Genomic DNA, 144,179 nt, shown 5'->3' on the forward strand with positions numbered 1-144,179 from the left:
ATATACAAAAAAAAAAAGAAAATAGACTAATATAAGACCTCTTTACAGTCATTTGGGCCATTCTGCGCTTGCGCGACTTGCGACGATGGTGGCTGGTGACGACATAATCCAAGATGGCGGAGGCCCGGACTACAGCCTACACTATTTAATAAAAGCCTTAAAAGACATGGATTTAATGAAGTGGATGGACAGAGGCAAAAACATGCAGACTTTCACACGGACACACACAGACTTATTAAACACACACACAACCTCGGTAAATGGAACATGCTTCACCGGACGGCAGGCAGTAGGAGCCAGAGATGGAGTAAATGCATCCCCGTACTGCATGTACAGACTGTAATATCACCAGTTTCTATCTTTACCAGGGAGCTAATATTTATTTACCAGTGATTAGTTTCTATCTCCCTTCCGCTCCGCGTCCAAAATGAAACCGTAGCCACACCCACACACACCCACACACACACACACACACTTATATAAAACCTGCGGAAACAAACTAGTGCGGGCATTTAGGAATCAAAATGCAAACATCTTTGTAACCGTTCTGGAACCGGACGTACGGAACCGGTTCCTATTTGGAACCGATTCTCGGTGCCCTACTTTTAATCCATTTTATTTCTGATTTGAACAAGGATGACGATATACTATGTCACAAATAATAGTAAACGTTCCTGGATAACAGTTCAGATGAATAAATAAATGTGGTTATCACAGATTCATAGAACAATGAACCATCCTTTTACTGACTTTATGGATGGACCCCAAAAATCTCTCCCCTTTATTCCCCCTTATAGATGGTCCTGTCTCCACATGACTGTTCTTCAATGTTCATGTCTGTGTTCAATCACCTTCAGCTACAGTGGGGGTCCCTGCTCTCTGGGACCTTTATTTTGTGGGTCACGTCCTGAAAAGGTTGAGAACCACTGAGTTAGACTAAGGAGTCTGTATGGATTAAACATGGACTTTTTTCTACATTTTTTTCTACTAGTTACTGTGTTTAAAAAAAGGCAATGCATTAGAATTTTTGAGAAATGTATTCAAGTGATAAACATCGCTCTAAGAGAGAATGTAAGGCGTTTAGAGTCCTTTAAACACAAACCACATCCTCCCTTTCGCTTGATCACATGATAAACATCTTTCTAAGGATGTGGGTAGAGTTACAGTATAAATTGACTTCTTTTGATTCACAAGGTTTAATTTCTGATGCAGCCATGCTGAAGACACCACTGACCCTTTTGGCCCTCTCTCTCCTTCATGTCTGTGCTCCAGTCCCCATCGACCGTCCGACCAACTGGCTGCGACAGTGTCGAGCCTCCACCAACCCCTCAATCACAGCGCTGGAGGTGTTGCCGGGCGGAGGCTGGGACAATCTCCGTAACCTGGACATGGGTCGAGTCATGAACCTCAGCTACTCCCAGTGCCAGACCACCGAGGACGGGCGCTATCTGATTCCAGACGAGGTGTTTGTGATTCCTCAGAAACAGACGGGCGTGGAGACGAGCTCAGAGATCATCCGTTCATTCCTGGCGCAGAAGAGCGTTACATCCAACACCATCAATGCAGACATCTCCTTTATACCAGTGTTGAATGGTAAATTTTCAAAGGAGAACATGAGGATGAAAACCCATCAGGTTAAAGAGTTTACAACTATGACAAGAGTGCAGGTGAGTTTATTTCTTTGATGTTTCTTGGAAGAATCAGAAAAAAAACATACTGTACTGATTGTTGTGGTAGTTTGGATGAATGAGATGAAGTTTAGCTTTAGGGTTGCTGGTCAGATGCTGACACAGGGTTTAATTGGTCAAATGGTTTTGGGGAGGAGACCAGTCTGGCCAGTTCTGGTCAGACTGCCCAAAGCAGGCCAGATACGATGGTACACTGATAGCACTCACCAAGGTCTCTACCTGAGGAGGCTCCACTATGTTATGACTACCACTATCAGCAACATACTGTACACAACCTTGAGAGGACTGAACAGCAGCAGATTCACTGAGACACACACACTGGAAGCTTGTTTACTTCTGAATCTCAGACCAGCTTGTTCCCCGAAACCATTTGACCAAATAAACCCTGTGTCAGCATCTGACCAGCAACCCTAAAGCTGGACTCCATCTCATTCATCCAAACCACCACAACACTGACAAAGAGTTGGATTCAGACATTAATGTCCCGCTTTTCTTATTTCTAAAGGTTCGTAACTTCATCTACACTGTGAAGGCTTATTCGGACTTCAGGCTGGACGCACGCTTTGCTACGTTAGCCGTAGAAATTGCAGATGCTATTGAAACTAACCAGACCAAGTATGCAGATTACCTCTCTGAGAAGATGGTGGTGGATTATGGCACTCATGTTATCATTAGTGTTGACGCTGGAGCTACTTTGGTGCAGGAAGACTACCTCAGTTCTTCGTACGTGCCAGACAACGCATCACAAATATCCATTGTCGAGGCTTCAGCCGGCCTCAATTTTTTCAACATACTTAAATTTGACATTGACGATGGAAGTAGCCAGAAGAGCTCATCGCTTCAAACTTATGAGTCCAATATTCAATACTCACTCATTCAAAGCCACGGGGCCACACCTTTCTACCCTGGCATCACTTTGCAGAAATGGCAGGAAAGTATCCAGAACAACCTCGTAGCCATCGATCGCTCAGGAGTTCCCCTGGACTATGTCATAAACGTCAACACCTTACCTGATCTGCCACCATCAACAATTTACAAAGTATCCCGTAAAGTGAGTGAAGCCATAGAGCGCTACTACAGAATCAACACCCGACCAGGATGTGTCGACATCAACTCCAAAAACTTCAATTTCCAGGCAAACGTTGACGATAAGTCTTGTGAGGGTGCTGCGACAAACCTCAGTTTTGGTGGCGTCTATCAGCAGTGTGTGAACCTCAGCCCAGATGCAGATCCATTGTGTGAGGCCCTGGCCCAGAAAAACCCAGATACGAGAGACTTTTCCTGTCGTCCCCCTTATACGCCAACTTTACTGAGGTCAGAAGTCAGGAAGCAAGCTTACACTAAAAATGATTGCTTTGAACAAAGCCATGATTGTGGATTTCTTGGGCTGTGGACTTGTCATAAAACGGTGTGTGTGACAAACGTTCACGTTCGATCGGCTCGTGTTGACACCTATTGGTGCTCCGTAAATAGAAAAGCCCCGGAATCTTCTGGCTTTCTGTTCGGAGGCTTTTACACATCAAACAATGAGAACCCCGTCACTAAAGCTAAAAACTGTCCTTCAAACTTTATTCCCGTTAAGTTTCTCTCAGACGGCCAAGTGATCTGTGTGAGCAACGACTACGAGATGGCCACTAGAGACGCCATCCAGTTTGGAGGACTCTTTAGCTGTCAGGCAAACAACCCGCTGGCAAATAATCAACCCAGGTGTCCGCCCAACTTCAGTCAGCACATGGCCACGATAAGCGATGGCTGCGAAATCCTTTATTGTGTCAAGTCTGGACTTTTCACAGGTGGGGACCTAAAACCAATACGTCTGCCTCCATTCACCCAATCACCACCTCTGGCGACGCTATCCAACAACTCAGAGTTGCTTATGACTGATGGAGATAGGCGCTGGATCAAGCTAGGGCAGAACAAGAAATGGAAGCTAGCAACACCACAAGAAGTCAGGGACTTCATGCTGGAGCTTCACCCAGAATTGAAACCTATGACAGGTGGAAAAAAGGCAGGAATAGCTTGTGGGGCGATAATAGGTTTGATAGTGGTGGTGGTAGTACCAGTCGTCTTAGTGCGAAGGAGACTCAGGAGGCAGGGTACGGATGAGATGCCTCTACACTATCAGACCCCTGGACACCGTCAAGATAATAGTGGAACAGATGAGAACAGAGGCTGATAGATGAAGATGCTGCTTAACTTACTTATTAATCATGGAATTATTACAGTGTGTATTTGCTTTCAGTTTCAGAAACCTTGAACAATGATATGGTTGTTTTTTCAAAATAGATTAGATCACTAGATTAGATGAACAGTTACTGCCCTCTTGAGGCCAAAATACTCCAATACATTGGAGGGATTAGACATTTGTACGACTTGCTTATGACTTTAGCTTTTGTCCTAAAATGCAAACAATTTACGTGTTTACCAATAGATTCCTGTAAAGTATGAAAACTGAATGACTGATTAATCAAAGGTTTTTATTGGTTTGATTTATTGTTTATATGGACCACGCACCAACTGTGTTGCTATATAAAGATATTTGTTACTGTATAATCCTGTTTGTTTGATATTTTTTTATCCACCACTTTTCAGCATTCACTTTATGACAATCAACATCTCGAAATATAAAAATGTGAAAGAAATTAGAGACAAAATAAACATTGGTACCTCCAATCCTCATTATATATATATATATACATTACCTGTCACATTTGTGGGCCATACATTGATAGTGGGTAACTGCATTAGTTTGCATGTCCTTCAGATTTGGCTTTGACCCAGAAGCAAATGGAAATAGTTTTTTTGTTCATCACTCAAACACACCAAACCAAGATCTGTTGTTGATGGGTACAAAGACAATGAATTCCATATTACAATATGTAAAACATTTTTAAAGTTTGTATAAACTGTTGTGTAACAAAGTCCCCAAACACATAAATGTGTCATGAATAGAATTACATGGGATGAGGAAATTAATGTTCAGTTTAATTGTTGTATTTAAGGATTTAGTTCTTGATCAAACTTTAACTTAGTTATTCTACACAATTAAATAAGTCTGTGGAAAACACTGGTGAAATGGGCCACAGCAGGAGGAGATTGACACACAGTAACACTTTGTCTACCTTTATTCTTCACCTGATAGCAGCAGTGGAATCAGATGGAGTGTCCAACATGCCAGGGCAATGGGATGGCACAGGTGAAAGTCACTTAGTCCTGTTAGAAATGAACCCTGTGTGGCTGTAACTAGAACTCTGTGAATTCAGTCTGTAGGTGCACGATGCAGGAGTAAACAAAGTATACAATAAACAAAGCATGTTGAATCCCTATATAGATAATAATAATAATAATAATAATAATAATAATAATAATAATAATAATAATAATAATAATAATAATAATAATAATAATAATAATGTATTGGATTTTATATAGTGCTTTATCATAGACACTCAAAGCGCCTTACATTGATGTGCATTATTCTTTCACTCCACACACAGTGGTGGTAAGCTACTATTGTAGCCACAGCTGCCCTGGGGCAGACTGACAGAAGCGAGGCTGCCATAGTGAACCATCGGCCCCTCCCACCACCACCAACACTCACTCACACACTACATTCATACTAGACAATGTGCCTAAAGTGCCTTGCCCAAGGACACAGCAACAATGACTTGGCAAGAGTGAATTTTGAACCCCCAACTCTTTGTTCAGTTATTGGACGACCTACTCTACTACTGAGTCACGGTCACCCAGAAATCCTGAATAAACTATACCTTTCTCTCTCTCTCTTATGTTCGGCTATGATCATATGTAATGATAAGGTAATGTACTTTTAAGATCAACTGTAAAAGTATTTATGATGAATGTTCTTGATAAACTTTAACCATGTACATGTGACAACCTTGATAGTGAATAATGAGGAACTAAAGTTTAGTTTAGTTTATTTGAGCAATTCACATTCACATTTTTTTTATTTTATGCCAAAAACAAGATCATTAGAAATGAAAGCTCAAAGGGAGTCGGCTGAAGCAAGAAAGGTTATAGGCACCTAAATCATAAACAATTATTATTACAAACATACAAATAGCAACATCAACAAGAGAAAAAAGAAAATAATTTTTGTACATTTTGACATCACACAGAATTATTACAAACTACACACATTGATAAATACATTACATTGGTGTTTATGATAAAGTATTTGTATTAATTCCAATTATTATGGGGTTACCTACAGTTAATATTTGGAATTAATGCAAATTCTAAATCATAAACATGTAAATGCAAAGTTACCATGACTAGCGCTCACTTCAGGGGATACTCCCTCTGGTGACGTAAAAGAGTAACTACAGCTCCAGAAATAAAATCTAAAATCATCATAAGCACACATTTAAATGTGTCTTTTCTCACATAAAATAACTTTTAAGTATGTATGTATCTGTCTGTCTATCTACAGTATCCATCTATCTATCTTGAGCTTTATTCCTCAGAGCCCCTAAGCTCTGGAACTCAAACTCACTATACCAGATTTTAAATCCTTGCTTAAAACTTAACTCTATAAAAAGGCCTGTATTTTAATTGAATGTATTTATTTATTATTTTTTATATATTCTACCAATGTTTTTTGGTGTGAATTTTATTGACCAATTTTACTCTGTCTATGTTTTAAATCTTGTTTTCTCTTTGCACTCTCTAAAGCACTTTTTAACCTTATATGTGCTATATATATATATATATATATAAACTATCTATCTCTTAATTTATTTATCTATCTATCTAATGAATTATGTCTATATCTATATCTATCAATCTATCTAAGTATCTGTCTATCTACTGTATTTAATTATCTTAATTATTTATCTATCATCTAATAATTTATACATCTATTTAATTATTTATGTCTATATCTATCTATCTATCCATCTATCTAAGTATTTATCTATCTAATTATCTTAATTATTAATCTATCATCTAATTATCTATCTATCTATCTATCTTCCTTCCTTGGGCTTTTACTTTGACGCTTTTACTTTTACTTCCTGGTCACATGACGTTCTTATTCCTGTCTTCAGTAATTACAGTAAAACAAGAAAAGGAAACGAACAGAACGAATTTCGACCTATATTTTGAAATCCGTTTTTTTGTTTTTGGTTTCCTGTAACCCAAACAAAAAACAGAAAAACAGGGTTTTTCCATTTTATGGTTTCAAACGAAAAGACGAAAAAGGTTGCGTTTTTGACTTTTTCAAGCAATTAAATCCTGTCTGACAACGATTTATACGTTCATACCCTGACCTTGACGGTTGCCCTTAAAAAACCCTCACTATTAAATTCACTGCTCTATTCTGAGCATGTCTATTCATGCCGTGACATTATCTGAAACAACAAACAATAGTGAATGCGTAAAGCTTCGTGTATCATATAATTGACATGACATGACATGTCGAGGTGTTGGCCAAATGTTGAGTTTAGGGTTTCACATTGAGTTGTGGATAGGAATCAGGTTCAGGTTCAGGTGACTTTATTAGTACCCGTAAGTAGATTTGTTTTGAGGATGGCATCTATATAGACATTAAAACTACAGACCTCAAAGCACTGACAGAAACAGACAATCCACAACACATCGTACTCGACCGGGGCCAGGACCAAAGGAAAAGTGGACCAACTGAGCAATTAAAAGATCATTACAGCTTACAGTAAAAGACAATACAGGGATAAAACTACCATAAATAAATATCTGAAGCTATAAATGATTTAAAATAACAGCTGTAGTTCTTTGAGATATCCTTCATTTGTCCTACAAGGGGAAATTTACATTTCAGTTACATCCCCATCTAAGAATAAAACATGTTATATTTATAGATAGGTCTGAAGTAGTTGAAAACATCTGATGTACTGTAAGTAAAAAAGTGTACAAGTGTATGTACATTTAAAGGAGAGCACAAGGGTTAAAATAGACAAGAACAAATACAAAACACAAGTACACTGACACATGTTTGTGTGGAGAATAAAAAGCAGAGGTGACAGCACACACACCTGTGTGGAGATCACACTGTGTTTGATAAAAACCCGTTCACTCTGACTCTGTGTGTTCTGTTTGTTAAAAAGTCTAAAATCCAGCCCATATGATTATTACTTAAATTAAAATAATCCAGCAGGCAGATTAAAATGTGCGGTTGAATCGTGTTTAGAGCAGATGAAAAGTCAATAAATAAAAGTCTAATTCCCTCCATTTGTTTAAGGAGCAGGTTAAACAGAGTTAGTGTGGCGTCCATAAGCAAACTGTAGTGGGTCAAACAGCATTTTCAGTTTTATTTAAAAGTTCTCAAGGGTCTTCATCAGGAGCGAGGTCACAACTATGGGTCTAAAATCATTTAAAATGTGGGGACGCTTTGATTTAAAGATCAGGACAATGACAGCATTCGTCCAGACTTCAGGGACTTGCTGTGTTTCTAAAGACTGATTAAAAATATAATTAAAAACTGAGCTCAATTCTTTTGCACAGAACTTAAGTAAATGACTGCAGATATTGTCTGGACCAGGACTCCTGTTTACTTTTGTGCATGAAAAAGCTTTTACAACATCCGTCTGGGTTATGGGAAAGTGTTGATTATCCTGAAAATTGAGGCTCAGTTCCAGGATTTCTCTACTAAAATCAAACATATCAAAACAATTATAAAAACAGTTCAGGGTTGTAGCAAATTCAGTTTCTGAATGAAAGCTGTTTAAAGTGTCCATGAAGCCTGCTTTGGTCTTCATACGGGACCGGGCTGACCCACGGTTATTAGCAGCCATCTTGTCCTCCAGTTGAGACTTAAAGCTTTGTTTTGCTTTCAATATTTCAGTTTCTAGCTCCTTGGTAGCTAAATGAAAGTCAGATACAGTGCCATGTATTGGAGAAGATTTGAACTCTCTTCCTGTCTCTACTAAAGAATGTGAGAACAAACAACATCTGGAAGTTCATCTATATCATCACAGGACTGCAGAAATAAATGTGTGTTATGAGTTTCTCACACCACAGAAACATGTGTCATTGACCACTGAGCCAAATTTGAAAGATGAAAAAAAACTGCCAAGTATATAAAATTAGGTTTCAAAATCATAGAAAAACAAGCACTTCTCTCTGCTCTCAAATTTGATGTTTTATTTATTTATGTTTATTATCACCAAACTAAAGATAAAGCAGGAAACAATAAATAAGGAAATCATTTTCTCTGCTTCATTAAACGTCAGTCGAGGCTTCATTGGAACATTAGAGGATCCTCCTGTTTTATTAATATACCCCAAAACCACCCAAATGTCCACACCAGCAGGTCCATGTCATTAACATATAAACAAATACAACAAATGAACAAGCGAGGGTAGATTTATCATGTGCTAATGGCTATGGACAGGCCGCATGGCTGTTAGTACTGGCCCTAGCATAGTTAGCAGATGGCTAAATTAGCCCATAATGTTATCTGAACACACACAAATGATACTTATATTAAAGCATTATAGAGCTAACATGAGGTGGGTGTACTCTTGTGTTCTCATAAATACTTACGGTTTATCATTTACTCACACAGACACAACCACCCGATAACTAAAGAGAAACTAACGCTCTGCGGACGTAGCGATTACAACCAAACTTGCTACAGTCTAACTTGTGATTGGCTACATAAGAACTGTCAATCAAACTATTAAAGACACACATACATGGAATCCTTCGTCACAACTACTCTGGTGGAGACATGACTGGTTAGCTGACTGGTTTAGCGAGCTGCAAACTGTCATAAGAGATGCTATGTGGGACTGGAGAGCGAGCGTATTTATACGCTTCAGCAGCAGGGTCGGGTTAATGCTAATGATGGCTCCGCTACGTAATGTAGCTATGATTTCTGACCTGATCATTAAATCCTGAACACAGAAATTTGAAACAGTTTGTGAAGCCTTGCTCCATAATTACATTCTAAATGGTTGAATGGCTTTGTACATGTTTTAAGGAATATTTAATGTGTTTAGAAGAAAATGGCTGAATTTGCTTTGCACGGTCTTTAAAACATTCCTGCAGTGAGAGCACAGATTCATCTGACCACACTTTCACCTCCCGAGTCTGTGCTTTTTAAAAGCGACTTTAATCTCTATTAGAGATCCAAAGTGTTAACCCACCTGGTTGGACAGGAAACATATTGATAAAAGTTTGTTATGAACTTTTTAAGAGAAACATGGTTAAAATCACCCATTATGAAGTTAGGGGCGTCAGGTGAAATAGACTGCAGTTATATGAGCAAAGCAGTGTTAATATATATACAGTTGTTGTAAAAATTTCAGGAAACTCCCGAGGCACATAAAAGGGATGCAGCAAATTTACCCAGCAGAGACTTCCTCTTTTTTGTGGACTTTCTGTTCATGTTTAGTGACTCGTGATTACATTTAACTCTGCTGACTTCAAATTAAAGTGGCTTTCAGTTTCCTCTTCTGGGGAAGTTGAGCATTTTCCAGTAAACACACTGTGTTTGTTATTTTCCAAAGATACACAAAGATGTAAACCAGTGGTTCCCAACTTTTTTGGGTTGTGACCCCATTTTAATATCACAAATTTCTGGTGACTGCAGATAATTACTTTTTAAACATTACTTTTTGATCATGATTGTGATATAGTGTTACGAGAAGCTCTATAGTGAGGTTTATATTTGAGGAAAGGAAAGTTGCTTGAGATTGGGTGATGGTGTTTTAATTGAAAAAACAATCATTCATTTTTTTTGCAAAAATATAATTCTTATTTTTACCATTTAATTAACTATTTACTTTTTATACTGTATTTTTTTAAACTATATTTATATTTGAGGAAGTGAATGTATAGAATGTAGTTGTTTGAGATTGGGTGGTGTTTTCATTTTTAAAAGAATAAAATTACAAAGATATAATTTCAATCTGAATTTTTTGTAATAATTTACTAGACATTCCAAAACGACCTCATTTGGTGTGACAACCCTTAGGTTGAAAAACACTGATGTAGACTATCGTGTCATAACCAATAACAGGATTTTGGATTGGTCAGTTAGACTAAGGAGATGTCCGCAGTGATTAAAACTGTTTTCTACATTATCAGTTACTGTATTTAAAAAAAGGCAATGCATTACAATATTTGAGAAATGTATTCAAGTGATGAACAAGATCTCTAAGAGAAAGAGGAATTTAGAGCCATTTAAACACACCTATCGAGTGATTTCCAGAATCAGAAACTCAAGCAGAAGTAAATCATCTAGACGTCCTGCTTTAACCACATACTCCTCCCACTTCATCACATGATAAACATCTTTCTAAGGATGGGGGAGAGTTACAGTACAAGTTGACTTCTTTTGTTTCCCAAAGTTTCATTTCTGATGCAGCCATGCTGAAGACACCACTGACCCTTTTGGCCCTCTCTCTCCTTCATGTCTGTGCTCCAGTCCCCATCGACCGTCCGACCAACTGGCTGCGACAGTGTCGAGCCTCCACCAACCTCTCCATCACAGCGCTGGAGGTGTTGCCGGGCGGAGGCTGGGACAATCTCCGTAACCTGGACATGGGTCGAGTTATGAACCTCAGCTACTTCCAGTGCCAGACCACAGAGGACGGGCGCTATCTGATTCCGGACGAGGTGTTTGTGATTCCTCAGAAACAGACGGGCGTGGAGACGAGCTCAGAGATCATCCGTTCATTCCTGGAGCAGAAGAGCGTTACATCCAACACCATCAATGCAGACATGTCCTTTAAATCAGTGTTGAATGGTAAATTTTCAACAGAGAACATGAGGATGAAAACGCATCAGGTCAAAGACTCTTCAACTACGACCAGAGTGCAGGTGAGTTTATTTCTTTGATGGTTCTTAGAAGAATCAGAAAAAAAACATACTGTACTGATTGTTGTGGTAGTTTGGATGAATGAGATGGAGTTTAGCTTTAGGGTTGCTGGTCAGATGCTGACACAGGGTTTAATTGGTCAAATGTTTTTGGGGAAGAGACCAGTCTGGCCAGTTCTGGTCAGACTGCCCAAAGCAGGCCAGATACCATGGTACACTGATAGCACTCACCAAGGTTTCTACCTGAGGAGGCTCCACTATGTTTTGACTACCACTATCAGCAACATACTGTACACAACCTTGAGAGGACTGAACAGCAGCAGATTCACTGAGACACACTGGAAGCTTGTTTACTTCTGAATCTCAGACCAGCTTGTTCCCCGAAACCATTTGACCAAATAAACCCTGTGTCAGCATCTGACCAGCAACCCTAAAGCTGGACTCCATCTCATTCATCCAAACCACCACAACACTGACAAAGAGTTGGATTCAGACATTAATGTCCCGCTTTTCTTATTTCTAAAGGTTCGTAACTTCATCTACACTGTGAAGGCTTATCCAGACTTCAGGCTGGATGCACGCTTTGCTACGTTAGCCGTAGAAATTGCAGATGCTATTGAAACCAACCAGACCAAGTATGCAGATTACCTCTCTGAGAAGATGGTGGTGGATTATGGCACTCATGTTATCATTAGTGTTGACGCTGGAGCTACTTTGGTGCAGGAAGACTACCTCAGTTCTTCGTACGTGTCAGACGACGCATCACAAACATCCATTGTCAAGGCTTCAGCCGGCATCAATTTTTTTAACATACTTAAATTTGACATTGGCAGTGGAAGTAGCCAGAAGAGCTCATCGCTTCAGACTTATGAGTCCAATATTCAGTACTCACTCATTCAAAGCCACGGGGCCACACCTTTCTACCCTGGCATCACTTTGCAGAAATGGCAGGAAAGTATCCAGAACAACCTCGTAGCCATCGATCGCTCAGGAGTTCCCCTGGACTATGTCATAAACGTCAACACCTTACCTGATCTGCCGCCATCAACAGTTTCCAAAGTATCCAGTAAAGTGAGTGAAGCCATAAAGCGCTACTACAGAATCAACACCCGACCAGGATGTGTCGACATCAACTCCAAAAACTTCAATTTCCAGGCAAACGTTGACGATAAGTCTTGTGAGGGCCCTGCGACAAACCTCAGTTTTGGTGGCGTCTATCAGCAGTGTGTGAACCTCAGCCCAGATGCAGATCCATTGTGTGAGCCCCTGGCCCAGAAAAACCCAGATACGGGAGACTTTTCCTGTCGTCCCCCTTATACGCCAACTTTACTGAGGTCAGAAGTCAGGAAGCAAGCTTACACTAAAAATGATTGCTTTGAACAAAGTTATGCTTGTGGATTTCTCTGGCTGAGGACTTGTTATAAAACGGTGTGTATGACAAACGTTTACGTTCGATCGGCTCGTGTTGACACCTATTGGTGCTCCGTAAATGGAAAAGCACCGGCCTTTTCTGGCTTTCTGTTCGGAGGCTTTTACACATCAAACAATGAGAACCCTGTCACTAAAGCTAAAAACTGTCCTTCAAACTTTATTCCCGTTAAGTTTCTCTCAGACGGCCAAGTGATCTGTGTGAGCAACGACTATGAGATGGCCACGAGAGACGCCATCCAGTTTGGAGGACTCTTTAGCTGTCAGGCAAACAACCCGCTGGCAAATAATCAACGCAGGTGTCCGCCCAACTTCAGTCAGCACATGGCCACGATAAGCGACGGCTGCGAGATCCTTTATTGCATCAAGTCTGGACTTTTCACAGGCGGGGACCTCAAACCGATACATCTGCCTCCATTCACCCGATCGCCACCTCTGGCGACGCTATCCAACAACTCAGCGTTGGTTATGACTGATGGAGATACGAGTTGGATCAAGCTAGGGCAGACCAAGAAATGGAAGCTAGCAACACCAGAAGAAGTCGGGGAATTCATGCTGAAGCTTCACCCAGAAATGAAACCTATGACCAGTGGAGAAAAGGCTGGAATAGCTTTTGGGGTGATAATAGGTTTGATGGTGGTGGTAGCAGTCGTCTTAGTGCGAAGGAGGAGGAAGCAGGGTAGGGCTCAGATCCCTGTACACTATCAAGATAATAGTGGAACAGGTGAGAACCAGAGGCTGATGGATGAAGCTTAAGTAAGATGAACAGCATCTCAGTTGTCGACCTTTCCTATTAATCATGGAATTATTACAGTGTATTTGCTTTCAGTTTCAGAACCTTGGACATTTTTTCTTAAAATAGATTAGATCCCTAGATTAGATGAACAGTTACTGCCCTCTTGTGGCCAAAATACTCCAATACGTTTGAGGGATTAGACATTTCCACGACTTGTTTATGACTTTAGCTTTTGTCCTAAAATGCAAACAATTTACATGTTTACCTATAAATTCCTGAAAAGTATGAAAACTGAATGACTCTGATTAATCAAAGGTTTTTACTGGTTTAATTTTTTGTTTATATGGGCCACACACCAACTGTGTTGCTAAATAAAGATATATGTTACTGTATAATCCTGTGTTTGTTTGTTTTTTGTTTGATATGTTTATTTTGAAGAATGCAAGATCCACCACTTTTCAACATTACATTATAACAATCAACATCTTGAAACACAGAAAACAGAAGTGATTGGTTGCAGGTAATTCAAAGTTATGAGAAAGACCTGCATAGCTGTAAAAAACACCATCTTTATAAAGATCACGAAAGCATCTAATCCCTTTATTGTGCCATTGTAAAGCAACAGCATCCATATATGGTGGAGAAAAGAAATGATTTTTAATTAAGGGAGCTTTAGGGGAAGATACAAATGTAAAATGACTCCTAAACTGATACCAGATTCAAAGAACGGATCTCACATCTACATTTCCAATGAAGCCAGAGGGTTTAAGTGGTAGAGAAGACATAAGTAGAAGTAAGACCTTTTGCGGTAAGTAGAGTGGGATACGTTGAAACAAAAACCAATCTTGGCAATACGTTAATCTTCATTGTGTTAATCCGTCCAATAATAGATAATGGTAAACTATTCCATCTTTCCAAATCTGTTTTAAGGTGAATAATTAAGGGTGAAAAATTTGCAGAAAACAAACCTTTCTGAACTGACCTGCTTTCATTTCAAACACTGACTTCTGCTGCTTTAACGTTGCACTGTTTCTCCGACACAGACAAAGCGTTCCTGGAAATAATTTAAAAAAAATCTTTGACACACCAGAGTATAATCAGTTTTATCATTCATTCATTTTTCATTTATTTCAAGCGAATAGTGTGGCAGAAACAAAACAAAAGTATAGGCTACACAATAATAATCACATACACACTTAAAATGGAGAGGGGAGAAGAAAAACTCATTGAACCCCACCCCGATCTAACAAAGAATTAATATATACACAATAGCTGCTTCCTATTCAATTTTCTCAACAAAAAAAAACTCATTTATTTCTGCATTTATGGTAAATTTGCTTAACTCATTGTCAGATACAGATTATTTCCAGGAGTTTGTTGCTATGAAAAGATGTTGTGCTCAACATGGTCTCTCTGGTCTCTGCTGCCACCTGCTGGATTCAACATCAAGTACTTTGTTAGAGAGGAAGTGCCCTTATTATTTAATTAAATTATATATATATCTGCGGACCAGTGGGTGGGTCCGGGGCGCCCTTGGCTGGGGGCTGCTGTTCCGCACCGGATGTGTGCCGTTGGAGAGCCTCCGCCGGTGGGGGGCATTACTCTGTGGCTTGAGCTGTCCGGTGAGCAGCGGGGAGGCCTGGGCTGCTGTCCTTGTGCCATCTGGGGCTGGGCCGGTCCTGGTTGGGGTCTTCCGGGGCGGGTGGCGCGGGCTGCGCCCTTGCATGCCTGCGGGTGGGGCCCCTGCCTGGGTGGTGTCCTGCGAGGCCGAGGTCTGCGGCTCTATGGCCTCGGGGCTGCATGCCGGTCTGGCTGGGGGGGGGGCCTAACTTTAGCAATATTTAAGGCTCATCAATAAAGCGACATCAATAAAAGGTGATCTGGGGTGCTCTGGGGGGCTCGGTCAGTGCGCCTGGGGGCTGGCGGGGCTTCTTGCAGCATCCCCTTGGTGCCAAAAGCAAAGAGGCAAAAGTTTTTGGATTTTTTTTGTCCACTCTAATTTGGAATTTTTACCCAATTTCTGTTGTTTTTAAATTCCCATTTCACCTCCTTTTCCACCATTTTGGCCACTTTTAATTCATTTTATTTCTGATTAAAACAAGGATTTACAACTTTAGGATGACTACCATGAGAAGGAGGCACCCCAACAACACACACCTGGTGTGTGATATAGCAACCCCTCGGCCAAAGGCACCCAGACCCACCAGGCAATAGACTACGACCCCAACCACCAGATCAGCGAGCGCCACCCTCCAGCAAACAGCATCATCCCGAATTGCCATGCAGCCCCGGCACAGACGCCAACACCTCCCCAAAGTGCCCACCCCCCACACCGGCGCAGCAGGCCGCAGGCCCGCTCACCACGGGGACCGCCCCCAAGGCATCCAGAAGACGAGACAAGCACTAAGCCATACCCGAAGGGTAGAGGCACCCCCACGCCCCCTTAACCCATTTTATTTCTGATTAAACAAAGGATTTCCATCTTTAAGATGACTATAATAATAATAAATGTTCCTGGAACAGTGGATATTATTCAGATGAATAAATAAATGTGGTTATCACAGATTCATAGAACAATGGACCATCATTTTACTGACTTTATGGATGGACCCCAAAAATCTCTCCCCTTTATTCCCCCTTATAGATGGTCCTGTCTTCACATGACTGTTCTTCAATGTTCATGTCTGTGTTCAACCACCTTCAGCAACAGTGGGGATCCCCGCTCTCTGGAACCTTTATTTTGGGGGTCGTGGGCTGAAAAGTTTGAGAACCTCTGAGTTAGACTAAGGAGTCTGTATTGATTAAACATGGACTGTTTTGGACAAAAATTGGGGAAAAAAAGATAGTAATGGGCAAAAGGAAGCAAAAGTCTGAAAAAAAATAAAATAGTGTCAAATTATTTGGAGAAATGGCAAAAAATAGAAAAGAAAAGGGTAAAAAGGAGTTAAAAAATGTCCCCCTTTTAAGATTTTCTGTGGGAATAATAATTAAAATGAAGAAAAAGCCACATGTTGACTTGAGAATCACTGACTTAACAGTTGTATTATGGTTTTAGTAAATTAAAGCAGAACTAAGTAAAGTGTGCTTAGCGCTCTCCCTAAAGGTCGTTTTTGGTTCCGTTGTAAACACTAAGCACCCCCCAGAGGCAGCAGCTCCTCCCTCTCGCTACAGTGAGACGGGCAGTGGGAGGCTTCCTAAACGTACCAGGGCAAAATTAAAGCAGTTATCTTCTTGAATAACCCAACATTCTGAGTGAACTCATCCTTTAGTAACTCTGTAAGTTGATCATTTATACCATAAAAATGGTACTGTTTATGATAAGGGAAGTGATCAGCCAGTTGTCTCCCCTGTCACCCTGCTGCGCACACACACACACACACACACACACACACACGTTCCCTGGTAATGATGTCACTGGAACGATGACGTGACCAGAAAGCATCACAGTGTTCAAGCGACTCATCACGGGCGATTGAAGCGACTGCAGTCGCTACAGTCGCGTTCAGTGTGAACACACCTTTAGTGTGTATTGTTGTAAAGCAGTATGTGTTGTCATGAGAACGAGAACAGAGCTGTGAGACTAACACCAGGTCAGAGGCAGGAAAGTTGCAAGTGAGGTTTTCTGGCCAGAGACAGCAGAGGGGGGAGAGCGGGTGAAAGCCCCCCCGATCACCCCTTAAACACTTGTAATAACCTCAGAGAGATATGAGAAGGATTTATTAAGGTGAAAAAGTTACTTAATTCTGCTTTAATTTATTTAACTAAATAAGGAGTCAATGGTTGACCTTAGAACACCTTCATTTTTAAAATCACTGCTCCACCCTGAGCACGTCTATTTATCCAGTGATATTATCTGAAACAACAAACGGTGAAACTTTTGTTGTTGTGACATGTGACAGTGACATGACTAGATGTTCAGGTTAGGGTTTTTACCTGCACAGAGATTTCCTCCTTTTTTATAACGTTCAAATATCTGCTTTCTGTTCATGTTTAGTCACTTATGATTACATTTAACTTTGCTGACTTCAAATTAAAGTGGGTTTCAGTTCAAATCAAATCAAACTTTATTTATAGAGAACTTTTCATATACACAATATAGTTCAAAGTGTTCTACATAATTAAAACCTTACATACAATAAAAAAATCCACAGGAAACCCCAACAACATCAGACAAACACTTCCCATAAAAGTCCTGTCTGTGAGGATAAAAACCATTTGTGAACAGCACCAGAGATGTTTATCAGATTATTTAGTCTATTCAAAAGAATGGTGTGTTCTACGGTATCAAAAGCAGCACTGAGGTCCAGTAGAACCAACACTGTTTGTCTTTTTGTGTCCAGGTTATTCCTCATGTCATTTAAAAACTTGAGGAGGGCAGTCTCTGTGCTGTGGTTCACCCTAAAACCAGACTGGTACTTTTCAAAAATATTACAATCAGCTAAAAAAAAGTAATTCAACTGAATAAAAACATGTTTTTCAAAAAAATTTGCTTATAAGTGGTAAGTTGGATATTGGTCATCTGCTGCTTTAAAGGCTAAAGGGAAGTTTCCCGTCTGAAGACAGCAATTCACAATGTTTAAAAGTTCCTCACTGAAAGATCCATGAAATGTTTTAAAAAATGAAGTCAGGATTGGATCTAAAAGACGTGGTGGGTTTGACTGGTTAAAACTTTATCAGACATCTCAGCATCAACCAGGACAAAACTGTCAAGTGTTTCCTCGTGTAAAGAAAGACACTCAGCCTCAGGACTGTTAAAAAACACGTTACAGTTAGTTAAAATATTGCTTTTAATAGAGTCGATCTTTGCTTTGCAAACTGCTCACAAAGAGACTCAGAGGGAGTGATCTGTGAACTGGTAAAAGCAGGGTCAATAATTGAAAATAAAACTTTGGGGTTATTGTTATGAGGTTATTGCATTTTTTACAGCATCATTATGTTTTATTATGTTCATTGTTGTTCTGTTTTTTCTCCACCTTCTCTCTGCCACACTGCATCTTCTTTGAAGTTTATTCAATATGTAATTTATCCATGGGAGTGAAGGTTTTGGAAATATTTATTTTAAGTAGAGCAATTACAATTGTTTCCACTATTGGGGAAGTTTGGCATTTTTCCAGTAAACACACTTATTTACCAAAGAGAACTCAAAGATGTTTGTAGACTGTTGTGTTGTAACACTTTGACAACTAACAGGTTATGGATTGCTCCGTGAGACCGGGGGTTCTTAACGTTATGGTCAGGACCTCATTAGGGGTCGCAAGACACTGGGAGGGGGTCGCCAGATGCCTTCAAGAATTATTCTTGCCATATTTTTGCCCATTTTAATGTATTTTTGCCAAATTACTCTCATTTCTGACACTTTTCCATCAAATTTCAATGCCTTTTCTGCACATTTTTTCCACTTTCAAGACATATTCAACACTGATAAACCCTTTCCATCTAACGATCTAACATCACCTGTATTGACCCATTATTGTCACTTTCAACCACTTTTCACCATATTTCATGCTTATTTTTGCCAATTTAACCCCATTCACCATTTGTTACGCTCATTATTTGCCAGACTAAGGAGTCTGTATTGAACTTTAGCAATATTTAAGGCTCATCAATAAAGCAACATCAAAAAAAGGTGATCTGGTTTGCTCTGGGGGGCTCAGTCGGTGCGCCTGGGGGCTGGCGGGGCCTCTTGCAGCATCCCCTTGGTGCCAAAAGCAGTCAAGAGAGGCAAAAGTTTTTGGATTTTTTTGTCCACTCTAATTTGGAATTTTTACCCAATTTCTGTTGTTTTTAAATTCCCATTTCCCCTCCTTTTCCACCATTTTGGCCACTTTTAATTCATTTTATTTCTGATTAAAACAAGGATTTACATCTTTAGGATGACTACCATGAGAAGGAGGCACCCCAACAACACACACCAGGTGTGTGATATAGCAACTCCTCGGCCAAAGGCACCCAGACCCACCCAGAGGCCAGACCCACCAGGCAATCGACTACGACCCCAACCACCGGATCAGCGAGCGCCACCCTCCAGCAAACAGCATCATCCCGAAGTGCCATGCAGCCCCGGCACAGACGCCAACACCCCCCCAAAGTGCCCACCCCCCACACCGGCGCAGCAGGCCGCAGGCCCGCTCACCACGGGGACCGCCCCCAAGGCAACCAGAAGACGAGACAAGCACTAAGCCATACCCGAAGGGTAGAGGCACCCCCACGCCCCCTTAACCCATTTTATTTCTGATTAAACAAAGGATTTCCATCTTTAAGATGACTATAATAATAATAAACATTCCTGGATAACAGTGGATATTATTCAGATGAATAAATAAATGTGGTTATCACAGATTCATAGAACAATGGACCATCATTTTACTGATTTTATGGATGGACTCCAACAATCTCTCCCCTTTATTCCCCCTTATAGATGGTCCTGTCTCCACATGACTGTTCTTCAATGTTCATGTCTGTGTTCAACCACCTTCAGCTACAGTGGGGGTCCCCGCTCTCTGGGACCTTTATTTTGGGGGTCACAGACTGAAAAGGTTGAGAACCTCTGAGTCTGTATTGAATAAACATGAACTGTTTTGGACAAATTTTGGGAAAAAAAGATAGTAATGGGCAAAAGGAAGCTAAAGTCTGAAAAAAACTAAAATAGTGTCAAATTATTTGGAGAAATGGCAAAAAATAGGACAAAGAAAAAGGTAAAAAGGAGTTAAAAAATGTCCCCCTTTTAAGATTTTCTGTGGGAATAATAATTAAAATGAAGAAAAAGCCACATGTTGACTTGAGAATCACTGACTTAACAGCTGTATTATGGTTTTAGTAAATTAAAGCAGAACTAAGTAAAGTGCGCTTAGCGCTCTCCCTAAAGGTCGTTTTTGGTTCCGTTGTAAACTCTAAGCACCCCCCAGAGGCAGCAGCTCCTCCCTCTCGCTACAATGAGACGGGCAGTGGGAGGCTTCCTAAACGTACCAGGGCAAAATTAAAGCAGTTATCTTCTTGAATAACCCTACATTCTGAGTGAACTCATCCTTTAGTAACTCTGTAAGTTGATCATTTATACCTGTAGTGGCACTCGGCTCGTTCCTCTCATGTACCACCGTGTAAACCGAATCTTTAACACCACGTTTCTGACGCGAGCGACGAGACATGACAAACTTCTTCTTGTTTTAAACCTTTTAGTTGACAAAATAAGAAAAAGATTACAAAGTCTGAAGCACGGTCAAAAGACTGTGTTGCTTCCATCACTTATTCAGCTCAACAAAAACACATGATTGACGTAAGTTACATCCAATCACCGTTAAAAGTTAGGAGTGACGTCATAACACAGTCAGCAAATATGAAACGTTTTAAACACACAAGCACATCCCTAAATTATGCATTTTAAACTAATATAAAACATATGAATTATGATAAACATAAACATGTCATTCCAAAAAAATTTAATATTTAAACACAAATATTACTATTTTTAAAATAGTATCTTTATGGCCCTTACATTACCCGGCCCCCAATTGTTTCATACTGGAAAGTTAAACAATTGAAACTTAAACATTTGCATTTAAAACCTTTCATAATGTCCATGAACTGTTCAACTTAAACATATGTAAAACAAACTTATTTCCTCATTTCTCTTAGTCTTCTGCAGGCTTCTCTGCCGACGCTGCCTCCTCTAACAAACACAGTTTGGTAATGGGTCTTTCCAAGGTGCTGGTCTTGGTTTTGATCTTCACTCTGCGCACCAAGCCGCTGGAATCTGGTAGTGTTTCGATTACTCTCCCCATAAGCCAGGAATTGCGTGGAGAAGAACTGTCGACTAGCAGTACAACATCTCCGGCCACAAAGTTTCTTCTTGAACTCGACCACTTCTGACGTTCTTGGAGAAGAGAAAGGTACTCCTTGGTCCACCTTGTCCAGAATAAGTCTGTGAGATATTGGACTTGCTTCCATCGCCTTTTTGTGTAAGAGTCGTCCTTGCTGAAGCTCCCTGGAGGCATGTTGGGTTGTGAGTTCAGCAACAATAAATGATTCGGTGTGAGAGGTTCAACGTCATTTACGTCATCTGAGATGCTCGTGAGTGGCCTGCCATTGATGATGCTCTCAACTTCACGCATGATGGTCTGAAGACAATCATCATTCACAGTTTGTTCTTTCACCAGCGAGCTGATTATTCTTCGGACCGTACGAATCTGCCTTTCCCAAATCGCACCATGATGGGAAGCTCCAGGGCTGTTGAATATCCACTTTATTCCTTTTGGTTGCAATAATCTTTCGATCTTGTCATTGTTCAGATGTTGAATAGCCTCTCTCATCATTCTGTCTGAGCCAACAAAGTTTGTGCCATTGTCAGAGCGCATGATGGTGGGTGGACCTCTTCTGCTTATAAAACGTCGAATTGCATTGATGCACGAGTCTGTGTCCAGGCTATCGGCAATTTCAATATGTACTGCTCTGAGAGTGAGGCAAGTAAACAGTACACCATATCTCTTTACTGTAGTGCGACCTCGCTTCACATCAAAGGGTCCAAAGTAATCGACACCAGTGTTCGTGAAAGGCGGTTTATCGGGCAAAAGGCGATCTTCGTTTGCCATCTTTTGCTCTCCAACTTTACCATTGTTCCTGCGGCACACTGTACACTTGTTTATTAACTTCCGAATAGCAGAATTGGCTTGAGGGATCCAATATTTGCAGCTTAGTTGTGCCAAGACATAACTTCGTCCACAGTGTCCTGTTCTTTGGTGTATGTCTGTCATGATCAATGTGGAAACTCTACTGTGCTTAGAGAGTATAACTGGGTGTTTTGCATTTACTGGCATGGCTGACTTATTGAGTCTTCCACCAACTCTCAAAGTGCCTTCTTGAAGAATCGGATCTAATTTGCGGAGCTGACTGTTACAACTGACTTGGTTGCCCCTTTTTAAAGCTTTAATCTCCTCTTCAAAATGTTGTCTTTGACTGAAGTGAATTATTTCTGCTTCTGCTGCAATCAGATCATCCAAGGTGATTGAGTTTTGTTTTGTTTTTCGACATTTTTCAATGTGATGTTTTAACTTTGACCTTTGCCTTTGCGGTTCCTTTTCAGTTTCACTGATTGCCTTTGAGAACGTTTTTCTTTCATTCTTTAGGTGCTGTAAGGTCTTCTTTAGCTTTAACATCCAGGCAACTGACCTTTTTAGTTTATGCCAGTCCGAGTAATAGTTTATCAGTTTGCTCATAGGTTCCACATTTTCTTCGGCTTTGATTGTGTTGACCGTTACCGTGTTTTTGACCTCTGGGTCATCGTGAAGACTTTCTTTTCTTTGCACAGGTTGAGTTGGCCAGTCACACTCTTTGTTTAACAAAAAGTCTGGTCCTTGAATCCATGTTCCTCCTTTTAACAAACTTTTAGCCCTGAGGCCTCTGCGCTTTGTGTCATCAAGTTCCTTTCTCATGGGACCATTAACAGTCCATCCAATAGCCGTCTTCACTGCGTATGGTCCACCATCACTGCTGTTAATTATGTGCCACGGTTCCATGGCTTTCGGGCAGTTTGATCCAATGAGTAAGCCTACACCCGCATCCAGTTCAGGCAGACTTACTTCTTTAAGATAAGACCACTTCTCAATTTCTGATTGTTTAGGTATGTTGGAGGTGTGAACAGGTATACTGCTGTGTGTGTACACTTTGGGTAGGTCGATATACAGTAACTGTTTTCTTCCAGTCCATACACTTCCAGGTCTGATAACACATAACTGTTCATAAGTTTTTGTTCTCCAGGTGAGTTTTGACCCATGGTGCTGAGCAGTATTTGTGTGGGCTTTCCTTTAACGTTCATCTTCCTTTGAAGTTCACCTGTGCAGAACGTTGCTGTGCTTCCTGGATCTATAAAAGCATATGTTTGCACATATTTGTTGCTTTTCTTTGATTTAATTTTTACCGGCACTATTGGCAGCACACATTCAGATTCCCCGGCCCCCGTGAGGGTACAGGACTCTTTTTGGATAGAAACCTGAGCACACGATACTTCAGTTCCACGAACACCGTTGCTTTTCTCAGCTGAGTTTCTATTTACACCGCCATTCCTTTCAGGTGAAACAGTGCCTTCTGATTTTGCAATGTGTAGAATGTCTGGATGTTTTAATGTACAGTCTTTACACTCTAGTTTTCTTTTGCAGAACTTGCTGAGATGACCAGGAATTAAGCATCCAAAACATAGGCCCTTTGACTTCAAAAACTCCAAGCGATCTTTGTGTGGTTGACTTTTTATTTTGCTGCATGAAGCCAAAGTGTGAAATTGCTGGCAGTACAGACATGGTTTATCGAATGCACTTTCTACTTTGTTTGAGTCTGCTGTCTTTACACGTGTACTTGGAAACTGCTTACTTTTAGCTGAGACATTAGTTGCAAAACTGCTTCCGCGGACCTCTCTTTTAGCATAATGTTTTTCTTTTTGCTCAGATTTTCCAGCTGGAGATGTTCGACTGTCCGGTATATCACCAAAGAGGGGATCTAATGCTATTTTTGCTTGACGGTCTATATATTTAACCAAATCGGCAAACTTTGCTCTTTCATTTTTTCGTTCTTTAATATTGTAAGCTTCAGCACGCCAACGTTCTTTCATTTTGTAGGGAAGTTTGGACACCACTGTCCATAAATTGGTAGGATTGTCCATCTCCTCCAAATATTCTATGTCCTCCATAGTGTTGTGACATCCAACCAAAAACATTGCGTAGTTGCTCAATGCCTTTCCATCTTCTGCCTTAATTTGTGGCCACTTTAATGCTCTATCGATGTAAGCGCTGGCGATGTGTAATTCGTCCCCATAATGTCTGTGAAGTAATCTTTTAGCTTCACGGTATCCTTTATCAGATGACATGTGAACACAGCTTTGAACTAGCTCTTGAGGTTCACCGGCTGTAAATTGCTCCAAAAAATAGAGTTTATCTTGATCATTGTCTGTCTTTTGTTCTATTGAATGTTGAAATGCTCTGATGAATGACTTATATTGTAGCACGTCACCTTTGAAAACAGGAATATCCTTCATTGGCAGCTGAGACTGCTTCTGTTGTTTTACCAGTAGCTCAGTAATTGCATTTTGATTTTCCATAACCTTTAGTATGTCATCATCTCTTTTTATTTGTGCATTATTCATTGTGTCTTGAGGAGCCACAGTTTGAAACACTCCTGATGGTGCATGAAGGCTTGCTCTGTCTGCTGGAGAGCGCACAGCTATATTTGTGTCTTTTGTGTTCATGCTTTGTGATTTTTGTTTTATTACATGGCTAATCAAACCATCTTCTGTACTCTCGTACTCTTTAAACACTTTTAATTTTGCACTGCTTTCTGCCAAAGCGGTTTCCATCTAGAGTTCTTCCTTTGCTAACTTAAGTTTAGCCATTTCTATCTCAAGCTGTTGTCTTTTCTTTTGTGCAGCAACACGTTCAAGTAGTGCTGCATGTTCTGCTTCTTGTTTAATACGTGTTGATGACAGTCGTGATGATGTTGTTATTTGACTGACTTGTGAACCACGTTTGTGCGTGTTCAGCATCCCTGAATCCAGCTTGTGAGACACTGTCACTTGGTTTTACAAAATCTTGCATTGCTTCCATGTCACAACCGTTTTTCAGCACTGATTCATATATATCTGCAATCCATGCTTTAACTGTTTTCATAAAGTCTCTAATGGCTGCCATTTTTGGTTCGAACCATTTCTCCTGATCATCCGTTTTTTCATCTTCAGGAAGAAAACTGGCAACATCATTATTGAGGCAACAAAACTCATTGAGAAAAATTGCAAACTCTTTTTCCATAGCACCATTTACAATTCCAACATTTTGAGCATCTGCCATCAACATTTCCACTTCTTTTAATTTACTTGACAAAGCTGCAAACTTTTTTCTTCTCTGTGCTATGCACCTGTTCAATTTCTCCTCCAACCCTTTTTCTGTCAGCCTGCGGTGTCTTCCCTGCTCCATTGCATCATTCACACTGCCAAAGCCTTTTTCATTATCCATTTTAATATTGCAGAGAAGGAGCTAGTTGTATGCAAAAGTTTAAAAGCACCTTGTTTCAAAGTCACTTTTCTTCATAAAACGAGTGCAAAACAACATATTAAATGCTTCCAAACTCCACAATTATTAACTCAGGGCTTGCAATAAGAACTTTCACGGAGGTATTTTCAGCTCTGTTTTCATGCAGGGATGACGTCAGGTCTCACATCAGACGAGTTTTGAAGGAGGATTTCACCGTACCTTGTCTTGGTAACACGTCACAGTAGCATCCGTTCATGCACCTGTGTCTCTGCAGCGCGCAGCCAGTCACGTAATCCACACCGTGCCGTGCAGCGCGGTAGCTCGTTAGCTAGTCTTTTGACTTATGTAGTGGCACTCGGCTCGTTCCTCTCATGTACCACCGTGTAAACCGAATCTTTAACACCACGTTTCTGACGCGAGCGACGAGACATGACAAACTTCTTCTTGTTTTAAACCTTTTAGTTGACAAAATAAGAAAAAGATTACAAAGTCTGAAGCACGGTCAAAAGACTGTGTTGCTTCCATCACTTATTCAGCTCAACAAAAACACATGATTGACGTAAGTTACATCCAATCACCATTAAAAGTTAGGAGTGACGTCATAACACAGTCAGCAAATATGAAACGTTTTAAACACACAAGCACATCCCTAAATTATGCATTTTAAACTAATATAAAACATATGAATTATGATAAACATAAACATGTCATTCCAAAAAATGTTAATATTTAAACACAAATATTACTATTTTTAAAATAGTATCTTTATGGCCCTTACATTACCATAAAAATGGTACTGTTTATGATAAGGGAAGTGATCAGCCAGTTGTCTCCCCTGTCACCCTGCTGCACGCACGCACGCACGCGCGCACACGCGCACACACGCACACACGCACACACGCACACACACACACACACACACACACGTTCCCTGATAATGACGTCACTGGAACGATGAAGTGACCAGAAAGCATCACAGTGTTCAAGCGACTCATCACGGGCGATTGAAGCGACTGCAGTCGCTACAGTCGCGTTCAGTGTGAACGCACCTTTAGTGTGTATTGTTGTAAAGCAGTATGTGTTGTCATGAGAACGAGAACAGAGCTGTGAGACTAACACCAGGTCAGAGGCAGGAAAGTTGCAAGTGAGGTTTTCTGGCCAGAGACAGCAGAGGGGGGAGAGCGGGTGAAAGCCCCCCTGATCACTCCTTAAACACTTGTAATAACCTCACAGGGACAATGAGAAGGATTTATTAAGGTGAAAAAGTTACTTAGTTCTGCTTTAATTTATTTAACTAAATAAGGAGTCAATGGTTGACCTTAGAACACCTTCATTTTTAAAATCACTGTTCCACCCTGAGCACGTCTATTCATCCAGTGATATTATCTGAAACAACAAACGGTGAAACTTTTGTTGTTGTGACATGTGACAGTGACATGACTAGATGTTCAGGTTAGGGTTTTACCCTGCACAGAGATTTCCTCCTTTTTTATAACGTTCAAATATCTGCTTTCTGTTCATGTTTAGTCACTTATGATTACATTTAACTTTGCTGACTTCAAATTAAAGTGGGTTTCAGTTCAAATCAAATCAAACTTTATTTATAGAGAACTTTTCATATACACAATATAGTTCAAAGTGTTCTACATAATTAAAACCTTACATACAATAAAAAAATCCACAGGAAACCCCAACAACATCAGACAAACACTTCCCATAAAAGTCCTGTCTGTGAGGATAAAAACCATTTGTGAACAGCACCAGAGATGTTTATCAGATTATTTAGTCTATTCAAAAGAATGGTGTGTTCTACGGTATCAAAAGCAGCACTGAGGTCCAGTAGAACCAACACTGTTTGTCTTTTTGTGTCCAGGTTATTCCTCATGTCATTTAAAAACTTGAGGAGGGCAGTCTCTGTGCTGTGGTTCACCCTAAAACCAGACTGGTACTTTTCAAAAATATTACAATCAGCTAAAAAAAAGTAATTCAACTGAATAAAAACATGTTTTTCTAAAAAATTTGCTTATAAGTGGTAAGTTGGATATTGGTCATCTGCTGCTTTAAAGGCTAAAGGGAAGTTTCCCGTCTGAAGACAGCAATTCACAATGTTTAAAAGTTCCTCACTGAAAGATCCATGAAATGTTTTAAAAAATGAAGTCAGGATTGGATCTAAAAGACGTGGTGGGTTTGACTGGTTAAAACTTTATCAGACATCTCAGCATCAACCAGGACAAAACTGTCAAGTGTTTCCTCGTGTAAAGAAAGACACTCAGCCTCAGGACTGTTAAAAAACACGTTACAGTTAGTTAAAATATTGCTTTTAATAGAGTCGATCTTTGCTTTGCAAACTGCTCACAAAGAGACTCAGAGGGAGTGATCTGTGAACTGGTAAAAGCAGGGTCAATAATTGAAAATAAAACTTTGGGGTTATTGTTATGAGGTTATTGCATTTTTTACAGCATCATTATGTTTTATTATGTTCATTGTTGTTCTGTTTTTTCTCCACCTTCTCTCTGCCACACTGCATCTTCTTTGAAGTTTATTCAATATGTAATTTATCCATGGGAGTGAAGGTTTTGGAAATATTTATTTTAAGTAGAGCAATTACAATTGTTTCCACTATTGGGGAAGTTTGGCATTTTTCCAGTAAACACACTTATTTACCAAAGAGAACTCAAAGATGTTTGTAGACTGTTGTGTTGTAACACTTTGACAACTAACAGGTTATGGATTGCTCCGTGAGACCGGGGGTTCTTAACGTTATGGTCAGGACCTCATTAGGGGTCGCAAGACACTGGGAGGGGGTCGCCAGATGCCTTCAAGAATTATTCTTGCCATATTTTTGCCCATTTTAATGTATTTTTGCCAAATTACTCTCATTTCTGACACTTTTCCATCAAATTTCAATGCCTTTTCTGCACATTTTTTCCACTTTCAAGACATATTCAACACTGATAAACCCTTTCCATCTAACGATCTAACATCACCTATATTGACCCATTATTGTCACTTTTAACCCCTATTCACCATATTTCATGCTTATTTTTGCCAATTTAACCCCATTCACCATTTGTTACGCTCATTATTTGGCAGACTAAGGAGTCTGTATTGAATAAACATGGACTTTTTTTACATTTTTTTTCACCAGTTACAGTGATAAAGACAATGCATTAGAATATTGTATTAAAGTGATAAACATCTCTCTAAGAGAGAATCTTAGGAATTCAAAGTCCTTTAAACACACCTATCAGGTGATTTCCAAATTCAGACTTTGTGTTTTAACCACTTCCTCCTTCCCACTTCATCACATGATAAACATCTTTCTAAGGATGGGGTAGAGTTACAGTATAAATGGACGTCTTTTGATTCCCAAAGTTTCATTTCTGATGCAGCCATGATGAAGACACCACTGACCCTTTTGGCCCTCTCTCTCCTTCATGTCTGTGCTCCAGTCCCCATCGACCGTCCGACCAACTGGCTGCGACAGTGTCGAGCCTCCACCAACCTCTCCATCACAGCGCTGGAGGTGTTGCCGGGCGGAGGCTGGGACAATCTCCGTAACCTGGACATGGGTCGAGTCATGAACCTCAGCTACTTCCAGTGCCAGACCACCGAGGATGGGCGCTATCTGATTCCGGACGAGGTGTTTGTGATTCCTCAGAAACAGACGGGCGTGGAGACGAGCTCAGAGATCATCCGTTCATTCCTGGAGCAGAAGAGCGTTACATCCAACACCATCAATGCAGACATGTCCTTTAAATCAGAGTTGAATGGTAAATTTTCAACAGAGAACATGAGGATGAAAACCCATCAGGTCAAAGACTCTTCAACTACGACCAGAGTGCAGGTGAGTTTATTTCTTTGATGGTAAGAATTAGAGAAAATACATACTGTACTGATTGTTGTGGTGGTTTGGGTGAATGAGATGTAGTTTAGCTTTAGGGTTGCTGGTCAGATGCTGACAGGATTTAATGCTGCGTTCGATTGCACTCGGAACCTGGAAAGACCCGGGTCGTCAATTTCAACCTGTGAACCATAGACTGTGGAGAGTGCATTGAACTATACGGTATCATTACTTACCTAGAGCGGCGTTCAAATTAACAGAGTGGGGATAAAAAATACCACTACAGAGTTATTCTGCACTTTTAGTAACACACGTCAAATTAGACAGCAAATAAAAGTAAATGTTCAGAAAAAAGTGATTCTTTAGGTCTAACAGTTTTTGCTAAAACGTCATTCCGACCAACTGGAGCTGCTTGGATCCTGCCCGAGTTACCGAGTCGGAGTCCCAAACTCTAGGGCCGTTTTATTGCACTTTTCCGATTCATTCAGTTGGATTTTTCCGCGTTCCGAGTGCAGTCAAATGCAGCATAATTGGTCAAAGGGTTTAGGGGAATTAGCCGGTCTGGGATGTCAGAGGTAAACAGGCTTCCAGTGTGTGTGCCTCAGTCAATCTGCTGCTGTTCAATGCTCTCATGGTTATGTATGTTGCTGATAGAGATTGTCATAACATAGTGGAGCCTTCCTAGGAAGAGACGGAAATGGAGGAAAATAACTTGACCGTGTTAACTCCTGTACAATAAGTCCAAAGACAAAACCGGCTTTATTTACATACTGGAGTGATTTGAATCACAGCCAACACTTGGATGAACAACCCAAAACATTAGCCCAATTTTACCAACCCAGATCTTTACAATTACCTAATAAATTAACTCTGTGAGTTTATAACAGCGTTGAAAAGTTATTCTGATCACCAGTACGTCATTGATTCTTGAAATGTTTTACGAAATATCATGCAGCAAAATCCTTACACGCCATTAATCATAGTATACTTTCCAACAGAGCTACAACAGATATAAATACAACATATTCCCATCTACAATGAAAACAAAAGCCAACAAGATGCCCCTAAAATCCTCATTTCAGATCTTAACTGTTCACTTACTCGCTATGAAATGTAGAGAGCACATGTAAGAATGAGATGTTTTGGGAGAGCAGTTTTTACCCTTGCCCACCCTACCAGACTCCAGCATTTTCGACCGTCCTATGAAGAAAAGCCAATGTTTCCAGTGATTTTTTTTCTTTTGTAATAATATTTTTTTTATATCCATATTCTTTTTGACATTGGATGAAAAGCCAAACACACAGCAGCTCGTCGGCATGGTGAAACCTCTTTTGTTACAATGAAAGACAACACATTTTTTTAACTTGTTATACCCCCAAATCAATATTGCTAGGCAGAAACGTCACTACTTGTCCAGATACCTGACTTCGCGAATGCTATCAGTGTGCTGTAGTATCTGGCTTATGTAGGGCAATCTGACCAACACTGACCAGGAAAGAGTTCTGTAGTTTATAAATATTTGTGTTAAAAATAATAGCTTGTAATTATAGAACTTTGTCTTGGTCACTTCGAGTCAGACTGCCCTAAGCAGACCAGATACCGTCGTACACTGATAGCATTCACCAAGATCTCTGCCTGAGGAGGCTCTGCTATGTTATGACCACTGCAATCAGCATCATACATAACCCTGAGAGCACTGAACAGCAGCAGATTCACAGAGACACACACATTGAAAGCTTGTTTATCTCTGAATCTCAGACCAGCTTGTTCCCCGAAATCATTTGACCAAATAAAGCATCTGACCAGCAACCCTAAAGCTGGACTCTATCTCATTTATCCATATCCCTCTTTTCTTATTTCTAAAGGTTCGTAACTTCATCTACACTGTGAAGGCTTATCCGGACTTCAGGCTGGATGCACGCTTTGCTACGTTAGCTGTAGAAATTGCAGATGCTATTGAAAACAACCAGACCAAGTATGCAGATTACCTCTCTGAGAAGATGGTGGTGGATTATGGCACTCATGTTATCATTAGTGTTGACGCTGGAGCTATTTTGGTGCAGGAAGACTACCTCAGTTCTTCGTACGTGTCAGACAACGCATCACAAACGTCCATTGTCAAGGCTTCAGCCGGCATCAATTTTTATAACAAACTTAAGTTTGACATTGGTGGTGAAAGTAGCAAGAAGAGCTCATCGCTTCAGACTTATGAGTCCAATATTCAGTACTCACTCATTCAAAGCCACGGGGCCACACCTTTCTACCCTGGCATCACTTTGCAGAAATGGCAGGAAAGTATCCAGAACAACCTCGTAGCCATCGATCGCTCAGGAGTTCCCCTGGACTATGTCATAAACGTCAACACCTTACCTGATCTGCCGCCATCAACAATTTACAAAGTATCCCGTAAAGTGAGTGAAGCCATAGAGCGCTACTACAGAATCAACACCCGACCAGGATGTGTCGACATCAACTCCAAAAACTTCAATTTCCAGGCAAACGTTGACGATAAGTCTTGTGAGGGCGCTGAGACAAACCTCAGTTTTGGTGGCGTCTATCAGCAGTGTGTGAACCTCAGCCCAGATGCAGATCCATTGTGTGAGCCCCTGGCCCAGAAAAACTTAGATACGGGAGACTTTTCCTGTCGTACACCTTATACGCCAACTTTACTGAGGTCAGAAGTCAGGAAGCAAGCTTACACTAAAAATGATTGCTTTGAACAAAGTTATGATTGTGGATTTCTCTGGCTGGATACTTGTTATAAAACGGTGTGTGTGACAAACATTCACGTTCGATCGGCTCGTGTTGACACCTATTGGTGCTCCGTAAATGGAAAAGCACCGGACTTTTCTGGCTTTCTGTTCGGAGGCTTTTATACATCAAACAATGAGAACCCTGTCACTAAAGCTAAAAACTGTCCTTCAAACTTTATTCCCGTTAAGTTTCTCTCAGACGGCCAAGTGATCTGTGTGAGCAACGACTATGAGATGGCCACGAGAGACGCCGTCCAGTTTGGAGGACTCTTTAGCTGTCAGGCAAACAACCCACTGGCAAATAATCAACCCAGGTGTCCGTTCACCTTCAGTCAGCACATTGCCACGATAAGCGACGGCTGCGAAATCCTTTATTGTGTCAAGTCTGGACTTTTCACAGGCGGGGACCTAAAACCAATACATCTGCCTCCATTCACCCAATCACCACCTCTGACAACGCAAGTCAACAACTCAACGTTGGTTGTGACTGATGGAGATACGAGTTGGATCAAGCTAGAGCAGACCAAGAAATGGAAGCTCGCAACACCAGAAGGAGCCAGGGAATTCATTCTGAAGCACCCTGAAATGAAACCTATGACCAGTGGCGATCCTGGGGTATGCTGGGGCCCCAAGCAAAAAATTCCCAAAGGGGCCCCACTGACAAGCGTTAAACATAAAATTACTGGGGCATAGGCTATGACGGGTGGAGAAAAGGCAGGAATAGGTTTGATGGTGGTGGTAGTATTTGCTTTCATTCTCAGAAATCCTGGATATGGTTGTTTTTTCTTTAGATCAGAAAGACACAAGATTAAGAAAAGCACCAAAATAAATTAGATCACAAGAATAGATGAACAGTTACTGCCTTCTTGAGGCCAAAATACTTTAATGCATTGGAAGGATTAGACATTTGCATGAAATTTCATTTTATTTTCATTCTCTCATGGTAAAAAACCCAATTTTTTCACAAGGAATATTCAACTTTAATACATTCCATGTCCAGAAAGGAGTAGGGAGGGGAAAAAAACATCGCTGCCCCTTACTCAATCACAAATATCAAATAATGGGTCTGCCAAGTTTACACTAACTGAGATAATATTACAGTGTTATTCAAAAAATAGTGAAATCGAAATTAATTAACAAATTCAAGGATGTACACACCTAATCTCAGCACCAACATAGGAAAACAAATAACACTCTAAACAACATGTTCATATTGACTTATGAGTCTCTTTTTGTACATTCTCTTGAACTGAAATAAATTCAGATCTTTATATTACTAAGTAAAGAATTCCACATTTTGACCCCCACAACAGAAATGCACATCTGCTTTAAGGTTGTTCGTGGAAATTGATGTTTGAAATTCAATTTCCTTCTGTGGTTCCTATTCTCTGAACTAAAAACAAACAACTTTAGTAAATGTTCTGCTAATGCTCTTTTTTTTTTTTTTTTTTTAGCTCTGAACATAACTGTAAGTGTCTGCAGCACAATCAAATCTTTAAGTTTTAACAACCCTGACTTAAACAAACTGCTTGTGTGCTCTCTGTAACCTGCCTTATGAATAATTCTTACTGCTCTTTTCTGTAATAAAAATAATGGTTTTATATGGCTTATGCAAGTATTTCCCCAGATTTCCACACAATAACTAAGATATGGAAAACCAAGAGAGAAATACAGTATTCGCATAACCTTACCATTTAACAAAAAAAACTTTGCTTTATTGAGAATAAAAAATGTTCTGAGACACCTTTGTTTTTACATGAGCAATGTGTGCTTAAAATACTTTAGCTTTTGTCCTAAGTCGCAAATAATTAACGTGTTTACATATAGAGTCCTGAAAGTATGAAAACTGAATGACTCTGATTAATAAAGGGGTTTTATTGGTTTGATTAATTGTTTGTATGGGCCATGCACCGACCGTGTTGCTATATAAAGATTTGTTATCGTATAATCCTGTGTTTTTGTCTCTAATGGACACAATAAAGACAGACCAAACGTCCACGTGTTCTCCTCTGTCCTTTCTTTTATTATCCTGATGTTGTTATAAATTTACTGCTTAAAAGATTTTATCTTAAAAAATATAGAAAAGTTTTTTTAGAAGGTTTTTGTTTGTTATTTATGTCTTGAGGTTAATGTGTCTTTGTCACTAACTTGTCAAACATGCAGCTGGTAATTATTATCTAGGGGTCACCAACCTTTCTGAAACTGTGAGCTACTTCATATGTGCAGAATAATCTGAAGGGCTAAGACTTTGAAAAACACTTCTTAAATACTAAACATTCACGGTTTCGCTTTAATTAGAGGCTAAGATAATAAGGAAGGCTAGCAGTGACTTAAAAAGGTAGGAAGTGTTAAAGTTCAATTCAATTCAACTTTATTTATATAGCGTAAATTACAAAGACATCTTAAAGTGTTTAACAAAAAAAAAATATCCATAGTTCATAGTAAGAAAGGAAGAACCCAACAAGATCCACATGAACAAGCATTTAGCGACAGTGGGAAGAATAAACTCCCTCTGATCTACACTCATTCCTTCACAAATTACAAATGTAAACCAAAGTATATAGAAAACTTCAAATTAAAAAAATGGGTGGATCTTAATGAATTTATTGTAAATATTTGATTGATATAAGGTTATTACAAAAGATAGATGATATCCAATTAGAAAATGTTACTAAATTCTGAGCAGTAATAATTGATAATAAACTGAGATGGAAAGCCCACATTACTCTACCAGTGAACACACAAAGATTTTTCACTTTTAAAGAGAACATTCGCAAAAGCTCTTGAAGAAATTTGGTCAAATGAAGTGAGATCTGGTTATGAAAAGCACTGCATGCAGAAAGTCACAGAATCCCTTTTTTTTCCTTGACTTGTGCTGAGAAAACCAGAAACATTCCATCCACCTCCATAAACTCACAACGGCAAGACTGGACTCATGGTTTCAGAAAAGTCACCAACAAATTCAAACAGGCCAGATTATTCATCAGAGACCAAAACACTGGCCCAGTCCGTGAAACATTCACGTTGTCCAGAATCTCACACACATGCACAAGCACACACCCTTATTTCCCATAAAGAATGCAGAGCGACAAAAAGAAAATCCTCCCCCTCACATTGTACACACACATGCACGCGCGCACACACACACAAAGTCCGTGAGAGATTCACAGAAAGTGGTTCTTCACATGAAAACAAACTCAGTCAAGCTGAGGAAATTGGAAAGGCCTCCAGGGAGAGCAAGAAGGAGAGAGCGAGAGTGAAAGAGCTGCAGATACAGTACGAAGCACAAAGGGGGTGGTGGGGGGGAGGCGTGGACTCCATCTTTAACCAAAGAGCTTGTAACACCCTCCTTTCATTTCCAGCAGGATCAAGACTTTGGACGATTTACAGATTGCTTCTCGCAGAGAGTCGTGCCGTCGATGGGAACAGAAAAGAGGAAAAACTAGAGAACAAGTCAGTGATTTGTTCCTAAAAGAAGACGAACAGATAAAAACGGCCAGAGGTGAGAATGCATGCTTGGTTATGATGTGTTCCTCTCACATATTTGTAGATTACTCAAGTATCAATGTCAAGGTTAGAAGTTCATCTGTATTGGAGCGTGCAACTCTAGATGTTTGTTGAATTGTAAGTAGTAAGCAAGTAAACTATTTATATCATGCTTTAAATAGATAAATGGTCACAAAGTGCTTCACAAAGATAAAAACCACATTCAAATACAAGTATACAAAAAAATACAATCAATATTGGCAGCTCTGACTGAGTCGGTAAGACTAGAACCCTTTCTTTAAAAAAGTAGCTATTTTTCGGGCTTCTTAAAAGAATCCAAAGTGAGAGAGGAAGCTCGTGACAACTTTAAATGGCCGCTCTACTCGAGTTTTAAATCATGTACGAGGGACCATCAAGAGGTTTTTCCCTGAGGGCTGAGGCTCTGTGACCAGCTGTAGGATTTGATCAGGTTGGCCAAGTACACAGGAGCCTGTCCATGTAGAGCTCAAAAGGTCAAAACCAGGATTTTAAAATAAACCCGGTACAAGACATGGAGCCAATGAAGACTTTGTAAAATAGGAGTAAATTGGTCCCTCACAGATGGGTTTTGGACAAACTGCAAACAAGTCAAATCTCTCTTGTTGAGGCATGTGAAGAGGCTGTTGCAGTACTCTAACCACGAGGAGACAAAAGCATGAATAATAATTCCTAGCTCTTTTTTTGTTACAATAGATCTACGTTAAGAAATGTTGCAAAGCTGAAAAATGCTCAAGTGTCATGGTTCCTAATACTGGATTTTACCGACAAGCTATGGTTTCCCAGGTGCTGTTTGATAGTATGAATGGAACTATCTGGGGCAACAATGAGGGTCTCTGTTTTCTATGCTTTAAGTGGAAGTTGTCATTTAACCACTGTTTTACATGAGACAAGCAGCAGATTATTGAGCTCAATCTATGGACTTCAGATGTCTTAAACAAGCAGTGCGATTGTAAATCATCAGCAAACAGATGATAAGTCTGTAAATGGCTGAATTATCTGGCCGATAGGGAAGATGTACAGAAAAAATAAGTGCGGACCAAGGACGGAGCCTTGAGGCACACCACAGAATAAATAGTAGGCTTCGACATTTTGAATCATATTGAATCAAATTGTGGGACATTGTTTCTTCCTCTGCAGAGACTGTTTGTGCCATAGTTACTGCAGGTCACCATGGGACCAGGAGGAAGGTTTGTTGTCCTGTGTTTACTGCTGACTATGCAGAAGCAGCACGTCCTCGGATGTCACACGGGCACAGCGTCAGAGTGTGAGAAAGCTCCATTTGTTCCGGGCCACAACCTGGCAGGGGAGGGCTTCGACGTGGTTCGTATGCGTCGGACGGGGGCGTACGTCATCAATGTCAAAGCGCGTCTGGCCGACAACCACACGTGCACGCTGTGTCCAAACCGCTTCCAGCAAGGACAGGTGACTCTTCTTTAATCCTGATTCTGTCCAAAGTATTCCATTCTCCATTCCATTCCTGTCTTTGACCTTTCCACATTTCCCCCAATCATTCTTCCTCCTTATCCATTTCCTGCTCAGATCCAGAGGCTTCCCGCCGCGGTGCTTGACTGGCGTCCGTTCAGCCGCTGCAGCAAACAACTCTCCAGCGCTCTGCACCACTCCGTGGACTCACTGCTGCGGAGCTCCTACTCACTGGTTAACAACAACTGGAACGTAGGTCTGAGCTTGGACAACGTCGGCAGGGCGGTGTTGGGGGGGAGTCGCTCGGACTTGGCGAAGTTTGCTCGCTCCCAGCACAGCGTGGACAAAGCCACTTTTGCCCTCCATGAAATCAGTTGCACCTATTACAGGTAAACTTTTATTTATCCATCTATCTATCAAATATTTTCTTATGGTGCTTTCACACCGGTTTAGTCCTGGACTTGGTCTGAATGGGTGGAGAACAGCTGATAATTTGATTACCTGGGAGTGCAATGACAGAACAACTTCTGATCCACTCCAAACAGCTTCTGGTGCAGTTCCATGAGCTAACCAGTTACTGTAACCAGTTACTGGAGTAGAGACTTCTCTAGGCAGAGAAACAGAAACCTGAAGAAGAGGCTCTCATCTATGGGTCAAAGCCAGCACTGTCAAGTGCTCACAAACTTCATCCTTCTCTGTTTGTTCTTAACAACATTCAACAATGGAGCAGCAACAAGTTGTCCTGGTTTTCCTGGTTTTAAATCCCTGGTTTGAGCAGCCACCGGTTCTCCCACCATCCCATGTGCTTTACGTTATCGTTGATACTTCCTGTGTTTGATCCTGTCTGAGAGCGGTTGTGTTCACAGTGCTCCTAATCGCTCTAGGATCCGTCGGTGTGAATGCACCCTTATTGTTAGCACTTGGACTTGAGGAAAGAAAGACTAAACTAAGTTGCAGAAGACTTCAATGTGAACTTAAAAGCTTCTTGTCTCCCTGTGATCCACATGCCTTTTGTTTGTGTAGCTACAGGCTAGCTGACCACCCCCAGCTGAGTGCGGAGTTCACCAAACATCTGAAGAGACTCCCGCCGAGTTTGAACACGAGCCAGAGCAAAGCCATCTACAGACGACTTATAGATACCTACGGGACTCATTACATTCACCAGGTCAGTGATTGAAGGAATACAAGGGTTTTCACGGCGGTGTAGGGGTTGCATTGCCCCCCCCAGTGGTCAAAAGTTTTCATTACAGTTTTCTCAAATTCAATTGAAAATTTTTGATTCTTTTAATGTACATAATATACAAAAATTTTAAGTGCCATAAAACACACTCTACAAAATATGTATGAATTTCTTTGTTGTGGTGCTCGAGTCATGTGACTTGGTTCTTCTGTTGCCAAATTCTTCTTCACAATGTAAATGGTGAAGCAACACTCCCAACACCCCCAGCAGTTCGTGTATGGTACTGCAGCAAAAATGAATCGGAAATATTTAATTATGAATTTAAAACATTAATCTAAAAATGGTGATTTTTAATGACATGGTTCACAGAGATAAAAAAGGAAGAAGAAATCAGGGCGGAGCTTCTTCTTGTAAATAGGACGTTACGTTTTATTTTTTACAGCTGTTTTACTGTGTTTTGGACTAAATGCGGGGATTCATTGGATTTTTATATGTTGGAGGAAGATTTTGAGACATCTTTTGATGGAATATATGGATTTAGTCAGACATGGTATCACTTTAAAGGTAAGCAGCGCTGGCTTGTTTATGTCAACAATTTTTTTTTCAAGTTTGAAAACACAGTTGAGTGTGTTTACTGTGATGGTTGGGTTTTAGAATGGTTTATATGGTAAAAAAAAACAAAAAAAACTGAAGATCGTAAGCTTTCAAACGGTATATGATACTTGTAAGATTGTTATCTTAAATTTTATGATGGTTATTCTTCTTCCATCTTACTCCTTCTACTCCCACATTTTTCAATTGATTCCAACAAGTTTACTGTAAAAATGTTCAGATATTTTTTGGCCATTATACTATGTATTAGATTTTTTCTAACTTCTCAACTTTTTAAACTAAGATTCAGCTTTTGCTAGAATAGAATAATAGAATAGAAGGCTTTTATTGTCATCATACACAATGTACAACAAAATTAAAGGACAACTCTGGTGGTGCAAGAGTACAGGTATAAAGAAAAAAATAAAATAAAACTTTAAGAAAAAATATATAAATATATACTAGGTTAATACTATGCTAAACCTAATGCCTGTTAGTGCCAGATAATGCTAATGGTACCTCATGCTAATGTTAATGTTAATGCTGAGCTAACGCGGGCCAGCACCTACTTCCTCACTTACATTTTCTTCAGGAAATGCACATATTCTAGTAATTTTTGCATCATTGTATATGTTACACACATTGTGGTTGGCACTAATGTCGAGACGGTGTATACATTTAATTCCATTTTTTTTTGCCCCGCCCCCGGCAAGAATCTCAAACTCCACCTATGGTTTAAATGTGTGCGACTCTTTCTTTCTTTCCCGTTGACGTGCACCAGGTTCATCTCGGTGGGAAGGTGAGGAGAGTCACTGCGTTTAGGACGTGTCTGGCCACACTAAAAGGCTTTTCAGAATCTGAGATCAAAAACTGCCTGAACATGGAGCTCCGCATGGCGCTGGGCTTCCTGCCTTCCAACGCGTCCTTCTCCAACAAGTGTGACCACCTCCTCAAGGGAAACCTGAGCATGGGCTTCTACCAAGGCTTCATGACGCACAAGATCGAAGTGACCGGCGGCGAGAGGTACTTCCCCGACATCCTCTACCAGCAGGACCCATCCGAGGCCTACCACATGTGGATGAACAGCCTCCAGGCCAATCCCGACGTAGTTTCCTACGCCATCTTCCCTCTGCATCAATTGGCGGAAGACGTTCAGATCGGCGCCAATCTGAGGAGCGCCGTCACAGAATACATCAAGGAGAACCAGCTGCAGGAAGATCAAGTAAGGTTCAAGAACTGCTCCCCAACGCCGAACCTGGACCACAACTGCTGCCCTCTGAGAGCGGGCCGAGGAACGCTGAGGCTGCAGATCCACAGAGCAGCAGCTCTGAAGGCCGACACCTTCACCAAAACGGACGCCTACATCAAGATCTTCTACAACGGCATGTATGAGGAGACAAACACGGTGATGGACGACAACAACCCAGTGTGGAACGTCACCGTCGGCTTTGGGTCCGTCGAACTGGGTCAGGAGCTCCGGATGGAGGTGTGGGACAGGGACGTCCTTTACAACGACGTCGTTGGGATTTGCGTCATCGCTCCTGAGAGAGGAACTCACTCTCTGAGCTGCCAGCTCCGGAAAGGAGTTTTATATTTCAGCTACACCGTCAAATGTGACGCACATCTGACTGGATTCAGGTGTGGCCGCTACTCCCCAAACGCTGAGTAACACCACAAGGTTTTCGACGGTTTGCTAGAAATGTGTTAAGATTCATTTATTCAGATAATTTACTTTGATCTCCTAACATGTTTCGAATGTCAACTGCCAGTCATCTGCTGATTGCTTTGATGTGTCCAATGCCTGCACACAGTTTTGTCCATGACTTTCGTGTATTACTTTTAGTAAGTTCATTTTGTCTTCTTTTGGAATAATATGTTGAGGTTTTATTTATTCAGACTGTTTTTAGGAAGTTTACTTTGATCTCTTAAATTGCTTTGATGTGTCCTTGACTTTCACGTAGTAATTAATATTATGTTATGGTTTCATTTGTTCAGACATTTTTCAGGAAAAGCGATCAGCAGATACCTCTGAGGAAGACTGGCAGTTGACGGTCGAAACATGTCAGGAGACCAAAGGAAATTTCCTCTCAAAAGTTGTCTGAATAAATTAAACTTTAACATATGTATCAATACTTGTAGTGAGGTGAATCAAAAAGTGTCACGAGTACTAATAGTTAGCCTTATATGCAAATAAGGGGGCGGGGGAAAAGCTAATCAAGGCGTATCATTGGCTTTCCAAAATATTCTAACCAATCAGAGAGCAGATTTGGTTTTAGTCCCTCCTACTTGATTTGCATTAGGTCCACTATAGTACAACTAGGGAGTTATTTCGGGGCGTGGCCAACTTGACAGTTCTGTCAGGGTGGCCAGGGTGTGTTGATGTTAAACATTTCCACTAAGGACACATTAAACAGATCAGCAAACGCCTCTGAGGAAGACTGGCAGTTTACAGTCGAAACACATCAGGAGATCAAAGTAAATTTCCTGAAAAAAAAAATGTCTAACTAAATAAAACCTTAACATATTTTTAAAGAAAAAAACCAAAATGAACTTTTTGGAATTATGGGTTATTTTCTGTCACATTAAAGGAAAACATTCCTTGTGAAACAAAGTTTTTTTTTTAACTTCAAAGTGTTCCTAAAATCTCTTTGACACAGCCCAACATTTTTTTTTTTTTTTTTTTTTTAACCAAAACGTTAACTAAGAAGGAAGTTTAATTGTTTTTACTGTCAATGTTTTTGTCATATGTATTATTAAATGTCTTTGTGTGAAATATTTGTACATAAAAACAATAAAGAAAAACATCTGTATTTGAGTTTTATTTTGTAAGATGCTGAGCTCTGTTAAGCACTGAAGTAATTAAATAAATAAATAAATACTAAAACAAAAATCACAAATTGCACCAAAAACAGCCCTCCCTGGTGGTGAAACGGAAGTATTAAACGGAATATTAAATATAAATGTTGAATATCAAATTTAAATATTAAATGTAAATCTAAATATTAAATCTGAATTTAAATGTAAAATCTAAATCATCTTATTTTGGTAGTTCTGGTAAATTTGCATATTTGCTAAATATTTAGTTTCAGCCGTGGCATTTAGATTTAACATATAGATTTTTTTTTTTTTTTAAAGAAAAAAATAAAAAATAATATCTAGATTATAAGTATTTTTCATGTTTATTCCTGTCGCAGTATTTGTTATCTTATAAACCTGAATGGTCTACGTTAACTACAGAGAGGAAAAATCCAACATCGCAAAGAGATGCAAGACATTTAAAGGTCCATAACATTCACTTACCACAAAATTTTTATTTATATTAATGTAAAATCAAAAACTTCTTATGGTGGATAGAAAATTAATTTACCATAAATAAATTAAATATGCTGAGAGATGCTTCTTTCCCTCTACAATGATTAAACTACAGGAATTTAAAAGAATAAAAGATCCTCAATAAAACACATGCTAATGATCTTTTTAAATCAGATGAACTAAAACCAACTAGTGGAACTAAAATATGTTCAAACAACTGAATAAGTTATGATTTAAAGAATGAATCTGACATGTATAGATTTATAGGACGCAGAATTTATTGTTCAATTAAAACAGTAAAAACATAAAAAAAACATACAGTACAGTACAGTACAGACGCTGCAACAGCTTTTTTTTTAAAATGTATTTATGAGACACTTAAAGCATCACAGTGCAAAAAGTGCTTTTTGTAAATGAGCAGCCCTTTTTATACTGACAAGTTTGAGTTTTACGCAGTAGAAACATTTTGATTGTTGAGTGAATGCTCAGTATTTCTTAATAAAGGTTCATGAACTACAGCACGTTTACAGTCATTAAAACATTTCTGCTTTAGAGGAATGGTTGGAAAAAACGAGTGAAACTGGGCGCATTTATGAAGTGTTAAAGGAACGGATCTCATCGTGTAATACTTAGAACTCTCCAGTCAAAACACAGAAATGTGCATTTAAAATAGAACAAAAATCTAAATAATCAATTAATGAATCTGCAGATGCTTTAATGTACGTACACATTAAAGTGTCTGCACATCTACGCCACACCAGGATGTACACCTAACAAACATAAATATATCAGTCACACGTAGACACAGGTGTGGTGTGAGTGAAGCTATAGTGATCAGGTGACCTTCACTATGTAGCACCGTCTACGTGACATGGAAACACTTAGAAAAGATTGTTATGCGCTTAGGCGTGTACACGTGTGCAGGTATGTAGGTAGGTGTGTGTGTGTGTGTGTGTGTGTGTGTGTGTGTGTGTGTGTGTGTGTGTGTGTGTGTGTGTGTGTGTGTAACGGACCACCATTTAGTGAAGGTCACCTGATTGCTGGAGCTTATCTCACGTCACATCTGTGTCTACACCTAGTTAGGTGTAGGTGTTTAATTAGGCAAGTTTAGTGAAAGTTAGGCACATGCACACACAGTGAGTGAAATACAGCTGTCAAACAACACTTTGGTGTAAATGAGACGATAAAACAATGCAATGGGAGCATCTACAGAAAGTTTCATCACGACTATGACATCATTACAGCTAATCACACTAATAGCATAAAATGCTAAATATTGGCCAATCCAATATAGTGGATCAGATCAGTGTAAAGCCTAGTCCTACTTGATGGTTTTATTGTGATAAGTAGTTCCCACGCACCAAGCTCGCTCTGCACAATATGCGGCGACCGGCTCTAATGAGGCAGTGAAGCCTTGAAAACTGCTTCTCCACTTGGAGACAAAGCGTTCTGCATTAAAAGACAAACCTTTGGAGTATTTTGAATAAAAACAGCAGTGCACTGAGAGCATCATTCTTGGTGGCTAACCCTATTGCTAAGTCTTAGAAGCCATTTACTATTTCACTATTGGTGAAGAATCGATCCTTCCAGAAAACAAAATAAATAAAATTACAGTCGACTGGACATAAGTCGCATCATTTGAGTGTCATTATCTGCGTTTCCATTACCCTTGGAAATAAAAACACCTGAATTTTAAAAAAAACACTCAAATATCACAAAAATGTTTTTACACTCATCAAGAGAAATTTCAGACGTTTAAATTTTGAAATGTGTTGCAAAAGCATTGAAACACTTTTTTCTCTCTGAGAAAACATGGTGCGGTACGTGTTCACAGAAGAGGAGACCCAGACATTTCTTAGCATTAGACTTTAAATGATTAGTGTCATATTAGATGTGAAACAACCTTTGAATGAAGGGTGTTCTAAGGACAATTGGAGCGTCCGTATTCCTGCAGTGAAGCCACTTGGGGTAAGATTTTACTAGAGCTACCAGGCTCCACAACAACGTTCAATGGAAACGCCTTCAAACACACATTAGACTTTATTTTACAAAAGTCTATAATGGAAACACAGCTTTTGTCAGCCATAACCCATAGAGGGCTCCCAGTGATTTAGCGTTATGGTGAGTTGTATTTTTCATGTACTTTGTATTTGTTTTTGTGGCGTATCTTATGTTGAAGGCATAGTTAACCTTGACGCCGCTAATAAAGATGTGGGGTAGAGGGTAGAGGCACCCCCACGCCCCCTTAACCCATTTTATTTCTGATTAAAACCAGGATTTCCATCTTTAAGATGACTATAATAATAATAATAAACGTTCCTGGAACAGTGGATATTATTCAGATGAATAAATAAATGTGGTTATCACAGATTCATAGAACAATAGACCATCATTTTACTGACTTTATGGATGGACTCCAACAATCTCTCCCCTTTATTCCCCCTTATAGATGGTCCTGTCTCCACATGACTGTTGTTCAATGTTCATGTCTGTGTTCAACCACCTTCAGCTACAGTGGGGGTCCCTGCTCTCTGGGACCTTTATTTTGGGGGTCACAGACTGAAAAGGTTGAGAACCTCTGAGTTAGACTAAGGAGTCTGTATTGAATAAACATGAACTGTTTTGGACAAAAATTGGGAAAAAAAGATAGTAATGGGCAAAAAGAAGCAAAAGTCTGAAAAAAACAAAAATAGTGTCAAATTATTTGGAGAAATGGCAAAAAATAGGACAAAGAAAAAGGTAAAAAGGAGTTAAAAAATGTCCCCCTTTTAAGATTTTCTGTGGGAATAATAATTAAAATGAAGAAAAAGCCACATGTTGACTTGAGAATCACTGACTTAACAGTTGTATTATGGTTTTAGTAAATTAAAGCAGAACTAAGTAAAGTGTGCTTAGCGCTCCCCCTAAAGGTCGTTTTTGGTTCTGTTGTAAACACTAAGCACCCCCCAGAGGCAGCAGCTCCTCCCTCTCGCTACAGTGAGACGGGCAGTGGGAGGCTTCCTAAACGTACCAGGGCAAAATTAAAGCAGTTATCTTTGAATAACCCAACATTCTGAGTGAACTCATCCTTTAGTAACTCAGTAAGTTGATCATTTATACCATAAAAATGGTAATGTTTATGATAAGGGAAGTGATCAGCCAGTTGTCTCCCCTGTCACCCTGCTGCGCACATACACACACACAAACACACACGTTCCCTGGTAATGATGTCACTGGAACGATGACGTGACCAGAAAGCATCACAGTGTTCAAGCGACTCATCACGGGCGATTGAAGCGACTGCAGTCGCTACAGTCGCGTTCAGTGTGAACACACCTTTAGTGTGTATTGTTGTAAAGCAGTATGTGTTGTCATGAGAACGAGAACAGAGCTGTGAGACTAACACCAGGTCAGAGGCAGGAAAGTTGCAAGTGAGGTTTTCTGGCCAGAGACAGCAGAGGGGGGAGAGCGGGTGAAAGCCCCCCCGATCACCCCTTAAACATTTATTACCCTCACAGGGACAATGAGAAGGATTTATTAAGGTGATTAATGTGATGTGGTGAAATGGCTGGCACACCGTGACAAATAGTGAAGGCGAGCAGAGAAGGCATGAGACTTACACGCAGGGGCTCCTTAAGGTAGGCATACACTGTGTGATTTTTGGCCCATTTTGAGTCGATTTTCGACTTGTGCGACTATTTTGTGGGATTATGCGAGTCTCTGCTAGATCGTGTGTCATGCATCGTGTAGTATACATGAGGTCACAAGAAGCAATTAACACCTCACGACCAGCTCCCGATCAGCAATCGTAGGTCGTAAGGATTTCAAACATGTTTGAAATCCAGTCGCTCCTTGTGAGGGTATCTCACAGTTGAAGCAGTGCCACGGACCGGCTTACTCTAAACGCTCACACTGCGCATGCGCGAACACCGTAGGACCCTTGTAAAATTGATGGACTGTACTGCCCACGTCTGTCCAGCCAGCTCCTGATCCATCACGTTGCCGTTTTTTCTTTTTTAAAGCTCTTTTTGCTGATATTTGCGAGTGAGTGTCTCTCCACTTCCGGGTTTTTCTTCTTTGTCTGTTTTAATGGCGACGCTTCAGTGTTCTTCTTCTTCTTCTAATTTGTACGTTGCATTTCCAAAAACAAGACCCCGACGTGTCGCGTATGAACGTACAGTGTGAGCAGTCAGATCGTGTCAGAATGTCGGTCCTGTGGCGGTCCACTAGGGGCACTCATCGCCAGATTGGCCAGGGTATGTGTCACGGTGGGATTGGTTGCACAATCAGGAAGTCTTGTATATATGGTGGTGTTGTCTTGTAGTGAGACCATACAATAAACCGCTGGCATCTACTCCGTTCTCTCCGCGCCTCTGTCTTGCCTTGCCTTCCACATTGGTGATCCTGACGTGACTTTCTTTTTCCGCTCTCGACCATGTCGCTTGCCGCTGGCGATGCCGTTCCGCTTGCGCCGGTTGTTGCTCCTGCGGTCTATGCGGCTACTGTTAAGCTTCCGGAGTTTTGGCAGCACGACCCCGAGCCCTGGTTTCAGCATATCGAGGCTCAGTTTCGGCTTCGTGGGATTACTGTGGATGACACCCGCTACTACCATGTTGTCGCTGCTCTGGATGCTCAGACTACGCGTCGGGCGATGTGCGTGTTGCGGGAACCCCCGGCGGACGGTAAATATGCCGCTATTAAGGCTTTGCTTTTAAGGCTGTATCAGCTGTCGGATGCCGAGCGGGCCGACCGGCTCCTGTCCCTCAACGGTTTGGGGGATGGTAAGCCGACGGAGCTGATGGAGAACATGCTGGCGTTGCTCGGTTCGGGGGATGCTTCCTTTTTGTTTGTGCAGCTTTTCCTCCGTCAGCTGCCGCCTCCTGTACGTACTGCGCTGGCGAGCTCGCCGCTGGTTGCTACCAAGGACTACAGGGGTTTGGCGGAGGAGGCGGACCGGATTCTGCTGGCTAACCGGCCGTGCGGCGTGCATGCCCTGCTTCCTGAGCCTTCCTGGTCGGCGCCGGACGAGGTGGGCGCTGTGGCCGCGGTGACGGACCGTCGCCGGCGGGAGGACGCGCTTTGTTTTTACCATCGGCGGTTCGGTGCTAAGGCTAAACGCTGCGTGCCGCCGTGTGCTTTTCTGGCTCAGGGAAACGCCAGGGCCAGTGCTCAGTAGCGGCTGTGGGCGCTGGCGGGGTGGCCAAGCTGCTGTTTGTCGTGGATGACGTGTCGGGACGGTGTTGGTTGGTGGATTCCGGCGCCCAGAGGAGCATCCTGCCTGCGTCTGCCGTCGATGTGCTGAGTGACAGCCGGGGACTCCCGCTGAGTGCGGCTAATGGTACTACCATCCGTACGTTTGGCTCCAGGTCAGTGACTGTTTCTTTTTCTGGACGTCAGTTTTTGTGGGATTTTGTGGTTGCCTCAGTCGCTGTGCCTATTTTGGGTGCAGATTTTTTGTGTGCTCATGGGCTGCTCGTTGATGTGTCTAATGGCCGTTTGATTGACCCTGTCTCGTTCTCCACCTACCCCTGCTCTTTGGGGGGGGCTGAACCGGTGGCCCTGCCCCGGGTTCTCGCTGTTGGGGATGTATATCAGCGCCTCCTCGCTGAGTTTCCTGATCTGACTGTGCCGACGTTTTCGGCAGCAGTCGCTAAGCACGGCGTGGAGCACTTCATCCCTACAGTTGGGCCGCCCGTCTTTGCTCGTTCGCGGCGTCTGGACTCTGCTAAGCTGTCCCTGGCGAAGGAGGAGTTTGCAACTATGGAGCGCTTGGGGATCGTACGGCGCTCCGACAGTCCATGGGCCTCGCCTCTGCACATGGTGCCCAAGCCCGGGGGGCGGTGGCGGCCGTGTGGTGATTTCCGGCGGCTGAATGCTGTCACCACACCAGACCGCTATCCTATCCCGCACATTCAGGATTTCTCTGCGCAGCTCGCTGGAGCTTCCGTTTTTTCCAAAGTGGATTTAGTGCGGGGCTACCATCAGGTGCCTGTGCATGAAGCGGATGTTTCCAAAACTGCTATTATAACCCCATTTGGATTATTTGAATTTTTGCGGATGCCCTTTGGCCTGCGGGGGGCCGCGCAGACCTTTCAACGACTCATGGACTCTGTGTTACGGGATTTACCTTTTCTGTTTGTTTATTTGGATGACATTTTGGTTGCCAGTGCTTCGGCAGCCGAACATCTGGAGCATCTGCGTCTGTTGTTTAGGCGGCTGAGTTCTCATGGCCTGATTGTCAACCCAGCAAAGTGTCAGTTTGGGCTCTCTGACATTGATTTCCTCGGCCACCGGGTGTCCTCGCTGGGGGCTGCTCCGCTACCTGCACGGGTGGAGGCAGTTACGGGTTTTCCACGCCCGTCTACTGTCAAGCAGCTCCAGGAGTTCCTGGGCATGGTGAACTTTTATAATCGGTTCATCCCTCGTGCTGCTCACCTCATGCATCCCCTGTATGAGGCTCTTCGCGGGATGAAGGGGTCGCAGGAAGTGGCCTGGTCCTCTGACAGGTTGCAGGCGTTCGAGGCGGCCAGGGCCGCTCTGGCGGGGGCTGCCTTGTTGGCGCATCCCTCTCCCTCGGCTCCACTGGCTCTCACTACAGATGCGTCGGACATTGCTGTGGGCGCGGTGTGTGAGCAGTGGGTGGCTGGAGCATGGCAGCCCCTCGCTTTCTTCAGCAGGCAGCTCCGCACTGCAGAGAGGAGATACAGCACGTTCGACAGGGAGCTCCTGGCTCTTTTCCTCGCCACTCGTCATTTCCGTTTCCTGTTGGAGGGCCGCCGGTTCACGGCGTTTGTGGATCATAAGCCGTTGACCTTTGCCCTGGTCAAAGTCTCGGATCCTTGGTCTGCCCGCCAGCAGCGGCAGCTGGCCGCAATCTCAGAGTTTACCACGGACATTCAACACGTTGCTGGTAAGCACAATGGGGTGGCGGACTGTCTGTCTCGTGTGTTGGTTTCCTCTGTGCATCTAGGCTTGGATTATTCGGCTATGGCGGTGGATCAGGACGGCGATGCAGATCTCCAGGCCTGTCGTTCTGCTGTGACGGGTTTGCAGCTCGTGGACGTGCCCTGCCATGAGGATGGGACCACTCTGCTGTGCGACGTGGCCACCGGACAGCCGCGGCCTCTGGTTCCTGTAGGCTGGCGTCGCAGGATCTTCGATGCTGTTCACGCCTTGTCTCATCCCGGTGTTAAGGCGTCTGTGAAGCTGGTGAGCGCTAAGTTCGTCTGGCCCAGGTTACGCAGAGACGTCAAAGGATGGGCCGCTGCCTGCGTGCCTTGTCAGCGGGCTAAGGTCCACCAACACGTCAGGGCTCCGCTGGAGCCTTTTCTGGTGCCGGAAAGGCGTTTTGACCACGTGCACGTGGATTTGGTCGGTCCTTTGCCCCCTTCTCGTGGCTGCACGCATCTCCTGACTATGGTGGATAGAACCACTCGGTGGCCGGAGGTGGTGCCCCTGGAATCTACATCGACGGACGTGGTGGGCCGGGCCTTCATCTCTGCTTGGGTCTCGCGGTTCGGCACACCTGCGGATTTGACTTCGGACAGGGGGGCCCAATTCACATCGGGGCTGTGGGACGCCATGGCTGTGGGCCTGGGGGTGCGGCTCCATCGCACTACAGCCTACAACCCCCAGGCGAATGGCCTCTGTGAGCGTTTCCATCGCTCCCTCAAGGCCGCTCTTCGGGCCAGCCTCACGGATGGGGGCTGGGTTGACCGTTTGCCGTGGGTCATGTTGGGCCTGCGCTCTGCTCCCAAAGAGGATCTTCAGTCTTCTGTCGCTGAACTGGTGTATGGGCAGCCTCTGAGGGTCCCGGGGGATTTCCTGCCTGCTGCCTCGGCTCCGGCGGTCCCGATGGCCCCTCGTCTGCCCATTGAGGGGGCCGCAGGGGCGCTGGCTCCGGTTCCTGTGCACCACTGTTTGCCTCGTTTCCGAGTGCCGAGGGATCTCCTGTCATCGAGATTTGTGTTTCTCCGGCGTGGTGGCCACCGCTCCCCGCTCCAACCTCCATACGATGGGCCCTTTCGGGTTGTGGAGGCGGGGCCTAAGAACTTTGTCATTGACTTTGGTGGTCGCCTGGAGCGGGTCTCTGTTGATCGTCTGAAGCCTGCTCACCAGGACCCCGACGGGTTGATGGTTCCGGCCCTGCCTCCTCGCCGGGGTCGTCCTCCTGCTGCTGCTGCTACTGCTCCTGCTGCTGTTCCTGCTTCTGCTGCTCCTGCTGCTGCTACGGACTCTGTTCCCCGCCTGGTTTTGTTGCCGGGTGTGCCCCCTCGTCCGGGTCGAGCCCGCCGCCGTCGTGGTCGCCCCCCGCGCCTGCTGGTGTCTGACCCTCCTGGGACTTTGCGAGTCAGCCGTTATGGTCGTCCTATTAGACCTCCTCGGGGGACTTGAGGTGCTTTTGCCCGTTCTGGGTTCATGTTTTGTTTTTTGATATGTTGTCCTTTCTTTGACGTGTTGGGGCTGGGTTTTGTTGTGCCTGGTGCCCATTCTGTCGTTTCGGGGGGGGCCTGTGTGGCGGTCCACTAGGGGCACTCATCGCCAGATTGGCCAGGGTATGTGTCACGGTGGGATTGGTTGCACAATCAGGAAGTCTTGTATATATGGTGGTGTTGTCTTGTAGTGAGACCATACAATAAACCGCTGGCATCTACTCCGTTCTCTCCGCGCCTCTGTCTTGCCTTGCCTTCCACAGTCCTACGGTGTTCGCGCATGCGACCGTGGGCTGCGCACATTCGGGCTCTGCGTCTGAGTCGTACAGTTTGAGCTGGAGTTGAGTGCAGCGATTGAAAAAAATCGCATAGTGTATCCCAGCCTTAACCAGACCCCACAACGTTGAGTTAAAGTTGGACTTACCAGCTAATAATTAAATAATTAGCTAAAAGCTAAATTAAACAATTGAGTCTTGAGCCTATTCTTAAAAATATGAACGTTCTCTGCAGTCCTGAGGTGCTCCGGCAGACTGTTCAACAGACGGGGGCCATAAAACTGGAACAATGCCTCACCGTGTGTGTGTGTCCTGACTGTAGGGATTATTAAAAGGCCAGCACCGGAGGACCTCAGGGCCCGGGAAGGTTCATATGGTTACCCATTAAGACTCTGGCTATGTTTTCAAGTGATACAAACTTTAGGTTATTTACATAACACCGGTTCTATGAGTAATATGAGTGAGATGTCTTACTTTGGGATGCACCCTCATCTGCAGACCCTCAGAAGCAAATTCTCAATCTGCCAATCCTGATGGTCCTTCAAACTTTATTCCCATTAAGTTTCTCTGAGACGGCCAAGTGATCTGTGTGAGCAACGACTACGAGATGGCCACAAGAGACGCTGTCCAGTTTGGAGGACTCTTTAGCTGTCAGGCAAACAACCCACTGGCAAATAATCAACGCAGACCTTCAGTCAAGCAACAGTGGGAAGAATAAACTCCCTCTGATCTACACTCATTCCTTCACAATTTACAAATGTAAACCAAAGTATATAGAAAACTTAAAATTAAAAAAATGGGTGGATCTTAATGAATTCATTGTAAATATTTGATTGATATGAGGTAATTATAAAAGTAAACCAGAAATACAAATAAAGATAGATGATATCCAATTAGAAAATGTTACTGAAAATGAATTCCTAGCAGTAATAATTGATAATAAACTGACATGGAAAGCCCACATTACTCTACCAGTCAACACACAAAGATTTTTCACTTTTAAAGAGAACATTCGCAAAAGCTCTTGAAGAAATTTGGTCAAATTAAGTGAGATCTGGTTATGAAAAGCACTGCGTGCAGAGAGTCATGGAAAGAATCCCTTTTTTTCTTGGCTTGTGCTGAGAAAACCAAAAACATTCTATCCAACTCCATAAACACACAACAGAAAAGAAACCAACAAGTTTAAACAGGCCAGATTATTCATCAGAGAATCACACACACATGTACAAGCACACACCCTTATTTCCCATAAATAATGCAGAGTGACAAACAGAAAATCCTCCTGCTCACATTGTGCACACACACACACACACACACGCAAACACACAATCCATGAGAGATTCACAGAAAGTGGGTCTTCACATGAAAACAAACTTAGTCAAGCTGAGGATATTGGAAAGGCCTCTGAGGAGAGCAAGAAGGAGAGAGCGAGAGTGAAAGAGCTGCAGATACAGTACGAAGCACAAAGGGGGTGGTGGGGGGGAGGCGTGGACTCCATCTTTAACCAAAGAGTGCACAAGCAGGCTACACCCTCCTTTCATTTCCAGCAGGATCAAGACTTTGGACGATTTACAGATTGCTTCTCGCAGAGAGTCGTGTCGTCGATGGGAACAGAAAAGAGGAAAAACTAGAGAACAAGTCAGTGATTTGTTCCTAAAAGAAGACGAACAGATAAAAACGGCCAGAGGTGAGAATGCATGCTTGGTTATGATGTGTTCCTCTCACATATTTGTAGATTACGCAAGTATCAATGTCAAGGTTAGAAGTTCATCTGTATTGGAACGTGCAACTAAAATAGTCACAAAGTGCTTCACAAAGATAAAAACCACATTCAAATACAAGTATACAAGAAAATACAATCTATATTGGCAGCTCTGACTGAGTCGATAAGACTAGAACCCTTTCTTTAAAAAAGTAGCTATTTTTTGGGCTTCTTAAAATACTCCAAAGAAGGAAGTGAGAGAGGAAGCTCATGACAACTTTAAATGGCCGCTCTCCTCGAGTTTTAAATCATGTACGAGGGACCATCAAGAGGTTTTTCCCTGAGGGCTGAGGCTCTGTGACCAGCTGTAGGATTTGATCAGGTCGGCCAAGTACACAGGAGCCTGTCCATGTAGAGCTCAAAAGGTCAGAACCAGGATTTTAAAATAAACCCGGTACAAGACATGGAGCCAATGAAGACTTTGTAAAATAGGAGTAAATTGGTCCCTCACAGATGGGTTTTGGACAAACTGCAAACAAGTCAAATCTCTCTTGTTAAGGCATGTGAAGAGGCTGTTGCAGTACTCTAACCACGAGGAGACAAAAGCATGAATAATAATTTCTAGCTCTTTTTTTGTTACAATAGATCTATGTTTAGAAATGTTGCAAAGCTGAAAATTGCAGTTTTTTTAGAATGGTGCTCAAGTGTCATGGTTCCTAATATTGGATTTTACCGACAAGCTATGGTTTCCCAGGTGCTGTTTGATAGTATGAATGGAACTATCTGGGGCAACAATGAGGGTCTCTGTTTTCTATGCTTTAAGTGGAAGTTGTCATTTAACCACTGTTTTACATGAGACAAGCAGCAGATTATTGAGCTCAATCTATGGACTTCAGATGTCTTAAACAAGCAGTGCGATTGTAAATCATCAGCAAACAGATGATAAGTCTGTAAATGGCTGAATTATCTGGCCGATAGGGAAGATGTACAGAAAAAATAGGTGCGGACCAAGGACGGAGCCTTGAGGCACACCACAGAATAAATAGTAGGCTTCGACATTTTGAATCATATTGAATCAAATTGTGGGACATTGTTTCTTCCTCTGCAGAGACTGTTTGTGCCATAGTTACTGCAGGTCACCATGGGACCAGGAGGAAGGTTTGTTGTCCTGTGTTTACTGCTGACTATGCAGAAGCAGCACGTCCTCGGATGTCACACGGGCACAGCGTCAGAGTGTGAGAAAGCTCCATTTGTTCCGGGCCACAACCTGGCAGGGGAGGGCTTCGACGTGGTTCGTATGCGTCGGACGGGGGCGTACGTCATCAATGTCAAAGCGCATCTGGCCGACAACCACACGTGCACGCTGTGTCCGAACCGCTTCCAGCAAGGACAGGTGACGCCTCTTCTTTATTCCTGATTCTGTCCAAAGTATTCCATTCTCCATTCCATTCCTGTCTTTGACCTTTCCACATTTCCCCCACTCATTCTTCCTCCTTATCCATTTCCTGCTCAGATCCAGAGGCTTCCCGCCACGGTGCTTGACTGGCGTCCGTTCAGCCGCTGCAGCAAACAACTCTCTAGCGCTCTGCACCACTCCGTGGACTCACTGCTGCGGAGCTCCAACTCACTGGTTAACAGCAACTGGAACGTAGGTCTGAGCTTGGACAATGTCGGCGGGGCGGTGTTGGGGGGGAGTCGCTCGGACTTGGCAAAGTTCGCTCTCTCCCAGCACAGCGTGGACAAAGCCACTTTTGCCCTCCATGAAATCAGTTGCACCTATTACAGGTAAACTTTTATTTATCCATCTATCTATCAAATATTTTCTTATGGTGCTTTCACACCGGTTTAGTCCTGGACTTGGTCTGAATGGGTGGAGAACAGCTGATAATTTGATTACCTGGGAGTGCAATGAGAGAACAACTTCTGATCCACTCCAAACAGCTTCTGGTGCAGTTCCATGAGCTAACCCCTGGTTTGAGCGGCCACCGGATCTCCCACCATCCCATGTGCTTTACGTTATCGTTGATACTTCCTGTGTTTGATCCTGTCTGAGAGCGGTTGTGTTCACAGCGCTCCTAATCGCTCTAGGATCCGTCGGTGTGAACGCACCCTTATTGTTAGCACTTGGACTTGAAGAAAGAAAGACTAAACTAAGTTGCAGAAGAATTCAATGTGAACTTAAAAGCTTCTTGTCTCCCTGTGATCCACATGCCTTCTGTTTGTGTAGCTACAGGCTAGCTGACCACCCCCAGCTGAGTGCGGAGTTCACCAAACATCTGAAGAGACTCCCGCCAAGTTTGAACACGAGCCAGAGCAAAGCCATCTACAGACGACTTATAGATACCTACGGGACTCATTACATTCACCAGGTCAGTGATTGAAGGAATACAAGGGTTTTCACGGCGGTGTAGGGGTTGCATTGCCCCCCCCCAGTGGTCAAAAGTTTTCATTACAGTTTTCTCAAATTCAATTGAAAATTTTTAATTCTCAATATAATTTACATAATATACAAATATTTTAAGTGCCATAAAACACAGACTCCACAAAATATGTATGAATTTCTTTGTTGTGGTGCTCGAGTCATGTGACTTGGTTCTTCTGTTGCACAATTCTTGTAAATGGTGAAGCGACAGTGCCCCCAGCAGTTCGTGTATGGTACTGCAGCAAAAATGGATCAGAAATATTTTATCATGAATTTAAAACAATCTAAAAATGGTGATTTTTAATGGCACGGTTCACAGAGATAAAAAAGATAGAAGAAATCAGGGCGGAGCTTCTTTCTTCTTGTAAATAGGATGTTACATTTTATTTTTTACAGCTGTTTTACTGTGTTTTGGACTAGAGACTAGAATAGAATAGAATAATAGAATAGAAGGCTTTTATTGTCATCATACACAATGTACAACGAAATTAAAGGACAACTCTGGTGGTGCAAGAGTACAGGTATAAAGAAAAAAATAAAATAAAAAATTAAGAAAAGGTAAAAATATATAAATATATACTAGGTTAATACTATGCTAAAGCTAATGCTAATCAGTGCCAGCTAATGCTAATGTTAGCTCATGCTATTGCTAATGTTAATGTTAATGCTGAGCTAACGCGGGCCAGCACCTACTTCCTCACTTACATTTTCTTCAGGAAATGCAAATATTCTAGTATTTTTTGCATCATTGTATATGTTACACATTGTGGTTGGCACTAATCTCGAGACGGTCTATATATTTAATCCCATTTTTTTTTTTGCCCCGCCCCACGGCAAGAATCTCAAACTCCGCCTATGGTTTAAATGTGTGTGACTCTTTCTTTCTTTTTTTCCCATTGACGTGCACCAGGTTCATCTCGGTGGGAAGGTGAGGAGAGTCACTGCGTTTAGGACGTGTCTGGCCACACTAAAAGGCTTTTCAGAATCTGAGATAAAAAACTGCCTGAACATGGAGCTAAGCATTGCGCTGGGCTTCCTGTCTTCCAACGCGTCCTTCTCCAACAAGTGTGACCACCTCCTCAAGGGAAACCTGAGCATGGGCTTCTACCAAGGCTTCATGACGCACAAGATCGAAGTGACCGGCGGCGAGAGGTACTTCCCCGACATCCTCTACCAGCAGGACCCATCCGAGGCCTACCACATGTGGATGAACAGCCTCCAGGCCAATCCCGACGTAGTTTCCTACGCCATCTTCCCTCTGCATCAATTGGTGGAAGACGTTCAGATCGGCGCCAATCTGAGGAGCGCCGTCACAGAATACATCAAGGAGAACCAGCTGCAGGAAGATCAAGTAAGGTTCAAGAACTGCTACCCAACGCCGAACCTGGACCACAACTGCTGCCCTCAGAGAGTGGGCCGAGGAACGCTGATGCTGCAGATCCAGAGAGCAGCGGCTCTGAATTCCGACCCCATCGGCGAAACAGACGCCTACGTCAAGATCTTCTACAACGGCATGTACAAGCAGACAAACATTGTGATGAATAACAACAACCCATGGTGGTACGACGACTTCAGCTTTGGGTCCACCGAACTGGGTCAGGAGCTCCGGCTGGAGCTGTGGGACAAGGACGTGATTTACGACGACATCATTGGGAGTTGCGTCATCGCTCCTGAGAGAGGAACTCACTCTCTGAGCTGCCAGTTCCGCACAGGAGTTTTATATTTTAGCTACACCGTCAAATGTGACGCACATCTGACTGGATTCAGGTGTGGCAGCTACTCCCCAAACGCTGAGTAACACCACAAGGTTTACGACATGTTTCGAATGTCAACTGCCAGACTTCCTCAGAGTCGTCTGCAGATCGCTTTGATGTGTCCAATGCCTGCACACAGTTTTGTCCATGACTTTCGTGTATTACTGAGGTGTATTGTCTGCGCCAATATGATATTCATTTAATGCAATATACATTTTACCTAAATTTGAGAGTTAGTCATTTGGATGTTTGAAGACATGTTTTCACAACCAAACTCAGCCAGCTCTGCTGTTGGGATGTTGAGTGACTTGTGAACCCTGAAAGTTTCCTATTCCCAGGCTGGTCCTTCCTCCGTTTGTTGAGATGTGGAAGTTTGTGGCTTCCATTCTTTGTCTTAAGGCTAAAGCCTTAGACTCCACCTGTGGGTTTCATATTTCTCATCAGGCCATATATATGATCGCTGTCCTGATTTTCCTTAGAGCAAGATTTAACCCCGGCTGCTCTCATCGAACTGTTATCTCCAGTTCTTCTGTTGCTTTAGAACATGATCTGACCTCCCTTATTCTTCCAGGGATTTTGTCTCTGCCCTGTTTTTTGATTCTGCTTGTTTTAATAAACTTTGTATTATTTTAGCAAGTATGTTTCAATGAAGATCCTTTTTTCCACATCACCTTTTTCCATCATCCACATCATCACCTGGGGAGACACGACAAACTTGGCGTTGATCGGCAGTAACTGCTACAATTGCTCTTCCATGATCGTGGTGACCCTGAGTTCATCCAACATCCTTGGTGGGTAAGTGAACTGGGTGTTTGGGGTCACTGTGTTAACATAGAAATTGTACAGTTTAAAAGAATTTGTTATAACATAGACACATGAGAATTGTTTTCACCTTTATTTTGATTGTATTTTTGTAACAGCAGGTTGTCTGAATTATTCTGTTTCTGTTTGATCAGCGAAGCGTTAGGGAGATAGGAACTAATAACCGGTAAATAAAGCCAATAAAACTCTGGAAACAATAACTAGGAATAAATAGTTGTTCTTTGGTAAATATAGTAGCTCTAACTACAGAAACAATGGTAAACTTAGTGATATTACAGCCTGTACAGACAGTACGGGGACACATTTGCTTCGTCTCCGGGGTTTGATGACAATTGTTCGGTTAAGTCTGTTCTGTTTCTAATAGTCATGTGTCCGTGCGGAGGACCGTGTGTTTAGATTTCCATTGACCCACTACTTTATTGAAGAAAAAGCTTTGTTTCTAATCCTGGACTGGACCAGTCTATGATCTACGCATGCATCATCACGCATGCGTAGATCGACTGGTATTCACTTCAGCAAAATTAATTTTCTATTTGTGTGTTCTTGGAGTATTTTAAGCATTGGAATGGTAAATTATGATGGTGTTAATAATAATGCAGAAAACATGTAAATTAATATCGAGACCGATCGGAAGTGACACGACAGCGTTAGCATCAGTGTTAGCTCTGGTGATAAACATCTATTAAACAGATAAATGATGCTCTACCTGAGGTTTATTACAGACAAACAACTAGTTAAACATGTTGACAGCGAGACAAACTCACTTCTCCTTCAACGCATCACCATTAAACTTTACATCGCTTGCTGAACATTACAGGGTGTAGCGGAATGTTTCGTTACCCATTTGGTCCAGTGTCAAGACCCTTTAGCTGCTCGCAGGAGTGCCCGAACATAAATTGTGTAAAATAATAGCTGCCCAGAAAGGAGCCTAAACAGAATTTCCGGCACACAGATGGAACAACATCCACTTATCCTGGTAAAAACTCACTTAGGTCATAGGGTGCTACAACATAACGGCATACAGTACGTGTTTGCTGTGTCTTATATTGTTGCCTATACACATACAGTTTTTAAAAGCTCTGCTTAGGAAAAATCTTAGACAAAAACAAATCATGGTTTAGTGAAAATATAAATATTTCTGTCAGTAGGCAGCAGGATGCACATTAATTGCATTTATTAATTTGGAAATCATCTTAGCCAACGATATTTGATCTACATTTAATTTAAGGTAGAGTTAAATTGGACACGATAAGTAATACATAAACAAATAAATAATTAAATTAACCATCTTTAAAAGTTTATTTTCACTGACCAAAATAATTAAATATAACACAAAAGGCCAATGATTACAGAAAATGTTGTTAAAACCACAGATCAGTATTTTAGTAGATTTTTCTCTGCACAAGTATAAAAACAAACAAATTCTGTTCTTTGACCGGAAATTTAGTCAATTTTAAAATTATACAAATACAGCCTGTCTTGTTTCAGCAACAATAGAATTAATTTTACTCACACAAGTTGAGCTTTATTAATTGGTTTATAATCCTCTACACTGAGGACAATTTAATGGGGTTATTTTGAGATGGTCAAGTTTCTGGTTTAAAGTTGAATCAAACTCTTACAATGTATGGTGTGTATCTACTACAGGCCACTGAGATGAAGTTTACAGTATGTGAACCTTTTGTATGTTGTTTTTCTAGTTTCTACAGGACACAGAGTTCTTCATGGATGTGTTTGAAAAGTTTGAATCCTGAAATGTGTTGACAGGTCAGATAAACAGGACCATATAAGGACACAAAGGAGATGTCTGACCAATAACAAGTGACACTGACATGGGATCCCATGACTTGACTGTGACTTTGACAAAATGACCAAACATCTGAACAAAAGGATTCAGGATGCAGCGGGAAAGCAGTGTCCATAAAATGCAGAAATGTTCTTTTCTTTTTTCTCCATCTATATTAACATACTAACCTCTTCACTGATACTGTAAAAAAGAACAAAAATGTCTTGCTTGGTTTACAGGTTTAAATGTTTAAGAGTTACATTTTTGGAGGTTTGACACCTCCAACAAAACATCCACCAGAGAAATCACTGAGCACCTGAAGGCTCTGGGGAGGACTTGAGTATATTAAATAATATTAGGAGATGGAGATGAAACAGCTCATCTATGGAATTGTGTTTGTGTGTTTTGTCTGTGGTGTTGTGTTTTTGTTTTTCCTATCTGGAGCCACACCCAGGAAAGCGAGAACAGAAGAGGAGGAGCCAAGAGCGCCGAACCAGTGAGTGTGAGAAGATAAAGTTTTGGGAGAACAGGTGATTTACAAAAAAAATGTCTAAATAAATGAAACCTTACATATTATTAAAGAAAAAAACCAAAATGAACTTTTTGGAATTATGGGTTATATTCTGTCACATTAAAGGAAAACGTTCCTTGTGAAACAAAGTTTTTTGCCATATTTTGTAACTTCAAAGCGTTCCTAAAATCTCTTTGACACAGCCCAACATTTTTTTTTTTAACCAAAACGTCAACGAAGAAGGAAGTTTAATTGTTTTTACTGTCAATGTTTTTGTCATATGTATTATTAAATGTCTGTGTGAAATATTTGTACATAAAAACAATAAAGAAAAACATCTATATTTGAGTTTTATTTTGTAAGATGCTGAGCTCTGTTAAGCATATAAAATAAATAAATAAATACAAAAACAAAAATCACAAATTGAACCAAAAACAGCACTCCCTGGTGGTGAAACGGAAGCAAAACAGTTTATTTACAGGATCAAAGAAGCTCGAGGTTTCAGACCAAATAAATATGAGGTGCAGATTGTAAAGTTGCACATGCTAAAATAAGCAGCATCTTTTTGCAACATTCAGCATTGTTTAAAAAAACAAATGTTACTTTTGACCAGATTTACAGCAATATTTATGAAATTTGTTAAAGCTGAATCTAAATGTTCAATATCAAATCTAAATAATAAATGTAAATCTAAATATTAAATCTGAATCTAAATGTAAAATCTAAATCATCTTATTTTGGTAGTTCTGGTAAATTTGCATATTTGCTAAATATTTAGTTTCACCCGTGGCATTTAGATTTAACATCTAGATTTAGATTATAAGTATTTTTCAGGTTTATTTCTGTCGCAGTATTTGTTATCTTATAAACCTGAATGGTCTACGTTAACTACAGAGAGGAAAAATCCAACATCGCAAAGAGATGCAAGACATTTAAAGGTCCATAACATTCACTTACCACAAAATTTTAATTTATATTAATGTGAAATCAGAGACTTCTCATGGTGGATAGAAAATTTATTTACCGTAAATAAATTAAATATGCTGAGAGATGCTTCTTTCCCTCTACAATGATTAAACTACAGGAATTTAAAAGAATAAAAGATCCTCAATAAAACACATGCTAATGATCTTTTTAAATCAGATGAACTAAAACCAACTAGTGGAACTAAAATATGTTCAAACAAATGAATAAGTTATGATTTAAAGAATGAATCTGACATGTATAGATTTATAGGACGCAGAATTTATTGTTCAATTAAAACAGTAAAAACATCATAAAAAAAACATACAGTACAGTACAGTACAGACGCTGCAACAGCTTTTTTTAAAATGTAATTATAAGACACTTAAAGCATCACAGTGCAAAAAGTGCTTTTTGTAAATGAGCAGCCCTTTTTATACTGACAAGTTTGAGTTTTACGCAGTAGAAACATTTTGATTGTTGAGTGAATGCTCAGTATTTCTTAATAACGGTTCATGAACTACAGCACGTTTACAGTCATTAAAACATTTCTGCTTTAGAGGAATGGTTGGAAAAAACGAGTGAAACTGGGCGCATTTATGAAGTGTTAAAGGAACGGATCTCATCGTGTAATACTTAGAACTCTCCAGTCAAAACACAGAAATGTGCATTTAAAATAGAACAAAAATCTAAATAATCAATTAATGAATCTGCAGATGCTTTAATGTACGTACACATTAAAGTGTCTGCACATCTACGCCACACCAGGATGTACACCTAACAAACAAATAAATATATCAGTCACACGTAGACACAGGTGTGGTGTGAGTGAAGCTATAGTGATCAGGTGACCTTCACTATGTAGCACCGTCTACGTGACATGGAAACACTTAGAAAAGATTGTTATGCGCTTAGGCTTGTACACATGTGCAGGTATGTAGGTAGGTGTGTGTGTGTGTGTAACGGACCACCATTTAGTGAAGGTCACCTGATTGCTGGAGCTTATCTCACGTCACATCTGTGTCTACACCTAGTTACTGTAGGTGTTTAATTAGGTAAGTTTAGTGAAAGTTAGGCACATGCACACACAGTGAGTGAAATACAGCCGTGTCAAACAACACTTTGGTGTAAATGAGACGATAAAACAATGCAATGGGAGCATCTACAGAAAGTTTCATCACGACTATGACATCATTACAGCTAATCACACTAATTGCATAAAATGCTAAATATTGGCCAATCCAATATAGTGGATCAGATCAGTGTAAAGCCTAGTCCTACTTGATGGTTTTATTGTGATAAGTAGTTCCCACGCACCAAGCTCGCTCTGCACAATATGCGGCGACCGGCTCTAATGAGGCAGTGAAGCCTTGAAAACTGCTTCTCCACTTGGAGACAAAGCGTTCTGCATTAAAAGACAAACCTTTGGAGTATTTTGAATAAAAACAGCAGTGCACTGAGAGCATCATTCTTGGTGGCTAACCCTATTGCTAAGTCTTAGAAGCCATTTACTATTTCACTATTGGTGAAGAATCGATCCTTCCAGCAAACAAAATAAATAAAATTACAGTCGACTGGACATAAGTAGCATCACTTGAGTGTCATTATCTGCGTTTCCATTACCCTTGGAAATAAAAACACCTGAATTTAAAAAAAAAAAACTCAAATATCACAAAAAGGTTTTTACACTCATCAAGAGAAATTTCAGACATTTCAATATTGAAATGTGTTGCAAAAGCATGGAAACACTTTTTACGTGTCACAGGACATGACGTATATGGTCACATGACCACTTCTCTCTGAGAAAACATGGTGCGGTACGTGTGGACAGAAGAGGAGACCCAGACATTTCTTAGACTTTAAATGATTAGTGTCAAACGTCCTTAGAACACCCTTCATTCAAAGGTTAATTGGAGCGTCCGTATTCCTGCAGTGAAGCCTCTTGGGATAAGATTTTACTAGAGTTACCAGGCTCCACAACAACGTTCAATGGAAACGCCTTCAAACACACAGACTTTATTTTACAAAAGTCTATAATGGAAACACATAGACCCATAACCCATAGAGGGCTCCCAGTGATTTAGCGTTATGGTGAGTTGTATTTTTCATGTACTTTATATTTGTTTTTGTGGCATATCTTATGTTGAAGGCATAGTTAACCTTGACGTTGCTAATAAAGATGTGGGGTAGAGGGTAGAGGCACCCCCACGCCCCCTTAACCCATTTTATTTCTAATTAAAACAAAGGATTTCCATCTTTAAGATGACTATAATAATAATAATAAACGTTCCTGGATAACAGTGGATATTATTCAGATGAATAAATAAATGTGGTTATCACAGATTCATAGAACAATGGACCATCATTTTACTGACTTTATGGATGGACTCCAAAAATCTCCCTTTATTCCCCCTTATAGATGGTCCTGTCTCCACATGACTGTTCTTCAATGTTCATGTCTGTGTTCAACCACCTTCAGCTACAGTGAGGGTCCCCACTCTCTGGGACCTTTATTTAGGGGGTCACAGACTGAAAAGGTTGAGAACCTCTGAGTTAGACTAAGGAGTCTGTATTGAATAAACATGAACTGTTTTGGACAAAATTTGGTCAAAAAAGATAGTAATGGGCAAAAGGAAGCTGAAGTCTGAAAAAAACTAAAATAGTGTCAAATTATTTGGAGAAATGGCAAAAAATAGGACAAAGAAAAAAGTAAAAAGGAGTTAAAAAAAATGTCCCCCTTTTAAGATTTTCTGTAGGAATAATAATTAAAATGAAGAAAAAGCCACATGTTGACTTGAGAATCACTGACTTAACAGCTGTATTATGGTTTTAGTAAATTAAAGCAGAACTAAGTAACTTGTGCTTAGCGCTCCCCCTAAAGGTCATTTTTGGTTCTGTTGTAAACACTAAGCACCCCCCAGAGGCAGCAGCTCCTCCCTCTCGCTACAGTGAGACGGGCAGTGGGAGGCTTCCTAAACGTACCAGGGCAAAATTAAAGCAGTTATCTTCTTGAATAACCCAACATTCTGAGTGAACTCATCCTTTAGTAACTCTGTAAGTTGATCATTTATACCATAAAAATGGTAATGTTTATGATAAGGGAAGTGATCAGCCAGTTGTCTCCCCTGTCTCCCTGCTGCACACACACACACACACACACACACACACACACACACACACACACACACACACACACACACACACACACACACACACACACACACACACACACACACACACACACACGTTCCCTGGTAATGACGTCACTGGAACGATGAAGTGACCAAAAAGCATCACAGTGTTCAAGCGACTCATCACGGGCGATTGAAGCGACTGCAGTCGCTACAGTCGCGTTCAGTGTGAACGCACCTTTAGTGTGTATTGTTGTAAAGCAGTATGTGTTGTCATGAGAACGAGAACAGAGCTGTGAGACTAACACCAGGTCAGAGGCAGGAAAGTTGCAAGTGAGGTTTTCTGGCCAGAGACAGCGGGGGGGGGAGAGGGGGTGAAAGCCCCCCCCCCCCCCCCCCCGGTCACCCCTTAAACACTTGTATTACCCTCACAGGGACAATGAGAAGGATTTATTAAGGTGAAAAAGTTACTTAGTTCTGCTTTAATTTATTTAACTAAATTAGGAGTCAATGGTTGACCTTAGAACACCTTCATTTTTAAAATCACTGCTCCACCCTGAGCACGTCTATTCATCCAGTGATATTATCTGAAACAACAAACGGTGAAACTTTTGTTGTTGTGACATGTGACAGTGACAGTGACATGACATGACATGACTAGGTGTTCAGGTTAGGGTTTTACCTGCACAGAGATTTCCTCCTTTTTTATAACGTTCAAATATCTGCTTTCTGTTCATGTTTAGTCACTTATGATTACATTTAACTTTGCTGACTTCAAATTAAAGTGGGTTTCAGTTCAAATCAAATCAAAATATTTATAGAGAACTTTTCATATATACAATATAGTTCAAAGTGTTCTACATAATTAAAACCTTACATACAATAAAAAATCCACAGGAAACCCCAACAACATCAGACAAACACACAGACGCATAGAAATAAGATGAGGACAATGGCAGATGATACCTGGCTGGTACAGAGGTTCTTAGAGGGAGGACAGCATCACATCTGCACCACGAGTTGATCACAGACCGCAGCCATAGGACGCCGACACAGGGCCCCCAGTGCAGAGGGCCCTCTCTGAGGAAACACTGGGAGAAGATAGCAGCAATATTCAAGAAGGATAAAACACAACTAGAATTAAAACGTGGTGAAGATTGGCTGTTAAAATACTACTGCCCAGTTTATTAGGGTGAAAACCATCACGTTTGAAAAATGATTTTCGACTCAGGAGGAGATTAAAATTGTCAATGTAGCCTACATTTTGAGCCCTGCAGATAGTTTGGAGTCAGATATAGAGGCAGAGACTGCGGCTGAAGATTACCATTCCACAATGGGGAGAGAGTGGGCTGCTGATGAATATGAATTTACCACAGGAAAAGAGATGGTGAAGGAGATTTGTAACGTGTGTGTTGGTGATTTCTGACTGCTGACAGGATGCATCGATGCTCGGAGGAAAAAGTGGGTGAAGTGGGGTTGCCGGGCTAGGTGACGGATGAGTGGAAGATATCGACGGTGATGGTGAGTCCGAAGGAGAAGAACGGGCAGGGAAGTCGTGTGCGTTGTAGGGCTGGAGTGAACTGAGGTACGGAAAGGCGGTGAGCCACAGAGGAAGAAGAGCGCTCAGGATTTTCTGAAGGAGGAATCCAAGGAGGGGATTCAGACTGCACAGTGGATGGCGCAGCAGGAAGAGGGAATTCCTGTAGATTGAGGATATCAAATCTGTTATCTGTTTTTTGATGCAGTGTGTGAGACAGACTTGTGTTTCTCCTGCTTTGGGGGACCAGGGACCACAGCGGATGATCACGCAAAGTGGAGATGGTCTTGGGTTTGGCCCCAAGCCGTGTCCAGATGTCATCAGGGTTTTGAGGAGGCGGCGAGTGGACTCTAGCAGTCAGATCGAGAACGGTGGAGTCCGGAGGAGAAGCGGGCCCAGTGGCTGCGATGCTGCTCAGCTTCAAGAATATGATGCAATGTGGATATACTGTATGATGTTCCAGCTCAGCGATCTTCTCAGCCAGGCGGAGAGGTGAGTGGAGCCATATCTTGTGTGCAGTAGGTGAGAGACAGAGAAAACAAAAGGCCAGTACAGAGCTAAAAATTTTTTTAATGTGATGTGGTGAAATGGCTGGCACACCGTGACAAATAGTGAAGGCGAGCAGAGAAGGCATGAGACTTACACGCAGGGGCTCCTAAAGGTAGGCATACACTGTGCGATTTTTGGCCCATTTTGAGTCGATTTTCGACTTGTGCGACTATTTTGTGGGATTATGCGAGTCTCTGCTAGATCGTGTGTCATGCATCGTGTAGTATACATGAGGTCACAAGAAGCGATTAACACCTCACGACCAGCTCCCGATCAGCAATTGTAGGTCGTAAGGATTTCAAACATGTTTGAAATCCAGTCGCTCCTCGTGAGGGTATCTCACAGTTGAAGCAGTGCAACAGACCGGCTTACTCTAAACGCTCACACTGCGCATGCGCGAACACCGTAGGACCCTTGTAAAATTGATGGACTGCACTGCCCACGTCTGTCCAGCCAGCTCCTGGTCCATCACGTTGCCGTTTTTTCTTTTTTAAAGCTCTTTTTGCTGATATTTGCGAGTGTCTCTCCACTTCCGGGTTTTTCTTTTTTGTCTGTTTTAATGGCGACGCTTCAGTGTTCTTCTTCTTCTAATTTGTACGTTGCATTTCCAAAAACAAGACCCCGACGTGTCGCGTATGAACGTACAGTGTGAGCAGTCAGATCGTGTCAGAATGTCGGTCCGTACAGTGTGAGAACATGCACCGTGGGCTGCGCACATTCGGGCTCTGCGTCTGAGTCATACAGTTTGAACTGGAGTTGAGTGCAGCGATTGAAAAAAAATCGCACAGTGTATCCCAGCCTTAACCAGACCCTACAATGTTGAGATAAAGTTGGACTTACCAGCTAATAATTAAATAATTAGCGAAAAGCTAAATTAAACAATTGAGTCTGGAGCCTATTCTTAAAAATATGAACGTTCTCTGCAGTCCTGAGGTGCTCCGGCAGACTGTTCAACAGACGGGGGCCATAAAACTGGAACAATGCCTCACCGTGTGTGTGTGTGTGACTGTAGGGATTATTAAAAGGCCAGCGCCGGAGGACCTCAGGGCCCGGAAAGGTTCATATGGTTACCCATTAAGACTCTGGCTATGTTTTCAAGTGATACAAACTTTAGGTTATTTACATAACCCCGGTTCTATGAGTAATATGAGTGAGATGTCTTACTTTGGGATGCACCCTCATCTGCAGACCCTCAGAAGCAAATTCTCAATCTGCCAATCCTGAATGGCTGGTGAAACGTGTCTGTCCACCAGGGACACTCCCACCTCCTATAAGAGGAGGAGGCAGACAGACACACTCTATTCAAAATAAGCACCTCTTCTCACTTGTTCGAGCAAAAAGGGTTGTCTAGTGAGACATCTCACTCATATTACTCAAAGAACCGGGGTTATGTTCTATTTCATAATATTTTGTGAGATGCCTCACTATGGGATATGGTAGCTCCCGTATTGCAGACATGCGTATTGAGCAGAGGCCAGCCCGCAGGGCAGAAGTCTGACACATTAGGACAGGAGAACCACCCGTGCCACGCAAGGGGCAAAAACATCCAGCATGTAAAAGTGGACAACTGTGAGGGGTGAGGTCCAACTCGCCACCGCACAAATGTCCTGAACAGACACTCCCCTGAACAAAGCCCAGGGTGTGGCGAGACCCCGAGTCAAGTGTGCGCGCAGACCCTGACTCATGACAGGAGTCACTTAGTAACAGGCTTCCCCTTATGGGGATTAGCCCAGGAGACGAACAGCTGAGGCTCCTTGTCATGTTCATATAAGTAAACAGGTCAATGGGAGAACATGAGCCCACCACCTTCAACACAAAGGCTGGGTAGGGCTTCAAAATTATCCTTGCATCGCCCGGGAACAGCCGAGCACATGACGGGTGCACCAAGAGCGCATGGATGTCACTGACCCGCTTAGCTGATGTCAAAGCCAGTAACAAAACAGGCCTTCAGAGAAGTAAAATTACACTTTCACAGTGGAAAAGGTTTTGCGCTTGTCAATCAGGTCCTGCAGGAATTACAAAATCACTCCCACCGGGCACTGAAAATATCCTCTACTTGCGATCATAAAGAGATCTAGTAGAGGAGGCTCGAGCACTCTCTATAGTTAAAATCCCACTCTGTGAGAATCCTACGGCTGACAAATTGAGCCACTCAGGGGCCAAGCCCACAGCGCCAGACGCTCTGGGTGCGGGTGGAAAATTGACAGGGACGAGCATGTAGTAACTGGTGAATCTCAGCCAGCCAGTGCATGGCAGGCCAATAAATGAAATAAATAAATATAATAAATAAATATAAAAATGAATAAATAATTGAATTTATTTTATTGCATAATTGTGACCGTCACTAGCCTTCCCTAAGGAAGGGTAAGAAACACTTTATTAAAAGAAGGATGTAAAAAGAGAGGGCAGTGTTTCACCTCGGTGAGGGGGACGGGAACAGGGAGTCACAGTGGGAAAATGGGCAGTGTTACTCAGATGTGATGTTATAGTTGTGCATATTGACCAAGTATGCAGATTACCTCTCTGAGAATACGGTGGTGGATTATGGCACTCATGTTATCATTAGTGTTGACGCTGGAGCTACTTTGGTGCAGGAAGACTACCTCAGTTCTTTGTGCGTGTCAGACGACGCATCACAAACATTGTCGAGGCTTCAGCCGGCATCAATTTTTTTAACAAACTTAAGTTTGACATTGGTGGTGAAAGTAGCAAGAAGAGCTCATCGCTTCAGACTTATGAGTCCAATATTCAATACTCACTCATTCAAAGCCACGGGGCCACACCTTTCTACCCTGGCATCACTTTGCAGAAATGGCAGGAAAGTATCCAGAACAACCTCGTAGCCATCGATCGCTCAGGAGTTCCCCTGGACTATGTCATAAACGTCAACACCTTACCTGATCTGCCGCCATCAACAGTTTCCAAAGTATCCTGTAAAGTGAGTGAAGCCATAGAGCGCTACTGCAGAATCAACACCCGACCAAGATGTGTCGACATCAACTACAAAAACTTCAATTTCCAGGCAAACGTTGACGATAAGTCTTGTGAGGGTGCTGCGACAAACCTCAGTTTTGGTGGCGTCTATCAGCAGTGTGTGAACCTCAGCCCAGATGCAGATCCAATGTGTGAGCCCCTGGCCCAGAAAAACCCAGATATGGGATACTTTTCCTGTCGTCCCCCTTATACGCCAACTTTACTGAGGTCAGAAGTCAGGAAGCAAGCTTACACTTCAAATGATTGCTTTGAACAAAGTTATGCTTGTGGATTTCTCTGGATGGATACTTGTTATAAAAAGGTGTGTAGGACAAACGTTCGCGTTTGATCGGCTCGCATTGACACCTATTGGTGCTCCGTAAATGGAAAAGCACCGGACTTTTCTGGCTTTCTGTTCGGAGGCTTTTACACATCAAACAATGAGAACCCTGTCACTAAAGATAAAAACTGTCCTTCAAACTTTATTACCGTTAAGTTTCTCTCAGACGGCCAATCACAAACATCAAATAATGGGTCTGCCAAGTTTACACTAACTGAGATAATATTACAGCGTTATTCAAAAAATAGTGAAATCGAAATTAATTAACAATTTCAAGGACGTACACACCTACTCTCAGCACCAACATAGGAAAACAAATAACACTCTAAACAACATGTTCATATTGACTTATGAGTCTCTTTTTGTACATTCTCTTAAACTGAAATAAATTCAGATCTTTATATTACGAAGTAAAGAATTCCACATTTTGACCCCCACAATAGAAATGCACATCTGCTTTAAGGTTGTTCGTGGAAATTGATGTTTGAAATTCAATTTCCTTCTGTGGTTCCTATTCTCTGAACTAAAAACAAACAACTTTAGTAAATGTTCTGCTAATGCTCTTTTTTTTTTGTTTAGCTCTGAAGTGTCTGCAGCACAATCAAATCTTTAAGTTTTAATAACCCTGACTTAAACAAACTGCTTGTGTGCTCTCTGTAACCTGCCTTATGAATAATTCTTACTGCTCTTTTCTGTAATAAAAATAATGGTTTTATATTTTAAAAAAATATCCATAGTTCATAGTAGGAAAGGAAGAACCCAACGAGATCCACATGAACAAGCATTTAGCGACAGTGAGAAGAATAAACTCCCTCTGATCTACACTCATTCCTTCACAATTTACAAATGTAAACCAAAGTATATAGAAAACTTAAAATTAAAAAAATGGGTGGATCTTAATGAATTCATTGTAAATATTTGATTGATATGAGGTAATTATAAAAGTAAACCAGAAATACAAATAAAGATAGATGATATCCAATTAGAAAATGTTACTGAAAATGAATTCCTAGCAGTAATAATTGATAATAAACTGAGATGGAAAGCCCACATTACTCTACCAGTCAACACACAAAGATTTTTCACTTTTAAAGAGAACATTCGCAAAAGCTCTTGAAGAAATTTGGTCAAATTAAGTGAGATCTGGTTATGAAAAGCACTGCGTGCAGAGAGTCATGGAAAGAATCCCTTTTTTTCTTGGCTTGTGCTGAGAAAACCAAAAACATTCCATCCACCTCCATAAACTCACAACAGAAAAAAAAACAACAAATTCAAACAGGCCAGATTATTCATCAGAGACCAAAACACTGGCCCAATCCGTGAAACAAACACATGTACACACATGTACAAGCACACACCCTTATTTCCCTTAAAGAATGCAGAGTGACAAACAGAAAATCCTCCTGCTCACATTGTGCGCACACACATACACACACGCAAACACACACACACACACACAGTCCATGAGAGATTCACAGAAAGTGGTTCTTCACATGAAAACAAACTTAGTCAAGCTGAGGAAATTGGAAAGGCCTCCGAGGAGAGCAAGAAGGAGAGAGCGAGAGTGAAAGAGCTGCAGATACAGTACGAAGCACAAAGGGGGTGGTGGGGGGGAGGCGTGGACTCCATCTTTAACCAAAGAGCTTGTAACACCCTCCTTTCATTTCCAGCAGGATCAAGACTTTGGACGATTTACAGATTGCTTCTCGCAAAGAGTCGTGTCGTCGATGGGAACAGAAAAGAGGAAAAACTAGAGAACAAGTCAGTGATTTGTTCCTAAAAGAAGACAAACAGATAAAAACGGCCAGAGGTGAGAATGCATGCTTGGTTATGATGTGTTCCTCTCACATATTTGTAGATTACTCAAGTATCAATGTCAAGGTTAGAAGTTCATCTGTATTGGAACATGCAACTAAAATAGTCACAAAGTGCTTCACAAAGATAAAAACCACATTCAAATACAAGTATACAAGAAAATACAATCAATATTGGCAGCTATGACTGAGTCGGTAAGACTAGAACCCTTTCTTTAAAAAAGTAGCTATTTTTCGGGCTTCTTAAAAGAATCCAAAGAAGGAAGTGAGAGAAGAAGCTCGTGACAACTTTAAATGGCCGCTCTCCTCGAGTTTTAAATCATGTACGAGGGACCATCAAGAGGTTTTTCCCTGAGGGCTGAGGCTCTGTGACCAGCTGTATCAATCAATCAATCAATCAATCTTTATTTGTATAGCGCCAAATCATAACCAATGGTATCTCAAGACACTTTACAGTAGAGCAGTCTTAAGGACGGACTCTTCATTTTATGGATACACACATATGCATATATACGTATATACACATACATATGTATCCCACACCCAACATGAATTCATCATGGCGGCAAGGAAAACCTTCTGTTAAGCAGCAGGAACCTTGTGTGGATCCCATTCCTATGATGAACAGCCATCCACGTTATGCTGTGTTGGGTGTGTGCAGAGGAAAGGGTGGAAACAGAGCCGCTGAGACTCTGTAACTCCACACTGAGGATCCCACGGACCTGCAAGACAAAAGCCAGAAGGAGTACAGGAGCAAACACACAAGGGAAGAAGCAGACATAAAGGTAGTGTTTGAGAGAGGAATGGGACCCTCTCCAGTCCCTCTCTAACCTAAATGACCTCTCTCTTAACGCCCTCTCCAACCTCTCTCCAACCGAGCATGCCCCCCCCCCCGGCAGTCTATGCCTATTGCATCTTAATTATGAGCTATGAGCTGGTTCCTAACTAAAAGCTTTATCAAAGAGGAATGTTTTGAGCCTAACCTTAAAGGTAGAGAGGGTGTCTGCCCCCCAAACCGTGGTTGGTAGATGGTTCCAGAGAAGTGGGGCCTGATAACTGAAAGCTCTTCCTCCTATACTACTTCTAGAGACAAATGGAACAACGAGTAGTCCAGCATTTTGAGAGCGTGGTGTTCTGGGGGGATTGTATGGCACTACAAGCTCCTTGAGATAGACTGGTGCCTGTCCATTTAGGGCTTTATAAGTGAGAAGAAGAATCTTGAATTCTATTCTATATTTTATGGGAAGCCAATGCAGAGAGGCTAATACAGGAGTAATGTGATCCCTTCTCCTAGTTTTAGTCAGTACACGTGCTGCAGCATTTTGAACCAGCTGAAGTGTCTTAAGCGACTTGCTTGGGCAGCCTGCTAAAAGAGAATTACAATAATCCAGTCTAGAGGTAACAAAAGCATGGACTAGCTTTTCGGCGTCGCCCTGAGACAGGATAGATCTGATTTTAGCAATGTTACGGAGATGAAAGAAGGCAGTTCTTGAAGTTTGTTTTATGTGAGAGTTGAAGGATAAGTCCTGATCAAATAGAACCCCAAGCTGTAGGATTTGATCAGGTCGGCCAAGTACACAGGAGCCTGTCCATGTAGGGCTCAAAAGGTCAGAACCAGGATTTTAAAATAAACCCGGTACAAGACATGGAGCCAATGAAGACTTTGTAAAATAGGAGTAAATTGGTCCCTCGCAGATGGGTTTTGGACAAACTGTAAACAAGTACAATCTCTCTTATTGAGGCATGTGAAGAGGCTGTTGCAGTACTCTAACCACGAGGAGACAAAAGCATGAATAATAATTTCTGGCTCTTTTTTTGTTACAATAGATCTATGTTTAGAAATGTTGCAAAGCTGAAAAATGCAGTTTTTTTTAGAATGGTGCTCAAGTGTCATGGTTCCTAATACTGAATTTTACCGACAAGCTATGGTTTCCCAGGTGCTGTTTGAATGTAGTATGAATGGAACTATCTGGGGCAACAATGAGGGTCTCTGTTTTCTATGCTTTAAGTGGAAGTTGTCATTTAACCACTGTTTTACATGAGACAAGCAGCAGATTATTGAGCTCAAGCTATGGACTTCAGATGTCTTAAACAAGCAGTGCGATTGTAAATCATCAGCAAACAGATGATAAGTCTGTAAATGGCTGAATTATCTGGTTGATAGGGAAGATGTACAGAAAAAATAAGTGCGGACAAAGGACGGAGCCTTGAGGCACACCACAGAATAGATAGTAGGCTTCGACATTTTGAATCATATTGAATCAAATTGTGGGACATTGTTTCTTCCTCTGCAGAGACTGTTTGTGCCATAGTTACTGCAGGTCACCATGGGACCAGGAGGAAGGTTTGTTGTCCTGTGTTTACTGCTGACTATGCAAAACCAGCACGTCCTCGGATGTCACACAGGCACAGCGTCAGAGTGTGAGAAAGCTTCATTTGTTCCGGGCCACAACCTGGCAGGGGAGGGCTTCGACGTCGTTCGTATGCGTCGGACGGGGGCGTACGTCATCAATGTCAAAGCTTATCTGGCCGACAACCACACGTGCACGCTGTGTCCAAACCGCTTCCAGCAAGGACAGGTGATGCCTCTTCTTTATTCCTGATTCTGTCCAAAGTATTCCATTCTCCATTCCATTCCTGTCTTTGACCTTTCCACATTTTCCCCAATCATTCCTCCTCCTTATCCATTTCCTGCTCAGATCCAGAGGCTTCCCGCCGCGGTGCTTGACTGGCGTTCGTTCAGCCGCTGCAGCAAACAACTCACCAGCGCTCTGCACCACTCCGTGGACTCACTGCTGCGGAGCTCCAACTCACTGGTTAACAGCAACTGGAACGTAGGTCTGAGCTTGGACAACGTCGGCGGGGCGGTGCTGGGGGGGAGTCGCTCGGACTTGGCAATGTTCGCGCGCTCCCAGCACAGCGTGGACAAAGCCACTTTTGCCCTCCATGAAATCAGTTGCACCTATTACAGGTAAACTTTTATTTATCCATCTATCTATCAAATATTTTCTTATGGTGCTTTCACACCGGTTTAGTCCTGGACTTGGTCGAATGGGTAGAGAACAGCTGATAATTTGATCACCTGGGTTTGCAATCAGAGAACAACTTCTGATCCACTCCAAACTGCTTTTGGTGCAGTTCCATGAGCTAACCCCTGGTTTGAGCAGCCACCGGTTCTCTCACCATCCCATGTGCTTTACGTTTTCGTTGATACTTCCTGTGTTTGATCCTGTCTGAGAGCGGTTGTGTTCACAGCGCTCCTAATCGCCCTAGGATCCGTCGGTGTGAACGCACCCTTATTGTTAGCACTTGGACTTGAAGAAAGAAAGACTAAACTAAGTTGCAGAAGACTTCAATGTGAACTTAAAAGCTTCTTGTCTCCCTGTGATCCACATGCCTTCTGTTTGTGTAGCTACAGGCTAGCTGACCACCCCCAGCTGAGTGCGGAGTTCACCAAACTTCTGAAGAGACTCCCGCCAAGTTTGACCACGAGCCAGAGCAAAGCCATCTACAGACGACTTATAGACACCTACGGGACTCATTACATTCACCGGGTCAGTGATTGAAGGAATACAAGGGTTTTCACGGCGGTGTAGGGGTTGCATTGCCCCCCCCCAGTGGTCAAAAGTTTTCATTCCAGTTTTCTCAAATTCAATTGAAAATTTTTAATTCTCAATATAATTTACATAATATACAAATATTTTAAGTGCCATAAAACACAGACTCTACAAAATATGTATGAATTTCTTTGTTGTGGCGCTCGAGTCATGTGACTTGGTTCTTCTGTTGCGCAATTCTTGTAAATGGTGAAGCGACACTGCCCCCAGCAGTTTGTGTATGGTACTGCAGCAAAAATGGATCAGAAATATTTTATCATGAATTTAAAACAATCTAAAAATGGTGATTTTTTATGGCACGGTTCACAGAGATAAAAAAGATAAAAGAAATCAGGGCGGAGCTTCTTTCTTCTTGTAAATAGGATGTTACATTTTATTTTTTACAGCTGTTTTACTGTGTTTTAGACTAGAAACTAGAATAGAATAGAATAATAGAATAGAAGGCTTTTATTGTCATCATACACAATGTACAACGAAATTAAAGGACAACTCTGGTGGTGCAAGAGTACAGGTATAAAGAAAAAAATAAAATAAAAAATTAAGAAAAGGTAAAAATATATAAATATATACTAGGTTAATACTATGCTAAAGCTAATGCTAGTCAGTGCCAGATAATGCTAATGGTAGCTCATGCTATTGCTATTGTTAATGTTAATGCTGAGCTAATGCGGGCCAGCACCTACTTCCTCACTTACATTTTCTTCAGGAAATGCAAATATTCTAGTATTTTTTGCATCATTGAATATGTTACACACATTGTGGTTGGCGCTAATCTCGAGACAGTCTATATATTTAATACCATTTTTTTTTTTTGCCCCGCCCCATGGCAAGAATCTCAAACTCCACCTATGGTTTAAATGTGTGTGACTCTTTCTTTCTTTCTCGTTGACGTGCACCAGGTTCATCTCGGTGGGAAGGTGAGGAGAGTCACTGCGTTTAGGACGTGTCTGGCCACACTAAAAGGCTTTTCAGAATCTGAGATCAAAAACTGCCTGAACATGGAGTTCAGCATGGCGCTGGGCTTCCTGTCTTCCAGTGCGTCCTTCTACAACAAGTGTTACCACCTCCTCAAGGAAAACCTGGGCATGGGCTTCTACCAAGGCTTCATGACGCACAAGATCGAAGTGACCGGTGGCGAGAGGTACTTCCCCGACATCCTCTACCAGCAGAACCCATCCGAGGCCTACCATATGTGGATGAACAGCCTCCAGGACAATCCCGACGTAGTTTCCTACGCCATCTTCCCTTTGCATCAATTGGTGGAAGACGTTCAGATCAGCGCCAATCTGAGGAGCGCCGTCACAGAATACATCAAGGAGAACCAGCTGCAGGTAAGGTCCAAGTACTGCTACCCAACGCTGAACCTGGACCACAACTGCTGCCCTCTGAGAGTGGGCCGAGGAACGCTGAGTTTGTATATCAAGAGAGCAGAGGCTCTGAATTCCGACCCCATCGGCGAAACAGACGCTTACGTCAAGATCTTCTACAACGGCATGTACAAGAAGACAAACATTGTGATGAATGACAACAACCCATGTTGGTACGACGAATTCGGCTTTGGGTCCATCGAACTGGGTCAGGAGCTCCGGCTGGAGCTGTGGGACAAGGACGTGATTTACGACGACCTCATTGGGAGTTGCCTCATCGCTCCTGAGAGAGGAACTCACTCTCTGAGCTGCCAGTTCCGCCAAGGAGTTTTATATTTTAGCTACACCGTCAAATGTGACGCACATCTGACTGGATTCAGCTGTGGCCGCTACTCCCCAAACGCTGAGTAACACCACAAGGTTTACGACGGTTAGCTAGAAATATGTTAAGATTTCATTTATTCAGAAAATTTACAGTACTTTGATCACCTAACATGTTTCGAATGTCAACTGCCAGACTTCCTCAGAGTCGTCTGCAGATCGCTTTGATGTGTCCAATGCCTGCACACAGTTTTGTCCATGACTTTCGTGTATTACTGAGGTGTATTGTCTGCGCCAATATGATATTCATTTAATGCAATATACATTTTACCTAAATTTGAGAGTTAGTCATTTGGATGTTTGAATACATGTTTTCACAACCAAACTCAGCCAGCTCTGCTGTTGGGATGTTGAGTGACTTGTGAACCCTGAAAGTTTCCTATTCCCAGGCTGGTTCTTCCTCCGTTTGTTGAGATGTGGAAGTTTGTGGCTTCCATTCTTTGTCTTAAGGCTAAAGCCTTAGACTCCACCTGTGGGTTTCATATTTCTCATCAGGCCATATATATGATCGCTGTCCTGATTTTCCTTAGAGCAAGATTTAACCCCGGCTGCTCTCATCGAACTGTTATCTCCAGTTCTTCTGTTGCTTTAGAACATGATCTGACCTCCCTTATTCTTCCAGGGATTTTGTCTCTACCCTGTTTTTTGATTCTGCTTGTTTTAATAAACTTTGTATTATTTTAGCAAGTATGTTTCAATGAAGATCCTTTTTTCCACATCACCTTTTTCCATCATCCACATCATCACCTGGACAGACACGACAAACTCGCCGTTGATCGGCAGTGACTGCTACAATTGTTCTTCCATGATCGTGGTGACCCTGAGTTCATCCAACATCCTTGGTGGGTAAGTGAACTGGGTGTTTGGGGTCACTGTGTTAACATAGAAATTGTACAGTTTAAAAGAATTTGTGCATTGGGTGATGTTTGTGAGGGTGAGAAGTGGAATAGGTTTCGTCTAGATTATGTTGTTAAATTATGACAGGAATTTAATTATGGGATATTGAAAAATAAAACTAAATTGTTAGGATAGTTTTGTTTTGTAACGTTAGGGCAATAATGGCAATTTAATGGTTTTGTGGACTCAATATCCATGCGAGAATTGGGAATAAGGCCTATTTTCCTACATTCTGTGAGTCAGTGAAGCAGGTTGGTCACTTAATCATGAAATATGCTATAGGGGATTTGGAATTTAATTTGGTGAAGTTAAAATTTGGAATAAGAGAGATGAGAACAACATGACTGCGATGAATCCATGAGTTAAGACAATTATTTGTTGAGAAAAGGTTTGAGAATTAACTCGACATAGTGGAAACTGAATGAGCCACTATGGAATAAAGCGCTGTTTTGATGTTTTGTGTGTCAATAAGAATGAATAGATACAATTGCTGGTCAATTGTATTTGTTTATTCTCTGTTATTTGTGAAGCTTCTTGTGTGATCTATATGTTGATTTGTCTGTTATCACTTGTGTTACGTCATGTTTGTAGGTTTAAACAGTTAAGTGTTAAAATAAAGATTGTTTAATGAGAGAGACAACGTTTGCCTCTTTATGGGTGTTTGATCATGAACCATGTTTTATGGAAGAGCATTTTTTGGTTAATAATATAAAGAAAATGAGCCTATATCATCCATGGGACTTTGATAGAGTTGAAAAAGTAAATAAATAATGATATCTAAGAGCCATCGTAGAGAGACTAGAAATAAAGCATTATGAGCCCAAAATTCAAGGGAAAAAAAAGAAGTTGCTGTTTACAAACAAGTAACTACGGTTAAATTAAATAATATCAGGAGATGGAGATGGAACAGCTCATCTATGGAATTGTGTTTGTGTGTTTTGTCTGTGGTGGTGTGTTTTTGTTATTCCCATCTGGAGCCACACCCAGGAAAGCGAGAACAGAAGAGGAGGAGCCAAGAGCGCCGAACCAGTGAGTGTGAGAAGATAAAGTTTTAGGGGGAGAACAGGTGATTTACAAAAAAATGTCTAAATAAATGAAACCTTACATATTATTAAAGAAAAAAAACCAAAATGAACTTTTTGGAATTATGGATTATATTCTGTCACATTAAAGGAAAACATTCCTTGTGAAACAAAGTTTTTTGCCATATTTTGTAACTTCAAAGTGTTCCTAAAATCTCTCTGACACAGCCCAACATTTTTTTTTTCAACCAAAACGTGAACGAAAAAGGAAGTTAAATTGTTTTTACTGTCAATGTTTTTGTCATATGTATTATTAAATGTCTGTGTGAAATATTTGTACATAAAAACAATAAAGAAAAACATCTGCATTTGAGTTTTATTTTGTAAGATGCTGAGCTCTGTTAAGCACTGAATTAATAAAATAAATAAATAAATACAAAAACAAAAATCACAAATTGAACCAAAAACAGCACTCCCTGGTGGTGAAACGGAAGCAAAGCAGTTTCTTTACAGGATCAAAGAAGCTTGAGATGAATTCATGGTTTCAGACCAAATAAATATGAGGTGCAGATTGTAAAGTTGCACATGCTAAAATAAGCAGCATCTTTTTGCAACATTCAGCATTGTTTAAAAAAACAAATGTTACTTTTGACCAGATTTACAGCAATATTTGTGAAATTTGTTAAAGCTGAATCTAAATGTTAAATCTAAATGTTCAATATCAAATCTAAATAATAAATGTAAATCTAAATATTAATTCTGAATCTAAATGTAAAATCTAAATCATCTTATTTTGGTAGTTCTGGTAAATTTGCATATTTGCTAAATATTTAGTTTCACCCGTGGCATTTAGATTTAACATCTAGATTTAGATTATAAGTATTTTTCAGGTTTATTTCTGTCGCAGTATTTCTTATCTTATAAACCTGAATGGTCTACGTTAACTACAGAGAGGAAAAATCCAACATCGCAAAGAGATGCAAGACATTTAAAGGTCCATAACATTCACTTACCACAAAATTTTAATTTATATTAATGTGAAATCAGAGACTTCTTCTCATGGTGGATAGAAAATTTATTTACCATAAATAAATTAAAGCTGCTGAGAGATGCTTTTTTCCCTCTACAATGATTAAACTACAGGAATTTAAAAGAATAAAAGATCCTCAATAAAACACATGCTAATGATCTTTTTAAATCAGATGAACTAAAACCAACTAGTGGAACTAAAATATGTTCAAACAAATGAATAAGTTATGATTTAAAGAATGAATCTGACATGTATAGATTTATAGGACGCAGAATTTATTGTTCAATTAAAACAGTAAACACATCATAAAAAAACATACAGTACAGTACAGTACAGACGCTGCAACAGCTTTTTTTAAATGTATTAATAAGACACTTAAAGCATCACAGTGCAAAAAGTGCTTTTTGTAAATGAGCAGCCCTTTTTATACTGACAAGTTTGAGTTTTACGCAGTAGAAACGTTTTGATTGTTGAGTATTAAATTTACCAAAACAGTAATTTTGAAAATCGTAGTCAACACTTACGATGACAGTTGATAAACCAGTGATGCTCCAGAACATTTTCAAAGTACTTTCAGTTAAAAATATGAAATAATGGTTTTAGTGAAACGTAATGTTTAGCGTAGAGAGATGGAGCTGAAATGAACGTGAATGCTCAGTGTTTCTTAATAACGGTTCATGAACTACAGCACGTTTACAGTCATTAAAACATTTCTGCTTTAGAGGAATGGTTGGAAAAAACGAGTGACACTGGGCACATTTATGAAGTGTTAAAGGAACGGATCTCATCGTGTAATACTTAGAACTCTCCAGTCAAAACACAGAAATGTGCATTTAAAATAGAACAAAAATCTAAATAATCAACTTCATCCACCATGAATCATAGAACTAACAACAGAATGTTTGTTTATTGGCAACAAATTATTATTCTTGAGAGTTTCACAATCCCAGTAAGGTTTTGAGTAAAGACGCCATGTCCTCTGGTATGTTCCCCTCCAAACCTGAACAAACAAACAAATAAACATCAACATTAAATCTAAATCTTAGGATAAACCCGAACTCACCTGGTTGAAAACAACTCCTGCATATTGTCGTTATACGTGAAGTTTGTTTCAGTTTGGCTTTTATTTGTTAATGTTACAAATGTATTTAAATTTAAATGAAATATATCTTAAAGCTGCTCGGAAATTATCGTTTCAATCAAAATTTTAAATTGTTTAACCCTCTAACACTATTTCCTGCATTTTGAGGCCAAATTGTGAAGTAAAGCATTTGTTCCAGCCTTACTTTAAAAGGATCCTCCACTGTTTTTACAAATGTGTCCTAAAACCTTTGAAATGTCCTTATTAGCAAATGTATGTCCACCAAAACGCATTATTGTGCAAAAATATGTGACAACAGTTCCAACTCTGCTGTTTCGTAGACGTCATTAAGGAGAGAAGAAGAGCTCCTACATGTAAATACAGACAACCAGGATCCACTGCTGCTCGTTAATGCCGACCCAAGTAGAATCTGTCAGCTACAAAGAACTGGTGTTCTAGTCAGAAACGGTTTGGTTTCATGGTTTAGTCTGGATTTTTTGCTCTTCTTCTGTGGTCACATTTTTTTCGGGTCACAGGTTTTATTTATCAAATTTTGGTAAACAAAAGGTTTACATCGACTTTTTAAACTTTTACTAATTTTTAAAGCAACCCAAAGCAGCGAGTACGCACGCACGCACTTATGGAGGGTGGATCGATTCTAAATTCATGTGCACCAATCGTAAACAAATGCGTATCCTGCATGTCTGATCTACATTTCCCATAGACTTAGAATGTGTAGACGTGCACAATGCACAAGTCACGTCTGCATGTGTGTTTGTAGACGTGTAAACGCGTCTGCAGATGCTTTAATGTACGTACACATTAAAGTGTCTGCACATCTACGCCACACCAGGATGTACACCTAACAAACAAATAAATATATCAGTCACACGTAGACACAGGTGTGGTGTGAGTGAAGCTATAGTGATCAGGTGACCTTCACTATGTAGCACCGTCTACGTGACATGGAAACACTTAGAAAAAATTGTTATGCGCTTAGGCGTGTACACGTGTGCAGGTATGTAGGTAGGTGTGTGTGTGTGTGTAACGGACCACCATTTAGTCTGGTTACAGTCTGTGTCACTACACCCGTTCATAGAGTGATAGTGACTGTAGTGTTACGCTCTGAGTCAGATCATTGCTGTGATTGGACAGAATACAACACACACACACACACACACACACATTTACAAACCTGCACACGTAAGCAACTTGTTCTTAGTGTTTACATGTCACGTAGACGGTGCTACATAGTGAAGGTCACCTGATTGCTGGAGCTTATCTCACGTCACATCTGTGTCTACACCTAGTTACTGTAGGTGTTTAATTAGGTAAGTTTAGTGAAAGTTAGGCACATGCACACACAGTGAGTGAAATACAGCCGTGTCAAACAACACTTCGGTGTAAATGAGACGATAAAACAATGCAATGGGAGCATCTACAGAAAGTTTCATCACGACTATGACATCATTACAGCTAATCACACTAATAGCATAAAATGCTAAATATTGGCCAATCCAATATAGTGGATCAGATCAGTGTAAAGCCTAGTCCTACTTGATGGTTTTATTGTGATAAGTAGTTCCCACGCACCAAGCTCGCTCTGCACAATATGCGGCGACCGGCTCTAATGAGGCAGTGAAGCCTTGAAAACTGCTTCTCCACTTGGAGACAAAGCGTTCTGCATTAAAAGACAAACCTTTGGAGTATTTTGAATAAAAACAGCAGTGCACTGAAAGCATCATTCTTGGTGGCTAACCCTATTGCTAAGTCTTAGAAGCCATTTACTATTTCACTATTGGTGAAGAATCGATCCTTCCAGCAAACAAAATAAATAAAATTACAGTCGACTGGACATAAGTAGCATCACTTGAGTGTCATTATCTGCGTTTCCATTACCCTTGGAAATAAAAACACCTGAATTTAAAAAAAAAAAACTCAAATATCACAAAAAGGTTTTTACACTCATCAAGAGAAATTTCAGACATTTCAATATTGAAATGTGTTGCAAAAGCATGGAAACACTTTTTACGCGTCACAGGACATGACGTATATGGTCACATGACCACTTCTCTCTGAGAAAACATGGTGCGGTACGTGTGGACAGAAGAGGAGACCCAGACATTTCTTAGACTTTAAATGATTAGTGTCAAACGTCCTTAGAACACCCTTCATTCAAAGGTTAATTGGAGCGTCCGTATTCCTGCAGTGAAGCCTCTTGGGATAAGATTTTACTAGAGTTACCAGGCTCCACAACAACGTTCAATGGAAACGCCTTCAAACACACAGACTTTATTTTACAAAAGTCTATAATGGAAACACATAGAGCCATAACCCATAGAGGGCTCCCAGTGATTTAGTGTTATGGTGAGTTGTATTTTTCATGTACTTTATATTTGTTTTTGTGGCGTATCTTATGTTGAAGGCATAGTTAACCTTGACGCTGCTAATAAAGATGTATACACAGTGGATTCACATTTAATATTATGTTTAGAAAATGACAGTTTAGCTTTTTTTGCCACATTTTAATCTGTGAAAATATTGTCTGACATTAAATCGGTCCGTGAGGGTAAAAAAGGTTGGGGTACGGCTGCAATAGATTGATATACTGTATATAAGTGTTTTTACTTCATTCTTATTTTCAATCTCTCACTAAATAGAAAAAGTTAAGGTCATCGTTACGGTAGCTTATTTTCACACACTCAAATCAACCAATTGCTGCCCATGTCTGTGCGTTACCATGGAGACCATCTGCTGTGACTGTGCTACATCATCTTACTTTGCTCTGCTGCAGTCATGTCCTGCTCCAGCTTCAGCTTCCTGTTGCCCAGCTGAAGAATGCAGTCCTCGATCGTGTCTTTGCTGATCAACTTGATCACCTGCACGATCCTGACACACACACACACACACACACACACACACACACACACACACACACACACACACACACACACACACACACACACACACACACACACACACACACACACACACACACACACACACACACACACACACACACACACACACACACACACACACACACACACACACACACACACACACACACACACACACACGGTTACACACCTTTAGTTGATGAGATGAAGATCTACAGAGTCATCATCACCTGGTCTGTCCCACACGGTGACATCTGTCCTCGGCCTGTTTGTCGTTGTAAGGATTCCAGTCGATGTCGTGCAGTATGACCACGTTAGCAGAGGTCAGGTTAATACCCAAACCACCGGCTCGAGTCGACAACAGGAACACAAATATGTCTTTGTCATTGTTGAACTCGTCAATCAACACTATTCTGTTGGGCAGAAGAAGAGTAAATATATAAGGTGTAGTGTACCAGATTGTAGCAAAAAATGTGTTTAATGCATTACCAATAAATAAAATATGTTCACTTTTTCATTGAAAAAAAAAAAAACATTAAAAGGACTTTTTAGAACAATTTTATACCATGGGGCATCACGCAGGGTTTGGGTCAACTACATTTTTCAGTTACAATTATGTTTTCAATTACCCATGTGCAGTTACAATTCATTTATGATGACAGTGACCAGCATTATTTCCTATTACAATTAAATCACAATCATTTTTTATCCTCAGAAAGTCAATTACAATTACATTTTCAATTACTAAAGTTCAAATACTGTTAATCAAAATTACTGAGCCTGAAATAAATAATTGAGCTGCAACTAATTGATTATTTTCACAATCAATGAATCAGATTTTTTTTAAAGCACAGTTTATTTATAAAACCCTGCTTAAGCTGATTATATTGAAAGAAAAGTATGTGCCACACACAAATAAACGCTCGCACACGCAAGTCATACACAAACACTCGTGGTGCACCCGCGCACACACACACTCGCGGCGCGCGCGCGCGCATACACATATCCTTTCACGTAGCTTTCATCACAGTTTCTAACCACGTGTGCACTTCCAACACCTAACTACTCAGCCATGGCTCGTTTTTGCTGCTAACGACATCTCTGTCCGTTAAGCTAAGTGTGATGCTGAGTGGGTGCAGGAAGTTGGTGAGAAAGGTGATATTCAATCTTCTGCTAACATACAACCTTTATCACTGAGGGAGGGGTTACACACAGCTGCTGAAAAACTACACTTCACACAATGTAAACACACCTGTTACGCATCTACCTCCCACAATGCACCATTTCATTAAAGCCACAGGCCGTGTCGATCAACGAATGCACATCATATGGAGACTTAATAGTTTATGCTCCAGGATATAAAATCATTCCAAAAAGTCTTTAAAAATGTGTTTTTTTTTAAAGGTGCAAATACAAATACTACAGGTACACTTTAATGACCAACATTTCTGCTCTGCTTTAGAAACTTCCAGTAATCATAGTTGTGTGTCCAACCTGTCTGCTATCGGCGTGGATCCATCCAACCTGACGTAACGATACTTCAGATGTTTCAGCAGCACTTCTACGATGTCCAGCATCATGGTGAACTGACTGAATAAAACCACTCGGTCCCCCTGTGAGAAAAACAAACAAACACTACAGCTGATGTTTCTATCCAGGAAAAGGAAACAAACATTAAAAAACACAAGGATTCATTACGTTGTGATGAAGTGAGCCCAGCAGCTGAGTGAGAAGCACAAACTTCCCAGAATCCAGCAGGAGGTTCTGTTCCAGCTGGTAGCGGCTGATGGACGTGTAGCGCTGACACAGACGATGTAACTCAAAGTCTGACATCACCTCCATGTCCTCCTGAATCAGAACCGCATCAGCATCAAAGTGAGTCGGCTCCTGTAGAGAACACAGGGAACGTTTAGAGCGTTGCCACTTTTGATCAGATTTACAAAAATATTTGTGATATTTTTCTCTTCTACAAATATAATGTCAATGTTAAATCTAAATTTAAATGCTAAATCTAAATATTAAATCTAAATGCTAGATCCAAACATTAAGGGCTCTATTCTCCCATGCTCGTAAGTCTAAAAAGCTGCACAGCGGCGCTGTTTGACTGTGTACTAAGTGTAAAATATTAATCCTAAATTCCTTTATTAATCCCAGGGGGAAATTGCTTTGTTACAGCCACAGAACACATCACAAATAAAAGAATAAAAACGTTAACAAAGACAAAAGAGAGAATAAACAATAAGTGTATAATTAAGTAAAATTATGTTAAAAATATCTAAATATTAAATCTCAATATTAAATGTAAACTTAAATGATAAATATTAAATGTTATATCGAAATCTAAATGTTAAACCTGAAAGTTAAATATAAATGTCACAGGTTAAAATAAATATTTAGCTAATATGCGAATTAACCGGAAGTAAGGAAAAAAAAGCTCATTGACGTGAAGGAGCACTTCAAAATGTTTAACATTTAAAATTTAGATTTTGACATATAAACACATGTAACTATCCATGGGCACCACAGATGTTTTATTTTGTTAAATGAGGTGCTGACCTTCAGCATGAGTTTGCTCATGGCTTTGAGCTTCTCTGTGGTGTAGTACTGACGATGAAGAAGAGGATGGTTGGCCATCTTCCTCAGCTGCATCATCACGTTACACAGCTCTCGCTCTGAGAAAAAAAAAACAACCAATCACACGTCAACGTTCCCCAGTTTTACACCAAATACAGACTAGTTTTAATTATAAACCAAAGCCTTACTTTCTCCAGTGATGGAAGTCTTTAGCTTTTTAAAGAGATTCTGATAGAGACGCTGCTGATTCTCACTCATTGAGCACAATTCCACTCTTTCCTCCTTCGCTGGAAGCTGCTTTAGAACCTGGAAGTAAAATGAAACGTGACGTTAGAACCCAGAATAGAAAACATTTACACAAACATCTTTTGGACTTTGCTCACCTCGCTCTTGACTCGACGCAAGATAAAAGGCTTCATGATGAGTTTGGCCTGAGAAATACGATTCCTCTCAAAACTGCTCTGTTCCTGATGGGATTTCTGTTAGGACACAAACACGGTGTTCACGAGAGGAAAACATGGAACAAAAGCCACTAATAATTCCCTCTTACTGACATCAACTCAGTTTAGAACTCATGTTATGGCCTCTTACATACATGAACAAATCCTCTACTGTCATGACTTACAGTAGGGGGCGCTGTGTGCACTGTTCTAATATGTTTTAATGGGAAAATATTTAAATTACAATTTTGCTAAATGAATCAAAAACCCTGGCCCGTCAAATCAGACTACATTTTGGAGGCAAGTTATTGATCAAAAAACTGTTTTTAAAATAATAAACAAATAAATTGTCTACAAATAGAAGTAAAGCTTCTGCTTGAATGCAAAAACATCTAGGATAGTAGGGATGTCCCAATCTGATATTAATACCAATATCTGTAAAAAAACAAGTATCAGATTATATCAGCCTGCATCTAAAATCTATAACTTCTGATAAATTATATTTTATTGGATGTATTTAAGTTATTTTTCAAGGTCTTCTATTACAATTAAGTTGTTATCTGTAATTGTTTAAGGATAAATGTCTGTAACCTACCTTTGCTGACGATTGTTTTCTGAGTAAAAATAACTTGATCAATCATTTCCTAACATTCCACACATTACAAAAGTAAAAGTATGTAACAATTTGTATCGGATCTATGTTGGTATCGTATCGAAAGTAAAAAAAAGTGTCATTGGGACGTCCCGACCATCTCAATGACATGGGTCAAACTTAAGGTGATTGTAAAGTTGCACATCTTAAAATAAACAGTAACTTTTCCCTACATTTAGCAACAAAACACGTTTAAAGAATGTATGTGAATTTTTTAATGTTACTTTTGACCACATTTACTGTGATATCTGTGAAATTTCAGAATCAGAATCAGAATCAACTTTATTGACCAAGTAATGTATTGAATACACACGAGGAATTTGTCTTGGTGAACTTTTTCATTGAAACAAAAAAACATTAAAAGGACTTTTTAGAACAATTTTATACCATGGGGCATCACGCAGGGTTTGGGTCAACTACATTTTTCAGTTACAATTATGTTTTCAATTACCCATGTGCAGTTACAATTCATTTATGATGACAGTGACCAGCATTATTTCCTATTACAATTAAATCACAATCATTTTTTATCCTCAGAAAGTCAATTACAATTACATTTTCAATTACTAAAGTTCAAATACTGTTAATCAAAATTACTGAGCCTGAATAAATTTGTCTTGGTGAACTGTTCAATACATTACTTGGTCAATAAAGTTGATTCTGATTCGTAATATATTTTTTCTCGTGAAATATAATGTCAATGTTAGGCTAAATGTCAAATGTTATATATAAACGTTAAATCTAAATGCTAAATGTTACATTTAAATATAAATGTTAAACATTATGTTTAAATCTAAATGTTAAAACTAAATGTTATGTTTAAATATAAATGTTAAACCTAAAAGCTAAATGTTAAATCTAAATGTTAAAAGTTGAGTTTAAATATAAATGTTAAATCTGAATGCTAATTATTAAATCCAAATGTTAAATGTTAAGTTTAAATACAAATGTTAAATCTAAATGTTGTGTTTAAATATAAATGTTAAATATAAATATTAAATCTAAATGCTAAATCAAAATGTTAAATGTTACATTTAAATATAAATGTTAAATATAAATGCTAAATGTTAAGTTTAAATCTAAATGTTAAATCTAAATATTAGCTAATATGCAATTTCACCTGAAGTACCAAAATAAAAGCACATTTATATTCAGTTTTTGGAATAACGGCGTTTATTTTTCAGTAACGGGGTAATCTAACTAATTACTTTTTACACCGTTACAACGCCGTTAACGTTACTGAACGTTAATGTGGTGCGTTACATGCATTGATTGAATAAACTGTGATCTGAAAACATCCCTGGCTTCACACTCAGCTGTAGTGAGGAGGTGGGTTAGAAACAAGGTGAGCGATTATGATTGGCTAAGGCGGTGTCATAATCCATGGTAGCCAATCAGATCCAGTGTTTTTACACATGTGCGCGCACACACGCACGCACACGCACCAGATTTGATGAATCAGCAGAGATGATGAGCGTGGAGCAGTCTGATGAAAAGTTGTCATTTTTAAGGTGACGATACAAACACTACTTTATATTAGTTATGGTCAAAGACAAGAACGTACATGTGAAGTGTTCATTATATCCAGGAATGAAGACTTTGTCCACATCCGTTGTAAGCAACTCAAATTTAATGAAGCACCTCACAACGACACACATCTAAAAAAATCTGAATTCTTTGACATATAGCAACTTTTTTTTTTTTTTTAACAGTAACGCAAATAGTTACTTTCCTTGGAAATTACTTTTATTATAGAGTAATTCAGTTACTAACTCAGTTACTTTTTGGAACAAGTAGTGAGTAACTATAACTAATTACTTTTTTAAAGAAACGTTCCCAACACTGTTCATATTTAATATTTAGATTCCACATTAATATTTAAATCTAACATTTAGATTCCACATTGACATGATATGTTTACGAGAAAAGTAAATATCACAAATATCACATTTTGCTGTAAATCTGGTCAGAAGCAACATAAAAAATTCACATACATTTCTTAAATATGGTTTGTTGATAAATGTTGCTGTTTATTTTAGCATGTGCACCTTTACAATTGGCACCCTATACTAATATACTACTCACAGACTTTATCATTTATATATGATTTAAATGTAGAAGTGCAAACCAGGGCACATTAATGTTGAATTTGCTCGTTTCCCAAATAAAGCCTGTGGCCCATTTAAGGTCAAACTGGTCCGTAATTGGCCCCTGAACTAAAATGAGTGACAGCGCTGATCTAGACACAAATGGTAAAAATGGAGAGGAACCAAATTAAATATTTTACCAACCATTGAGAACATTCTGGAGAGTTCTGAGGTGGAGCTGGAGAACATGGAGGGCATGATGAAGTTGAGCAGAGACATGAGCTCCAGGAGGTTGTTCTGTAGCGGTGTTCCAGTGAGCAGCAGACGGTGCCTGGCCTAAGGCAGAGAAACATATCACAAAATTCACAAAGGACCAGAAACCCTGAGGAGGTATTTTAATAAAGTATGTAGTCGGTGTGAGCGTACATTAATGGCCATGAGGTGGTGGTAACGTAGAGAGTTCATGTTCTTCAGCATGTGACCTTCATCAAACACGGCGTAGGTCAGACGCAGCTTACGGAAAAGGCTGCGATCGCTACTGTTGCTAATGGCAATGCTATACCTGCAGAAAGACCTTTATTTAAGCATTTGAAAATATATAAATATTTAAAAAAATAATAATAATAAAAGGTGTGGGAGGGGCTTACGTGGATACAATGACATTGAACTCTACGTCCTGATTGAGGATATCATGTTTGAGGTAGCGGCGATCTTCCATTGATCCTACAAAGGGTTAAACATATTTCTTATCACTTTTTTCCTGCTGGAGACGATTGTTTTGATCAGATAGCACAGTGTAGGCCTCACAGATCAATATATCAGAGATCTGCTAAAAAAAAAAAAAAAAGACTAAAAGGTGCTCAAAAGTTTGTTTAATTTGAAATGCACTTCAAGTTTATTGATCTATGACAGGGGTTCTAAACCTTGGGGTCAGGACCACATTTGGCATCGTGAGACACCGGGAGGGGGTCAGCAGATGCCATTAAGAAACTACGAATATTTTTTTTAACAATTTGAACCCATTTTTGCAAATTTTTACCCTTTTTTTGAAACTCCACCAAATATTTTACCATATTTTCATTTCATTCATTTGCTACATTACTTCCATTTCTACCACTTTCAAAACATTTTCAGCACTTATAAACCCTTTCCACCACTTTTCCACCTAATGTCACATATGTTGACCATTATTGTCACTTTTAACCTCTTTTCACCATGTTTCATGCTAATTTCACCACATTCTCCATTTGACATGCCCATTATGAAATAAAATAATAGTTCCTATTTTTTTCTGCCACTTTTAAGCCAATATTGACACTTTGAACCCATTTTACTACTTTTTCTGTCTGTTTTTTAACCAATTTCTGTAGTTTTTTAAAATCCCATTTCAACCACCTTTTCCACCATTTTTGGTCACTTTGAACCCATTTTATTTCTGATTAAAACCAGGATTTCCATCTTTAAGATGACTATAATAATAATAAACTTTCCTGGATAACAGTGGATATTATTCAGATGAATAAATAAATGTGGTTATCACAGATTCATAGAACAATGGACCATCATTTTACTGATTTTATGGATGGACCCCAGAAAGAGTTCCTGGTCTCTGACACCTTTACTTAGGAGGTTGAAAAGGTTGAGAACCACTGAACTGTGAGATCTCCACTATAAAAATGTAATACCTAAAAAAACTAGCTAGGTAATCTATCTAAACAAAAATCTTACCGTAATAAAGAAGAACTTTGAGGTCTGGGCACCACAGCTTGAGCTCTCTGGCCCAGTTATCTGAAATGTATAGAAATCATGAGTGATGCAGACATTTTGTTCACAGCACCATTCTCGGTGTAAAAAGTGATGATATTACCCAGTGTAGAAGCAGGAACGATGATGAGATGAGGACCTTCAATGCCGTTTTGCAGTAACTGGGCCAGGAAAGCTATAGCCTGGATAGTTTTCCCCAAACCCTGGAAGTGTGAGAGATAGAACGATGATGTCATCAAGACCTACCATGGGACTGCGCATGGAAATTATAATTCTATTGCTGCTAAAATTAGGTGTTCATTAATGTGCATTGTCCCTATCAAATAAATGAATGTAAATAAAAGGAGGCAACATAAAATCTATTAAAACCTCTGAACAGGTAGTCATCAGATCTGCTTTATTTTCTTCATTATCTTCAGGCTATTAGAGATTCAACATGCTGCTTTTTGGGTTGTTTTTCTTTTTTACAACTGAGTGTTTACTCAGCAACATCACAGTAACATCACACATTTTTTTTATTAAAAAGGGGAAAACTCTTTCACAGGATTTCCATTGGATGCGTAACTGCTCCCTAGTTCTGCTTATGTCGTAGAGATGTTGGCATTTAGTGTGTTTCTGATGATATTTCGTGTGTTTCTGATGATATTTCATGTGTTTCTGATGATATTTCGTGTGTTTCTGATGATATTTCATGTGTTTCTGTTTTATTTCATGTGTTTCTAATGATATTTCGTGTGTTTCTGATGATATTTCGTGTGTTTCTGATGATATTTCGTGTTTTTGAGGGCAGAGTTGTTACTCAGCGGTGATGGACTACATACTGTAAACCGTCACACTGACCTTAACGGAAACGTATCAGCTCTGTTGCAGATACCCATCAATTGTAAAATGGTGGTCAGTGAGGTGGTGGTTTTACCATTTCATCAGCGAGGATGCCACTCAGTTTGTGTTCATGGAGAAGCAGCAGCCATTTTAGACCAATCAGCTGGTAGGGCTTCATCTGTAACCTCAAACACAAACAGTGACAATAAGTTCCATTTTATTTTTCACAGAATGAAGCTTCAAACCACAATCACACGCACATACAACCTACTTTAATATGAAATGGGGAAACAATACATATATTTGGGGGTAAATGATCAATTTAAACATTTTTGTACTCATTGTTGGATTATCACGCATAAAAAAGGTCTGTAACTCCCTTGGAAAACTCCAGGTTCTCCTTCTTACGGACTCCTAGAATTTAAACGTTTTAATTGTAACTTGAGGAATTATTTGGGAGAAATTTCAGGAGTTCTGTCAATCATAAACAACAGAAATTGTGTAACTAAAGCCCTATTCGCACGGGATTAGTTTGACCTAGGGACCACATTGCGGAGAATGTCTGATGTTAATCCCGTGCGAATCGGCCATGTCAGTAATTTGTAAAGTAAGAGAAGGAGCAACCTTTTTTTTCCTGTTTGTAGCCTTCTATTTAATACAGCTGGCTAGCGCTAGCAGTAACAGCACCAGGCTGTCGTCAAAAGCCTGCAAAGTTGTTTTAACATCAACTCACACCGTTTCACGTTCCAGGTGAGAACCCTTTCTACGTTATCAGTCAAAGCTTTCAGGTTTAAAGTGATTCCGAATGTTTTGGACTCACTGGCTGTTGAGAACTTCCGGCTGCTTCATGGTCCCTGTGCCCCTCTGCGTCACCACAGTGACTTCCTGTTCCATTTTTGAAGAAATGGTCCGACATCTAGACATCAGCTCCAGGACAACCTGGCGCTCCTTGAGGACGACTTTGCATCCCTGCAGTAAGCTCTCTGATAGGCCGTTAGCTTTGTGGAAAACCTTAGTCTGAGGAGAACAAACAGCAGCCAGCATTAAGACAATTCATCTTACTCATTATTTTAAATTTTATCCTCATAAATACTAAAAAAATTACATTTTCAATGAATGTAGCAAATTCATTCATTTCCCAAACCAAGGACAAAACGCTGATATGTCACTAATATTTAAATTTTAAATAAATGAATCGCATATGAAGTAGCGCTGTGCAACATAGATATGTTGTAGTGTTATATGACATAACCCTCTATTTTTTATATCATTAATTTTAGTAATGCAAAAAAGAAATCAGCCCAAAACGGCATTTTTAGTTTTTGGCAGAAACACTAAGTGTTGCTACTTTTTAAATTACTTTACCGACATTAGTTTGCGTGTTTTTGTGTCATTATTTAGTATCTTTTTCCATTTTTTTTGTTTGTCCGTCTGTTGTCATCTGTAGAATATTCTGTCATTCTGCACATTTATTTTTATAATTTTGTGTTCCTGTTCTCATTTTGTGTGTTTTTACTGTCCTTTCGAGCGCTTTTGTTGGCATTTTGTGTGTTTTAGTCGTGAAAAAGGTAAGAAAAGCGGTGCGAAGGGTTTATAAGTGCCGGAAGTATCAGAAATAGCAAAAATGCATGCATTTGATCCTGTTTGAGCTCAGATATTTATTTTTACTGCATTTTACTAGATTCACAAAGTAAACGTATAGAAATACAGTTGTTTAGGATTGTGCGTTGTTTTAATTAAAAAAAAATAAAAATTAAAACTCAATTTAAATTTTTCAGAAATTTCAGGTGACCCATTTAAACTCCATATGACCCCACATGGGGTCCCAACCTCAAGGTTGAAAAACCCTGTTTTAGTAGCTTCAGAATAAATTGATTTCTGTAGTTTTTATCATTCAGACTGACACTATTTGTTAATTGTTCACTCTCTCTCTCTTAAGTACCCCCTGTAGTGCCGTTGCGTACCCCTAGGGGTACACGTCACATACCCCATTTGAGAAACACTGCTAGAAATAAATGAAAATTCCCATTCATTTTGTGTAATTCTAGGGGAAAAAAATACTACACATCTAAAAATATATCGTTACCAGGATATTAAATCAAATATATGGTGATATAATATTTTTGTCCATATTGCACAGCATGAATGCGTAGCTTAGTAAGGTTTCCTGTCTCTTCCTGTGTGGAGTAAAATGTGTAGATGTGTGTGTGTGTGTGTGTGACCTCACCAGACTACTCCAGGTGTTAAACGGTCTCAGCTCCACGATCTTCTGAGCTCGTTTTAACGAACATCCAGAAATCAGCGTCAGCTCATCCACTGAAGACTCCTGGAAAAACTCTACCATCCTGCTCTTCATGTCCTTCCCTTTATACGCTGACTCCAGCTTATCATCAAAATCCTCAAACTCACTCTCTACAATTTCTTCCTCCATATCATCATCATCATCATCATCCTCCTCATCATCATCAGAACGTGTGTGTTCAATGGATTCTCGGGCCTTCTTTTTTCTCATAGCGGCCTCTAATTTAGCCTTGTTGGTGCCGCTGGTCAATCTGGACTGGGTTTGTAAAGCAGAAGAAGAAGAGGAAGGTTTCTGGGAGGAAGAGGAGGAAGGTTCTGTCTTCTTAAAGGTTGAATTGGGAGTGGTTTTAATCCATGAGGAGAACAGAGAGGTGCTCCTTTTCTTGTGGGGAGCTTCGGCTTCGTCAGAGTCAGAGTCCTCGCTGTCCTTTGTTCTGTCCGTGTCATCAGAGCTGTTTTCAGTTTCACTCACATGTGGACACACTGAGACCTTTTTATCTGCTGTTTCAGAGTCTGTGTAGGATTTGTTTTTACACTTTGATTTACTGGGCTTCTTTTCTGCCGCCTCCTCGGAGCTTAAACTGGTGTTTTCTAAAAGCAGAGAAGAAGAAGAAGAAGAAGAAGAATCTCTATCACATTTTTATACAAGAAGCTGCTCAATGACAACACATTTAAAGCGATCCTCCACTGTTTTCACAAATGTGTCCTAAAATCTTTGAAATGTACTTTGTCAGCCCGCAGTTACAGGGTGACTACATGTAGGAAGAAGTTATATTCAAGATTGTCAGTTAATAATGTACAATAAGGAAAATAATCAGAACCAAAAAGGTCAGGTTAGCTAGCATGGAGGCAGCGGAATTATCGCGTCATGTGATATTAAATGACGGCGCGAGATGGAATGGGATGAGAAAAACATTCTGTCCGTGCTCACCACAAATTCTCATGGTGACGTGACTAAAGCACATTTAAGACCTATCTGATCTTAAATGAAACGAGTAGTTTGTGTGATAAAAACAGGCTCATTGAGCCCCGCCCCCTGCTGCTCCTGCAGCCTTTGGCAGATTGCCAGAATGCACCAAGCAAAAAGAACCAATCAGAGCCAGGATTGTGTTTGATGGGCTGTCTGACAGCTGTTGCTCACAGGCCCCGCCCCTTTCCCAGGCTGGAGCGCCATCTTTTTTCCAGTGTATGGTCTGGAGGAGCAGAAGATGGAAATAGCAACTTTTCTGCTTGAAAGGTAATTACTGCTGCTTGATTTACATTATGTTTTATTTGTAATTGTTACACTAGAACTCTGTGGTGCATGTGTTTGTGTGCTCGCAGCAGCCTCCGTTTGGCTGCTGTAAGTGACACTGAGTTGTTGCTGCTGCTGAGGTGTGTGCACATAGAGAGAGAAGCGCTGCAGTAATATGCTTTTAACAGAGCATGTTATATTACTGTGATGTTGCTGTCGGACTAACGTTAGCTTGTTAGCTCCTCTGAAGGCAAGAGAGCAGCGGGAGGGAGGGATCTGAGAGTTGCGGACGGCACCTTTAACAGGAAACGACAAATGAACTGTGTTTTTTGTTGTCTTTCTCCATTTTCCTGTTGGTTTTGAGACTATTCTGCATATTTTTGTTGTCATTTTGTGTGTTCATGTCGTCATTTATGTGTTTTTGCTTCTATTTAATGTGTTTTTGTTGGCATTTTGTGTTTATTGTAATTTTGTGTTTTTATGTTGTCATTCATGTGTTTTTGTTTTCATTTTGCATGTCTGTTAGCTTTTGGTGTGTTTTAGCTGTCCTTTTGTGTGCTTGTGTAGTCATTTTGTGTATTATTCTATAATTGTGCATGTTTTTTGAAGTCACATTGTGCGTTTACTTTGGGGGCCCCTTGTTACCCATGTGTTTAACTATATGACATCAACACTCAGGTTCACATACAGGAAGTTAACGTTTGTACCTTGTTCAGAGAACATCTCTAAAAAATGCAGACAGTCTTCCATGTTCCAGTCATGTTCCTGCAGCATTATTTGCAGTTCCTACGCAAAATAAATAAATACCAGATTCAATATTCAAGATTAAATTAAATTAATATTAAAGTATGTTGGTCAGGTCCATCTTTACCTCTTTGATCTGGCTGGGAAACCTCTTTTGAAGTTTTCTGACCATGGCTTCTTGCTTCTCCCTTTTACATTCTTCATCTTCATCTTCGGAAACCTTTTCAAACAGTTTATTTTTTAAAGAATACATCTTTTGTAGCTAGAAATCTGTATCGACAATAACTACTAACACTTTTTATTATTGTCATTAGCTGCAAATATTTTAGAATAGTGTTCTCACCGTTGAAGATTTGGTTTTCTTATTGGGTTTACTGTTGCTCTTATCTTCCTTTTTCCTCTTCTTGCTTTGGTCTGCACATGAGAAATAAACTTAATATTAAACCCAATTATTTTCTTAATCAGCATTTGCTTTTGTTTGTTATTTTGGTAAAAAAATAATTTTTTAACACTCGCGCACACACACACACACACACACACACACACACACACACACACACACACACACACACACACACAGCTCTGCATTAGTAAATCGCACAATGCATCGAATCAATATGAAATTCGTTGCCAACGCTTTTAATAGTCAATTTTTATCAATTTTATTGATTCATTGTTGCAGCCTTATAAACAATTGATAATGCATTTTAGTTTCATTGAGGGGCCATGATAAGGTGCAGTGCATATCACTGGTCCTGTAGGAACACCTCAAAGCAAGGCCAGCAGCATTTTTCTGGACAATAACATGAATGAACAATAAGAGAATGTAATACCTTCTTTATCACCGTGCTCAATAAGGCAGGCAGCTACAGCACCCTCCAGTGTACTCGTTCGAGAAATGATCTGTAGAGTAGAAAACTGCGTTTAAAAATAAGGAATAAATATTAACTTAAATCCTGCTAAACTCACCTTCTGCAGCTCATTTCTCGTTATCTGAGGAAACATCTCTGACAACGTCTCCAATTTTGCATCGGAATTGTCTCCATCTGCGACGTGATTTGACGGCTTTTCGGCAGGACTTCTGCAGAAGACAAAGAAAAACTTAAAAAAGACTGTAAACTTAAACTAAAAAAGGGGAATATCATGTGACCTTACTTTAATGTTCTGCTGAGTGAATGCTGAATCTTTGGTTCAAGGATGATGACATCATCGTCTGATTCACTGCTAACAATGGCGTCCTCAAAAACCACTCCTCGGACGGGCTGCGTTTTGCCGGCTTTTACGGGTTTCATCGCAGCTGAAAGATAAAACAATGAGCCAAAATATTAAAAACTATTTTTAGAGCAAAGCATTAAAAACAAAGGAGAAGTCTTTAACGCTTAATTAAAATAAACTTGTGCAGTATTTTATATCATCTTGTTCATTTTGATTCCACGTTAAGCAGAAAAATATACATATGGAATCAATTTCCCAGATAGTAAAAAAAGACAAATTATAAAAAAAGACAAGAAAAATGTGCAAAATGTCTCCAACATACAAGACACATAAAATATTTATATACACAAAACAACTAAACACACAAATCCCAGAAAAAAAAATATATGAAAATGTCAACAAAAACACGCTTTTTAATATACACAAACCCTTTGTTCTTTGTTAATACTCAGTTTGGTCATTATTCTAAATGCTGACATGATTATATATATTTTGGTCACTTTTAACCAATTTTATTTCACATATCTCGAGCCATTATTAGGGATGCAAAGATTAATTGTGAGGCAGTTAGAAATCGATTCAAAGGTGTTACGGTTCACATCGATACTCTGAAATTGAATCGCAGTACTTTAATTTTTTTCTTACACCAAAAGGGTGCCATCTATTTAGAATTTGAAATTCAGGACGCACCACCGTGTTTTAAATCAGAAGTGAGGAAGCATTTTGGCTTCCCCAAAACAAGAAGTAAGAGGGTCACAGAGAGAGAGAGAATGAAAGCCATAGTTTGTTTATTTATATTATTTCTTTGATGTTAAGGCACAAAATACATTTTCAGTTGCACTTTTAAAACTATTATGTAGTTTTGCATAATTTACTGTAGAGCCAGAATTTAATTGAATAGGCTTCTTATTCATTTGTACTATTTGTTTATTTCATTCAGGATTTTATTTTGAATTAAATTGCATTGTTTTGTTTTGACAATGAAAGATAGAAGAGAATAGTACAGTATTTTTATTTACAACGAAAGAATCGTATCGTGAACCCAGTATCGTGAATCAAATTGTATCGGGAGTTGAGTGAATAGTTATATCCCTACCCATTATTGTAACTTTTGACCTCTTTTCATCACATTTTATGTTCACTTTTTGTCAATTTAACCACATTCACCATTTGTCATGTTCATTATTTACCAATCTAAATTAATTTTTCCATGAATATTGACACTTGGATCCATTTTTTAATACCACTTTTTCTGTCGGTTTTAGGCCATTTTAATTTACAATTTTTAACTTTTAATTTTTTGGTGGTTTTTAAAATCCCATTTTACCGCTTTTTTTGGTCACTTTTAACCCATTTTATTTTGCATGTGTTGACCCATCATTGTCACTTTTAACCTCTTTTCATCACATTTAGTTTATTTTTTGCCAATTTCACTACATTCGAAATTTGTCATGTCCATTATTTGCCAGTTTAAATTAATTTACATTTATAAATTTAAAATGTACCCACAATTTACTTAGTTTAAACTAATTGTTCCTACGTTTTTGGCTACTATAATTTGCAACTTTTAATCAATTTTGGTCGTTTTCGAAATGATGCATATGTTGACCCATTTTTGTCACTTTTAACCTCTTTTCAACATATTTCATGTTTATTTATTTTTGCAAATTTAACCACATTCATGATTTCTCATGCCCATTATTTGTCAGTTTAAATTATTTTTTTCGCAAGGTAGTCGGTGCCTGTCGTGGCGGCAATACCCGAACCCGTTGGTGGACACCGGGGGTGAGGGATGCCGTCAAGCTGAAGAAGGAGTCCTACCGGGCCTTTTTGGCCTGTGGGACTCCGGAGGCAGCAGACGGGTACCGACAGGCCAAGCGAAGTGCAGCCACGGTGGTCGCCGAGGCAAAAGCCCGGACATGGGAGGAGTTTGGTGAGGCCATGGAGAACGACTTCTGGACGGCTTCGAAGAGATTCTGGACCACTATCCGGCGTCTCAGGAGGGGGAAGCAGTGCACCGTCAACACTATGTATGGTGCGGATGGTGCGCTGCTGACTTCGACTCGAGACGTTGTGGATCGGTGGGGGGAATACTTCGAAGACCTCCTCAATCCCACCGACACGCCTTCCAATCAGGAAGCAGGGCCCAGGGACCCGAGAGTGGGCTCTCCTATCTCTGGGGCTGAGGTTGCCGAGGTGGTTAAAAAGCTCCTCGGTGGCAGGGCTCCAGGGGTGGATGAGATCCGCCCGGAGTTCCTCAAGGCCCTGGATGTTGTGGGGCTGTCATGGCTGACACGACTCTGCAACATCGCGTGGACATCGGGGGCAGTGCCTCTGGATTGGCAGACCGGGGTGGTGGTCCCCCTTTTTAAGAAGGGAGACCGGAGGGTGTGTTCCAATTATAGAGGGATCACACTCCTCAGCCTCCCCGGTAAGGTCTATTCAGGGGTACTGGAGAGGAGGGTCCGCCGGATAGTTGAACCTCGGATTCAGGAGGAGCAATGTGGTTTTCGTCCTGGCCGAGGAACTGTGGACCAGCTCTACACCCTCAGCAGGGTCCTTGAGGGGTCATGGGAATTCGCCCAACCAGTCCACATGTGTTTTGTGGACCTGGAAAAGGCATTTGACCGTGTCCCTCGGGGATTCCTGTGGGGGGTCCTCCGGGAGTATGGGGTATCGAACCTCCTGATAGGAGCTGTTCGTTCCCTGTATGACCGGAGTCAGAGTCTGGTCCGCATTGCCGGCAGTAAGTCGAAATCGTTTCCGGTGAGGGTTGGACTCCGCCAGGGCTGCCCTTTGTCACCGATTCTGTTCATAACTTTTATGGACAGAATTTCTAGGCGCAGTCAGGGCGTTGAGGGGGTCCGGTTCGGGGGCCTCAGTATTGCATCACTGCTTTTTGAAGATGATGTGGTCTTGTTGGCTCCAACATACCGTGACCTTCAACTCTCACTGGATCGGTTCGCAGCAGAGTGTGAAGCGGCCGGAATGAGAATCAGCACCTCCAAATCCGAGTCCATGGTTCTCGACCGGAAAAAGGTGGAGTGCCTTCTCCGGGTTGGAGATGAGGTTCTGCCCCAGGTGGAGGAGTTCAAGTACCTCGGGGTCTTGTTCACGAGTGAGGGAAGGATGGAGCGAGAGATCGACAGGCGAATTGGTGCGGCGTCTGCAGTGATGCGGAGTCTGCACCAGTCCGTCATTGTAAAGAGGGAGCTGAGCCAAAAAGCGAAGCTCTCTATTTACAGGTCGGTCTATGTTCCAACCCTCACCTATTGTCATGAACTTTGGGTCATGACCGAAAGAACAAGATCACGGGTACAAGCGGCCGAAATGAGTTTCCTCCGTAGGGTGGCTGGGCTCTCCCTTAGAGATAGGGTGAGAAGCTCAGTCATTCGGGAGGGGCTCAAAGTAGAGTCGCTGCTCCTCCGCATCGAGAAGAGCCAGATGAGGTGGCTCGGGCACCTAATTAGGATGCCCCCTGAACGCCTCCCTAGTGAGGCGTTCAAGGCACGTCCCTCCGGAAGGAGGCCCCGGGGAAGACCCAGGACACGCTGGAGAGACTATGTCTCTCGGCTGGCCTGGGAACGTCTCGGGGTCCCCCCGGAAGAGCTGGAGGAAGTGGCCGGGGAGAGGGAAGTCTGGGCCTCCCTACTGAGGATGCTGCCCCCGCGACCCGGAAACGGCTAAGCGGGAGAAGATGGATGGATGGATGGATAAATTATTTTTTCCTACATTTTTTAAATTCCATTAACCACAATTTGCATGTTTTAACTGATTACTGTAGTTTTAACCCTTTATATTTCTGATTAAAACAAGGATTTCCATCTTTAAGATGACTATAATAATAGTTGACTTCCTGGATAACAGTGGATATTATTCAGATTAATAAATAAATGTGGTTATCACAGATTCATAGAACAATGGACCATCATTTTGCTGACTTTATGGATGGACCATAAAAGACTCTCCCCTTTATAGATGGCCCTATTCTTCAATGTTCATGTGTGTGTTTATTTTGGAGTCGCGGGCCAGTGAAAAGGTTGAGAACCACTGTTCTAAGCACAATTACTTCCCTCTTTACATCCTGTAATGTACTTTAAATGTCCACAAAGTGAATAATGTATGTACTTATCGAATCATTTGTAGCTGAATAGAACCACAGCGTGACCGACACATCCGGCTGTCAGCAGCCGAGCATCGAGGCTTCTTACCCGGCTTGTTCTCCTTCTCAGACTCGGGACTATTGGAGCCTCTGTTCTCCCTCTTGGTCGTCTTCTTTTCGAAACGAAAGCGGTCCAAATTGAAGAGACTCATAGTTTAGTGTCTCACCTCAGCAGCGACAGCCTCTTTGTCTGCTTTGCTCCGTAGAAGCCGCTCAGCTCCGGATTTTTAGCCAACGTGACACAAGCCGGCCGGCGTCGTCGCATATAGGTCAATGGCGCCGTGTCAGTGCGGTGTTATAACACCTGTAGGTTTGAAATGTGACGGTTATAGATGTCCTAGTAGGTTTAGTAACTCACACGGCTACTAATGTATGATAGAAACGAAGGAATTCGCCCTTAATCTGAGCTGCTTTCCCGCGATTACAACACACAGTGAACGCTCCTTTGTTCTTCTTCTACGTTGTTTTACAGCAGCGACGTCAGCTATAGCGGTTCAGCGCCACCTGTTGGTAGAGAATGAACTGCATCCAACCACACAGTAGAGCACAACCATGGTTTGCTATGGGGCACAAAAAATGACACATTGACTTGCAATAAGTAAAAGCAAACATAAATAAAAAAATAATTAGATAAATACTTGAAGAAATAAATAGCAGCAGAACTATATATAGAAATAATTAAATACTTGTTTTGATTTTTCTTATACAATATGTTTAGTTATTTACAGTATATTAATTTCCTCAATTGTGCATGGGTTTTGCATGTATTTATTTATATATTTGTGATATTTATTTATTATTATAATTATTTATATTTATTACTATATAATTTTAATTGTATATTATTATCATTATTGTTATTAAATTGTAATTACACATTTATTCATGAATAAAAAATGTATTAAAAAAACACATGGCTATGAAAATACCCCTTTACTCTGCGTACCTTCAAATAATTAAGGAGAAAAAAAACACTTTTAAACAGAATTTTCTGATTAGATAAATAGGAAAACAATAAAATGCTGTATTACACATCATTTAAAAAAAAGACAAAAAAAAAAAAAAGAGAAAATCCCAATAATGAAAAATACAATCAAGTCAGAACCTTTACCAGAGCTTTATTTCTGGATCTGTACACAAGGTATTAAAGTAAAACAGAAAATACAAAATAATGTTTAACAAAAAGAAAAAAACAAACTCAATGTTTATGTACAACTCTTATAAGCAATAAAGATAGCTTCTTGAAGGTTTCTTATGACGTTTTTGATTGTCTATATTTCTTCTGGATATACATTACTCACTTTTCTAAGTTTTTATTTTTCCCCGTCTTAAATCCAATAACTCCCATTTTCTGTTTCAAAAACCACAACTGCTATATTCTTCCTTTTCCAAACTTCAAAAAGCAATGGAAAATATAAAATAAAATTTGTTTTAGTGCTTGCTTTGCACACACACACACACGCACGCACACACACACACACACGAGTCTCCATAAAGCATCACATTTTTGAGAGTTCACAGGGTGGTGAGAAACCTACTTCTACTACTCGATGGCCTTTTACATTCTGTCAGTTTTTTTCTGAGTCTTTGTACAAACCACAGGTGAAATAAATATCACTGCGCTGCTAAAGCTAGGAGAGCTTGGAGGAGCTACTGCGTTTACGCACATAGAGCAGCAGCAGTAAACATCCCTTTACCATCGAGACAAATATCCACGACACATAGAAAACCATTGTTTGTTTTCAAGGAAAGAACAAAGTGTTTTACACTCAATGTAATCCTCATTATTCAGTGGTACGTCAAGAGACATGCGTGGCGTCGTTCAGGTGACTTTTCCAAAAGAGAAACTGAAATGAAAACATGAGTTGAAAAATTCAAAAGAAAACAAAACAAAAAAACAATCTCAAAATATTTGTACATATGTACAACTTATTGCCTTTCGGACAAAGAAATCTAAGTTAAAACCTTTGTATGGACACAGATTCACAAGTGTAGGAGGTCAGTTATAGACTTTTTAAAGGCTATTTGCTAACTATTTACAAAAAAGGTCAATCTTTCAATGGTGGGAAATGTAAAGAACTTGAACAAACGTAAAGTGATCCTCCACTGTTCTTACAAATGTGGCCAAAAAACCTTTTAAATGTACTTATTAGAATATCTATGTCTAACAAAACACAAATACGCACCATAGTCGTTTAATTAACTTTACAGTTTTAGAGCCTGTGTTGCTCCATCTTGGAATCATGTGATTAATGATGTCACATGGCCCCACTGCCTGTAAACATCCCATTGTTTTCTATTGGAGTGAAACATTCAGCCTGATTTTTAGATTTTTTCGTAGCTTTTTCAGTCAAAATAACTTGTGCTGCTTTTGGTTGCTCTACAAAGAACAAGGAAATATCACAATATAATTTGTGACTGCGGTTTGGTAGTTGACAATGAAGCAGAGAAGAAAAGCTCTCCTAAGAGACCTTTACTTTCCCTTAAACAGTGCGCTGACACGCTTTGGTGGCTGAAGTTGGCAAATAAATCATGGACAATTGAAGGACTCCCGCCCTAAAGGACTTCTATCTTCAGGGTTTGTGTGTCTTCAACTGTCCATGCTTTACTCGCTAACTTCAGCCACCAGAGCATGTCAACACACTGTTTAAGGGAGAATAAAAGTCCCCTAAGAGAGCCCTTCTTCTCTGCTTCATTGTTGGAACAGTCACCCCCAGATTTTTTTTTTCAGGTCACAACTGTGACATCTTTCTGTAAACACAAGAGGTTTACATCAACATCTTTTAACGTTTCCTGGTTATTTAGATCAACAAAAAGCAGCACAAGTCATAATTTTGACTGAAAAAGTTGTTAAATGATGTAAAAATCAGACTGAATGTTTCACTCCAATAGAAAACAATGGGATGTTTACAGGCAGTGGGGACGTGTGACATCATCAATCACATGATTTCAAGACAGAGGAATACATGCTCTAAAACTGTAAAGTAGTCCCAGTTTTAAATGTTAATAAAACCAATACGGTGCATAAAAATTTGCTTTGTTAGACATAGATCTACTAATAAATACATTTAAAATATTCAGGCCACATTTGCAAAAAAAAAAAAAAAACAGTGGAGGATTCCTTTAAGTTTGTCTCTGGACTTTATATTATGTTATAGTGTACGGAGGGTGAAGTGCTTGCTTTACAATGACCAAAAACCCCTGAAACAAACTGAATACTCATAGCACAATGCATAGATAAATTAAGTAAACAACTACAGCATCCCACCGACGGACGGATGCTGACTCGCTAGAACATTTTTTACAACTCACAAGCACAAACTTCAGTCAGACTTCAGGGGGCGGAGCCTCCATCTTCTGCTACCGATGACAGGATTTTCCCAAAAAAAAAAAAAAAAAGCCTCTCTCTTTCTCCATAGATAGCACAGGCTAAATACACAAAGCTCGGGGTTTTTTTAAATTAACTTATAATACTGCTAGCAGGTTTATCAAAGCTTGCTAGTGGCGAACAGATTCAGGGAACATATTATACAACAAACATTTTTTTACGAAAAAGAGCAGCTTGAATGGAAGCGAGAGCTAAAAAGAAAAACCCCAGAAACCTTGTATAAATAAGTCCAACTGTCAAAAAATCAAATTCAGTTTTAGTAATTTGAATTGGTCCAGATGAGTTTGGGATATGATAAAAAAGTAAACAAGTGGAGCTTCCACAGGAGACAAAAAGCAGAAAACTTATACCAGCTAGCGTTGCTATCTTCATGTACCCAAATATATTTGGATCCAAACTGAAGGAAAGTACCTGTAAACCCAACATTTGTGGAAAAAAATAAGCCAAAAAAGGGGGGAATAATAAAATAAATCAATGTACCGCTTTGAAACAAACAAAGAAGAACACTGAGGCAAAAAGCTAAGCTAGCTCGTGTTGTTTTGGCAGAAGAAAAATGGCAGGATACGATACTGTAGAAACTGAAGCAGCCGAGAGAAGACGTGAGCGAGAAGTCACGTTACACATCTCCAAAATACATAAAAAACAACAAAAAAAGAAATGGCTATAGAAGCTCTTGAGACAAATCAAGATTTTAGTTCTATGTGGTAGACATCACTGATGTCATATTACACAAAAAAAAGTATATTCATATACATATATATATAGATATAGAATTATAGAATTTAAACAAAGTGGAGTTTTCCAGTGAGGTCAGTCTTATTTACAAGCAGAAAAAAAAGAGCTTTTGAAAAAGGAAGATCAGTCGGACTGAAGTGCTGCTGCGTGCGGCGTGTGGTGCCGTGCATGAGCTCCCAGGAACCCGTTGGGCTCGCCGCTGCCCGCTAAGCTCCCGAAGTCCGTAACAGACACCGCCATTTTGGCGCCGGTGATCCGGTGGTGATGCGTCGTCGTTGTCCGCCTCGCATCAAAGTCCACCCCGAGGTTACCCACCGACACGTCGCCCATGAAGGAGTCCGGCAGCGCGAGCTTCAGTCTCTTGGACGGCCGCTCGCAGTCCTTAGCGACGCACACGCCCCCCAGCTGACCCAGGTCCGAGTGGTAGAAGCCTGTGTCCAGCATGTTCAGGCAGTCGGACTCGCCGCCATTAGCGGAGAAGCCGAGCGACTCGTCGTGGTTGAGGGAGCCGCGGTGGAGGCTCTCCATGGAGGGGAAGCTGTAGGAGTCCAGGCACGCCACGTCAGCCGGGCTGCACACCGTGGCCACGCTGTTGCTCAGAGCTGCACACAAACATACACTCACTGTCAGAAATGATTGATATAGAACAGCGTTTAGTAGATGTGGAAGCATACACACAACCAACGATTGGATTTGAATCCCGATTAAAAAAACCCTTAAATCAAAAATTGGGATATAATGATGCACTTAACTCCTTTCAAGTTGAATACATAGACACCATACTGAGTATATTAATAACATTATGTACATTCATGTGTGTATTAGGGATGCAACGGTACAGTTTTCCCACGGTTCGGTATGCATCACGATTTTTGGGCCACGGTAACGGTACGGTTATGGCAATCGCAATAGAGGGGAAAAAAAATTGCAATTAGATTATTTTCCAAAATCGTTCAGCTCTAATATATATATGTGTGTGTGTGTGTGTACACACACAACACATAAATTCATACATGCATATACACACACAGACGCACAAACACAAATACTGTATATACATGCACACTAGTGATGCGGGTTACCCGCGGGTGAAGAAATTATCCATTAATCTCGATTCGAGTTGGGGCGGGTAATTTTTTCAACCTAGAGTATAGGTATCTGCTATTGAATGCATCGCAGCTGTGAGCCAGCGCTGATGTATGAGGTCTACAGATGGAAAGTATTTCATGGCTAAATCTGGCACATTTACACAAAGTATTGTCCGGGTGTTCATTAATGTGCACCGTCCTCTCCAAATAAACAAATAAAGTAAAGTGAAGCTAAACTTGAGCAGCTCCACGTGATTGGACCAACCTGTGAGGTCGCTGGCGGTGATGGAGTTGAGCAGACTGAGCTGCTGTTCAGTGGCGCTCTCTAGTCGTCCTCCTCCCCCCGACCCCGAGCACACGGAGGACGAGCTATCCACCGCTAACCCCTCTGCTTCATCCACCAGTCGATCCATCAGGTCCCTGCAGGCCAACAAACCACAAAAACACTCAGACTTTATTCATCACGAACTAAAACAGACAGTTGTTAGTCCTGTTTCACTTACGTAACCCCGGGGTAGCTACTGAACTTCTTCTTCCCAAAGCGATTCTGCTGCACAAAAACGTCAAAGCGCTCAGACTTTTTCCACATGTAGTAAAACGCCACACATTCGGCCACCGATCGAGTCGTGACCTGAAAGAAAAGATTTGGACAAAATAAATAAAACAAAAATGAACTTCAAGTTTTAAACACAATAAACAATGTGAAGCAGGACTTACTTTGTGTTTCTGTATGAGGTGAAAATTCTTGTCGTACATCTGTAGCGCGTGTTCAAAGTTTTTGCATTCTTCTTCTGACCACGGAGGGGATTTTTCTGAAATGTACAAATTATTATTACAGTAACATTGGCTGAGTCTCATTCTTTTTCCTCACACTGAATAAAGTTAACACTTAAAAATGCAACAAAAACATCTAAAGATTTATATTAATCATAAACCAGCCCCTCCAGGATTTCACGGCCAATTTATGCGATTGTCGTGACCTAAAATACCTGATTTTGCAGCAGCTTTTTCCAAAAATTTGCAGGAGAATTTGCTGCATTTTAAGTTTAATTGTAATCCATAACTCATAAATTTGCACAAAAAAAACATGATCGCCTTTGAATTCGTTCATAATAATAGAGAAAAAAGCAACAATTTAACAAGATATGGATAATTTGATTCATGTCTGTTTGGCTGTTGGTGACAGTCTGTAACCAGACTAGATGGACTTCAGCTTCTGACCCAAGGTGGACGGACTTCAGCCATGTTGTGCTGCTGAATCGACCGGAACCACATTTTTGTTGGGTCATGGAATTTGTCACAACACCTGCTACACTGTGGGCTCAGTCCGACTGGTTAAAAGTGTGGAAATGTTGCAGTGATTGGACAGAATTGCAGGGCCGTAAAACAATTGCGTGGATTGGCAGAATTTGCATTAATAGCTGTGATCACAACATCACAAATTCCTGGAGGATCCTGTTGGTAATTAATATGCACAGTACAAAAGATCGCACTAGCAAACAGTCAATTTTTATTAGTTTTATTAATTTTATTTCAGTGATTATGAAAATAGAAAAACATTATTTTGTTAATTTTCTGTGCCGTGACATGACCCAACAAAACCCTTGTGTTTTGCAGCAGCCATGTTAAAAGCTTACCCTTTGAAGACCTGACATGTGAACAGTGTCTCTCCACAGCTTCACGTGTGTTGTAGTTACATTTGAGCAGCTCTCGCAGAGCCTAAAGTGACAAAAATTAAACATGGGTGAGAAAAACATGAACGTACGTTACAAACCGACAGATGAGAACACGACTGACCTGCTCGTTGTCACGAACGTGCGTCGCTGTCTTTTCAAAACAGTTTCTATCGTCCGTGGTCCGAGACAAAACCTCAGACAGGAAACCTTTGACCTTGTGCTCCGACAACACACACGGACTCCAAACTAACTCGTCTTCATCTTCATACACTGGGTGAAGAGGAACAGGGAGATGAGAAGAGTTAAACACGTGTGAAGGTATGCTAACAAACATGTTAGCATGGTATGCTAGCAGCAGGCACCTCGTTCTCCATCTTTGTAGTGAGCAAGGCCCAGTGGAACCTCTGCTTGGTACTGGGCTCCCACCATGATTTCCTATGACACAATAAACAAAAACAATAATTAGTTTAAAATAAAAAACAACTGAACAATCTTGTATCTCCATCTTTACCTTCCTGGAATCTTCTGGACTCGGGCCGTCCTCGTCACACTCAGACTCCTTATCGCCATCAGATATAGTGTTGGCTAAGAGAGGGAAAAATAAATAAAAGTGACTTTATAATTTAAAGAAGTGATTCCTAAGCTTTTTCTGTTGCACTTCTTTGAAAAATAAAAATTTAATCGCTACAAAACTTACACAAAATCGGTAAAAAGAATGTTATTCAAAAAGGTAAAAATTGTGACTTTTCCTCTTCAAAACTCATAAAAATGTATATAATATGTGTAATCACACATTTTGGAACAGTAATAAATAAAGTTCTAAATGTAATATTTAACAGTAAGGGTTCACAAGAACCTAAATTTGTATTTTTTTCCTTATTCTGATGCTATTTATTGGAGTATCTTTAAATACTTTACATCCCTAGAATCCTTACAGGCTAAGCTAAAATGTTATACATATAAATAAACCACAGACTGTAGTTTAAGATGTTAAAATTGTGGTATAAATAAAAAAATCTGAATTGTTTTTCATTATATTTAGAAAATATACACACAAACACATTGATACAAAAAATTTCTAAATGTAGAAAAGTAGTTTGTAAATAAAGCAGTGAATTTCAAACTTTTCCTATTGCTTCCCTTTGAAGAAACATTGCAACAACACTATTGAAATAGGTACAAAAAAATGTGATTGCTGTTCTTCAAAACTCTTAAAATAAACATAAAATGTGAAATTACTATATAATCACAAAGCAATTGTTAAAAAAAAAAAATGTCAAAATGTTTTTAGACCAAAGTCTAAAAAATGTCCTGAAAATGTGTTGAAATTATATGGAATGACTCAATATTGCCATTTAGTATTTAATTTAGTATTTTCCATCCGTTTTCTGCCATCACAGAAAATCTGAAGCCCTAATAATGCAAATATACTTGATTTTGTATAAATAAATAAAAAATAACAATAAAAAAAACATACATATGAAAAAATAAAGAATATGAATGTAGCCATTTTCAGTTTCTAGAAGTAAATTCCGTGATTTCCATGAAGGGTGGTAGTATTGTACAACAAAAAGCCTTCAGATTTCTTTTATCAGAGGAATAATAGTTAAACCCAAAGCCTTTACACAGTTCCATCTGAAACTCTCTGGCTGTTAAACTCTATTACTTACATCGTAGTGTCCGAGGGAAGAAATCTGTGGCCTCATGGGAAGTGACTGAAGGGGTTAAATCATCAGCTGAAGATTGAGTCTCCTCCTCATAATCACCAGACAGCAGATCTTTAGCGATTTCCTCCTGTTATTGAACAAAGGAGATGGAAATCAGATAATGGAATGTGTCACAATCATTATTTACTGTAAGAGGAATGTTTGGATGAAATCTCACCTTATCCAGAGTCATGTCAGGGAGCTCATCAGTCAGGTCTCCAGAGGAGCTGTCTATACTGGAGCCCGCTGAGGCCTCGTAGCGATATATGGCTAACAGCTCCTCCAAAGGCATGTTTCCTTCCTTTAGGGGGAAAAATAAATTGATTACAATCACGCCTAGTTCGTCAATTTATAGAATTGCAGAAAGTTTTAAGAAAACAGTCAATGTTGAGCAGATTCATCATTTTCGAACATTTAACAGGCTTCACTTGGAAAACTTGCAGCAGCTGAAATTTCCCTTTAGCAAACAAACCTACAACTGTGATTAAACCTGCACCTGTACGATTTACATCAAAAGTATGGACAAACTTCTGATCGATTGCATGGTCAACAGATTTAAACATGACCAACCCAACCCTGTCCATCATAGCACCGCTACACGCACACCTCATCCAAGCTACACATGCACGCCAAAATATTGACCATCAGCATTTCTAATAAGTTCAAATTTACCAGTTTTACACGGGACAAAATGTTACATTTAATTATATTTTATCCTTGCTGTTCACTCCTTGTGTGTGCTGCGTCAGGGAGCTGATCAGCTGTGTGCCGCGGTGTGCACATCAGCTGCAGCTTGTGAAATGAAACTCTGACAGACGTCAGAATGATGTCCACGTTGGTCGACTATTAACACTGTGTCCAACGTAAAGCCACAGTTTGATCCACAACAGAGTGAATAAGTTTAACATTGATGACAGATGATGATGACGACGACAAATGTGTGCTGATCATTTCTGAATGTAAGAAGTTACTAAAATTCCACACAAAAGTTATTTTGTTGCTAGTATAAGGGGGAAATAGATATTTTAACTGTGGTTCAGACAGAAAATTGAGGCTGATGTTCACACTGTAATACATTGTAACTTCGCTTTAGGAGCAGCCTCACTACCAGCATGTTGACCAGCTCCTGTTCCTACACAAATGTGTTTTTTTGTACATGTTGTTACCTCCTTTCTGATGGGGGTTTTATCTTCTTTTATTTTTTTACTGAATAAATAATGATAAATCAGTGAATAACTGAATGTGATGTGCATACATTTTTTTGACTCATTTTAGTTCAGGGGCCAAATACAAAGCAGTTTATCTTAAGTGGGCCGCAAATTTTAGGAGGGAAAATCAGTAATTTAATCATTATTGTGCTCTAGTTAGTTATTCCCACATACAAATAAATTATAAAATATTAAAATTAAAAATATTTTGTGACATTTTTATGAAGAAAATTGCAAGATTTGGTGAAAAAATATTTGAACAATTTATGATTAAAAATGACTGCCATCATGTGATATAAGTAATCAAGTAAGTAACATTTATTTCTATAGCACTTTTCTCAGACAAAAAGCCACAAAGTTCTTCACAACACAGTTTAAAAGCAAAAAACAATACACAGTATAAAATACCATGACAACGTAGAATCATAGCAGTTTTAACAATTAAAGCCCATTTTGCTTATTTTTTTTGACCATTTTTCTGCAACTACACCAAACCTGCCATATCTTAACCTATTTTCATCACTTTTTCTTGCCATATTTTGCATTTTTCTACATTACTCCCATTTCTGACAATTCTACATCACATTTCAATTACTTTTCTGCACATTTTCCACTTTCCAGACATGTTCAGCACTTATAAACCCTTTCCACACATTCACCATTTGTCATGCTCATTATTTGACAGTTTAAAATAATTGTTCATACTTTTTTCTGGGCGCTGAGTTTGACACGTTTGGTATATACTATACATTGTTGTTTTTCATGTTGGAAATAAAAATAAATCATATTAAATCATGTGTGCAATTGTTACCTTTTCTAAATCTGCGAGTTCAGAGCTGAAGTTCCTCCCCCCGTCTTCAGACTCCTCCTCCTCTAAAGTTCTCTCATCGTCGTACTCATGAACTAACATTTCTGCTGTTGGGTCAAAGTCATGATCCTCTGACGATAATGAGCCAACTGAATGAGAGACGGGAAAATATATACATCTATAAATCACAGTTACACACCTTTATTCTGTAAATTTAATACAAACAAAGTTGTAATGTTCTTAAAATCAATACGTTAACTCAAGTTTAACATGATAAAATGCATTTCTGGCAAATATTGCATTACCTGGACTTGAACTCCCAAGGGAAGCCTGAAAAATAAAGGAAATATATTTTTAAAATATAAATGTCAAACAAATTTGAATCAGAATGGAGTTCCATTTTGAAAAAGTTAAATATACTTTTCAAGCAGAAACCTATCCCTATCACACCTACTTTTTTATTAAAACATATTGAGAAGTGACATACAAACTATTACATTTAGTTACTACAATAATGAGAAAACCTAAACACAAATGCATGTTTTTTATTGTTTGCAACAAAATATGGAACATGGATTTATATCAGAGTCTCTGATAGTTCTAGTATAACTATTATTACAATATAAAATTTAAAAAATTACATAAACACTTTAGAGTTCAAATTTCAAAACAGCTCGTCCAATAAACAGATTACATTTAATAAAATGATTTTTAGTGCGTACAAAGTTATTAAAACCAAATACATATATTTTATTTTATTTGACAGGCTTCAAATATCTGAAATATCATAAAACGTAATCACATTTCTAAAATAACAGATTGTTGTTCAGGAATATAACTTAACATGACAAATCTCTGCACAAAACAGCATCATTCACGTCATTTAATCAGCCAAAAATGCAATTGTGGTCACTGGTAAATTATATTACATTGAAGGAAAGGTTAAAAAAAAAAAATAAAAAATGATTGTTTATTAACTGTAAAGATAACCAGGTGTAGAGGAAGTGAAAAGTTAAACCTGTAGTATTTATTATTACATTTATAATGTGTTTAAAATATATTTTGGTGCATACACAGTTATTAAAACCAAACGATGTGTATTTAATTTTAGCTTGACAGGAATCAATTATTTGAAATATAATAAATACAAAAAAAACATTGTTCATAACATGAAAAATATCTGCACAAAACAGCATTTTCACGTCACTTAATCAGCCAAAAAGGTAATTATAGTATATCAGATTGACGGAAAGGTAAAAAGTGTAAAAAAAATAAATAAATAACTGGAAAGATGACCAGGTGTAGGGAAAGTGAAACGTTCAACATGCTGCATTAGATTATGATTAAAACAGGTTTAGAATTCAAAGTATGAAGCATTGAAATGCAATGTTAGCCACCGCCAACATTACCTGTCCAAGGTAATTAAAAGCTACACACATTTTTTTTTACTCCCAGCACTTAATAAAATGCAAAGAAAACATACAACTACATTTATACCACCACAAACAGACATTAACGTCCCGCAGCTTCGGCATCATTTAGCTAGCCTACATGCTAACGCGAAGCATCGTCTCATGTAAACACTAATTATGTTAGCTGTGTACTGCAATCAATTGAGCCGGTTTGTCTTTTTTTTTTAAAACGGAAACCACTGTGTCACGCCAAAAAAAGGGAAAATTAATTCCGTGAGTATACATATAAAGGCAGATAAATTCTCCGTTCCCTTTAACCAGCATGCTAACGTTAATTTTACGTATCAATTTCCAGCGCCGCTGCACCGGAGCAGCTGAGAGCGACGGCGCAGAGGCCTCGCAGTGAAGGATCAGCCCCGACATCCAAACACATTTTACAGGAATAAACACACATGTTGTCACACCAAACGGGCTAGGATGACGCGGAAATCGACACTTTCGCTGATCGATAGCATACAAGTGAAAATTACCAGGTAGAAATATTAGAAATATCGATTAGAGATTGATTGCTTCTCCCCTGTTTTCCCTCTTACCTCCGCCATATTGGTACCTTTAGCTAATGGGCTCGTTCTAGCGCAGTACCCGGATGAGCGCTCGGAGCCAATCAGAGAGCAGCACAGAGTTCCAGTCGTGACGACGTTCAAACGAAGCCAAACTAAACCAAAGCTCTGCTGCTTTTATTACAGATGTCATCTGTAATAACGGCAATTTTAATATATATATAAGTCTGAATATTTATATTATAAATGTCTCGGATCATTTTATACATTTAAATGATGTATTAAATGTGTCACGACTAAACGTGTCAGTGAGGAAAAAAAATCCGAGCTCTGTAATATATATATATATATATATATATATATATATTCGGTTTTATATTCCAAATATTATTCAAGTGAAATTATAGTATTTGAATAAATAATTAAGTTGATTGAAAATGTAAAAATGTATGGTATCTTTGTACAATATAGGTGAAGTATCCACCTTTATTAAAATAGTTATTGTTGTGTTCATATGTATATAGGTAGCTTATATCAGGGCTTCTCAACCTTTGGGTCAGGACCCCATTTCATCCAGATGCCTTCAAGAAACTAAGAATAGTTATTGACCAATTTGAGGCAATTTTTGCTTATTTTTACCCTTTTTCTGCAACTACACCAAACTTTCCATATTTTATCCTATTTACATCACTTATTCTTGTCATTTTTTTTTTGCGTTTTTGCAACATTACTCCCATTTCTGACACTTCTCCATCACATTTCAATGTCTTTTCTGCACATTTCTTCCACTTTCACCCTACCCACCCACCCTTTCCACCTAATGTCACACATGTTGACCCATTATTGTCACTTTTTAACCTCTTTTCACCATATTTCATGATTCTTTTTGCCAATTTAACCATATTCACCATATGTCATGCCCATTATTTGACAGTTTAAACTTCCATCCCCCATTTCTGCTGCTTTAAAACCAATATTGACACTTTAAACACTTTTTCTGTCCGTTTTTGCCTAATTTGCAACTTTTGAGGGGTAGGATGAAATACACCAGACTTATTCCTGCTCCTTTTTTGAACGTGTGAATTAATCATTTTTGCTTAAATGAATAAATATGTAAAATTAAAAAAATATTGAATAATGTTGAAAACAGCTTGTTTTTATTAATTATTAATTATACATATAATGTGCTTGTAAAATACCAAACGGTTTAATATTATATAATTTATAAAAACTTATGCAGAAACATTTAATTGTGTTCATTAGTAATAATACACTTGATTTATAAAGTGATATATAAAGTTTATTATTATATTTCATTTTTAAAAAATTATTAATCAATTATTTATTAATGCAATACGCATTAGATATAGGGAATATGCATTAAACACTATGTAAATAAATAAATAAAAATATATTGCAAAATATATCCCAGAAGTTAAAGAGTGTGTGATACCGTCCAGCAGGGGGCAGAATCACACCAGGAGAAAAATCATCATTTGCTGCATTTGTTCATCTTCTGATGTCATATAATCAGTTTTTTTAAAAGACAAAATCTTCCAAAAAAAATTGAATTACAGCCAAACTTAAACAAGAAACTCCCAGTCATCACTAACCAATATTCTGCTTTAAGGTGACAATGAGACGTCACATGCGCTGTAAAATATCCTGAATTGAAGTGATTATGTGACTAAAAACTCCCTTTTATTTTTTCTTATTCTTATTCATCTTATTTTTGTATCTGTTTTTCTTAATAGCTCGATTGGAGTATTTATTTTTATTGGATATTAAGGATTTAGGACTTGACAAGCCGAGGTTTCTTCTGTCATTTGTTAAACAAGTCAAATGTGTATTATATTTAAATTAGCTTTTTTATTTTTAGAGATTTCTGTATTTTTCCACATTTGTTTATTTAATTTTGTATCTATTTTTAATCATTCTCAAAACATTAATTAATGTTGTCATTATTATTATTGTTAATATTATTAATATTAGTAATACTATTTTTCCTTACGTTACAAGCACAAATCGATATTTGGAATATCACAGGTTTTTTATTTAAGTTGGTCTTTTGAGTAAAAAGTGTATCCAAAATGTTTATTTTGTCATAGCAGTCGTACAGGCCTTAATGGATGGATTAGAGTTAAACTAAACAACCTTTCATCCACATAAAAGTGTGTTGATGCTGGTCTGAATATGTACAGTTTACATCTCTGTGTTGATAATAAAATGAATGACGTTGACTTTGTTTAAATGACTCTCCAAACAAATGAGTCAATGTTTCTACTGCTCATATCTGACCCAAAACAGAGCATTTTTAGTAAAGTTTCTCATCACTTTGTATGTTCTGCATCAAAGGATCATTGTTTTGAGTCTTCACTCTGAATGATCGAGACTAGTGGTTCTCAATCTTGGGGTCAGGACCCCTTTTGAGGTTGCGAGACACCAAACTTGCCTTATTTTAACCCATTTTCATCACTTTTTCTTGTCATGTTTTTGCTCCCTTTAATGTATTTTTGCTACATTACTCCTATTTCTGTCACTTCTACATCACATTTTAATGTCTCTCTCTGCGCATTTTTTCCACTTTCCAGACATGTTCAGCACTTATAAACCCTTTCCACCACTTTTCCACCTAATGTCACATATCTTGACCCATTATTGTAACTTTTAACCTCTTTTCACCATATTTCATGTTTATTTTTGCCGCAATCATCATTTGTCATGCCTATTATTTGCCAGTTTAAACTTTTTTAAAGTGCATCCCCCCATTTCATTTCTGCCACACTTGAACCCTTTTTACCACTTTTTCTGTCTCTTTTTATCCATTCCAATTTGCAACTTTAATTTTTAACCAATTTCTGTGGTTTTTAAAATCCTATTTCACCACCTTTTCCACCATTTTTGGTCACTTTGAACCATTTTATTTGTGATTAAAACCATGATTTCCATCTTTAAGATGACTATAATAATAATAAACGTTCCTGGATAACAGTGGATATTATTCAGATGAATAAATAAATGTGGTTATCACAGATTCATAGAACAATAGACCATCATTTTACTGACTTTATGGATGGACCCCAAAAATCTCTCCCCTTTATTCCCCCTTATAGATGGTCCTGTCTCCACATGACTGTTCTTCAATGTTCATGTCTGTGTTCAACCATCTTCAGCTACAGTGGGGGTCCCTGCTCTCTGGGACTTTTATTGTGGGGGTCGAGGGTTGAAAAGGTTTAAAACCACTGTTTTAAAGTAATACTTTCTAAAGCAACTTTGTGAAAGTTTGGTTTTTCTCTGCAGCAGAAAAAATAGAAGTAATTTCAGTGTGTGTGTGTGTGTGTGTGTGTGTGTGTGTGTGTGTGTGTGTGTGTGTGTGTGTGTGTGTGTGTGTGTGTGTGTGTGTGTGTGTGTGTGTGTAACTATCAGGTCAGTAAGTCATCCTGTGACGTATGTCATGTAGAGGTGGGTGAGGAAAGGTCACCATCCATTGTTACGGAGCAGAAAACGGAAACGACTGATGAACACTTACAAACACCTACACTGGTTCTTCAGCTGACCATCAGCTGCTACTGTTGCTGCCCACTACTACTGATAAAGCTTTACTGTACAACTCACTGTAACACAAGCATGTGTTCATGAATTGTGAACACATCATTGGTTTTTATTGGATGTATGTGGGTTTATCCTCAATGACATATTAGGTTTTTCACCACATTTCATAAAATGTTCATCATCGGGCAAGGTTTGCATGAATGTTATAAAAAAAATAGAAATACTTATAAATCTTATACAGGACTATAATAAAACTAAAATAGGGCAGAAAATAAATGTGAATAGATTTAGAGTAATTTTAAAGATTTTTTCTAAATATCAGTCATGGCCAGACAGTTGCACCACATGATAACTGGACACTTTGAATACAATTTACAATTATGTAAAAATATATAAATTATTTATTTTTGTTGTTTAATGTTGTGAATAGTCAAAGGAAAACCTTTTTCTCTAACGTCAACACACGCACACGCACACGCACACACACACACACACACACACACACACACACACAGTGTTTCCTCAGGACTTTGATGTTTTTAGGGTTGGAAAATATACTCAGTCACATTAACGAAAGCTTATAAATTCAGGTGATCCAATTTTTTTTTTTTTAAATTATTATTAATGTTTGGAGAAAAAAAGTCATAATTCTGAGAATAAAACACAATTCAGACTTTTTTTTCTTAGAATTCAGATTTTTTTTGTTGGTCTGAATTCTGAGTTTAAAGTCAGAATTTTGAGTTCAGCAGAGATAAGCTTGTGTGGGACAGGAAGTAGTGCACAGACAAAATGAAATATCAAAATAAAATAAAATACTGTTTTCAAGGCGGATGATATTTCCATCCATTTTCAGGGTGGTGGGGGTCTGCTGATGCCTATCTCCAGCTTTCTTCAGGCGCTAGGGGGCGGGGCTACACCCTGGACAGGTATTTCACATATACATACTGACCTTCTCCATGGTTGGATCACAATAATCTCCACAATGGCTGAAGATCTACAGGACAGAGTGGATTTCCTTCTGCTTCAAGGAAACAATCAACTGCATAATTTTGTGTTTCTCTTTGGATTCACTACAACTCACTATATCGTGAGATTACGTGTGAATTGGAGAGATCTGCTGAGTCCTCACTGCTACAGATACACATCACAGATAGAGGAGGTGGGGGTTTGATGGACAGAGCAGCATGTTACAGAGTAGTTACACATCCAATGGAACTCTGGTGTAAGGGTGCGTTCACACCAACGAGTCCTAGAGCAGTTAAAACACTCTAGGGTCCATTTGCTCTGATAGTCCTCCTCGTTTGGTCTGATAGTCCTCCTCGTTTGCTCTGATAGTCCTCCTCGTTTGCTCTGATAGTCCTCCTCGTTTGCTCTGATAGTCCTCCTCGTTTGCTCTGATAGTCCTCCTCATTTGCTCTGATAGTCCTCCTCCTTTGGTCTGATAGTCCTCCTCGTTTGGTCAGTGTGAACCTAAACCAAGTCTAGATCAGATCAAACAGGATCATTCTTGAGTGTTTCTGTGGAACTCAGAGCGTTTCCAATATGATCAGGTTCACTGTGAACGCAAACCATGCTCAACGCGGACTAAAAACAGGAAGTATCAGAGGTGATGTAGAGCGCACAGCATTGTGGGTGATCAAGAGGACCAGAGACGGCCCAAACCAGGGCTTTAAAACCATGACAACTTGTTGCTCCATTGTTGAATGTTGGTAAAGAACAAACGGAGAAGGAAGAAGTTTCTGACAACTCTTAAGGTGCGTTCGCACTGAACGCACCTTCAGTGACTCTGGCAGCTAGATTGAATTAATGTGAATGACGCAACGTCAAACGACCTCCCTTCATGCAACACGACTCACGCAATTCCAACAAATGAATCGCACAATCTGAGTCACTGGAAGTCGCTCAAAGTTGAGAATTTTGAGGTTTCTGTTTCTCTGCCTAGAGAAGCCTCTACTCCAGAAACTGGTTACAGTAACTGGTTACAGAAACTGGTTACAGTAACTGGTTACAGTAACTGGTTAGCTCATGGAACTGCACCAGAGGCTGTTTGGAGCATATCAGAAGTTGTTCTCTGAACTCAAACCCAGGCAAACCAAGGAGATTAAATGATCAGCTGTTCTCCTCCCATTCAGAACCAGCCCACCACTAAAGCAGAGTGAAAGCACCCTGAATGTCTCGGCTGGCCAGGGAACGCCTCAGGATCCCCCAGGAAGAGCTGGATGAATGGGCCAGGGTTAGGTAAATCTGTGCTTCTCTACAAACCCTGGCAGAAATGTGAGAACAGTAGCAGAACTTTATTAACATGTCAGAAACTAGAGTAACATGCTCTGATGGATATGTAGACAGTACACACACCAAGGAGCAGCCAACAGTAATATGTAGAGTAATATGTGAGGTATAGATTTCAGTTCATTTACATTCTTCATTAGGTTTATGTATTCCAGCCAATGAGAGCATTGCTTCATCACTAATCATCACATATCATATGTGATACTAAGGAAAGCAAAGCCCTCCATTTTTCATGTTCACACTGTAACAGAGCACAGCTGTAACGTAGGAATAAGGAGACAATATGTGAATCCTGTGCTGATTCTTACCCGTTCAGCCTCTGCTCTGCTTATTTCTTTCTTTGTGTAAAATGCAGGAAACAGAACAGCATGAGTTCACTTCAAGGCAGCACTAGTGAGTGGGCACTGACATTTCCTCTACGTTTGCAGTCAAACGCAGCAGAATAATCTACTAGTGTAGGCGTTTGTGTATGTGTACATATAAAGCCTGCGTCACATGCTGGTTTCATTCAAGAAACAATTAAAACTTCAACACAAGTGGAGGGAAAAGCCCATATATGTCAAGACCAGTGGTTCTCAACCTTTACAGCCCACAACCCCCAAAGAGCGGGGACCCCCACTGTAGCTGAAGGTGGTTGAACACGGACATGAACATCGAAGAACAGTCATGTGGAGACAGGACCATCTATAAGGGGGAATAAAGGGGAGAGATTTTTGGGGTCCATCCATAAAGTCAGTAAAATGATGGTTTATTGTTCTATGAATCTGTGATAACCACATTTATTTATTCATCTGAATAATATCCACTGATATCCAGGAATGTTTATTATTATTATAGTCATCTTAAAGATGAGATCCTTGTTTTAATCACAAATAAAATGGTTCAAAGTGACCAAAATGGTGGAAAAGGTGGTGAAATGTGATTTTAAAAACCACAGAAATTGTTTAAAACATGCAAATCATGGGTAATGGAATTAAGAATGTCAGGAAAATTGGTTTAAACTGGAAAATAAGGAGTATTACACATCAAGAATGCAGATAAATTGGCCAAAATAATTATGAAAAATGATGAAAAGAGGTTAAAAGTGACAATAATTAGTCAACATATGTGACATTAGGTGGAAAAGTGGTAGTGTTTATAAAGTGTTTATAAGTGCTGAAAATGGAAAAAATGTGCAGACAAGGCATTGAAATGTGATGGAGAAGTGTTGAGAACCCCTGGTCTCGATCATTCAGAGTGAAGACTCAAACATGCAAAGTGCCGAGCAAACGTTACCAAACGTGAAGGTCATGAGGAAACAGCTGTGTTGTTCTCATTGTGGATGACGAGACGAGGGGAGTTCGGTTTCCATGGAAACGCTAGATTTATAGCACAGGAAGAAAGAGACGAGGATGTAGAGACAGAAAACTTGGAGAGGAAATGATTAGCATTCATTCAAATGTGTTAATCTGTTGACTCAGACAGCACCGATGTGATGTGATGCTCAATTAGGATCCACTCCTCATTGCTATACATCAGACGTGAGCACCACAAAAATAGGCCTAGTGCTGCATGCAAACGCCAAAAAATGAAAAAAGAGATACAGAAAAATTCACAAGAGGACAGCAAATGTCAAAATACACAAAATGACTGCAAAAAATAAAGAAAAATAAAAGAGAAACTCCCAAAATAACAACAAAACACGCAGAAAAATGAAAGGAAAATACACAAAAGGACAACGATAAAACACAAGAAGATGACAAATGCAAAAAAGTGCAAATATACACAAAATTACTCCAAAAAAATACAAAACTACAGAAAAACACCCAAAATAAATGACAAAAAACACAGAAGGACAACTATAATACCCAAGAGGACAACAAATGCACAAAACAGCAAAAGTACACAAAATGACCCCTAAAAATATACAAAAGTACAGAAAAACACCCAAAATAAATGAGAAAAACAAAAACAAAAGGACAACAATAATATACAAGAAGATGAAAAATGCAAAAAAACTGCAAAAATACACAAAATGACTACAAAAATGTACAAAATTACAGAAAAAGACCCAAAACACGCAAAAAAAAGACAGGGAAATGTATAAAATGTGGCCCTCAGTTCAGACAATCACATTTTTGTGGCCCCCATGGTGATAAAAGTCTGTTTTACATGTACATGATGTAATGATAGAAGAAGAGGAGGAGGTTTTGTGGCCCCACTCTTTCTGCTGGCCTGGCTGCATCTGTGGCCCCGGGCAGTTCCTGGGTTTGCGGTAACGGTTCTTGCACATATACTGGTCTACGATGCACTGGCACGCCTTGGAATGTGGGATAAAACTCATACTGGGCTTAACTTTAGACACGTTAATCCCAAATACCTGCTTTAGGTACTACCACTCACTCATTCCCCCTGTTCACAGCCACCACCATTATAGCTAAGCTTCACACCTGTCACTACTGGTTTGATTACACAACATAATAAGCACAATATATTCTACAACCTCACATCTCACCCTCACTGTAAAACAATCTATCCCCACCCTTTCTATTTCCTACCATGACTCTCTCCTCCCCCTCCCCCTCCACTTAGGTGTAACACTGCTCTCCCTTTTTATATCCTCCCTATAATAAAAGATTTCTTTCCCTTCCTTAGGGAGGGCTGGTGATGGTCACCATTAAGCAATAAAATAAATCAATTTATTTTATTGCAATAACAAAACATGCATTGCTGTCTCAATGATTGCACTTCTTGTCGTGTTGACCTTTGACATCATGTGCAGACAAGAAAAAAAAAAAACAAGGTTATGATCACAGGATGAAACACAACAAGTTATGAGAAAACTATTGTAGTTTTTGGCGTTATATTTCACATTTTATGGTGATATTTGTCTCTATTGAGGCAGACTATATTTCTCAGATCTGATGATGTCATTTATTCACAGAAAACTCACTTATCTCCACATTTACTGAGTGTAAAGATAAGGCGGCGTGGAACATTTCCACTCCCTCACTCTGTCTATTTTATCTACAGGATTCAGACAATAGATGTTAGTTTATCATTTTCTGCTGAGTCACTAAATCCTGATGTGACTATGCAGATTTACAAAAGTGCTAAAAGCAGCTAAAAGTTATGAAATTAAAGATGAAATAAAAGACAAACTGAAGCAGAAAGCACTAATTACAAATTATGGTGCACTAGTTTACACTTTCACATGTATCAAATATTATCAAATATTTTCTTTATTTTTCTGTTTTATAAAACCAAACTTTGATTCAGTATTTCTGTTAATAATTTATTATTGTAGGGTCCATCGTAGTTTGGTGGCTTTTTAATGAATTTGGGAATTTGAAGGGAGTGAGATATTTACATCTTATGATTTACACAGTTGTGTTTTTGCTGCAATTTTTAATTCAAACTAAAATATTCCTGAAGGTGAATTTATACAGTATTATCTGCTGTGGGTTGAATTTGAGCTGCAGAGGATGTGAGATAAATAAAGAACGAGGAGACATTATTCTGCATTAAACATCAAAATTTAAATGCATTTTTTTTGTCTTTGTTCCTGTTTTCATTCTCTCTCTTTTCCTAGCTTTTCTTTCATGGTTTCTTTTTGTGTGTAATACTATAATTATGTGTCTTTATACTCAATAATCCTGTTTATAAAACACATTCTCAGTCACAGGACAAACAGTTTCAGAACTTAATCTAAATCTAACAAAAAACACAACTATGTACATAAGCGATGATACAAATCAAAAATAAATAACAATTACACTCAGATTAACACTAAAATGTCAGTTTGACCCAAAATACACTTACAATATTTATATTTAAAAAATTAATTAATAGACGTAAAACATATCATGTTCATATTCCTAAATAAATCAAACATATCAAACACAATAGACCCCTAAATGATACATAATAATGATGAATAAATCAATAATCTTAAACATATGTGTATTGCTTTAATCAGCAGTAAAATGTCATCTTTAACTATAATAACTGATTGTTGGATTTCTAAATGTAAAACATCTTCTAATTAAAAGAAATACTGTAAGATTGACTAACATTTCTTCATGTATGTATGTCTTTATGTTTGATGAGCTCGTGTTTGACCCTGACAATCACTAATGTCTTAGTATCATTACAAAAGAAGTCACATGACCCAACCATGTGGAGGAGAAACACTAGATAACAACATGGAATAAAAATGCAGAAAAAAGTACATTTGAGGCCCAGGAGTGAAACGACCCTGACGCTGTGTTTTAGACGAGTGCCTGTTCTTCTATTGACTTATTGATTCATGTTCTGTTCATCTCTAATAAATTAATTCAGCAAAACCTCTGACTACGTCTCTGTATGAAATCTCAGCTACTAAACACGAGTTAGCTCGAAAACTGTAACACTTTCTTTTTTCAATTTTCTCTTTTCCTTGTTTTTCTTTCTTTCCTCTTCATTTCTTTCTTCCTTTTTCCTTTCAGTCTTCCATTGTTCTTTCTTTTCTGTCTTTCTTTCTCTTTTTTCTCTTTATTTCTTCTTCATTTCTTTCTTTCTTTCTTTCTTTCTTTCTTTCTTTCTTTCTTTCTTAATAAAAGCAAAGCATGGATTCTTTATGCATCCGTCAACTCTCATGAATACATTTAAACACGTTTCCTCTCATCTTCAGTGTCTAATCTTGTTTTTTCTGAAGGCGTTCTTTTCCTGGCACCATTTTAAAGTTGGTGATTCTGGTCTTATCGGTTTTTTTGTTTTGTTTTGTTTTTTTTCACTTTGTTGTTGTTTTTTTTATCATATCAGTCATCTTTCTACAATTACAGTAAAAGCCCAACAAGCCCAACAATGAGAGAGCTGTAAATGATATGCGCTGCATTGAATGGTTCTACTCTGATCTTACATCAGAGCATCAGCTAAACACTCTAAGTGTGTGAATAAGAGTAAATCTCTAGCTTTTAGTGGTTGGTACATACATACATACATATATTACATAACCAGCACAAATTGTTCCCTACATTTACTCCATTGTGGAGAATCTGATGCTCAAACATCTTCATCCTCCACTCGTGACCAATCAGAGACGAGCAGCAAACAAAGACCCTCACAGTAGCTAATTATAGTGTTTGTGTGTTTACTTCCATACTCGTCGTTTCTATTCTCATCGTTTCTGAAACGTGAGAATCATCACGACTGAAAACAAACTCTGGCAAAGAACCAAAATTCTTTGTGACAAAACAATTCAGAAACAGGAAGTAATTAGTGTCAGTTCATCCTTTCTTTAAGGATTGATTTTTAATAACGTGCAGGAGTATTGAAAAGAAAAGGGTTTCTCAACCTTGGGGTCAGGACCCCATTTAGAAACTAAAACATTTGAAATTGAGTAAATTTTTGCTTATTTTTCTGCAACTACACCAAACTTTCCATATTTTAACCTATTTCATCACTTTTTCTTGCCATATTTTTGCTCTTTTTAATGTATTTTTGCTACATTACTCCCATTTCTGACACTTCTACATCACATTTCAATCCTTTTCTGCATATTTTTTCCACTTTCTAGACATGTTCAGCACTTATAAACCCTTTTCACCACCAAGTTTTATTTTTAACCAATTTCTGTGATTTTTAAAGTCACTTTTAACCCATTTTCTTTCTGATTAAAACAAGGGTTTCCATCTTTAAGATGACTATATACTCTGGCCCAAATAATAATAAACGTCCTGGATATTATTCAGATGAAGCAGACATATTTAGCATATGTAGCAAAAACAATATTTAGAATAAAACAAAAATAAACTGTTTCTTCTTTAAAAAAACACTGACACAAAGACTGAGAGTTGATCCAACTGGTGGTATACGTGCTCCATCCACGTTTCCTCTCTTGGACCCCCCCACCCCCACCCCCCAACCTGGGCGGTGGCCGACTTTCACAGCATTGTTCCCTCGGCCTCCCACACTCAGCCATTTTGTTTCCTGAGCAGCAGAGGAAGTTCCCAGCACTGAGAGAAGCTAAAGAGCTTTTTTGCAGAGCTCAACAAGTGCAAGAATAAACACAACAGCTCTTCCTCTGAGTTTCCTCCCCAGCCTGGGCTCAGGATGCTGCTCTGAGATGTGAAAATGACCTCCAGGGACCAGGAGCAGATGGACTTCCCTCCCCGAGATAAAAACCCTGCGTGTACGTAAGCTGCACATAAAGGAAGGATGTTGCAATGTTAACTTGATCTGATGGATGTTCAAGACATCACGGAGAGAAAAATTAAATGTATGCATCAAAATATACAATAATTGCATTGCATGACCAGGGCCGTACATCCTATTGGGTACACAGGGGTCGGGTCAACACAAATCTTACGCATGTTTGACTTTAAAATCCAAGACACGCTGCTTAAAAACACATTGTTTGACAACTTTAGCAAGTCACCTTTTAACAGATTGCCCAGATTTATAATTGAATTCATATATAGGCCACTTGTGTCAAACTCAAGGCCAGGGGGCCAAATCAGACCCTTTTAGACCATCCAATTCGGCCCACAGGAGAAAGTAAAAAACGACAACCGAAAAAACATGAATTGTTGTGTAAATAACCAAATAATTGAGTTATAAATATCTCAGCCGTTCTAAACACACATACTCAGTGAAACTCCACAATATTTGGGGGTTTGCATTTTTCCCACGGTTTTATCACATGACTGCAGTCATTTTAAATCTCATAATATGTTATGGTTTCTTTTATTCAGACAACTTTTTACAGGAAATGTACTTTAATCTCCTGACATGTTTCGACTGCCAACTGTCAGTCTTCCTCAGAGGCATCTGCTGATCGCTTTGATCAAAAGATGCCCAGCTGAGAGAACTCTCAAAATAAATCAAAATAATAAAATAAATAAAATTATAAAGAATTCTTCTTTTATTCATCTGCAGATATAAACTATGTTGTTAAAAAATGCATTTGTTACACATTTGCACAAATCTAAGAAAGCCATTAAATCTCCCACATTCTTTCACTTAATGAGACTTCCTCTCCATACTCTTTGTTTCAGCCTCTGTTTCCACTCCCGCCACATGTTTCCTTTAAAGACGGATGCCTCGTGCACCTCCTCGACCCCCGAGCACATGCTCCACCCTTTCCTCATCGCTGCAGGTCGACCTCTAAAGGTGTGAGGTGTCAGTGCTAAGCTTTGTTGATTAAGGCGGAGCCTATAACAACATGTGTGACCTCATTAAGGGCGTGTGCTCGTGCATTGTTTCTGCATGAGTGTTAGGTGTCATATAATGATGGTAAAAAGTGTCAGAATGTAATAAATTATAATTCCAAGCCTTTGTTTCCTGATGTAATAATAATCATTAAGGGAACAAACGTGTGCAAACATGTAAATCACACACAGGTAGTGGCTGTGTTGTAAATGTCCCACTAATGTACTACACACTACAAACTCAATGAGTATATACTGTATATACTATATTATGAGCGTTCCCACTGAAGTATAATTCCAAGTTTCCCAAGATGCATCTGGAACCTCCAGCGTTAAAAACCTTGTTCACACTGAGGCTAAATATCTCTGTTGATTCTCCACCTTTATTTTGAAAGTTCTGAAAACATTTTAGTGAGAAAGTGACCAAGTAGAATATCACACATTTTCAGAGACCCTCCATTGTGCCTCTGACTAGACTTCCTGTTAACTTCAAAATAAGAGCTCATAATGTGCGTTGATGCCGAAAGCAACTTCAGTGACTCAGTCGACTTGATTACATTCTAAAATCAATGTAAGCAACGCGACTCACGCAGTTGCTCAAAGTAGAACATTTTTTACTTTTTAAGCGACTTCGAGTGACGCTGTGTCACGACATCCAATCAGCAATTAGTTTATTTTTCCTCAGTCGTCACTGTCTGAGCTGCACTGAGAGGGCTGTACACTTCTTCTACTTACTGGGTCCTAAATGAAAGTGCCATACACATTAAATAAGCCTTTTAAATTATACATATATTTTGAGTGAATTCATCATAATTTTGTGCATATTTTTGTTTTTGTGTATTTCTGGAGTCATTTTGTGTATATTTCTATCCTTGTATGTACTGTATTTGTCTGTGCTTGCTGTTATTTATCAATAATTTTGTGTGTGTTTTTGGAGAATTTTTGAATTTCTCGAATCATTTTGTGTGGTGTTTGAGTCTTTTTGTCTCTGAAAATGTGTGAATGAAATGTGTCTACGTGAGTTTTATGGATGAAATGAGCACATGTTGATATTCTACTTGGTCACTTTCTCACTTCAAATGTTTTCAGAACTTTCAAAGTGAAGGTGGAAAATATTTAGTCTCAGTGTGAACAAGGTTTTTAACGCTGGAGGTTCCAGATGCATCTTGGGAAACTTGAAAGTATACATGGGAACGCTCATCATATAGTCTATAGTAGACAGTATATACTCATTGAGTTTGGAGTGGATAGTATGTTAGTGGGACATTTACAATACAGCAGATGTTTCTTGGTGTTGGAGAGTTTAAGCCTAAACGGATTTAAAATGCACGTTAGAATGAGAATGATTTCCATAGCTGCACAGCCGCTATAATTTAGTTCTCTAATCTAAATGAAGTAAATAATGAGAATGTTGCAGCGTTTCCTTTCTAACAGTCTGCTGTAGTTGCAGAGCACCAGCTTAGAGTGATATGAGGGCCCCCCAACGCCTACACCAGCCACTTCTATTAGCAACATCGCCTCTGACTCACACGCCTTCAAAAAAAAGAACAGCTTTGTGACTAAGAGGGTGAGGATGAAGAGGAGGAGGAATGCCAAATGTTTGTGAGATTAAGAGGACATAACGTTGCTCAAAACCACCTCAGTGAATCATCATCGATGGGATCCCGCAATCACAATTTAATCACATCACGTGATACAATCACATCCCAACATGTCTCAGTGCAGCTAACAGGGACAGGGAACCTATGCTGAGTTCTCACACGTGTGTGGGAAATGTCCCTGTGAAGGATTTACACCAGCATCATCATGGCTGTGACTGCGTAGTTTGTTACACCTGTGTTTGTAGAACCTTCTGTCTGTAGCACCTTTTATACGTCGCACGCTCTAGTGACGCCAGAGGAAGACCTTAATCTGAGTCCTCAAACAGAGATATACTAAACTGCACTGCTTCTCAAACTTTTCAGGCTGCAACCTCCAAAATAAAGGTCCCAGAGAGCAGGGACCCCCACTGTAGCTGAAGGTGGTTGAACACAGACATGAACATTGAAGAACAGTCATGTGGAGACAGGACCATCTATAAGGGGGAATAAAGGAGAGATTTTTGGGGTCCATCCATAAAGTCAGTAAAATGATGGTCTATTGTTCTATGAATCTGTGATAACCACATTTATTTATTCATCTGAATAATATCCACTGTTATCCAGGAACGTTTATTATTATTATTATAGTCATCTTAAAGATGGAAATATTTGTTTTAATCACTAATAAAATGGTTCAAAGTGACCAAAAATGGTGGAAAAGGAGGTGAAATGGGATTTTAAAAACCACAGAAATTGGTTAAAAGTTGTACATCAGAGTGGATAAAAACAGACAGAAAAAGTGGTAAAAAGAGTTCAAAGTGTCAATATTGGAACAACTGCCAAATTTCTTGTTTTGTTTTTTTGTCAAATGTATTTTTATTTTATTTTTTAAACTAAAATTTAAAAGAGAAAATGTTTTTTAACTGTTTAAACTTTTCATGGTTTTTAAAATGGATTTTTATTGTCTTGGTTGATCTTGAATGCATCACTATACTAATAATTACCATCTCTGTTGTTCACTGTTTATTCTTTTAAGGGATCCTGCACTGTTTTAACAAATGTGGCCCTTAAATCTTTTAAATGTACTCATTAGTAGATTCTAAACAAAACACATTATTTTGCACCGTATTTATTGTATTAACTTTTTAAAAAGGGACAAGTTTACCGTTTTAGAGCCTGTGTGCCGCCATGTTGAAATGACATCATTGATGACGCCAATCATCCCTTTTAGTCCATTGAGTTCTAAAGGAGGTGAAGCATTCAGCATCATTTAGCAGCTTTTTCAGTCAAAATAAAAACTTGTGCTGCTTTGGGTTGATCTAAAAATCAGTAAAAGTTTTAAAAAGTCGATTTAAACCACTTTTGTTTACCAAAATTTGATAAACAAAATCCGTGACCCGAAAAAATCTGTGACCGCAGGGGGCGACAGTTCTATCTCTGCTGTTTCATTGACGTCATGAATAAGAGAAGAAGAGCTCCTACATGTAAATACAGACAACCAGGATCCACTGCTGCTCATTAATGCCGACCCAAGTAAAATCTGTCTGCTACAAAGAACTGGTGTTCTAGTTAGAAATGGTTGAAGGTTTGGTTTATGGTTTAAGTCTGGATTTTTTGCTCTTCTTCTCTTCTTCATGGTGTCTACAAAACAGCAGAGTTGGAACTGTCGCCCCCTGCAGTCACACATTTTGTTTATCAATTACGGTAAACGAAAGAGTTTTACATCGACTTTTTTTTTTACTTTTACTGATTGTTAAATCAATCCAAAGCAGCACAAGTTGTTAATTTGACTGAAAAAATGATGAATGATGAATGCTTCACCTACTATAGAAGTCAGTGGACTAAAATGGGCGACTCACGTCATCAATGACGTCATTTCAACATGGCTCTACAACGTAAACTAGTCCCATTTTAAAATGTTAATAAAACAAATATGGTGTAAAATAATGTCTTTTGTTAAGCATAGATCTTCAAACTGTGGAGGATCCCTTTAAGCTAATTCTCAAACGTTGATGATAAAAACAGTCAGAGAAACTCTTTTTGCTGTTACAGGTGTAAACTAATTCATATTAATATTTTGTAAACACAGTTAAAGGACACGTTGACCTTAAACTACGGTTCAACATCGTCGTCTCTGCTGAGTTGAGTGTTACTGGAAAATACCTCAGTGGCTTTGACCGTTCTCCCATCACATCACTAATGGAACGACAGCCTGCATTACTGTGTGATTGTGTCATCATCACATTGACACAATTCCAGCAGAAGGTGTTACATTGTGAAGGCTGCAGAATGTTGATCCACCTGTTAGAAGAGGAAATAAGTGTCACCCTGTGACGGATGAGCTTTGGCTAGAAATCACTTTTTATTCACTGACAAAACAAAAAAGGCTTCAGTTTCATTGTTTACATAATGAAAACCTTCTAACCTTTCCTCGCTCTTTCAAAATAAACCTGCAAATAAAAAACGAAAAGACGAGACATTAACAAACGTTTATACACTTAATATGGAAGGAAAATATTCTTTTGGTCATCCAACATGGTTAAAATATGGGATTTATGTTACGTTGGGGATAAGTCTGGGAGAAAACTACAGCAGAGTGAAATATGATCATGGATTAATATTTAGTTTGTAAAATGTTTGAAAGGGAGAAGGTTTCAGCTCTGGAAGGTGAAACCATGGAGATTAGATTAAAGGATCCTCCACTGATTTAACAAATGTGACCTAAAAACCTGCTAAATATCCTCATTAATAGATCCATGTCTAACAAAACACACTATAATGCACCATATTCACTTAATTCACTTTTAAAAATAGGACTATTTTACAGTTTTAGGGCCTGTGTTCCTCCATGTTTAAATCATGTGATTGATGATGTTACACGGCCCCACTGCTTCAGTGTCTACTACCAAACCATAGAATTGGAACTCTCACCCCCAGTGGTCACAACTGTTTTTATCCTTATTCAGTAAATAAAAGAGGTTTACATCGACATCTTTAACTTATCTTGTTTTTTAGAGCAACCAAAAGCTGCACAAGTTGTCATTTTGACTGAAAAAGCTACTAAATGATCTAAAAAGATGCTAAATTATTTAAAAATCTACTAAATGATCTAAAAAGATGCAAAATTATTTAAAAATCTACTAAATGATCTAAAAAGATGCTAAATTATTTAAAAATCTACTAAATGATCTAAAAAGATGCAAAATTATTTAAAAATCTACTAAATGATCTAAAAAGATGCTAAATTATATAAAAATCTACTAAATGATGTAAAAAGATGCTAAATTATATAAAAAGCTACTAAATGATCTATAAATCAGGCTGAATGTTTCACTCCAATAGAAAATAATGAGATGTTTACAGGCAGTGGAGCTGTGTGACATCATCAATCACCTGATTTCAAGATGGAGGAACACAGGGTCTAAAACTGTAAAGTAGTCACATTTTTAATAGTTAATTGAATTAATATGGAACAAAATAATGTGTTTTGTTAGACAGATATCCAACGCTAATGCTATAATAATAAAATATGCAACTCAACGTCTGAAGCTGTAATGTTGACATGAGGTATAATAATTAATGTGATGTTCAAAACAGTCATTATTGCAAAAAATGTAACACTACTTTTTGTGATAATATTAAGATGCTGTTGATTTAGACTGAATAAATCAGTGTTTTTCAAGCTTTGGTTCGCCTGAAATGTCTATCGTACATGATTAGAAAAAATACAAATTACAATACAAAGTATTTAGTTATGTATATTTTAAATCATTCTTTTTTCAAATTAAAACACTACCAACAACCATAAACAACTGTATTCTATAGTTTCACTTTCTCCACACACAAAAAAAAAAAATCAAAATTCAGTGTAAAAATATCTTGTCAGTAACTCTGGCTACTCTGTATTTATATGTAACTCAGTTTAACAAACGTGATCAAAAACTAAGAGATGCTTATTTAATCAAAATGAGGTCACGACTCAAAAAAAAAGCTTGTGAACCACTGGAATAAATGTTGGTTAATAATAATAAATATAATGTGTGTGGTTTAATAGATGAGGGAACGCTGAGTGGAAAAGTCATCGGGAGAGTTCTGAACAGAAACAAAAGTGAGGGAAGAGGAAGAGGAAGAGGAAGAGGAAGAGGAGGGACGACCTCAGTGATCAGCTACAAGAGCAAAACAAACACTGATGGGAATCAAACCAATGTTGCTCACACCCTTTATAAAACAGGAAAAGTCCCTGAAGTACCTGCAGCTTCTGGACCAGGTCCAGAAATAATAATAATAATAATAATAATAATAATCATTATTTCAGACGTTGTGACAAAGTGAAAGAGAAGTGAACAAGGTCGTGTGTCAGAAACAGAAAAACAGAAAAGCTGCTGTTTTAGTCAAACTCAAAGTTCTTTCATGTCATCAAGACAAATGCATTCATTGATTAAAAATTAAAGGCAAACAATAAACATTAATTTATTCCTTTAATCATGAAAAGGTAAAGTTTACTCGGTTTGAAACCTTTAAATGCAGATACTGTAACTGAAAGATAATCTATAAAAACTCACACAAACAAGAAAACCTCCAACATCCATATTTGTTATTCTTTATTTTTTTTAAAAATCTGAATCTAATCCAGATGAAACTCTGTGGGATAATTCAAGAACAAACTTGATGTAATCGAGTCAAATAACATAAAGATAAAAAAAAATTATGAACCAAGATTAGAATTTTTTTAATTTTGCAAATGAGGGATTTTCAGATTTTTTAAAAAAAAAAAAATTAATTAATTAATTTCATTTCCTTACCACCATTTTTTTATTTATTTATTTTTTTTAAACTAATCCAGAATCAGTCGGCCATGCTGGTCTAAAATCCCTCTAACATGTTATGGAATCTTTCATGGTTCAAAGACTATCTTTAGTTCCAGTTCTTAGAATATTTGACGTAATCCTGCAAACAATCAAATAAACAAACAAACAAACACTGGTGACAATATGCTGAGCTCCTGGTGCAGATAATAAACTATAAAATAAAATTAATAAACTTGGTAGATAAATGAGTGACTGGTCTGTTTAGAAATGTAATTGGTAAAAAGCTTGTATGTGTCACATCATCTAACACTGGATCTTTGATTACATTTTCATGTTCTACAAACGTTATATCAACACTAACTATGTAACACAATGAGTCAGCTTTACTTCATTACTCCACATTCATCTCTAATGATTTCTGATGAAGCCAACATTTAAAAAGGAATCTGCACCCACACACCACATCAATGGCCTGATAAGCCCCGCCCCCTGCCGACCCAGTCTAAAGTGTCCTTTAGAAACCATTAAGAGCTGCTGGTTGAACATAAAGAGGTTTGTTATCCTGAGTGTCTCAGTGAGTGCAGCCTTTGATCAGCGATGATGACGTTCTAATAAAGGAGAAGAAGAAAAGGAGGAGGTACCAGTTATATCAGGATATAAACGTTGGTCTGGTGGTTTCCTTGGATTCAGAGTAAAGCATGTGCAGCGAGGAGGCAGAACAGAACAAAGGACAAAGAACAAAACATGGTGACCTTTAAAAAGACAGATTTGGGCTTTCAGACTGTGCAAAGCATTCTGGGAGTTTAACTCACTGTAATTACATGTGGCCGCATGTGGATGAGAGGTCAGAGCAGTGTGTGTAGTGTGTAGTGTGTGTGGTGTGCAGTGTGTGTAGTGTGTGTAGTGTTGGTGTGTAGTGTGTGTAGTGTGTGTAGTGTGTGTAGTGTGTGTGGTGTGCAGTGTGCAGTGTGTGTAGTGTGCAGTGTGTGTTGTGTGTGTGGTGTGTGTAGTGTGTAGTGTGTGTAGTGTGTGTAGTGTGCAGTGTGCAGTGTGTGCAGTGTGTGTAGTGTGTAGTGTGTAGTGTGTAGTGTGTGTGGTGTGCAGTGTGCAGTGTGTATAGTGTGTAGTGTGTGTGGTGTGCAGTGTGTGTAGTGTGCAGTGTGTGTGGTGTGTGTAGTGTGTAGTGTGTGTAGTGTGTGTAGTGTGCAGTGTGCAGTGTGTGTAGTGTGTAGTGTGTAGTGTGTAGTGTGTGTGGTGTGCAGTGTGCAGTGTGTGTAGTGTGTAGTGTGTGTGGTGTGCAGTGTGTGTAGTGTGCAGTGTGTGTGGTGTGTGTAGTGTGTAGTGTGTGTAGTGTGTGTAGTGTGCAGTGTGCAGTGTGTGTAGTGTGTACTACAGTGTGTAGTGTGTAGTGTGTAGTGTGTGTGGTGTGCAGTGTGCAGTGTGTGTAGTGTGTAGTGTGTGTGGTGTGCAGTGTGTGTAGTGTGCAGTGTGTGTAGTGTGTGTGGTGTGCAGTGTGTGTAGTGTGTGTAGTGTGTGTGGTGTGCTGTGTGTGTAGTGTGCAGTGTGTGTAGTGTGCAGTGTGTGTAGTGTGTAGTGTGTGTAGTGTGTGTAGTGTGTAGTGTGTAGTGTGTGTAGAGTGTGTGCATTGTGCAGTGTGTGTATTGTGTGTAGTGTGTAGTGTGTGTAGTGTGTGTAGTGTGTGTAGTGTGCAGTGTGTGCAGTGTGTGTAGTGTGTGTAGTGTGTAGTGTGTAGTGTGTAGTGTGTGTAGAGTGTGTGCAGTGTGTGTAGTGTGTGTATTGTGTATTGTGTGTAGTGTGTAGTGTGTGTAGTGTGTGTGGTGTGCAGTGTGTAGTGTGCAGTGTGTGCAGTGTGTGTAGTGTGTAGTGTGTGTAGTGTGTAGTGTGTAGAGTGTGTGTAGTGTGTAGTGTGTGTAGTGTGTGTGGTGTGCAGTGTGTAGTGTGCAGTGTGTGCAGTGTGTGTAGTGTGTAGTGTGTAGTGTGTGTAGTGTGCAGTGTGTGTAGTGTGTGTATTGTGTATTGTGTGTAGTGTGTGTAGTGTGTGTAGTGTGTGTAGTGTGCAGAAAAAACACATAAAAAAACAAAGAATTACAACATTACAGGAAAATACAGTAGAAAAACAGAAAAACACAAAATCACAGTAAAAATCACAGTAAAAATCACAGTAAAAATGAAGAAAACAACAACAGTAATACACAAAATTACTCAGAAAATGACAACAAAAGTACACAAAAAGATAAGAAAAACACAAAAAAAATATTCCACAGTACTAACAAACAAGCAACACAACAACAGAATTAATAAAATAATAATAAAAATTACTTAAAAAAACACAAAGTGACAGCACAAATATACAATATGATTCCAAAAAGTATCTAATTCACAGGAAAAATACACAAAAGCACTACGGAAATGTACAAAATGTCTCACGATTACTTTGGGGGCCGCATAAAATTAGACCGAGGGTTGTATGTGGCCCCCGGGCCGCCAGTTGCCTATTTATGTTATAGATGATGCACAGCAATGGGCAGGTCCAGGCAAAATTAGGCAATTCTGAGCAACAGGCAGAGTTGGAGGATTAAAAAAGGAGGAATTTTACATCAGTTTAGGATTGAAACAGATTTTTCTTTCTGCAAAAGAAGAAGAAAATGCAGGATTACAATAGGTTCCCCCTAATTAACTGTACACTGCTCAAGAGCACAGGATAGAAATATGAATAAATAAAATAAAATAAGAAGTAAACAGAGCCTTTATTGTAGGATAATTCAGTCTTTCATGGCCTGTTGTTTATTTACATCACTCTTCTTCTGTTGTTCCTTATTCTTGTTTCCTAATAATCTCTTGTTATACTGTTATTTCTCTAGTGTTTCTCCAATGTTTCACTGTGATAAAAAGTAGACGTACAATGAACAAGTTGGACAAGAACACACTGTGATTGTAATGTGTGTAAGTGTGGCTGTTTGCACCAGTTTATCATGTGTGTGTGTTTGCCAAGAGTCATCAGCTCCTCCTGTTAGCAACACTCACCATGTGGTCATTACACACACGCACGCACGCACGCACACGCACGCACACGCACTTCCAGTCAAGGACAGTGATTGGTTTGACTCCATTTATGTCAGTTTGTTCCAAGTACTCCTCATGATATCGACATTTAATTTCAGACAGACTCAGATCTTTCTGTGTAAACCTCAAAATAAACATCCACCATCTATTGATTTGCTGCAACTTTCATTGAATTCTCCAGAAATGTGTTCAGAAGTCAAACACGAGAAATCACAGGAAGAATAAAGTAAGAAGAGAGATTTTTGGGGTCCATCCATAAAGTCATGGTCCATTGTTCTATGAATCTGTGATAACCACATTTATTTATTCATCTGAATAATATCCACTGTTATCCAGGAACGTTTATTATTATTATTATAGTCATCTTAACAATGGAAATCCTTTAATTACAAATAAATGGGTTAAAATTGACTAAAAATGATGGAAAATGGTGAAATGAGATTTTAAAAACCACAGAAATTGGTTAAAAGTTTAAAATTAGAGTGGGCAAAAAAAAAAAGGGTTAAAAGTGTCAATATCTGAACAATTAGCTTAAACTGGCAAATAATGGGCATGACAAATGGTGAATGTGTATGAATTGGCTAAAAGAATTATCATGAAATATTGTGAAAAGAGGTTAAAAGTGACAACAATAATGGGTCAACATGTGACAGTAGGTGGAAAAATGGTGGAGGTTTTATAAATAAGTGCTGATAATGTCACAAAAGTGGAAAAAAAGTGGAAAAAATGCATTGAAGTGTCAGAAATGGGAGTAATGTAGCAAACATGTATTAAAAGGATCAAAAATATGACAAGAAAAAGTTGGCTAGTTTGGTGTAGTTGCTAGTTTCTTGAAGGCATCTGGAAACCCCTCCCAGTGTCTCATGACCCCAAGGTTGAGAAGAAAAGCCCTGGTCTACTGGACTCCACATCCCACAATGCAATGCATCAAAGTTTTCCAACAATGTCAAGAAGAGAGTGTTTACAGTGGAGATCAAAACAAGATCAAGTCCAACCTTTTACATCATTGTTTGTATCAATGTTTGATTTATTTATTGATCGATGAGGCCCACACTGTGTCTTTATCTGATAAAAAGTTAAATGTAATCATACATCTTATTCTCTAACTTAGTTGATCATTTCACTTATATCACCTCATAACTCTTGGACTCGTAGTAAATGTTTTACATCCCAGCAGGAATACACACGTCTTCACACATCATCCGTGTGCTTCCGTCTCTATGGAAACCACAACCGGAACCAAAGCCATAATTTGCAGCGATGACGAGCTTTAGCTAAAGCGCTCTGATGTGACTTACATTGGTGGAGTACGGTTGTCACGGCAACAAGGGCAGAGCATTGTCTGATGAAACATGAGCAGAGACTGATTGGTAAAGTTTTACTTTTCAGTGACTCAGGAACAGGAAGTCTCTGCATGGTTAAAATCATTTATAATAAAACAAGTTTGAACAAACTTTACTAATACACATGAGTAGGATAAAAAAATCTATACTATATTTTAAATTTAACTTCACGATTAGGAAGGAAATTTAATATTATTATTTAATATTACATTTAACTACACCATATAAATTGTTTACAATCATGCAAAGAAAAATCAGTTTATGAATGAAAACTTTTGGATCCAGTTCGTTCAATCCTTTCATTTGTTGCTATTTAATCATTATTTATGTCTTTCACAGTTTTCTGACTCCGTCCAATCACAATCAGTGATGGCCGCTGCATTAATTTAGCACTAGCATTAACCTAATATTAGCATTAGGCTCGTGTTAGCAAATGCCTAGCAAAAGCATTAGCCTAGCATTAGCATTAACCTAGCATTAATATTAGCCTAGCTTTAGCAATAGTCTAGCACTAGCATTAGTAACAGTCTAGCGTTAGCATTAGCCTAGCATTAGCATTATGCCACCTGCATCCTCACTAATTATAATAATAAAATAAGGAGAGTGTCTGACTGCATTCCAACATGTTTAAAAAGGTCAAAGCAGAGCTGATAGAATGTGAAACAGTCAAAGAATGAATGAATGAATGATGTGAAACAGTTTCACACAGACATTATTTATGAACAATGCAGGAAACACCTATTCAGGTATTCATGGAACGCAACATACCAAACGTAGCTGTAGAGCGTGAAACATCCTTTCATTCACTAAACAACAGCTCATGGTTCTGTGGTGTGGATCAATGATCAGCTGACATCACAATCAATGAAATAACGCAAAATACAAAATGAATCAATGAAATAAATAACTACAATAAAATAAAAAATAATGTAGTTTATAAAGGCTCAATAGAAAAATGAATGATGTTTAAACCTTATTTGTTTATTTTTTTTGTTAAAATGACCACAGCTTAAACTTAATGATGTGAATCAATTACATAGTTTTTAGCTAAATGACCGTAAATAATCACGTTTAATCACATAGTGTGAATTTGTAAAGAACTACTTACAATACAACAGATGAACAACCTGTTTTTCTACTTCTCTAATAACCTCCATCCTCTCAGGACTTTCAAAATAATGTGTTAAAGTGGTTAAATTATATATTTTAAGGCTTTGCTCCATTTCTAGCAGCTTAAACTCTGTTTATACTCATTTAACTGGTCATTGAAAACAAAAACAGACAGACATAATGACTGAGTGTGTTTTTCATGTCACTACAGACTTAAAAAAATACTGGCCACAAAATAAGTGTAACATGCGCACAAAATATACAAAATTATTAACAGTAATATCATTTCTCTGTAGCCTAAAGTTCACATTACACAGATTTTAGACACTAGCGACACGCAGGGTTGACAACATGCGAGAACACAGAACTTCCTGTTTACAACAGTGCAGCGTTAAGGATGTGATGCGTCTGCACACGCACACACATATGAGCACTTTTGAAAATGGGTTAAGAGTTGCAAATTAGAGTCGACAAAAATGGAGAGAAAAAGTGGTAAAATGGTCAATGTGGTTAAATTGGCAAAAAAAAAAAAAGCAGTAGCATGTGCAGTAGCGGGGAGAGGAACTAACGGGGCTAACGCTATTAGCATAGCTCCAAATCAAAACAAAAAGATGCTGACGCAGGAGGATGGTTAACGTGCTCCTAACTCAAAAACTTGTGTTGCAAAAACGGCAAAAGTCACTCAACGACATAATGACCGCAGCATTACTATCGCAATAGAACGTTTTCACCAGCGGAGCCTTGTTGCTGTTGTAGCAACGTCTCTGCAGCACATGCTGATGACATCATCATTTGTTACCGTGTGATTGGCTAAAAAATCAGCTTCAAGCATTCTGTTCATGTCCCTCCCTGGTTCTGAAAGGATTCACCAGACACAGAGAACTGGAGTTAGAGGGAGGGGCTACACATCAATCTGGATCTTGCCGTGTTACTGGGGACCACCTCCCAGTGTCTTGCGACCTCAAATGGGGTCCTGACCACAAGGTTGAGAATCCCTGGTCTCGGACTCCACATCCCATAACGCAATGCACCACACAGCGTCAACAAAGGCCTGAAATTAATATTATAACTCACGTTATCCTTAATACGTGACCATGAGTTAGTGTTTTGTGAGCATGTCGTAGCTGATTTGTGGCCACAATGAAAGTGTTTGGATTTTTTTAACCACGTTATGTCAAAGGCTCTGTAGTAATGTCTGATTTTATTTTATTCTCTTTTCTCTCTCTCAGATTTTCTTCATGGTGCTTCAGTCTCTGTCTCAGACTGCATTAGTATTCTGTTATAGTGCTGCTGCTCTGTCGCAGCACACACGCACACGCACACGCACACGCACACGCACACGCACACGCACACACACACACACACACACACACACACACACACACACACACACACACACACACACACAGATTTGATTAAAGCTGTTAAAGCCTCTCCAGACTCTGCCTCGATAAGTCTTTTTCAAACACACACAGACGCACACGCACACGCACACACACACACACACACACACAGATAATTCTTCTCCTATGACTGTGTGTATGGTGGTGTATTTATTATTCAATATCTGTGTCCAAATGTCCATTTATTGATGATGCTAAAGCTAATCTCACTACAATTGCTTCTTTTGTTGCTCAGTGTTTTTTCACTCTTTGCTCAGAGTTTTTAAAGCAGTTTGGAAATATTATTTTACCAGTAAACGATGGAGCCATAAAATAAGACATAATTCAAATGCACGTTTTATTGCTTGTGGTGAGTTTTTCACAATAATGTGCACAAACACACTAGCAATAGAATCCAGTGCCTTTGATGGTGCTGAGCTGAAATTAAATAAAACTACAATAAATTGAAATTAAAAAAAAAATTAAAAAAAATAATTGAAGTGAAATAACAATAAAAATGAAAAAAGGAATAAAAAAATAATAAAATGAAACATAACCTAACAAAACAAAACAAAATAATATGAACGAAATGAAATAAGGAAAAAAAATAAGAAATTGAAATGAAAAGAGATAAAATAAAAAGAAAATAATCAAAGTAAAACATTTAATAAATTGCAAAAACAAAAAATAAAATAAATAAGAATAAAAAAGGAATAAAAAGGTAGAGTAAAATGAAACATAACAAAATAACAAAATAAAATAAAATGATATAGAATAAATGAAAATAAGAAAAATTAAATAAAAATGAAAATGAAATGAAAATGAAAATCAATACATAAATAATGTCTTCATTAAAAAAAAAAAAAAAAAAAACAGAAATAATTGTCGTTTATTTTTATCTTACCACTCTCATACTTTGCCAAGTTCTACTCTCACCAGAATAAAATAATTGTTACAACTCAGCTATAAATATTTTACACTCATATCCATCAGATAGATCATGAGGAACAACTGATCAGCTGTTTTATTTGGTTAGTCCATGTTCTGCAGTCACTAAAAATGTAAATACACGATCTGCAATTTATCACTGATACATTACGAATGTTTTCAGCACAGTTTCCTCCTCCTGTCGTCCAATGAGACGCCAGTAAACAGCCGTGTGCTCCATTCTTCAAATGTCAGATCTGTTACCTCACACACACTCTGCTCTCAGGCACTTCTGAGTGAAATCACCATCATCTGCTGCTCTAAACACACACACTTCACACACAAATCATGCTTTAATAATAATTCATAAAAGTCTTGAAAATATCATGATCTCGTGTAAACATGTGTTTATCGCCACTAAGGTAGGTTTGCTTTGTGTGCAGCAGTACGTGCACATTTCATGCCACTGCATGTTATGGTGATAACGTGAGTTATAAACGTACTGGTCTGAAGGACATTACAAGCACATGATGCACGTGAACTTTACAAAGAGACAAACAAAAGAAAAGAAACACCATCCATGTGTGTTCTGTATTGTGACTTCTATACAGTATGTCCTTCATCATCATCATCATCCACAGCATCAGCGTTTATGATTCAACTCAAAGACAAATGTATCAAATGTAGATTATGATCAACATCCGTCAGTTTGTGGAAGCTGTGATGATAACTGGTTCAGATCATCAGATAAAACACAAACAATGAACAAAAGAAACTGTTTTTTCACTCAACCAATCAATAGCATCCTTGACACTGAAATATTCTGTCTAACTGCATTTCTTTTAGTTTAAAAATAAGGTTTAATTGCATAAAAAGATACCAAATACTTAATAAATTGGTATATATGCACTCACTTTGATTTTCAAAGTGTCAGTATTGGCTTAAAAGTGGCAGAAATGGGGGTAGGGAGGTTTGGGCTAATGTTAGTTTAAACTGGAAAATAATGGCAATGACAAACATTGAATGTGGTTAAATTGGCTTAATAGTGGCAAAAAAAAAAGTAGGAACAATTAGTTTAACCTGGCAAATAATGGGATGACAAATGGTGAATCAATCAATCCATCAATTTGTATTGATAAGAAAGCTCCTATCATACAGACAAGAGTAGGTTCACAGAATTAAAATATACCCACCACACACAGACACACAGGTTGAAATATGGACAATGACACATGGCTGGGTACAGAGGACCTAGGTAAGGACACATCACAAGGAACCGTCTGCACCAGGAGCAGGGCACAGACTGTGGGTACAGGGCGCTGAGACAGAGGCCCTAGTCCCGAAAAACAGCAGAAGATATTCACCATCACTGAGGGTCACGATACAGACAGCACCACTGTAACCACGGCCCCCCACAACAACACAACCTTTCTTTCAGACTCAGACCTTCGCTCTGTGCTGCTGTGAAGGCGCTGTCACATTCTGACACTATGTTCCCTGTGAAAGTAACACATCTGACCCAAACGACTCTGATCATACACCTACACTGTGTTAGGAAGAGTTTATATTATTCAACCAAAACAGATCAAAGTCAGGGCAACACATTTCAGCTGTGGTATGGTTGGTATGTCACTGAACAACTGATGGCTGCATCAACACGTTAAAGACTTTAATACCAGTAATAAAAAAAACACCTCCACTCAAATCCACTTATTTCACAACACAATATAATATAGTTCAGGTATTTGTAATTAGAGCAGATTTCAGTAAAGAACATAGTTTGCACTTGTATCTCTGTGCACTGAACTCTACAATAAAGCTCCACACTGGAATTCATTCATTGCAGCTTTTGTTCCAAAGTCGACTCCCACACAGCGTTCCAGACGTGCCCGAACAACTTTAGCTAAGACGTTTTTTTTTTTCAGTATCACTGAGTGATTTTCACACGTGTAGCAAACACACAAACACACACTTAGATTCAGACAAGTTGCAACATGTCAGAGGGTTTTATCAGCTTTACCTGCAAGAGTCAGGATGTTTATCCTCTTCATATTTTAACTTTTTACTAATACTAGGAACAGAAATGCAAAAGCAGACATTAGATTTTGTAAATTTACAGTAATTTAAAGTCAATCTGTGTGTGATCCGTTTGTTTTTGTCCTTATTTTCCTCTTAATAATCTCTTGTTTATTCCTGGTTTTAACTGTCGGCATGGATAGATTTTTACATTTGTTTTCCTAAGTCAGACAGACAACTGGCGGCCCTCTGGCCTAATTTTGTGCAGTCCCCCAAAGTAAATGCACAAAAACATAAAACGACAATGAAAACATACAAAATGAGCAAAAATATACACAAAGTGACAACAAAAATGCATAAAAATTACTCCAAAAACACAAAATGGAAACAAAAACACACTAGATCCTTTGTTGTTTCCTGTATTAATGCTCCAATTGGTCATTATTCTAAATGCTGACATGAATGTTCATCATATAACCCTCAGATCACCAGAAACAATCACTTTTTGTCATGTTATTTTGTGTGTCTCCACTCAGGTGTGCCCACTCTCTTAATTGTCACGGAAAAATATGTCACATTTTTCCTTTTTTTCTTTCATTTTTGTATCATTATGCAGTCCACTAGTAGACAAAAACTTTTTATGGAGACCGTTTTTCGATCCCAACAAATCCTAAAACTGGAGGTAAGCTACAACTGTAGCCATAGGCAGATGCCTAGAGTGGCACTCTCTTAGGGGTGGCAAAATGAGACAT

General features: G+C 39.5%; 8 protein-coding genes across 13 annotated transcripts; 6 read left to right on the forward strand and 2 right to left on the reverse strand.

Annotated features, from left to right (window-relative positions):
- Positions 1-1,214: 1,214 nt before the first annotated feature.
- On the forward strand, positions 1,215-4,139 carry LOC114469888 (macrophage-expressed gene 1 protein-like). Its single transcript, XM_028457777.1, has 2 exons — positions 1,215-1,667; positions 2,194-4,139. The coding sequence occupies exons 1-2, from the start codon at positions 1,215-1,217 to the stop codon at positions 3,862-3,864; spliced, it is 2,124 nt and encodes a 707-aa protein (XP_028313578.1). The 3' UTR covers positions 3,865-4,139.
- A 6,903-nt stretch (positions 4,140-11,042) lies between these two features.
- On the forward strand, positions 11,043-14,066 carry LOC114469825 (macrophage-expressed gene 1 protein-like). The gene is made up of 2 exons (XM_028457652.1): positions 11,043-11,513; positions 12,036-14,066. The coding sequence occupies exons 1-2, from the start codon at positions 11,061-11,063 to the stop codon at positions 13,692-13,694; spliced, it is 2,112 nt and encodes a 703-aa protein (XP_028313453.1). The 5' UTR covers positions 11,043-11,060; the 3' UTR covers positions 13,695-14,066.
- Positions 14,067-29,076: 15,010 nt separating this feature from the next.
- On the forward strand, positions 29,077-33,576 carry LOC114469924 (macrophage-expressed gene 1 protein-like). Its single transcript, XM_028457826.1, has 2 exons — positions 29,077-29,526; positions 31,389-33,576. The coding sequence occupies exons 1-2, from the start codon at positions 29,077-29,079 to the stop codon at positions 32,967-32,969; spliced, it is 2,031 nt and encodes a 676-aa protein (XP_028313627.1). The 3' UTR covers positions 32,970-33,576.
- A 1,862-nt stretch (positions 33,577-35,438) lies between these two features.
- On the forward strand, positions 35,439-40,921 carry prf1.5 (perforin 1.5). The gene is made up of 6 exons (XM_028457780.1): positions 35,439-35,552; positions 35,639-35,778; positions 36,939-37,223; positions 37,341-37,612; positions 38,247-38,388; positions 39,776-40,921. Exons 3-6 carry the CDS (start codon positions 36,972-36,974, stop codon positions 40,661-40,663), a joined length of 1,554 nt encoding a protein of 517 aa, XP_028313581.1. The 5' UTR covers positions 35,439-35,552; positions 35,639-35,778; positions 36,939-36,971; the 3' UTR covers positions 40,664-40,921.
- Positions 40,922-52,315: 11,394 nt separating this feature from the next.
- Positions 52,316-57,506, forward strand: LOC114469768 (perforin-1-like). The gene is made up of 5 exons (XM_028457568.1): positions 52,316-52,679; positions 53,803-54,087; positions 54,208-54,479; positions 54,922-55,063; positions 56,027-57,506. The coding sequence occupies exons 2-5, from the start codon at positions 53,836-53,838 to the stop codon at positions 56,912-56,914; spliced, it is 1,554 nt and encodes a 517-aa protein (XP_028313369.1). The 5' UTR covers positions 52,316-52,679; positions 53,803-53,835; the 3' UTR covers positions 56,915-57,506.
- Positions 57,507-70,880: 13,374 nt separating this feature from the next.
- LOC114469769 (perforin-1-like) lies at positions 70,881-77,348 on the forward strand. 3 transcript variants are annotated; one of them, XM_028457569.1, is made up of 6 exons: positions 70,881-71,066; positions 71,153-71,292; positions 73,591-73,875; positions 73,996-74,267; positions 74,709-74,850; positions 75,813-77,348. In XM_028457569.1, exons 3-6 carry the CDS (start codon positions 73,624-73,626, stop codon positions 76,689-76,691), a joined length of 1,545 nt encoding a protein of 514 aa, XP_028313370.1. In that variant the 5' UTR covers positions 70,881-71,066; positions 71,153-71,292; positions 73,591-73,623; the 3' UTR covers positions 76,692-77,348. The 3 variants fall into 3 exon arrangements, with proteins under 3 accessions (XP_028313370.1, XP_028313372.1, XP_028313371.1); XM_028457571.1 differs by having other exon boundaries at positions 73,609-73,875; XM_028457570.1 differs by having other exon boundaries at positions 71,156-71,292.
- Positions 77,349-79,864: 2,516 nt separating this feature from the next.
- smarcad1a (SNF2 related chromatin remodeling ATPase with DExD box 1a) lies at positions 79,865-102,039 on the reverse strand. Of its 3 annotated transcripts, none has more exons than XM_028457160.1 (23): positions 101,754-102,039; positions 97,365-97,506; positions 97,179-97,290; positions 97,043-97,127; positions 96,553-96,623; positions 96,337-96,429; positions 96,173-96,251; positions 94,158-94,822; positions 92,751-92,947; positions 92,025-92,115; positions 91,212-91,311; positions 91,073-91,132; positions 89,992-90,067; positions 89,771-89,906; positions 89,549-89,680; positions 86,549-86,644; positions 86,354-86,471; positions 86,148-86,263; positions 85,290-85,478; positions 85,086-85,204; positions 83,822-84,004; positions 83,471-83,580; positions 79,865-80,610 (listed from the first exon to the last, which is right to left on the reverse strand). In XM_028457160.1, exons 2-23 carry the CDS (start codon positions 97,499-97,501, stop codon positions 80,549-80,551), a joined length of 3,027 nt encoding a protein of 1,008 aa, XP_028312961.1. In that variant the 5' UTR covers positions 97,502-97,506; positions 101,754-102,039; the 3' UTR covers positions 79,865-80,548. The 3 variants fall into 3 exon arrangements, with proteins under 3 accessions (XP_028312961.1, XP_028312960.1, XP_028312959.1); XM_028457159.1 differs by having other exon boundaries at positions 97,043-97,112; positions 101,636-102,039; XM_028457158.1 differs by having other exon boundaries at positions 101,636-102,039.
- A 649-nt stretch (positions 102,040-102,688) lies between these two features.
- Positions 102,689-114,302, reverse strand: mier3b (mesoderm induction early response 1, family member 3 b). Of its 2 annotated transcripts, none has more exons than XM_028457162.1 (13): positions 114,201-114,302; positions 112,501-112,525; positions 112,199-112,344; positions 110,358-110,480; positions 110,144-110,267; positions 108,985-109,058; positions 108,836-108,908; positions 108,595-108,743; positions 108,435-108,516; positions 107,515-107,609; positions 107,301-107,428; positions 107,063-107,217; positions 102,689-106,311 (listed from the first exon to the last, which is right to left on the reverse strand). In XM_028457162.1, the coding sequence occupies exons 1-13, from the start codon at positions 114,207-114,209 to the stop codon at positions 105,833-105,835; spliced, it is 1,662 nt and encodes a 553-aa protein (XP_028312963.1). In that variant the 5' UTR covers positions 114,210-114,302; the 3' UTR covers positions 102,689-105,832. The 2 variants fall into 2 exon arrangements, with proteins under 2 accessions (XP_028312963.1, XP_028312964.1); XM_028457163.1 differs by having other exon boundaries at positions 114,138-114,216.
- Between the last annotated feature and the right edge of the window lie 29,877 nt (positions 114,303-144,179).

Source organism: Gouania willdenowi, chromosome 9 (genome assembly GCF_900634775.1).
Source record: "Gouania willdenowi chromosome 9, fGouWil2.1, whole genome shotgun sequence".
NCBI classification, from domain to species: Eukaryota; Metazoa; Chordata; class Actinopteri; order Blenniiformes; family Gobiesocidae; genus Gouania; species Gouania willdenowi.

What these genes read in the sequence shown, in the direction of transcription:
- LOC114469888 (XM_028457777.1), top strand. Translation starts at nt 1,215, where the DNA reads ATGCTGAAGACACCACTGACCCTTTTGGCCCTCTCTCTCCTTCATGTC. An exon ending in CAACTATGACAAGAGTGCAG is followed by an intron (nt 1,668 to 2,193) that starts GTGAGTTTATTT and finishes TTATTTCTAAAG; the next exon opens with GTTCGTAACTTCATCTACAC.
- LOC114469825 (XM_028457652.1), top strand. Translation starts at nt 11,061, where the DNA reads ATGCTGAAGACACCACTGACCCTTTTGGCCCTCTCTCTCCTTCATGTC. An exon ending in CAACTACGACCAGAGTGCAG is followed by an intron (nt 11,514 to 12,035) that starts GTGAGTTTATTT and finishes TTATTTCTAAAG; the next exon opens with GTTCGTAACTTCATCTACAC.
- LOC114469924 (XM_028457826.1), top strand. Translation starts at nt 29,077, where the DNA reads ATGAAGACACCACTGACCCTTTTGGCCCTCTCTCTCCTTCATGTCTGT. An exon ending in CAACTACGACCAGAGTGCAG is followed by an intron (nt 29,527 to 31,388) that starts GTGAGTTTATTT and finishes TTATTTCTAAAG; the next exon opens with GTTCGTAACTTCATCTACAC.
- prf1.5 (XM_028457780.1), top strand. Translation starts at nt 36,972, where the DNA reads ATGGGACCAGGAGGAAGGTTTGTTGTCCTGTGTTTACTGCTGACTATG. An exon ending in ACCGCTTCCAGCAAGGACAG is followed by an intron (nt 37,224 to 37,340) that starts GTGACTCTTCTT and finishes TTTCCTGCTCAG; the next exon opens with ATCCAGAGGCTTCCCGCCGC. An exon ending in GGACTCATTACATTCACCAG is followed by an intron (nt 38,389 to 39,775) that starts GTCAGTGATTGA and finishes GACGTGCACCAG; the next exon opens with GTTCATCTCGGTGGGAAGGT.
- LOC114469768 (XM_028457568.1), top strand. Translation starts at nt 53,836, where the DNA reads ATGGGACCAGGAGGAAGGTTTGTTGTCCTGTGTTTACTGCTGACTATG. An exon ending in ACCGCTTCCAGCAAGGACAG is followed by an intron (nt 54,088 to 54,207) that starts GTGACGCCTCTT and finishes TTTCCTGCTCAG; the next exon opens with ATCCAGAGGCTTCCCGCCAC. An exon ending in GGACTCATTACATTCACCAG is followed by an intron (nt 55,064 to 56,026) that starts GTCAGTGATTGA and finishes GACGTGCACCAG; the next exon opens with GTTCATCTCGGTGGGAAGGT.
- LOC114469769 (XM_028457569.1), top strand. Translation starts at nt 73,624, where the DNA reads ATGGGACCAGGAGGAAGGTTTGTTGTCCTGTGTTTACTGCTGACTATG. An exon ending in ATCAGTTGCACCTATTACAG is followed by an intron (nt 74,268 to 74,708) that starts GTAAACTTTTAT and finishes CTGTTTGTGTAG; the next exon opens with CTACAGGCTAGCTGACCACC. An exon ending in GGACTCATTACATTCACCGG is followed by an intron (nt 74,851 to 75,812) that starts GTCAGTGATTGA and finishes GACGTGCACCAG; the next exon opens with GTTCATCTCGGTGGGAAGGT.
- smarcad1a (XM_028457158.1), bottom strand. Translation starts at nt 101,738, where the DNA reads ATGAGTCTCTTCAATTTGGACCGCTTTCGTTTCGAAAAGAAGACGACC. An exon ending in CAAAGTTCTTCTTTATTACG is followed by an intron (nt 90,068 to 91,072) that starts GTAAGATTTTTG and finishes AACCCTTTGTAG; the next exon opens with GATCAATGGAAGATCGCCGC. An exon ending in CACCGTGTGGGACAGACCAG is followed by an intron (nt 83,581 to 83,821) that starts GTGATGATGACT and finishes TGTGTGTGTCAG; the next exon opens with GATCGTGCAGGTGATCAAGT.
- mier3b (XM_028457162.1), bottom strand. An exon ending in AACTCGCAGATTTAGAAAAG is followed by an intron (nt 110,481 to 112,198) that starts GTAACAATTGCA and finishes TTCCCCCTAAAG; the next exon opens with GAAGGAAACATGCCTTTGGA. An exon ending in CTACAAAGATGGAGAACGAG is followed by an intron (nt 108,744 to 108,835) that starts GTGCCTGCTGCT and finishes CTCTTCACCCAG; the next exon opens with TGTATGAAGATGAAGACGAG.